This window comes from Budorcas taxicolor, chromosome 1 (genome assembly GCF_023091745.1).
Source record: "Budorcas taxicolor isolate Tak-1 chromosome 1, Takin1.1, whole genome shotgun sequence".
NCBI classification, from domain to species: domain Eukaryota; kingdom Metazoa; phylum Chordata; class Mammalia; order Artiodactyla; family Bovidae; genus Budorcas; species Budorcas taxicolor.
This window is the reverse complement of record NC_068910.1, coordinates 181,540,319-181,684,497: the sequence shown is the minus strand read 5'-3', so window position 1 is coordinate 181,684,497 and position 144,179 is coordinate 181,540,319. Positions and strand designations below refer to the sequence as shown.

Sequence of the window (144,179 nt, the reverse complement as noted above, 5' to 3'; positions counted from 1 at the left end):
AATCTCCTCCAGTTCCCACGGGAGTCACTTCCAGCCCCAAGGGACCCACTGTGCTTCTCTCCTTTCTCACCCTCCATGACCCCAGCTTTATCCCTTCTCTGGGCTTTTACAAAAGGTGGAGAATGTTTGACTTCTGGTTGCCTCTGTGTTTAATCCTGCAAGAATCCTTGAAGGCTCAAAGGCCTAAGGACCTAAAATACAGGGAGAGCAAACACACATTTTAAATTCCATAAGTTATCTTGCCATTGGTATTTTCCAATATCACCTTAGTAATCTGATGGGTATTATTTGTTCCTCTTTAAGGTTATGGTGGCTCAGAGATTAAAGTGTCTGCCCGTAATGCGGGAGACCTAGGTTCGATCCCAGGGTCGAGCAGATCTCCTGGAGATGGAAATGGCAACCCACTCCAGTATTCTTGCCTGGAGAATCCCATGGACAGAGGAGCCTGGTGGGCTACAGTCCACAGGGTCGCAAAGAGTCGGACACGACTGAGCGACTTCACTCCCTCAACTCAACGTTATGTATGAGGGTAAAATGAAACATTTGCAATTAAGTGGTAATAACAATAAGCAAATGCTTATTTCTTCTCTTGCATTACTATGCTTTTTAAAATTGCCCAATAGGGACACAATGACAAAAACAAAATTTTTTTAAAAACACATATGACCCTTTAATGGTTAAAATAAAAAATCCACCAAGTTAATATTACCCATATTCCTTTCCCATTTTAGCATCGTTGTATCAGTGCACCTGTTATTTTATATGCTGCACTTCTTGCTCAGGGCTTCCCAGGTGTTACTAGTGTTAAAAAAAAAAAAAAAAAAAAATCTGCCTGCCAGTGCAGGAGACACAAGAGACAAGAATTTTGATCACTGGGAAGATCCCTTGGAGTAGGACATGGCAACCTGTTCCACTATTCTTACTGAAAAATTCCATGGACAGAAGAGGCTGGTGGACTATGGTCCATGGGGATGCAAAGAGCTGGACACAACCAAGCAACTGAGTGCACTTCTTGCTTATTATTAAGGATTTCCATGTTACTACACAAGCTTTATTAAATTAATATTTAGGAACCACATAAAGCTGATTAAAATATGCCTAAATTCTTCAACCTAATAATTCCACTCCTCAAAATTTTACTTAACACAAATGACCAGAGCAAACCTATGACAGGTTTTTTCCTTGTCAGTTTTTTTCATTCCTCACCACATTTAAAACCATAGAATGCTTACACATTTTACTCCATCCCTTTAATCTCTCCTACATGAAACAGCAACTGGCTCAGTCAAGTGCCTGAAGGACACTGTTGTTGCCTCACAAAGACATAAAATCAGTGACAACAGAGCCAGCTGTTCCCCCATTGCTGGAGGAAGAGATTACCTTACCTGCATTTATCCCAACATAAGCAGGCTTTTGTCTCTATAACTCCCTTAGGGTTCCCAGGGAGGGCATGCAGGGCTGTCCCCAAAGTGCCTTCAGTCCTCTGATAATACCTGGGCAAAATCTGCTAATCTTCCTTCCCAAAAAAAAAGTAATAAGGTACAACCCTGAAATGTAAAGGAAAATCTTGAATGATCTTCACCTTTCAAACTCCTGTAGTGGCTTTAAAATTATGCTTCAAAAGAAGTGGTTTGGAGTGGTAGATGGATGGAGAATGGATTTTCTGTCCCAGGAATTGAAAGCATTTATGCCCTGTGCATCTTTCAGAAATCAGTGCCCTCTCCCCCACTAACCAATCACCTACTCTTCCATCAGATCAAACAAAGAATCTGATAGACTAAGATCCTGTGTAGGACTTGGACCAAATATGCATTTATGGTCCCTTATATTTTCTCAAAATTTAAGGAGGAAATGGGAGAAATGATACTAAAGATTCCTTTTCTTTCTTTATCCCCTGCTCACACCCTCAAATTAGGCTTCATCAACTGAACAAAAGATAGAAGAGAAAACAATAGGTTTTTTCCATTATGAAGATAAAGAAATTAGTAGGTCAAATTGCCAACATCCACTGGATCATCAAAAAAGCAAGAGAGTTCCAGAAAAAACATTTACTTCTGCTTTATTGACTACGCCAAAGCCTTTGACTGTGTGAATCACAACAACCTGTGGAAAATTCTTCAAGAGAAAGGAATACCAGACCACCTGACCTGCCTCTTGAGAAATCTCTATGCAGGTCAAGAAGCAACAGTTAAAACTGGACATGGAAAAACAGACTGGCTCCAAATCAGGAAAGGAAGACATCAAGGAATACATCAAGGCTGTATATTGTCACCCTGCTTATTTAACTTATATGCAGAATACATCATGTGAAATGCCAGGCTGGATGAAGCACAAGCTGAAATCAATATTGCCAGGAGAAACATCAATAACCTCAGATATGCAAATGGCACCACCCTTATGGCAGAAAGTGAAGCACTAAAGAGCCTCTTGATGAAAATGAAAGAGGAGAGTGAAAAAGTTGGCTTAAAACTCAACATTCAGAGAACTAAGGTCATGGCATCCAGTCCCATCACTCTATGGCAAGTAGATGGGGAAATGATGGAAACAGTGACAGACTTTATTTTTTGGGCTCCAAAATCACTGCAGATGGTGACTGCAACCATGAAATTAAAAGACGCTTGCTTCTTGGAAGAAAAGTTATGACCAAACCTAGACAGCATATTAAAAAGAAGACACATTACTTTGCCAACAAAGGTCCATCTTGTCAAAGCTACGGTTTTTCCAGTAGTCATGTGTGGATGTGAGAGTTGGACTATAAAGAAAGCTAAGCACTGAAGAATTGATGCTTTTGAACTGTGGTGTTGGAGAAGACTCTTGAGAGTCCCTTGGACTACAAGGAGATCCAACCAGTCCATCCTAAAGGAGATCAGTCTTGGGTGTTCATTGGAAGGACTGATGCTGAAGCTGAAACTCTAGTACTTTGGCCACCTCATGTGAAGAGTTGACTCATTGGAAAAGACCCTGATGCTGGGAAAGATTGAAGGTGGAAGGAGAAGGGGAGGACGGAGGATGAGATAGATGGTGGATGGCATCACTGACTTGATGGCCATGAGTTTGAGTAAGCTCCAGGAGTTGGTGATACACAGGAAAGGCTGGCATGCTGCAGTCCATGGGGTCGCAAAGCGTCGGACATGACTGAGTGACTGAACTGAACTGACTGATGAGAGTAGTCTTCAAAAAAATACTAAGAAATCCAAGGTTGTGTTTTAAAAAAATTTTATTCATGACACTAGTGAAAGAATGGTAAGGCAGACTTCAAACCTATGTCTACATGTGTACAGAACTCTGCAATGGGGTTTTGCAGCAGGAGAGAGAGGGTTCAACTTCAAATGCAATAAGGAAAAGTGGGAATTTGAAGCCAAGGAACAGGGTGGGGATCAGTGAATAGAAAATAACTAAGAGGGAACATCAGCAGTAAGGAGACTCTGGCTAAACTGCACTGGCAGGATTCTTGCGGAAGGCAAGTCAAGGTGATCAGGTATCATCTGGATGGTGGAGGAAAAGGAACCTGATCAGCTATTGAGGATGAAGGAGTATGGCTAAAGCAACTTGGCAGGATTCCTGCTGAAATCCAACAATGAAAAGGCAAACACTGAAGCCCAAAATCAGGGCAGTTGATAAGTTTGAGCTGCTACAACAATATAGACTAGGTACTTAAGCAAGACCTTTCTTTCCCAAGGTTCTAAAACCTAACAAATCCAAGATCAAGGTGCTGACAGATTTGACATCTGGTGAGGGCCACTTGTGAGAAGCTCCAGCAAGATGGTAGGTGCTGGAGCAGTGGCTGCACAGCGCTGGACCAGCAGCTGTGTGGCGATGGAGTGACTTTGAGAAGATACCCATGTCCAGGGGCAAAGAAGAAGCCCCAGCAAGATGGTAGGAGGGATGAAATCACATTTAGAATCAAACCCCATAGCTGCCAGAGACGTTCAGAGGGCTCAAACAAACCTTGTGTGCACGAGGATACAGAGACCCCACAGAGACTGAGACAGAACTGTGCTCGAGTGTCTCCTGTGGAGGCACAGGTCAACAAGGGACTGCTGCAGGGACAGGGGCTCTGGGTGCAGTAGACCTGGTTGTGGCATAAGTCCTCTTGCAGGAGGTCACCATTAACCTCACCATAGAGCTACCAGAACTTACACAAGACTGGGGAAACAGACTTTTGGAAGGCACAAACAAAACCATGTGTGCACCAGGACCCAGGAGAAAGGAGCAGGGACCCCACAAAAGACTGACCATGACTCACCCGTGAATGTCCAGCAGAGGCATGGGTTGGCAGTAGCCTGCTGCAGGGTGGGGGGCAGAGTGCAGAGTGCATGCATGGGACCTTTTGAAGGAGGTCGCCATTATCTTCATTGCCTTCACCATAGTTTGGCCTCAGGTCAAATAACTGGGAGGGAACACAATCTCACCCATTAACAGAAAATTGGATTAAAGATTTACTCAGCATAGCCCCAGCAAGCAGAACAAGACCCAGTTTCCCCCTCAGTCAGTCTCTCCCACCAGGAAGTTTCCATAAGCCTCTTATCCTTCTCCATCAGAGGGCAGACAGATTGAAAACCACAATCACAGAAAACTAACCAATCTGATCACATGGACCACAGCCTTGTCAAACTCAATGAAACTATGAGCCATGCCTTGTAGGGCCACCCAAGACAGACGGGTCATGGTGGAGAGTTATGACAAAATGTGGTCCACTGGAAAAGGGAATGGCAAACCACTTCAGTATTCTTGCCTTGAGAACCCCATGAATAGTATGAAAAGGCAAAAAGATAGGACACTGAAAGATGAACTCCCTAGGTCTGTAGGTGCCCAATATGCTATTGGAGATCAGTGGAGAAATAAATCCAGAAAGAATGAAGACACAGAGCCAAAGCAAAAACAACACCCAGTTGTGGATGTGACTGGTGATTTGATGCTTTAAAGAGCAGTAGTGCATAGGAACCTGGAATGTTAGGTCCATGAATCAAGGCAAATTGGAAATGGTCAAAAAGGAGATGGCAAGAGTGAACATCGACATTTTAGAAATCAGTGAACTAAAATGGACTGGAATGGGTGAATTTAACTCAGATGACCATTTTATCTACTACTGCAGGTAGGAATCCCTTAGAAGAAATGGAGTAGACATCAGAGTTAACAAAAGAGTCCGAAATGCAGTACTTGGATACAGTCTCAAAAATGACAGAATGATCTCTGTTTGTTTTCAAGGCAAACCATTCAATATCATGGTAATCCAAGTCTATGCCCCAACCAGTAATGCTGAAGAAGCTGAAGTTGAACAGTTCTATGAAGACCTACAAGATCTTCTAGAACTAACACCCAAAGAAGAAGTCTTTTTCATTTTAGGGGACTGGAATGCAAAAGTAGGAAGTCAAGAAACACCTGGAGTAACAGGCAAATTTGGCCTTGGAGTATAGAATGAATCAGGGCAAAGGCTAATAGAGTTTTGCCAAGAGAATGCACTGGTCATAGCAAACATCCTTTTCTAATAACACAAGAGAAGACTCTATACATGGACATCACCAGATGGTCAATACCAAAATCAGATTGATTATATTCTTGGCAGCCAGATTTGGAAAAGTTCTGTACAGTCAGCAAAAACAAGACTGGGAGCTGACTGTGGCTCAGATCATGAACTCCTTATTACCAAATTCAGACTTAAAGAAAGTAAGGAAAACCACTAGGCCATTTAGCTATGACCTAAATCAAATCCCTTACGATTATACAGTGGAAGTGACAAATAGATTCAAGGGATTAGATCTGATAGACAGAGTGCCTGAAGAACTATGGACAGAGGTTTGTGACATTGTACAGGAGGCAGTGATCAAGACCATCCCCAAGAAAAAGAAATGCAAAAAGGCAAAATGGTTGTCTGAGGAGGAGTTACAAATAGCTGTGAAAAGAAGAGAAGTGAAAGGTAAAGGAGAAAAGGAAAGATATATCCACTTGAATGCAGAGTTCCAAAGAACAGCAAGGAGATATAAGAAAGCCTTTCTCAGTAATCAGTGCAAAGAAATAGAGGAAAACAATAGAAAGGAAAAGACTAGAGATCTCTTCAAGAAAATTAGAGATACCAAGGGAACATTTCATACAAAGATGGGCACAACAAAGGAAAGAAATAACGTGGACCTAACAGAAGCAGAAGATATTAAGAAGAGGTGGCAAGGATACACAAAACTATACAAAAAAGATCTTCATGGCCCAGATAACCATGATGGTGTTATTGGTCACCTAAAGCCAGACATCCTGGAATGTGAAGTCAAACGGGCTTTAGGAAGCATCACTACAAATAAAGCTAGCGGAGGTGATGGAATTCCAGTTGAGCTATTTCAAATCCTAGAAGATGATGCTGTGAAAGTGCTACACTCAATATGCCAGCAAATTTGGAAAACTCAGCAGTGGTTACAGGACTGCAAAAGGTCAGTTTTCACTCCAATCCCAAAGAAAGACAATGCCAAAAAATGCTCAAACTACCACACAGTTGCACTCATCTCACACACTAACAAAGTAATGCTCAAAATTCTCCAAGCCAGGCTTCAACAGTACACGAACCGTGAACTTCCAGATGTTTAAGCTGGATTTAGAAAAGGCAGAGGAACCAGAGATCAACATCTGCTGGATCATCAAAAAAGCGAGTGAGTTCCAGGAAAACATCTACTTCTGCTTTATTGACTATGCCAAAGCTTTTGACTATGTGGATCACAACAAACTGCGGAAAATTCTTCAAGATATGGGAAGACCAGACCACCTTACCTGCCTCCTGAGAAGTCTACATGCAGGTCAGGAAGCAACAGTTAGAGGTGGACATGGAACAACAGGCTGGCTCCAAACTGGAAAAGGAGTACGTCAAGGGTGTATATTATCACCCTGCTTATTTAACTTATATGCAAAATACATCATGAGACACACTGGACTGGTTGAAGAACAAGCTGGAATCAAGATTGCCAGGAGAAATAACCTCAGATATGCATATAACACCACACTTAAGGCTGAAAGCAAAGAAGAGCTAAAGAGCCTCTTGATGAAAGTGCATGAGGAGAGTGAAAAATTTGGCTTAAAAGTCAACATTCAGAAAATGAAGATCATGGCATCTGGTCGCATCACTTCATGGCAAATAGATGGGGAAACAATGGAAACAGTGATAGACTTTATTTTTTAGCACTCCAAAATCACTGCAAATGGTGACTGCAACCATGAAATTAAAAGACACTTGCTCCTTGGAAGAAAAGTTATGACCAACCTATATAGCATATTAAAAAGCAGAGACATTACTTTGCCAACAAAAGTCCATCTAGTCAAAGCTATGGTTTTTCCAGTAGTCATGTATGGATGTGAGAGTTGGACTATAAAGAAAGCTAAGCATTGAAGAATTGATGCTTTAGAACTGTGGTGTTGGAGAAGACTCTTGAGAGTCCCTTGGACTGCAAGGAGATCCAACCAGTCCATCCTAAAGGAGATCAGTCCTGAATATTCATTGGAAGGACTGATGCTGAAGCTGAAGCTCCAGTACTTTGGCCACCTGATGCGAAGAGCTGACTCATTGGAAAAGACCCTGATGCTGGGAAAGATTAAAGGTGGAAGGAGAAGGGGAGGACAGAGGATGAGATGGTGGATGGCATCACCAACTTGATGGCCATGAGTTTGAGTAAACTCTGAGAATTGGTGATGGACAGGGAAGGCTGGCATGCTGCAGTCCATGGGCTCACAAAGCATCAGACATGACTGAGCAACCGAACTGAACCAAACTGAGGGCCCTCTTCTTCATTCATAGAAGACTATCTTCTCACTGTGTCCTCATGGTGGTAAAAGGTGAGGGAGCTCTCTGGGGCCTCTTTTAACAGACACTAATCCCATTTCCAAGAGTTCCACTCTCATGTCCTAATGACCTTCCAAAGACCCACACCTCCTAATACCGTCATGTTGGGGATAAGAATCTCAACACAGGAATTGGAGGAGACACAAACATCTAGTCCACAAAAGAGTTCAGAGACGCCTCACTAAAGTTTGGTTAAAGAGAGACTCTTAGTCAATTGAAGTGTATTTGGAAATAGCAAGAAAGATTATTGGGGGAGTTCCATTATGGTCCAGTGGTTAAGAATCCACCTGCCAGTGCAGAGGACATGAGTTCAGTCTGTGGTCTAGGAAGATTCCACATGCTATGGGGCAGCTAAACTCACTGCAGCTAATGAGCCCACGCTTCCTAGAGCCTGCAAGAGAAGCTCCTGCAATGAAAAGCTGGCACACCACAGCTAGAGAGTAGCCCCCACTTGCTGCAACTAGAGAAAGCCTGTGTACACCAATGAAGACCCAGTGCAGCCAAAAATAAAATGAAGACAATTACTAGGAGTCTCCAGTGAAAAACTGGCATATTTAGAGCCTACCTTTTCAGGTTACCTGATTCTAGCCATTCATTGCTTTTTTACCCAGTTTACAAGTCTGAAGATTACGGGTAAATGATAGAAATGCAAGGAAAGTCTTGTCTAGAGACATAAATATATTATGTCTGATGGATGTTTAACTGACTTTTCTCCTCCCCATGGAAAAAGTCAGTTGCCCTATTCATTTGTAAATTTCAACATTCCTTTATTCCATTTAAGTTTGTGTTTCTTGACTTCCTATTTGAAATGGTTAGCATCTTACCTGCCTCTTCATTAATAACAGATTAAATAAATCTTAAACACATATTTATATTCTATCTAAATAAGAGTTATGATTTTAGGCTTTTTTGAAAATCGTACTTTAACAATGTCAAACTTCCCAATTCCAATAAGAGTACTAGAAAAATCTAGCCTTCCATCAAAGACTTGCTAAATAAAATATAACAATACTCTCCCTAAGCAAGTGGCTAAACTCGCAGATTATAATGAAGAATTCCTAAGTGCCCATATAAAGAAGGAATGGAAAACCAAGGTAGTAAACACAGGAGATCATTCTGTGGCTATTCTAGAAGTGACAAAGGGACTAGAGACAAACCTTTGTTTCTCGAGGATTGAGGGGGGAATGTAGTAAATAAATGGAGCCTTTTTAAGGTCTATGCCCTCAGTGACAGAGTGGACCAGAATGAAATGTGTCCACCAAGTCAGCAAGATGTCAGGGAGGCTTGTCTGTCCCTACTCTAGACTCTGGTTAAAATCACATGTGGGAAATTCCCTGGTGGTCCAGTGGTTAAGACTCAGAGCTTCCACTGCAAGGGGCGTGGGTTTGATAGGTTAAAGCATCTGCCTGCATATGCGGAAGACCTGGGTTCAATCCCTGGGTTGGGAAGATCCCCTGGAGAAGGAAATGGCAACCCACTCCAGTATTCTTGCCTGGAGAATCCCATGAACTGAGGAGCCAGGTGGACTACAGTCCACAGGGTCGCAAAGAGTCGGACACGACTGAGTGACTTCACTTCACTTTCACTTTCATGGAAATAAGATCCTGCATACTATGCAGCACAATCATAAAAAGAGAAAAGATTTTTTTTTTAAGTTTGGATTTTTACTTATTTTTGTTTGTTTGTCTGTATAGAATTGTAAAGCCCTGGGCTTCATACCTCATTCAGTTTTGATGTAAGAATTTCATGATTCAAGAACTCCATGCCTATTGCTACCGCAGCTGAAAAATTAATATAAAATACTGTGAAATTAATGATATCTCCCAGCTCTGTAAAACATCCAATGCTCTTCTCTGGAATAATGTTTTTATACCACAGGCCACTATTTTCACAGAAAACACAACCCCCACTAAAGATGTGAAAGTGAAAATCACTCAGTCATATCTGACTCTTTGTGACCCCATGGACTCCATGGAATTCTCTAGGCCAGAACACTGGAGTGGGTAGCTGTTTCCTTCTCCAGGGGATCTTCCCAAACCGGGATCAAACCCAGGTCTCCCAAATTGCAGGCGGATTCTTTACCAGCTGAGCCACAAGGGAAGCCCAAGAATACTGCAGTGGGTAGCCTATAGCCTATCAATTCTCCAGGGGATCTTCCTGACCCAGGAATTGAACTGAAGTCTCCTGCATTGCAGGTAGATTCTTCACCAGCTAAGCTGTCTGACTCAGTTGGTAAAGAATCCGCCTGCAATTTAGGAGACCTGGGTTCGATCCCTGGGTTGGGAAGATCCCCTGGAGAAGGAAATAGTTACCCACTCCAGTATTCTGGCCTAGAGAATTCTATGGAGTCCATGCAGTCACAAAGAGTCAGACACGACTGAGTGACTTTCCCTTTCAAGCTATCAGGGAAGCCCCCACTAAAGACTAATTAAATCTAAAAACTTTGTTAAAGCATAAGGAAATATTCCAGCATAAGTGAGTCCATGAATACAAGTACCAGAACTGGCTGTAATTAAAAAGATAACCTAGGGACTTCCCTGGTGGTCCAGTGGTTAAGAATCTGTCTTCTAATGCAGGGGACATGGATCTGATCCCTAGTCAGGGAACTAAGATCCCATAGGCCGCGGGGCAACTGAGCCTGTGTGCCACAATGACTAAGCCTGTCCGAAAGTCCGAAACTACTGAGCCTTCGAGCTGCCACTACCAAAGCAGCCCTCGCACCCGAGAGCCCTGTGCCCCCAACAAGAGAAGCCGCTGCAAGGAGAAGCCCTCACACTGCAACTAGAGAAAGCCCACGCACAGCAACAAAGACCCAGCACAGCCATAAATAAATAAATATTTAAAAATAAAATTATTTTAAAATATATTTTAGTGCCTGTGATTATCACAGATTATATGTAAATCTCTAGTTTTGATTAGTCTGGGCACTGATCACTAGCTTTTGTATGCACCAGCTACTTTGATTCCCTCTCAAGATTTTGATAAAATTCCAGAGAGGCAGAAACCTGCATTTTATCTCACAAAGCATGGCAATCTTTTTCATATTTAATAGATTTGTTTTACTAATTTTGATCAGGTACATTATTTTTATAGTCTTATGGCACCAGCATAAAGACATCAACAAAAAGCCATTTCCAAATACAGTTATGAACTGTTGGGTTTAAATTTGTAAGATTAGCAGTTGCAGAAATTGAACACTGGATGGCACCCAATCATCATCAAAAATATAACTATAGTCACCTTTTTTTTAATGCGTGGAAATTTTCATACACAAAGAAATTTTCTGTTCAACATTTTGCTGAACATAAAGTTTCATCATTTTTTCCTTTGGAAATAATTTCAAAGTTAAAAAATTTTGCAAATATAAAAATAGTACCAAAACAGTCATATAGTCCTTACACTAATTTCCCTAGTGTGAACATTTTACATCATTCACTTGTATCATTCTCTCTCGTTCTAATAAATTTTTCTTGCTGTTGTTCCTATTGTTTAGTCACTAAGTCTTGTGATACCATGGCTGTAGCCCACCAGGCTCCTCTGTCCATGGAATTCTCCAGCCACGAATACTGGAGTGAGTTGTCATTTCCTTCTCCAGGGGATCTTCCCAACCCAGGGATCGAACCCATGTATGTGCACTGCAGGAGGATTCTTTACCACTAAGCCTTCTGGGAAGCCCTAATAATTTTTTCTACCTAACTGTAATTATATTCCTAAACTATTTGCAGAAAAGTTACATACATAGGAGTCTTTACCCTTGAATATTTTAGTGTGTATTTCCTGATAATAGGGATATTCAAAAGAGTCTCTCTTTTGATGGTATTTAGAAAAAATTTTATAGTACAAAAGATTAAGATAAAAAATTTTCCCAAACGCTTCACACATTGTAGGTTTTGTGTGCTTTATGTGTACTTAAATTACGGTTTAGAAATTTAAAAAATTTTATACTAACTTCTACAAAAAGCCCTTCTCAAGTATATCCCTAAGCTGGGAGGAAACGAAGAAACTAAACTCAATGGGAAAATGGTCTCCAATTCCTGAAGAAAAAAATGATATAGGTAAAAATTTTAGCAAAAAAAAAGTCGTGCTGCTGAGATTAATTTTATTCATAAAAAAGCCCAGAAATTCCAATTCCAAACAACCCATTAGAAGGCAGGAATAGAAGTTAAATATAAGCAAAATAAAGTGATCTTAAAGTGATTAAAGTTAAAATACATGGTAAAGAGAAAACAATAAATATGACAGTAGAAATAAATCTTAAAATGTCACTAATAATAATAAGTGTAAATAAAACAGGTCTTTTAAAGAACTACATAAAAACATATTCAAATTTCAGGTATATGCTATTTAAAATAGATACTTTAAACAGAATAACATAAAAAGATTGAAAAAGAGAAATAGACAACACATAAACAGCACCCAAAAGGAAAGTGAATATATATATGAATATATGTATTAAATATATATGTGTGTACATGCATAACAAGTCACTACACTCATGTCTGACTCTGTGCGACACTTTGGGCTGCAGCCTGCCAGGCTCCTCTGTTGATGAGATTTCCCAGGCAAGAATACTGGAGTGGGTTGCTGTGCCGTTCCTTCAGGGCATCTTCCCCACCCACCAATCCAATCCAGTGCCTACCTGGATTAGCAGATGTGTTCTTTAGCATGAGTGCCACCTGGGAAGTACCATTAAATCCATATATATATGTTCAGTTCAGTCACTCAGTCGTGTCCGACTCTTTGCGACACCATGAATCACAGCATGCCAGGCCTCCCTGTCCATCACCAACCCCCGGAGTTTACCCGAACTCATGTCCATCGAGTTGGTGATGCCATCTTGCCATCTCATCCTCTGTCATCCCCTTCTCCTCCTGCCCCCAATCCCTCCCAGCATCAGAGTCTTTTCCAATGAGTCAATTCTTCGCATGAGGTGGCCAAAGTATGGAGTTTCAGCTTTAGCATCAGTCCTTCCAATGAACACCCAGGACTGATCTCCTTTAGAATGGACTGGTCGGATCTCCTTGCAGACCAAGGGACCTGCAAGAGTCTTCTCCAACACCTCAGTTCAAAAGCATCAATTCTTTGGCGCCCAGCTTTCTTCACAGTCCATCTCTCACATTCATACATGACCACAGGAAAAACCATAGCCTTGACTAGATGGACCTTTGTTGGCAAAGTAATGTCTCTGCTTTTGAATATGCTGTCTAGGTTGGTCATAACTTTCCTTCCAAGAGGTAAGCATCTTTTAATTTCATGCAATCACCATCTTCAGTGATTTTGGAGCCCAAAAAAATAAAGTCTGACACTGTTTCCACTGTTTCCCTATCTATTTCCCATGAAGTGAGGGGACCAGATGCCATGATCTCAGTTATCTGAAAGTTGAGCTTTAAGCCAACTTTTTCACTCTCCTCTTTCACTTTCATCAAGAGGCTTTTTAGTTCCTCTTCACTTTCTGCCATAAGGGTGGTGTCATCTGCATATCTGAGGTTATTGATATTTTTCCTGGCAGTCTTGATTCCAGCTTGTGCCTCTTCCAGCCCAGTGTTTCTCATGATGTACTCTGCATAAAAGTTAAATAAGCAGGGTGACAATATACAGCCTTGACGTACTCCTTTTCCTATTTGGAACCAGTCTGTTGTTCCATGTCCAGTTCTAACTGTTGCTTCCTGACCTGCATACAGGTTTCTCAAGAGGCAGGTCAAGTGGTCTGGTATTCCCATCTCTTTCAGAATTTTCCAGAGTTTATTGTGATCCACACAATCAAAGGCTTTGGCATGGTCAATAAAGCAGAAATAGATGTTTTTCTGGAACTCTCTTGCTTTTTCCCTGATCCAGCAGATGTTGGCAATTTGATCTCTGGTTCCTCTGCCTTTTCTAAAATCAGCTTGAACATCTGGAAGTTCACGGTTCACGTATTGCTGAAGCCTGGCTTGGAGAATTTTGAGCATTACTTTACTAGCGTGTAAGATATGCATATATATAAATATACACATATCTATATATTCCACATGAAGTATAGTAAATTAAGTCAGCAACTATGATTAGAGATTAGAAAAGATATTACATAGTGAAAAAATTGTTATCAAAAAGGTGTAATTTGGGCACGTCTCTCCTGGTCCAGCTGTTAAGACTGGGTCTCCACAGCAGGAGCAGCGGGTTTGATCCCTGGTTGGGGAAGTAAGATCCTATGTGCCACACAGTGTGGCCAAAACGTTTTTGTGTTTTTTTTTTAAGTATAATTTGAATACACTTAACATAGTCTCGCGTGCTATGATTCATGGGGTTGCAAAGAGGCGGACACGACTGAGCGACTGAACTGAACTGAAAATAGTCTCAAAATATTTAAAGCAAAAACATGGAGAAATATTAGAAGAAACTTACCAACCTATAAATTTCTATCAAGAAGTTTACAAATTAATAAGAATCTAGATTTAAACAACATAATTAACAATTTGGTCAAGGTTACAAATGCGAACTGGCACCACAAACTAGATAATACACATTATGTAAAAATAACCACATAGGGATACTGGCTTGGAATATAAAGTAGAGAAACCTCAAGGGAAAGGAATTTGAGAAGACTGCCTTTATCCTTTGACCCAGAAATCTCAGTTCTGGGAGTTTAATCTCAAAAATACATGTGTGAAAGTATGAAAAGATAAGGAATTCCCTGGCAGGGGGAAGTAAGATCCTGCAAGCCCCATGGTGCAGTGAAAAAAGTTTTTCTAAATGTGAAAAGATACATACACAAGGCAATTTATTGCAGTTCAATTTGTAACAGTGAGAGACTGAAAAACAACCCACACACCTATGAATAGGTTACTGGTAGAATAAACATGTGACTCAGATCATGAACTCCTTATTGCAAAATTCAGACTTAAATTGAAGAAAGTAGGGAAAACCACTAGACAACTCAGGTATGATATAAATCAAATCCCTTGACCCAGGGGTAGCTCAGAGGTTACAGTGTCTGCCTGGAATGCAGGAGACCAGGGTTTGATCCCTGGCTCGGGAAGATCCCCTGGAGAAGGAAGTGGCAACCCACTCCGGTACTCTTGCCTGGAGAATCCCATGGAGGGAGGAGCCTGGTAGGCTACAGTCCATGGGGTCGCAAACAGTCGGACACGACTGAGCGACTTCACTCACTTCACTTTATGATCATACAGTGGAAGTGACAAATCAAGGGATTAGATCTGATAGACAGAGTGCCTGAAGAACTATGGTCAGAGGTTTGGAACTTTTGCACAGAAGGCAGTGATCAAAACCATCCCCAAGAAGAAATGCAAAAAGGAAAAGTGGTTTTCTGAGGAGGCCTTACAAGTAGAAGAAAAGAAGAGAAGCTAAAGGCAAAAAAAGGAAAGATATATCCATCTGAATGCAGAGTTCCAAAGAGCAGCATGGAGAGATAAGAAGGCCTTCCTCAGTGATCACTGTAAAGAAATAGAGGAAAACAATAGAATGGGAAAGACTAGAGATCTCTTCAAGAAAATTAGAGATACCAAGGGAAAATTTCATGCAAAGATGGGCACAATTAAGAACAGAAACTGTATGGACCTAACAGAAGCAGAACATATTAAGAAGAGGTGGCAAGGATACACAGAATAACTATAGAAAAAAGATCTTCCTGACCCAGATAACCACGATGGTGTGATCACTCACCTAAAGCCAGACATTTAGGAGTGCAAAGTCAAGGGGGTCTTAGGAAGCATCACTACAAATAAAGCTAGTGGAGGTGATGGAATTCCAGTTGAGTTATTTCAAATCCTAAAAAGTGATGCTATGAAAGTGCTGCACTCAACATGCTAGCAAATTTGGAAAACTCAGCAGTGGCCACAGGACTGCAAATGGTCAGTTTTCATTCCAATCCCAAAGAAAGGCAACGGCAAAGAATGCTCAAACTACCGCACAATTGCACTTATCTCACACACTAGCAAAGTAATGCTCAAAATTCTCCAAGCCAGACTTCAACAGTACAGGAGCTGAGAACTTCCAGTTGTTCAAGCTGGATTTAGAAAAGGCAGAGGAACCAGAGATCAAACTGCCAGCATCCACTGGATCATAGAAGAAGCAAGAGAATTCCAGAAAAACATCTACTTCTGCTTCATTGACTTCGCTAAAGCTTTTGACTGTGTGGATCACAACAAACTGTGGAAAATTCTTCAGGAGAAGGGAATACCAGACTACCTTACCTCCCTCCTGAGAAATGTGTATGCAGCTCAAGAAGGAATGGTTAGAACCCGACATGGAACAATGGACTGGTTCCAAATTTGTAAAGGAGTACATCAAGGCTGTATATTGTAAGCTTGCTTATTTAACTTCTATGTAGAGTACATCATGCAAAATGCCAGACTGGATGAAGTACAAGCTGGAATCAAGATTTCCAGGAGAAATATTAATAACTTCAGATATGCAGATGACACCACCCTTATGGCAGAAAGTGAAGAGGAACTAAAGAGCCTCTTGATGAAAGTAAAAGAAGAGGGTGAAAAAGCTAGCTTAAAACTCAACATTCAAAAAATGAAGATCATGGCATCTGGTCCCATGACTTTACGGCAAATAGATGGGGAAACAATGGAAACCATGACAGTCTTTATTTTCTTGGGCTCCAAAATCAGTGCATATGGTGACTGCACCCATGAAATTAAAAGACGCTTGCTCCTTGGAAGAAAAACTATGACCATCCTAGTCAGCCTATTAAAAAGCAGAGACATTATTTTGCTGACAAAAGTCTGTCTAGTCAAAGCTATGGTTTTTCCAGTGGTCATGTATGGATATGAAAGTTGGAATATAAAGAAAACTGAGCACAGAAGAATTGATGCTTTGAACTGTGGGTTTGGAGAAAACTCTTGAGAGTCCCTTGGTCTGCAAGGAGATTCAACCAGTCAACCCTAAAGGAATTCGCTCCTGAATATTCACTGGAAGGGCTGATGATAAGTTGAAGCTCCATTACTTTGCCCACCTGATGCGAAGAACTGACTCATTGGAAAAGACCCTGATGCTGGGAAAGATTGAAGGCAGGAGGAGAAAGGGACGAAAGAGGACGGGATGGTTGGATGGCATCACAAATTGGATGGACATGAGTTTGAGCAAGCTCTGGGAGTTGGTGATGGACAGGATAGCCTGGCATGCTGCAGTCCGTGGGGTTGCAAAGAGTCTAATACAACTGAGTAACTGAACTGAACTGAATAAACATGGCACATCCTGATTATGCAACTATAAAAAGAAGTGAGGAATATCTGCATACTGATATGGACTGATGCCCAGCATACAAAATTTTTATTTTGTTTTGGAGGGTACATTTTAAGGGAAAAAAGCAAAGAGAAGAAAAAAATATATGTGCAGTGTTACCATTTGGCTAAGAAAATGATGATATCTGCATAATATTAATATTCATATCTCTACTCTGTCTTGGAAGAACAAAAACTTTTTAAAAAAGGTTATCTATTATGTAACCCAGCAATCCCTCTTAGAAATATCCCAAAGAAAAGGAAACGCATATGTTCATACAGAAACTTCAACATGAATATTCACAGCAGCACTGTTCATAACAGTCAAAAAATGGAAACAACCCCGAGGTCCATCAACTGATGAATGAGTAAGCAAATTGTTATATCCAAACAACAGAATATTATTCAGTCATAAAAAAGAATAACATATTGATTCATATAACAAAATAAATGAATCTTGACTACATTGTGCTAAGTGAAAGAAGACTGTCACAAAAGGCCATAGATTAAATTATGCCATCAATAACAACAGTCCTGAGTAGGCAAAGCCAGAGAGAAAGAAAGTAAGTTAGTATTTGCCAGGGTTAGGGGGAAAGTGAATGGGGAACAGGGAGTGACTTTTTTTTTGCGAAGATAAAATATTCTTCTCAAAATTAGATAGTGATGATAGTTGTCAACTTTGTAAATATACCAAAAACGATGAATTATACATTTTAAAGGGTGAGCGTTATGGTATATTAATTATATCTAAATATTTTAAATGCTTTAACTGTATCAATAGGAAGAAGAAACAGAATAGAAAAGATAGGAAAAGAAACTGGATTTCTCTGAATATATTTACATTGTTTAATAGATTTGACTTTCAGTTCAGTTCAGTTCATTTCAGTCGCTCAGTCGTGTCCGACTCTTTGCGACACCATGAATCGCAGCACGCCAGGCTTCCCTGTCCATCACCAGCTCTCAGAGTTCACTTAGACTCACGTCCATCAAGTCAGCGATGCCATCCAGCCATCTCATCCTCTGTCGTCCCCTTTTCCTCCTGCCGACAATCCCTCCCAGCATCAGTCTTTTCCAATGAGTCAACTCTTTGCATGAGGTGGCCAAAGTACTGGAGTTTTGACTTTAGAAACATGTAAATAAGCCACGTATAAATAAAATCAAACTGAAAAGCAGGACTTCCCAGTCCAGTGGCTAAGATTCCACCTTCCAATGCAGGGGGCACAGTTTCTATCCCTGGTCAGGGAACCAAGACCACACAAGCCTGTGGTACAGCCAAATAAATAAATAAATTCTTGAAATTCCTCTCTGTGATTATGCCTTTAATATGTTACACTGTTAGATTCATTTGTTCCATTTGATTTTTATTTTCAGACTTTTCTTTCTTTTTTCCAACAGCTTTCCTAATATATAATTCACATACCATACAAATCACCAATTTTATTAAAGTGAAAAATTAAGTGGATTTCAGGATATTCAGAGTCCTACAACCATCATCACAGTCACATTTCTAGCACTTCAAAAAGAAACCTAGTACCCTTTAGCAATTGTCACTCAATTATTCACTTCATAGCCTAAAGCAATCACTAATTTAGTTTCTCTTTCTATATATTTGCCTATTATGGACATTTCATATAAATGGAATCATTTGATATGTGGTATTTTGTGACTGGCTGCATCCATGCTGTAACCTGTACAAACACTTTATTCCTTTTTATGGCTGAATAACATTTTATTAAATCAGTTCAGTTCAGTTGCTCAGTCGTGTCCAACTCTTTGCGACACCATGAATCGCAGCACACCAGGCCTCCCTGTCCATTACCAGCTCCCGGAGTTCACTCAGACTCACGTCCATCAAGTCAGTGATGCCATCCAGCCATCTCATCCTCTGTCGTCCCCTTCTCCTCCTGCCCCCAATCCCTCCCAGCATCAGTCTTTTCTAATGAGTCAACTCTTCGCATGAGGTGGCCAAAGTACTGGAGATTCAGCTTTAGCATCATTCCTTCCAAAGAAATCCCAGAGCTGATCTCCTTCAGAATGGACTGGTTGGATCTCCTTGCAGTCCTAGGGACTCTCAAGAGTCTTCTCCAACACCACAGTTCAAAAGCATCAATTCTTCGGCACTCAGCTTTCTTCACAGTCCAACCCTCACATCCATACATGACCACAGGGAAAACCATAGCCTTGACTAGACGGACCTTTGTTGGCAAAGTAATGTCTCTGCTTTTGAATATGCTATCTAGGTTGGTCATAACTTTTCTTCCAAGGAGTAAGCGTCTTTTAATTTCATGGCTGCAGTCACCATCTGCAGTGATTTTGGAGCCCCAAAAAATAAAGTCTGACACTGTTTCTGTTTCCTCATCCATTTCCCATGAAGTGATGGGACCAGATGCCATGATCTTCATTTTCTGAATGTTGAACTTTAAGCCAACTTTTTCACTCTCCTCTTTCACTTTCATCAAGAGGCTTTTTAGTTCTTCTTCACTTTCTGCCATAAGGGTGGTGTTATCTGCATATCTGAGGTTATTGATATTTCTCCCAGCAATCTTGATTCCAGCTTGTGCTTCTTTCAGCCCAGCATTTCTCATGATGTACTCTGCATAGAAGTTTAAATAAGCAGGGTGACAATATACAGCCTTGACGTACTCCTTTTCCTATTTGGAACCAGTCTGTTGTTCCATGTCCAGTTCTACCTGTTTCTTCCTGACCCGCATATAGGATAGATACACCATATTTTGTGAATCCACTCATGAACTGATGGAGATTTGGGTTTTTTACCTTTGACTATTGTGAATGATGCAGCTATAAACATTTGTGTACAAGTTTTTGTGTGAACATAAGTTTCCATTTCTGTAGCAGCAGAACTGCTTAAGTCCTTAACTTTTTTGAGGAGTGCCAGATTGTTCTTTGAAGCAGCTGCACCACTTCACATCCCCACCAGTATATGAGGGTTCCTGTTTCTCTACATTCTTGTCAATGTTTATTATTGTCTTTTTGATTCCAGCCATCCTAGTGGGAGTGAAGTGGTATCTCATTGTGGTTTTAATTTGCACTTCCCTGATGGCAAATGATTTTCATGTGCTTATTGCCTGGGTGTGTATCTTCTTTGTTGAGATACTTATGCAGACCCTGTGCTTATTTATATTTGATTTTAGTAAGAACATTTTAAAATTGAGGTATAATTGACATAAAACATTATATTAGTTTCAGGTGTGCAACATAATGATTCAATATTTGTATACATCAATATGTTCCAAGATGACCACCACAATAATTGAGACTTCCCTAACTGTCCCAGTGGTTAAGACTTCACCTTCTAATGTAGGGGGGTGCAGGTTTGATCCCTGCTCTGGGAGTTAAGATCCCACATTTTGACATGGACAATTGTGGCCAAAAAACCAAAACATGAAACAGAAGCAATGTTGTAACAAACTCAATAAAGACTTCAAAAATGGTCCACATCAAAAAAATCATTAAAAAAAAAAAGCAAAACGATGTACTCTTATCAACTTTCAAATACTCAGTACAGTATTACTAACTATAGTCATCATGCTGTGCATTACATACCATGACTAATTTATTTTATAAGTGGAAGTATATACCTTTTGACTCCTTTTCACTTACCCACCTCCACCCCCTGACTCTGGTAACTGTCAGTCAAAGAAAGAATGCTTATATGAGATCTCTTTTGCCCAATAAAAAAGTTATTTATTTCTTCTTATTGATTTGTAAGAGATCTTGATTGGAGAAGGCAATGGCGACCCACTCCAGTACTCTTGCCTGGAAAATCCCATGGAGGGAGGAGGTGCCTGGTAGGCTGCAGTCCATGGGGTCACGAAGAGTCGGCCATGACTGAACGACTTCACTTTCACTTTTCACTTTCATGCATTGGAGCAGGAAATGGCAACCCATTCCAGTGTTCTTGCCTGGAAAATCCCAGGGACGGGGGAGCCTGGTGGGCTGCCGTCTATGGGGTCGCACAGAGTCGGACACGACTGAAACAACTTAGCAGCAGCAGCAGCAGCAGCAGCAGCAGCAGCAGCAGCAGCAGCAGCAAGACATCTTGATATAATTCTAAACAGAAGTTCTTTATTGGATATATGATTTACAAGATTTTTCCTTCCAGTTTTGGGTTGTCTTTTCAACTTTCTTAAAAGTGTCCTTTGAAGCACAAAAGTTTTAAGTTTTGATGGAAGTCCAATGAATTTACTCTTTTTGTTGTTTGTGCTTTTAGTGTCATACTAAGAATTTATTGCCAAATCCAAGGTAGTAAAGATTCATGCTCATGTTTTCTTCTTGACTTTTCTTTGGCTCTTACATTTAGGTCTTCACCAATTTTGAGTTTATTTTTGTATATGATATAAAGCAAGGGTCCAGTTCTATTCCTTTGTGGCTATGGTTGTCCCAGCATCATTTGTTGAAAAGACTCTTGTTTTCCTACTTAATTGTCTTGGCATCCTTGTTGAAAACTCCACTGACTAAATATATAAGTATATAAAACATATTGACTCTATCTCCCTCATGAAATATTGCCAAGGACAAAAAGAACAGCAAAGCAATTTTTCTTTTAAACGTTTTTTTTCTTCTTAATTTTTTTTTGCAAAGAGCAATGTTAAAATACTCTTTTCAGTAGTCATAAATGTTAATAAAATTGTTACTGTATTTTGAAGCTACTGTATATTTAGTAGGATAAAGTAACTATATAATTACATTAACGTTCTTGGGAGCCAAGGTTTTCAATTTAAGAAGAAAGGATTTAAACACACAATTCAAGAAATATGTGAAAGCCTATAATCTTACATCTGAACTGGAATTATCAATATCAGTTCAGTTCAGTTCAGTCGCTCAGTCATGTCCGACTCTTTGCGACACCATGAATCACAGCACGCCAGGCCTCCCTGTCCATCACCAACTCCTAGAGTTCACTCAGACTCATGTCCATCGAGTCAGTGATGCCATCCAGCCATCTCATCCTCGGTCGTCCCCTTCTCCTCCTGCCCCCAATCCCTCCCAGCATCAGAGTCTTTTCCAATAAGTCAACTCTTCACATGAGGCGGCCAAAGTACTGGAGTTTCAGCTTTAGCATTATTTCTTCCGAAGAAATTCCAGGGCTGATCTCCTCTAGAATGGACTGGTTGGATCTCCTCGCAGTCCAAGGGACTCTCAAGAGTCTTCTCCAACACCACAGTTCAAAAGCATCAATTCTTCGGTGATCAATATAAAATCATGTAAATGCATTTATCTTTAAAGTACATATTTTCTATCTTTGTTCACCAAAAGTCTTCGTAGCAACAAGAACATAGTGGGTAATGAACACCCACAGACTTCAGGTTGTGATTTCTAAATACCATATATTCATACAAAGAACCAGGGGCTTTTTGAGAAAATTGCTGAATCCATATTTGGGCAGCAAATATCTCAGGTGACTCTGGAGTAACCTGTTATGCCAGTCTCTTTTCTGTGTGGCTGCACCCAACACAAGGCCTGTGCTTGCCCAGCTTCAAGACTGAGAAAAAAGTCCACAGTCAGCAACAGAGACATCACTGGTTTAATGGATGGGGGGAGCTAATGCGTCTGAAACAAGGTACTGGAGTGACACCCCACCATGTGCAGTGGGCAGGTCTGCGGGCAGGACGTGATGGCAGTCTCCCCTCCTGGGGCAGAGCAGTGGGGCAATAACAGTTATAGGGGAACTGACCTCAGGTGGGCTTACCAGGGAAACCAGTAGAGGGACATGCCTCTCTTTGATAAGCTATCACGTATCACATCCTTGATAAGCTATCACTCAAAATTCCCTGGTGGTTCAGTGGTTAAAACTCTGATAAGCTATTGCTAGCTGGGGCCTGGGGCAAGCACTTGGGAAGATCAGTCTTGTGAGCAGGGTGTACATGAAGCAGGCACTAGTTGGGCAGGGGATGTAGAGCGGGCAAGAGACAGCCGGAATGTAGGACATGCATCAGTTCATTTAATTTTATAATTGACAAAACTGAGACTTAAATAGATTGCCCAAGGTTACACAGAAACAAAGTGACCAAAAAAAGATACAAACCCAGGCTTCAGGCCAGCATCTGAAAACTTGGTCAACCTTGTTAAGAATCAGAGAAATGCATATTATTGATAAAATAACATTGAGATGCTTTCTTACTAGAACTGCAAAAGTTAATGTTGAATAAAATGACATTTTAGTGAGCACTTGAGGATATAAGAACTCTTACACATTGTTTAATTTTTAGAGCCTTTTTTGGATAATGATTTCACCACTCTTAATACATTTGAAGAGGCACATACCTCACAGTCAGAAATTCCACTTCTAGACTAGGGAAATTCTACAATATTTTATCTGTACAAGAAAGCAATGTATAAATATCTACATTTTTTTTTACAGCCTCACAAGCTTTGAGAAAAAGAAAGCTGGTGACTTCCTGCCAAGTTAAATATGGAGCCTGCTTTCCTTTTTTGTTTTCAATGAGGAAGGCCCCTCACCCTATCAGAGATCTTTTCGTTTTTGTGGTTCATGAAGTAGGGGAATGTTATTTGCATAGAGTATTTTTAACTTTTTGAAGTGCTTTTACCATCGTTAGGTTTCATAACAGTTGCCTGTAACAGGAGAGTTTCCTTTTCCTTAGGCTAAGAAGCTTAAGGGATTTTAGGTCAAAGATCTAGAATTCAGTTCAGTACAGTTGCTCAGTCGTGTCCTACTCTTTGCGACCCCATGGACTGCAGCACACCAGGCTTCTCTGCCCATCACCAACTCACGGAGCTTGCTCAAACCCATGTCCATTGAGTCGGTGATACCATCCAACCATCTCACCCTGTCATCCCCTTCTCCTCCTGCCCTCAATCTTTCCCAGCATCAGGGTCTTCTCCAGTGAGTCAGTTCTTTGCATCAGGTAGCCAAAGTATTGGAGTTTTAGCTTCAGAATCACTGCTTCCAATGAATATTCAGAACTGCTTTCCTTTAGAACATCTACTTCTAGAACTCAAGAGGCCCCTTCAGAAAGTCTCAAAATTTAATTTGCGTACAAATCACCTGGGGATCCAATGAGAATGCAAATTGTGATTCAGTTGGCCTTGGGTGAGGCCTGAGATGCTGCATTGCTAACAGGTTTCCCGGTTACTGTTGATCCCCAGGCCACACTCTTGGGTAGTGGGAGGTTAACCCTTTGACTCGGGCTAGGTATTAAACTGCACTGGTCTGCTTTCCCTGTGTGTACTTGGTGGTGCAAATGATAACAGGGGAAGAAAGGGCTATCACCTTCAGAAAATCCTGACGTTGTTAAGTAAGCAGATACGACTTCAGCAAGGTGATATGATTTTGTGTTTGCATTCTCTGTGGCCACCTTCCTTCTTTGTATATGTAATTAACAGATGGGCCGTGCATGGATAACAAAGACTGGAGTCGGGAGGAAATATGCTTGGGTACTTCCAGTGTTTATGATTTGCGCTTTGTCAAAAATTAGAGTCTGTAGCAATCCTGGTTGCATTTGCACCTTACATCCTACAGTTGTTTATCAGCAGTGCATCAAATCAAACAAACTTACAGCGCCTTTGTGGTTCACCTGGCTCCCCAGCACCCCTGGGTGACAGGAGCTAGATGCTCTCCAGGAGCCCTGCAGCACAACTGGCATTTACGCAGAGGGGTTCTGGCAGCCTCCTCTGCCTCAGGTATGAGATCTGGTTTGGTAACCACACCACATCCTATTAATAAATGCTAAACAATGTGGTGTGGCCTTGCTGTAGGGAATTCCTCTGTGAGGAGAAGCAGCTATTCTCCCAGGGACTGGACCTGGTTTGGGGGGTGGGGGCGGGCAGAAGCAGAGCCATTCTGGGTTCCCAGTCTGGGGTGCAGAACGCCCCAGTGTGGCATCCTTGCCCCTTCCTGTGCCCTAGGTTGGGGCTGAGAGGGCAGCTGTGCCCTAGGTTGGGGCTGAGAGGGCTGAGGACAGCCCATAGGCACCTGTTCTAAACAGCAAGTGTGCTGGTTTGACTCTTCCCTTATAACTGGACAGACTGGTATAGTGAGGTGTCAGCTTTCTTTGTGAAGCAGGTTTTGGTCTTCTCAATTACAATTATTATGAACAGTTCTCAAATGTGACTGAAGGGCAAATACAGCTGTTGATATATTTTCAAATATCAAGCCTATCTTGGGAGAAGCTATGTCTAACTAAGGTAGTCTGAATTCTACTGCTGAGTCCAGCCATTAAACAGAGGTGGCCAGGACTGGAAGTAGTTGGGACATGTTATTCCGGGGGTAGATGATCTTACAAGACATAGTCTTACTTTAAACGTGATTCTGATATAATAGAGCTCTCATTGCTCTTTCACTTTATCATGCAACTGAAATGTCAAGCTCCCCCTGTGACTGCAAAGTTTCACACCAGCCTTTGTGGTGGTGAGAGTAAATGAAAAAAGATTGAAAATGAAAGACATGAGAAATAAATGATAAAAAAGAAAGATATGGCATTTGTTCTTAAATATTTTCATACACTAGCTGAGAAATTAAGAAACAAAACTATGAATCAAGGTAACATAATAAATGCTGACTGGTCCAGGGTCATCAGTTTCAAAGAGAGTATTTCTGATTCCAATAGGAAGGGGAAACTTCTCAGAGGAGGTGAAATTTAAGCTTGATTTTGAAGGCTACGTAGTATGATAATATAAGAAAATGAAGAAAAATAGTACAGGTTATCGAGAGAACAAAGAGGTGGTTGCCAGAGGGGAGGAGTGGCAGGGGGAAAGGAGAGAAATAGGTGAGGGAAATTAGGAGGTACAAAATTTCAGTTGCAAAATAAATGAGTCACAGAGACAAGATGTACAGTAAGGAATACAGTCTGTAGTTAGGTAATGTCTTTGTACGGTGACAGATCATAACTAGACTTACCAGGATGATCATTTTGAAATGCATAGACATATTGAATCACCATTTTGGGTACCAGGAACTAAGACACTGGTGGAGGTCAAACATGTTTCAAAAACAAATCAGTTAACTCATAGGAAAAAAGAGATCAGATTTGAGGCAGTGGTGGGGTTAGGGGAAGGGGGAATTGGATGAAGGCAATCAAAAGGTACAACCTCCAGTTCTAAGATAAATACGAGGGATGCCATGTGCAACATGATAAATATAATCAACACTGCTGCATATTATATATGAAAGTTGTTAGAGTAAACCCTGAGTCCTCATCCCAAGGAAAAAAATTTTAATTTTACACTGTATGAGATGATGGATGTTCAGTAAACTTATTGTGGTAGTCATTTCATGATGTAGGCCAAATGAAATGACCACATGATGAAATGACCTGCGTGGTGATGATTTGATGTAGGTCAGATCATCATGCTCTACATCTCTTCTGGCCTTGCTATGCAGCTTATAGGATCTTACTTCTCCAACCAAGGATCGAATCTGGGCCCTCAGCAGTGAAAGCACAGAGCCCAATCACTGGACTGCCAGGGAACTACCTAGGCTCTAGATCTGAAACTCATTCAGCTCTCAGTCGGGTCTGCGTCTTTGCATTCTCATGGACTGCAGCCGACCGGACTTCTTGTCCTTCACGGTCTTACAGAGCTTGCTCAAACCCATTTCCATTGAGTCTGTGATGCTATCCAACCATCTTGTCCCCTGTCGCCCCCTTCTCCTCTGTGCTCAGTCTCTCCCAGCATCAGGGTCTTTTCCAATGAGTCAGCTCTTTGCATCAGTTGGCCGAAGTATTGGAGCTTCAGCATCCTCCCTTCCAATGAATATTCAGGATTGATTTCCTTAAGGATTGGCTGGTTTGATCTCCTTCCTGTTCGAGAGTCTTCTTCAAGCACCGAAGTTCAAATGCATCGATTCTTTGGTGCTCAGCCTTCTTTATTGTCCAATTCTCACATCCATATTGACTACTGAAAAACCATAGCTTTGACTATATGGACCTTTGCTTGCAAAGTAATGTCTCTGCTTTTTAATATACTATCTAGGTTTGTCATACCTTTCCTTCCAAGGAGCAAGCATCTTTTAATTTCATGGCTGCAATCACCATCAGTAGTGATTTTGGAGCCCCCCCCCCCCAAAATAAAATCTGTCACTGTTTCCACTTCCCTTCTATTTGCCATGAAGTGATGGGACTAGACACCATGTTCTTACTTTTTTGAATGTTGTTTTAAGTTAGCTTTTTCTCTTTCCTCTTTCACCCTCATCAAGAAAGCTCTAGTTCCTCTTCCCTTTCTGCCATTACAGTGGTTATCATTTGCATATCTAAGGTTGTTGATATTTTTCCTAGCAGTCTTGATTCTAGCTTATGATTCATTCAGCCCAGCATTTCACATGACATACTCTGCATGTTAAATAAGCAAGGTGACAATATACAACCTTGACATACTCCTTTCCCAATCTGGAACCAGTTCATTGTTCCATGTCCAGTTCTAACTGTTGCTTCTTGACCTGCATATAGGTATCTCAGGATACAGGTAAGGTGGTCTGGTATTCCCATCTCTTTAAGAATTTTCCAAGGTTTTTGTGATACACACAGTCTTAGGATTTAGCACAGTCAATGAAGCAGAAATAGATGTTTTGCTGGAATTCTCTTGGTTTCTCTATGATCCAATGAATGTTGGCCATTTGATCTCTGGTTCCTCTGCCTTTTCTAAATCCAGCTTGTACTTCTGGAAGTTCTGGGTTCATGTACTGCTGAAGCCTAGCCTGAAGAATTTTGAGCATTACCTTGCTAGCATGTGAAATGAGTGCAATTTTATGGTAGTTTGACCATTCTTTGGTATTGCCTTTCTTAGGGACTGGAATGAAAACTGGCATTTCCCAGTCCTGTGGTCACTGCTGAGGTTTCCAAATTTGCTGACATACTGAATGCAGCACTTTAATAGCATCATCTTTAGGATTTTAAATAGCTCACCTGGAATCCCACTACCTCCACTTTGTTTGTAGTAAGGCTTCCTAAGGCCCACTTGACATCACACTCCAAGGTCTGGCTCTAGGTAAGTGATCACACCATCATGGTTATCTGGGTCAAGAGCTTTTTTGTGTGTAGTTCTTACATGTATTCTTGCCACCTCTTTTTAATCTTTTCTGTTGCTGTTAGGTCCTTACAATTTCTATCCTTTATTGTGCCCATCCTTGCATGAAATGTTCTCTTGATACCCCCAATTTCCTTGATAGCCCTATTTCCCATTCTATTGTTTTCCTCTACTTTTTTGTATTGTTCACTTAAGAAGGCTTTCTTATCTCTCCTTGCTATTCTCTGGAACTCTGCATTCGTTGGGTATATTTCCCTTTCTCCCTTGCTTTTTCTTCTCTTCTCAGCTAATTGTAAAGCATCCTCAGGCAACCACTGCTTTCTTGCACTTCTTTTTTGGGGGATAGTTTTGGTTACTCCCTTCTGTACAAAGTTCCAAACCTCCGTCCATAGTGCCTCAGGCACTCTGTCTACCAGATCTAATCCCTCAAATCTATTCATCACCTCCACTGTATAATCATAAGGAATTTGATTTAGGTCATACCTAAATGGTCTAGTGGTTTTCCCACTAGGAAATTAAAATTTCAATTTAAGCCTGAATTTTGCACTAAGAAGCTCAAGACCTGAACCATAGTGAGCTCCCGTTCTTGTTTTTGCTGACAGTATAGAGCTTTTCCATTTCAGCTGCAAAGAATAAAATCAATCCGATCTCTGTATTGACCATCTATCTGGTGATGTCCATATACAGTTGGAGCTTGTGTTGTTGCAAAAGGGTGTTTACTTTGTCAAGGGAATACCAGTGTATTCCCTTGACAAAATTGTTAGCCTTTCCCCGGCTTCATTTTGTACTTCAAAGCCAAAATTGCCTATTACTTCAGGTATCTCCTGACTTCCTACTTTTACATTTCAATCCCCTATGATGAAAAGGACATATTTGGTGTTGGCTCTAGAATGTCTTATAAGGTCACAGAACCAGTCATCTTCAGCTTCTTCAGCATTAGTGGTTGAGGCATAGACTTGGATTACTGTGATGTTGAATAGTTTGTCTTGGAAATGAATCATGATCATTTCATTGTTTACGCAAGCCTCTTCACCATAACAAGGCTGTGATCCATGAAGGGGATCTTAAATCAAACTTACACAATGCTTTATGCCAATTTATTTTGGTATGACTGGAAGAAAAATTATTTAGTAAAGTGAGCAAATGCTGTTGGAAAATGGTGCTTACAGTCAACACGGGTTGCTTCAACCTTTATTTAAAAATGCAGTATCTGGAGGAAGGGCAATAGAGTATAAAAAATGTCTAGGCAGATAGTGCTTTTAAAACTAATTGAGGGTTTGTGACAACCCTGCACTGTCAGATGATAGCATTTTTCAGCAATATTTTTTAAATTAAGGTATATTCATTGTTTTCCAGACTACTAATACTACTACTACTTTACACAATAGACTATAGTGTAGTATAAACATAACTTTTGTATGTACTGGGAAATCAAAACGTTCCTGTGACTTGCTTTATTGCGATATTCACTTTATTGTGGTGGTCAGTAAGTGTACCACAGTATCTCTGAGGTATGCCTGTATATAGGGATTAGTTTTCTCTCAGAGTTCATCCTTCTTTCTGGAAGAAAAAAATGATTTTAATCCAATTCCCCCAGTCAAAATAAAAGTCATACAATAGAACTCATGTACATTGAAACTGGATAATATAATGAGCCTTACATGTACACACTATCTTAATAAGACTCCAGGGAGAAGACAGTACTCAAAATGATAAAAATTTTGAGCCAAAAACCAGGAGTTATACTTTTTGTTTTTGCTTTTGTAACCTCCCTCAGGTCAAAGTGTGAAGGCAAATGGCCACTTTATATCTGTATTTAAGTTCAATTCTGTTTGTTTTCCACATAAAGGAAAATAATTCATTGCCATGTCTGCAATGCTGAATCTGAAAAATTGTGGTACAAGAATCTAAATGAATTATACAAATAAAGGAAGGAAGCATTAAAAAAAAATAGCACAAGGTATCTGAAAAATGAAAGTACTCATGGGGCAAGAACAGGTCTCTGAAAGGAAGATATGCCTCACAAGGCTGAAAAGGAAGGTTGGGCCATGTTATGAACTGGCCTAAAAATCATAGTTAGTTAGTTCATTCCAACGGCAGTAGGAAGCCATTGAAGTTTAGTTAATCCTCAGATCTTACCTTTATCACTCACTCAAGGGGGTTCATGAAATTAATAAATAATCTTCTAAGGTAAAAGGAGAGATTCCTGAAGGATTATAATTCAGCATAATAAAGAGCCAGTTTGGTCGCCCCAAGTCCAGTTTTCTAATCCTTGCTCTGCTACTAGTTTGTTGATGATGAGAAAGATAACTTCTCTAGGCCATAATTTCCTCAAGTGTAAATAAAGGGGGATAATAAACATCATTTGAAGAGTTCCTTTTAGCTCCAAAATAATTTATTCTCATTCTCCTGTTTGACTTTCTCCCTGAGTAAGAAAAAAAAGAAAAACTGGTTACTAACCCATTTGAGCATACTGAAATCATAGCTTTAATTATTAAAATGTGCAGATTAAGTTTTATCTTCATCCCAAAGTGGAAATTTGTACACAGGAAAGTAAGCCACACACGCATTATTCACTGAACCTTGTATCTGTGGAGAGCACGTATCTTTTCTGACTATTGGGCTAATAAAAAATATTTTTCAACATCACAGATTAACAAATTTAAACGAAGTGTTAGCAGAACAACTTAAAAAAAAATGTACCCTTAAATATGTTATAGTGAATAACATTACTGATTTAATCTTTGTTAATTTCATGCTGTACAGGAAACAACAATAGTAAATTTGTCACAAATTCATTTTCAAAAGAAGTTGCATCCATAAAAGGACAAAAAAATTTTAGGGGGTTCCCAGATGACTCAGTGGTAAAGAATCTGCCTGCCCAGTGCAGGAGACACAGGTTCAATCCCGAAGATCCCACACGCCATGGAGCAAATAAGGCCATGCACCACTACTGAGCCTGTGCTCTGAAGCCAGGAGCTGCAACTAATGAAGTCTGGGCGCCCTATAGCCTGTGCTCCACAGGAGAAGCCACGGCAACAAGCCCAAGCACAGCAACTGGAGAGTACCCCTGCTTCCCACAACTAGAAAAAAGCATGCATAGCAATGACAACTCAGCACAGCCAGAAAAAAAAAAAAAAATTTGAGCTTTTCTAAAAGCAGAAGCAAAAGTTCATGAAAACAGAAGTGTCCTGTGTGGATATATTGTAATCAGTCCTACAGTTTCTAGATGGTTTAGTGAGCCAGAAAACCGTGGCTCTAGTTTCTTTTCTACCTCAACTGGCCCCATGAGGGCAAAGACTCCATTCATCTGGTTTTTTTTTTGAAATACCTATTACAATTACGGTTGTTTTCATTTTTTCCTTACTACTGGCTTCCCTGGTGGCTGAGACAGTAAATAATCTACCTGCAAAGTGAGCAATCCAGGTTCAATCCCTGAGTCAAGAAGATCCCCTGGAGAAAGAAATGGCAATCCACTCCAGTATTCTTGCCTGGAGAATCCCATGGGCAGCTACAGTTTATGGGGTCACAAGGAGTCGGACACAACTGAGTGACTAACACTTGACTGGAAGACATCTGAGTGCTGGGACTCTATATTCACAGCTCAATTTCCAGAGCTGGCACCTAAGTTACCTTTGAATAAACGAATTTTCTTATCTGTAAATTGAGACAGTTGTGCTAAATTTCCTATGTCATTTCTATCTTTGAGATTCTGTGATATATATGAATTTACTTTGAATTATTTAAGTTCAGACAGTTGAATTTTTCCCTTCAAGTTAATTTCTACCCTTTTATTGCTCATTAGAACTTTTTCCAAATTCAGACATTTTTGTTCTAACTCAACTTGAAGATACAGTAATACAAGCACAGTGGGACTGTTAGGACAGGAAAGGATTCTGAGGGAGTGTCGTAATATTTGCTACTGAACTGAACTCCTACCTCTTGAAGTTGTGGTTTGCATCTAAAATGACAAGAAACTAAAAAGGTAGGTAAAGTTAAATCAAACTTCAAGACAATTTCTAAGTGGAAAATTTGATGATGTCCTAAATTTTAGAGATGTTAAAGCATAATAAAATTTTGTTGTGGAATCTCCCATGTGCCAAAACTCCAGGAACCTCAGTGAGAAGAGCCATGGCCTTGCAGTTGAATATATACACTTCTTTAATGTAAATAAAAGTCTATTACAATGCATCCTGTTACAATGAAAATCTTCACTTATTTTGGAAACCCGCTTAATTACGTTGAGCAACATTATATACAACCCAAGAGATAAAATGAAGTCACTGACAACTCCTTGAAATGTTATAGCTAAATTACAAAAGAGTAATTGGATAATGTAGACCACCCCAATAACTATTTATTCTCTACATTGTACTCAACATTAGGTGACATATAAAATTCAACTGGGAAAGGGAGATCAAAAAAACTGTGCTTTTTCCTTGTACCAGACTCAAATAATGAGATGAGGGTAAATTCCACGTGGGAAAGTATTTAAACCATTGTGCTTTTATATATATTTTTAGTACCTATTCCCAGTTATAAACCTTAAAATTTGTGCCTCTGTGTACTATTTCTTCTAACTCAAGTATAACACCAGGCATTCCTTAAAATCATCTATTAATTATAAAAAGTATACTCAGATTAAGAACTCTACAAAATCATTTTCTTTTAGAAAACATCAACTATTCAGGGATCTTTATTTTTAAAGGGTAAATCAAGTAAGACATAGCTTTCATTGACCCAAACATGCATAATCCATCCTTAATATAAAATGTACCCAATTGGTAATTACATATGAAATACAAAAGGAATGCAACTTTACTTATGTAAAATGATTGCTCACTATGGCAATTTAACAATCAAATTAACAGACATTGTTAAAAAAAAAGAAAAAAAACTCAATGTTTTAAAGCCAACTATCTATAGTAAACCAAAGGGAAATTCTGATATGGAGATATGGAATAGTTTGACTCAAAAGCAAAGACTAAGGCACCTGCTATGAATTTAGAACAATAAATTTCATTTTTAAAGGTACAATAGAATTAGTTAACCAAGAGGGAAACAAACACAGGGGTTGATTTCCTGGGTGAGAAAGGCAGGTTAACAATGCAGATAAAAACGTGCTGGACCAAGGTCAGCGGATTCCTTTCCTATTCCAGAGTAGTCAAGGACCATCCCAACCACTCCTCTCGCTCACTCTCCCCCATAGTTAGGGCTATCAGAAGCTTTGAGGTTCATACTGTATAGACTAGGTAGTAGATTTCCCTTCTGCTCCTCTTAAAACAGCTTATTTTAAAGAGATATCCTGAGGCAATCAACAAAGCAAACAAGCAGCTTTCTCTCCAATTCATTAACACACAGACACCTCTCAGGCTTTTTTCATCAACCTTACGGCTAAGTATTTAAATAGCCAATACTTGAAATTTTCAATAGTACCAGTAAACCTCAAACCTGCCTTCTCACTCACCCTTACCATTAGTAAAAACAAAGTCTGATCAATCATAACCTGTAAAATCATACAACAAAGGGAAGACTAAGGACTGATTCTTATCAGTAAATCCATTTAATTCCCAATGACACTTTAGTCTGATATATCTAGTATCCTAACATAATTTTAACCATAAATCAAGAAAAGCATTTCCAAACTAAGTGTAACTTTTCAGTTGATGTGCCTTTTTGGTATTAAAAGTGCTATCAACATGATAAGATGTCTTATGGCACACTGGACTCAATATTATGTCCTGGTGAGGCATCCATTTTTAGTAGTATTTTCCCCTAAAATGTTGTTCACCGTAATAGACCCCTTTGATATATTACAGTAATTCTGGTGAAATCAATGGTGATATTAAAAAACCTTCCCTGACTTTACTCCACCATGGCTACTGTTAGTGAAACTGAAGTGACTAAGTTATAAAATGCTCAACCAAGTTGTTTTCTTATGGCATCCTTGGTTAGTATATTCACTCATGCACAATCCAAGGTAGTGCAATAGAAACAATAATGTTAAAATAGACATTGTGGATGTAAGCATCTCCCTTTATATCGGGCATTTAGAAGCTTTTAAAAAAAAATTTAGATGCTAAAAGATTGTGGGAAAACTAGGCTAGCCGTGTAGTTGTTCCATTTATAAGTACCTTATTACAGGACAGTTACACGACCCTCTGTGGGAGTGTGCTTTCAATTCAAGAAATAGTAATAAAGTGCCTAGCTATATAAAAACTGTAGAATTCCAAATTTTAAATTAAGCTAACTGCATTTACACATTTGGGCTAACAAAATCTAGACCCTGTCTACATAGATTTAATCTAATTTTCTATTCTATATCTTGTTCTAATAACCACATTTAAAAAAAACCAAAAACTTACTCTTTACTGACTGAATAAGTAGGGTCCACTACTGTAGCTTAACAATCAAATTTTATTGCTTTATTCATGTGGTGCTTTTGCAAGGCACTGTGGTATGCACTAGAAAACTTGGAATGACTTGTGAGGAAACCTTGGAATGACACATGAAGGATGATATGAACAGTCATTCTGAGGCAGGATGCTTTACTGAATTGTTTTTAACCAGGATACCAAACATCAGGAATGAGTTCAAGTTAAAATTCACAGGAGAATGGAAACATCTTAAGGTCAGTCACTTCACATGCCCATCCTGATACTTTGAATAATCTGGAAAATTGCTGTAAAAAGAAAGAGCAAAAATTAAAACATGCTTTGAATAAAACAGGCCTGGCAACCGACAAATATTAAAGTAGTTCAAGAATCCAAGAACACCCTGACAATTACTTGCAAATACTATGTAACTTCAAGTAATATGAAAACAGGCCTACTGTGATAATACAATTACTTTTCTATGCCTTAGCTTTCCTGAATTTTATGTCTAAATGTTTAAGCGTTATCAAATAAGGAGTGATTTTTAAGAAAGAAAGTACCGAAGTGAACAGCTTTTTCTAGCATATAAGTATTTTGGTTTAACCCTAAATATCAGGTGTACCTGGCCTGTAATATATGCGTATTTCCTCATTCTTAGGAAGCTGAAATTCAATTATCTTTAGGTTACATAAACTGCTTGGCTCTTGGCCATTTATCTGGAAAGCTTCTCCAACGTTCAGGAGACAGACAAAGGGAAATGGTTGAGAGAAACCTCCAGTGACTTTAAAATGTCAAGACAAGGAAAGCAGAAACATGTTTTTTCCATATTAAGAGCCTGCATATTAAGATAATAAATGAAGAGAGGAAAGACATTCTGTAATCCATTCGCAGAGACAAGAGTCTACCACTCTTGTCTGCCACAGAACAGCAGTCTGCCCTGACAACTAATTCTTCCTACCATATGCCAAACATTTCTTTCATTAAACTAAAAACATCTGTCTCACACATTAAATTGTTAATCAGGTACAAATTCCTCTACAGTGGATTAATTCCTTGTACTAGCTTTACTTTATAAAACATAACCAATTTTGACTTAAAGACATTAGATTTTGGAACACGTTAAAGTTCGAATAATTCCATGAACGTGAAATTCACAAGCTTCTCTTTCTCAAAGGTTGCTAAACATTCTAAATTCTCATTCTGGAAGGTGTTTTTTTGTTTTGATCTAATGTTTTTCAACTCGATAATTACTGAGGACCTGACCTCCTTTTCTGTTCTGTGAGCGCAAATCAAACGGGGAGAAGTTTCTAGAGCACCACCCTCTGTACATATGTGGGACAAGTAATTTGGTTCGGACGAAAGAAAATTATACGGATCTCCCGGCAGGTGGGTTGAGAACTACGCGGGTAGGACTCACCACTCATGGGTCACCACGTCATCCCCAAACCCGTCATCCAACACCCAACCCGACGGTCGGCCCCAAAACACTTACCAGAACCACAAACAACAAAAATGAAGAGAGCCAATAACCAGGGTCCTACAGATGCCTTCTCTTCAGGAGCATTTCTCTGCAAAATGGAAAATCCGCCGTTTGCAATGTAAAAAACCCGCCCCGAGCCCGGGCTCTCACCGCCCGCACCCCGGGCCAGGTGGCCGGGTCCCCGCACATCACAGGTCTCTCCCGCGTTCCCGAGTCGACCAGATCCCGCACCCGTCTTTTAAGCTCCCAACTTAGATCCAGCTCGCGACCTCGGGCCGGAGTCTGGGGAAGAGAGCTCGACGCGGCCCTGGATCCCGGGCCTCAGAACCGGCTGCGGAACGGAGAGAGGCGCCCGCTCTTCCCTTACCGAGGTCTTGGCGACGTTGCCGCGCTGGGTGATATTCTTGCTGTGCTTCTCGTTGGCCATACGGATCCGCTGCTTGGCGACCATCTTCGCGGCGCCACCGCCTGCCCCGGCCACCCCTCGGTCTCGCTCGCTCGCTTCTTCTCGGGCCGCTGCGACCGACGCTCCGCTCCCGGTGGCCGCGCCGCCAGAGCGAGGAGGCTCTCAGGCGGGGCGCTAGCTCCGACCGCTGGGCCTGGGCGAGGCGGGCTCCGGGTCTGAACCCTAGCGGGGCGCGGGCCGACTGACGACGCCGGACTGTCCGGCCGAGCGAGGCGGGCGCGCGGGAGGTGGAGAGCAGGCCGCCAGGATAGTCTCGCGCTGCCGCTCTGGCCGCCGCCGGGAGCGTGGAGTGTAAGAGGAAGGAAACGAACACAACGCAACAACGAGACAGTGCAGCAACCCGTCGCCTCAAACTGCTTCGGGATCCGCTGCCAACGTCAGCACTGGACTGGCCCCGCCCCGCGGAAGTGCAGGCTCCGCCTGCTGAGGAAGACGGAGAGGGAGGGTGAAGTCCGGCGCACCGACCCTAGCCCCGCCCCCCCACGCTCCGTAAAGCGCGGGCCCAAAGCTGCGCGTGCGCGCGTTCCAGGTCTTTTCAGCGTCTCGCTCCGACCGGAAGTGAATTGGCCCCGAGGCTCATGACCCAGGAAACACAAGCTCGCTGTCTCCACGCCGGAGGAGACGTGTTGGGGCCGGGTTCGGCCCTCGTGAACTCTGACCCAAGTATCTGAGTTTCTCTTTCCGGGACAAGATGGCGCCGTCCACGCCACTCCTGACAGGTGAGTTCTGAACGAGCGAGGGACTATTTCTTTAGAGCAGAGTTTTTTCTGTCTTTGACCTTGGGCACTACGCGAGAAGCCTTGGAGTCAGATCTGCCTTTTTTTGTGGATTGCAGTAGAGCCGGAGCGCCTTTTGGATTTCTTGATGTAGCGTGGCAATAGGAAGTTAGGCCCTAGCATCGGGACTCCAGCATCCCGCCCCCCGCTTTTGCCCATCCATCATTCTTTCCTAACACTTCAAGTTCTACGGGAATAGTGAAAGGGGCGTAAGAACAGAGTGCCAGTGGAATTTGTTAACCTGGGTCTGCAATATCGGTAGTACTCTAACGCTTACCAGGTCACAGGCCCTGTTGACAGTGTGAAGTCATTGAGTTCTGTAAAAGGAAAGTCTTATTAATACTAGAGTAACCATGCACGTTAAATACACCGAAATTTAACTAATGACAAATCCTATTCTCTTTGCTGTAATGCAGTTTGTGGGACTGTGCTAGTGTAAGTTTTAAGTAGAGGAGAGTGTGGTCTAGAGGAGTAGCAATGAGCATTATAAAGTAGCAACGTTAGAACATTATGTGATTCCTGAGGTTTTGAAGCCGAGGCATAGTTTGTAATGTTATAGAAGACAATAAACTTATTCTTAGGTAATATCGGCGATGACTCTGGAGTAGAGTAGTGGCTGGAGTCTCATATATGAGCTTCAAGTAAGGAGAGGGGAGTTGGGAGAGAAAAGAAGGCTTAAATTAAGTTACCAATAACTTAATAACATGTAGAAGGAAAAAGAAGCCATTGAGGAAAGGGGTTACTTCCCCCTGAGACTTGAACCTTAAAAAACTTTTGCACCTTTTGCCATTCTGCATTTGGAGATCTTTGTTGTTAATGTTAAGCACCAGGCTCATTCACATTCAGTGTGGCTACCACAGTTCTTTCATCAAACGTTTGTCAAATACTGACTGATTTGTTAGATACCTTGCCAGGCAGGTACTGCCTAAAAGCATAATTACCTAACTAAATGAATTTATTTCTCTAATTTCACAAAGGTAGCTTGTATGTTACTTACAATTTAGGAATACTGAATGCTTTTTTGAACTTTAAAAATTAATACATTTTTTAATGTAATCATTTTATCTCTTGCCTTTTAAAATCCTTATAGTAACTGCTTACAGGGTAAATTCTTTGCTGTTTAGCACAGCATGTGGAACCCTTTATAATCTTTTGAATAGCTCTTGTCATTCATTTTATGTCTTGCAACCTCATCCTATTTTGTTCTTCATCAATATTGAACTTTAAAACCCTTGAGCCACGTATTTCCTTAGTCTAACACTATCCTCTTTCTGTTGATTTGGCTGACTTCTTTTTATCTTTTTAATTTTATTTTAGACGTCATTGCTTTATGAAGGCTTTCCTTAATTTTCCCGGATAGTCAGTCTTTCCTCAGGCTGTTTTTGTACCTCATATATACTTTTTTTTTCCCTTCTCATTCATCACATAAGATAATTATCTACTTGTTCAGATGCTTTTCTCCCCTGGTAGACTGTGAACACCTTAATTGCAGGGACAGACTCTTATTCATCCCTGTCTTCTCAATACCAGGTACAATGCCTGGTATACAAGAGACACTAAATATTTAATGGAAGAGTAAATTAATGAAAGATAACCCCTTTATTTGTAGTCAGACTAACCAAGAGTGACAGTTTTCTTACAATGCTTAAAATCAAGGACTTAAGAGCTTAAGAGTTATCCAGTCAGTCTTCTCATTATATTCTCACATTTATAGCAGCTCAGAGAAATTAAGTGGTGAGATTCACATCACAAATTGGCGAAGTCAGAATTATATTCAATCATTCAACCCCATGTTTCATTTTTCTTTCACTGGCACTCTTTCATTGGAACATACTGATTAATCTTTGAAACATTCTGAGTATAGGTATTTCAGTCAACAATGGATCCTTTTACTTCCAAAATCTTTTTTAAATTTAAGGGATTTTGGAGTTGTTAATGATTTTAAGATTACCTAGTAAATTATATTAGTTATTATTTTTCACTGGAAATGACAGAAAGGTAAAACAAGTGAAAGGATTAAAAAAAAAAAAAAATCTCATGTACCTTAAAGCTTTCACTGTTACATTCAGGTATTCTCATGATTCCAAAAATCTGTTTTTCTTCATCCCTAAGCTCTTACTTTCTTTCAGGTTAAATTTATCCTCAGGCTAATGTTTTAACTGGGGTCCCCAGGTTTACATTCAGCCAGCTTAGCAGCTCCTAAGGAAAGTGCACATCTGTGCCAATGTTAAGGTTGGCTGTCTTTGAGTTGGCTTGGCTCTTGTTTGCCATTTAATTAGTCAGGTTTATTTATTTTTTTTTTAAGAGCCTTTTTTTCCCCCATGTATGTATTTATTTTTGGATGCGCTGCGTCGTGGCTTTTCACAGGCTTTCTCTGGTTTCGGTGGCTTCTCTAGTTGCAGGGCACAGGCTCTAGGTGCCCGGGCTTCAGTAGTTGTGGCACATAGGCTTAGTTGCTCCAGGACATGTGGAATCTTCCTGAACCAGGGGTTGAACCCATGTCCCGTGCATTGGTAGGTGGGTTCTTTTTGTTGTTCTCCCAGTTTTATTGAGATATAATTTACATATAGCACTGGATAAGGTTATGGTATATAGCATAATGATTTGACTTATATCACAAAATGATTATCACAGTAAGTTTCTCATATGCAATTTAAGGAAATGAAAAAATTTTTTTCTTGTAATGAGAACTCTCAGGATTTACTTTTTTTTTTTTCTGTTTGGTTTTTTAATTAATTAATTTTTAATTGAATGATGACTGCTTTATAATGTTGTGTTGGTTTCTGCCATACATCAGCATGAATCAGCCATAGGTATACATACGTCCTCTCCCTCCTGAACCTCCCTCCCACCTCCCACCCCATCCCACCCCTCTAGTTTGCCATAGAGCCCTGGTTTGAGTTCCCCGAGTCATATGGCACAGCCCCACTGGCTGTCTGTTTTACAGATGGTGGCGTCTATGTTTCCATGCTGCTCTCGCCATTGGTCCCACCCCTCCTGCACCCTTGACCACACATCTCTTCTCTGTCTCCATTGCTGCTGGCAGGTGGATTCTTATTCGCTGTGCCACCAGGGAAGTCCTAAATTAGTCAGTTTTTAATTGGATCACCAGAACCAAATTATTCTCACCTCTGGATATTTCTCAAAGGAAAACTAAGGTCTCCTGTAAAGGGGGTCCAGGATGCTTGGCCATAAAAGAACAGTAACCCTTACATGAAGCTCATGTTGTTCAGTCAGCTTGCCTACTTGATGCCATTGAGATAATCAAGATTGAGTCATTTTCCTAAATTGATATATACTTCAGTGGGTACAAGGATTGGAAATAGTATGATATAATCACTGTATCCCAGACCTAGGGCCAATTTTCATTGAAGCCTCATAGTTTTCTCATATTAACTCAGACCTAGAGCAATGAATGGTATGTATCTAGAAAGGCTAGGAAGTTTTAAAAATATACTATATAGGCACAGTATTTAACGTAATTATTGTTTTTAAACAGTAATTCTTTGTGGAACTTTGTCGTTTATTTGTTGCTTTAATGAGAGGAACCATTTGTATTCTTTTTTTTCTTTTTTTATAGAACATGTTGATCCTTTTATGATTAAAGGGGAAAATCATCAAAAATAAGGAATCATGTCATGTCAATACACTGCATTAAGCTATCCCCACACTTTACTCATTGTTTCACATTTAGTCACTTCCAATTAAAATGAATGCCTCATTAGAAAGTCATGTAGAAAAAGATTGTTTCAGTTATTGAAAAGAGTCTGTTTTGAGTCCATATTTATTTTTGCTTTTATTAATTTATAATGAAGTTTATGTTCTGTTATGAACCTGATTTTGCATTTCATCTGATAAACTTTGTGTATCTGTGTATTCAAATTTGTGGAAGAAGTTGCTCACACTGATAATACAGTATATTATCAGTAGCATATCTTAGTGGTTCCAAAATTTCTTACAGCACTTTCTTATAGTTGTATTTCTGTGTAGGGAACTATAAAATAAAATACTTGTTTTAAATAGTGGTTTACATGTATGAACAAAGCTGTAATGACTCATTATGATTTTTATGATGAATATAATTGATATTTAGTTCCCCTATAATAGACATATCTACTGTAAAGCATCATGTATAAAGAAGTTGTCTAATTTAATGGGAACCAACTGTATCATTAGTGCATAAAGTAGCTTTCAGTTCAGTTCAGTCACTCAGTCATGTCCGACTCTTTGTGACACCATGAATCGCAGCACGCCAGGCCTCCCTGTCCATCACCAGCCCCGGGAGTTCACCCAAACGCATGTGCATCGAGTCGGTGATGCCATCCAGCCATCTCATCCTCTGTCGTCTCCTTCTCCACCTGCCCCCAATCCCTCCCAGCATCAGGGTCTTTTCCAATGAGTCAACTCCTCGCATGAGGTGGCCAAAGTATTGGAGTTTCAGCTTTAGCATCAGTCCTTCCAATGAACACCCAAGACTGGTCTCCTTTAGGATGGACTGGTTGGATCTCCTTGCAGTCCAAGGGACTCTCAAGAGTCTTCTCCAACACCACAGTTCAAAAGCATCAATTCTTCGACGCTCAGCTTTCTTCACAGTCCAACTCTCACATCCATACATGATCACTGGAAAAACCATAGCCTTGACTAAGTGGACCTTTGTTGGCAAAGTAATGTCTCTGCTTTTGAATATGCTGTCTAGGTTGGTCATAACTTTCCTTCCAAGGAGTAAGCGTCTTTTAATTTCATGGCTGCAGTCACCATCTGCAGTGATTTTAGTACGTACTTTCATCTTGCAGAATATGTTTTTATATTAGTACAGAAATTCTTGGTCAGTGCAATTTTTAATTTAACACTTTTGTTCAGTATTCCCAAGCAAATCCATTCTTGCAGAATGTTGGCAGACTTTTGATTGGTTTCATTTCTTGGAATATTGTAAACAAAGTATTACCAAAAAATGATGGGCTTTTAAAAAGCCTTTTTATTTTGAAGTAAATTAAGACTCACAGGAAGTTGCAAAAAGAGTCAAAAGAGAGTTCCCGTGTATCCCTCACCTAACTTTCCTCAATGATAATATCTTGTATAACTATAGTGTATTGTCAGAACCAGGAAATTGACACTGGTATGGTAGTATTTACTAAACTGCTGTCTTATTTGGATTTTACTCGTTCGTGCGTGCATGTGTTTTACCACACGTGCAGATTCATGTCACCACCACACTCAGAATATAGAACTGCGCCATCACCACAAAGGACTACTCTGTCACCCTTTTCTAGTTGCAGCCTCCATCCGCCTGTAACCCCTGACAACCACTGATCTGTCCTCTATCATGATACTTTGTCATTTCAAGAGTGTTGTATAAACGGGATCATAGACCACTTTGGATTTTTGTTTTTAAAGTGTTCTTTATTTAGAATGAGAACATGTGCATGTTGAAAAGGAGTCCCCATAGCCACTCCAAATACCATTAAGGATTGTTTCAATGTATGAATTTGGGGTTGGGGTACACAGACATTCAGTCTATAGCAACTCTTGGGATCTTCTACTTATCTTAGTTTGGAGTATAAGTATGACATAGGAATTTTGTAAGAGGAAAATCTTGTACCTGTACTGATTGCCCTGAATACCCTGAAAGTTACCACTGCTGTAGCAGAAGGCCACCTTCTTGGGTTCTGAGGTACAGCTGCCACTTTAGTATAACATACGAAACCTTTGAATTTTCATCAGGTCAACATTGGGTTGGTAATGACAACAGAATCAACAGATACAGAGGACTGAGGTCACTAGGTACAAATACCATGAGAGCATAAGAAGTTGAGATGAGCTGGGGATGGCTTTTTTCTTTTTTGCCAGTTATTTTGGGTAGAACATGGTTTGATTGCATCCAGCATATGGCACATTTTAAAAAGTATTTGTGGCTTCGTTGGGTCTGTGCTGACAATGTACCATTTTGTTTTCCTAGATGAGTGTGAGAATTCTGAAAGAGAATGCTTAGTGAGTTAAACTGTCAATGCAGTTTGTGAGAGGGACTTCGTTAGGCTAATGGAATATTATGTAACCTAGTTGTAACATGTAATCTGATAACTGTATATGCCCTAGTTTGGGAAATTCATTTTTCATTAACCCTTCAAGTGTTTATTAAAACTGTAATTGTAGTATTAAGAATGGTGTCTTTTCTTCTAAATCAGTGTATCATACATTGTATTGCAGCAGGTGATTGACTTCGTGACAGGAAAGAGCACAGCTTTGCCTGTGTAGTAAGAGAATTTTGATGGAATACTTGATTTTAGTCAAAGGCCAAGAATGGGACTTCTCTGACTGTCCAGGGGTTAAGACTTCGCCTTCCAGTACAACAGGGTGCAGATTTTATCCATCCTTTTTCAGGGAGCTAAGATCCCACATGCCTCATGGCCAAAAAACCAAGACATAAACAGAAGCAATATTGTAACAAGTTCAATAAAGATTTTAAAAATGGTCCACGTCCAAAAATCTTAGGAAAAAAAACAAGAAACAGTTGAGAATTTCTGACGTTAAGAATTAAACTTCATAGATTTCAAGTCATCTAAAATAACATTGTTTGGCAGAAAATGTTTACTAAATATTAGAGATTTTTAGAATAGATATTCATCAGTGTTTCATTCAAGGTGTAGCAATGGACTGAGCTCATTTGAAACCATTATCTTGAGTGTGGTGATGGACTCATTTTTTAAGATCCTTAGTGCAATGCATGGGTTTGGATTTATGGCAGGCCCGTCCCCCTGGGCCTCTCATAGTGTCCCATGCCAGAAAAAATTGGCCCCGAACCATTGCCCAGCCTCTGCCCGTAGGCTGCAGGCACTGAAGTGGGTTGCACAGTGGAAAAAAAAAAACAAACCCCTAATGCATAGCACATGAAGCTGTGCAGGGGCCAGACAGAGAGACTTGTAGGCAGTCCTATGAAGAGTTTAGGTTTTGATATATGTAGAAATGCAGATGGTGATTGCAGCCTTGAAATTAAAAGATGCTTACTCCTTGGAAGGAAAGTAATGACCAACCTAGATAGCATATTAAAAAGCAGAGACATTACTTTGCCAGCAAAGGTCCACTTAGTCAAGGCTATGGTTTTTCCAGTGGTCATGTATGGATGTGAGAGTTGGAGTATAAAGAGAGCTGAGGGCAGAAGAATTGATGCTTTTGAACTGTGGTGTTGGAGAAGACTCTTGAGAGTCCCTTGGACTGCAAGGAGATCCAACCAGTCCATTCTAAAGGAGATCAGTCCTGGGTGTTCATTGGAAGGACTGATGAAGAAGCTGAAGCTCCAATATTTTGGCCACCTGATGCGAAGAGCTGACTCCTTTGAAAAGACCCTTATGCTGGGAAGGATTGAGGGCAGGAGAAGGGGATGACAGAGGGTGAGATAGTTGGATGGCATCACTGACTCAATGGACATGAGTTTGGGTGAACTCTGGGAGTTGGTGATGGACAGGGAGGCCTGGTGTGCTACAGTTGATGGGATCATAAAGAGTCGGACACGACTGAGTGACTGAACTGAACTGATATGTAGAACACTTTGCTAGACTCCATTCTGTTCAAGGGCAAATTACCCACAACAGGTTGGCAATTCAGTTTAGTATATGAGGAAGCATGGTATCCAGTTTTATACTTGTGAATGTAGAGAAGAAACTTATTCAGTTATGTGTTTACTCAACTTACTTCTCATCTTTCCACTAGAATGAAAGCTCCGTTGAGTACATAGATTTTTATCTTGTTTGTCACTAGTTCTTTTACTTTCATTCTAACTTTAAAGCATTTACTTTGAAAAGTAAATAGCAATTTTCAATATCTGAAAATTGAGCTAGTTAATAATCTATAGGCAGAAAATCAATGTTGTGAGAACTGTCCCTTGGGAAGGGAGAGGAAACAGGGATCAGAGTTGGAGCCTCGAGTGGCCCTTGGGTACCAGCTTTGCTGCTGAAGAGTGGGAGATTTGGAAATAGCTGGTAGAAAAGGAAGCAGGTGCACTTCAGTGAAACCTTTTCTTCAGGTCTGTACTGTTGCTGCTAGCAGGAATTCCAGCTGATAAAATAGTGACTCATCACCAAGTTCTGTCAGTTTTCTCTCTTGAATATTGAATGCTCATTCCCCACTTTGCATTTCCACTGCCTGTCCCTAGTCCAAGGTTTTTGTCTTGTTTTTGCCATGCTGCACAGCTTGCAGGATCATAGTTCCCTGACCAAGGATCAAACCCGGACCCCTAGCAGTAGAAACACAAGAGTCCGTAGTTACTGGACCAGCAGGGAATTGCCGCGGTTTCTGTATCTCTCCTGTGGGGCTCCTGCAGACCATCTTGAGCAGTCTCTTCACACCCTCTCACTGCCTTCTGGGTCTCTCTCTACACTGTGTCAGGTTGGCCTTTTCAAACTGCAAATCTGGTTTTAAAATCTGCCTAAAACTTTGAATTTTCCCGTGGTTCTTCGGCTCCAGTCCAATGCTGCCTAACTCAGGCCCCAGGATCTTGTTTGGTCTGAGCCCTGTTTTCTTCTCTAGATCCATCTCCTTCCAGCGACACAGGCCTTCTTTGCATTTCTGCGATGCTGTCATCTCTCCTGCCATGGAGCTTCTGTATTTGTTACTGTTACACCTTGCTTGTTAACTGCTATTTTATCTTTCATATCAGCACACAAATTACTAGTCAAGGATGCTTTTCCCATCCTTCGATTTTTAGATTGAAACTCTGAATTATTCACTCCAGTAGCCTCTTCTGTCTTTCCTTTGTAGCACCAAATGCAGTTATAGATTTCCATCTATTTGACTAATTATTTGATCAGCGAGGTCAGGGACAAGAGTGATTTTCCTCCCTATTGTATCTGTAGTACTCAACATGAGAGGTAGTTTTTTTTTTCCCCCTGCAAACATTTGTTGAATGAATGGATCATTTTGTTTGGTTCAGCTTTATAAGCTTCTAATTCAGCCATTTAAAACAAAGTAGAATCTAGTCCTGTAGATGTTTTTGCTTATTTAATCTTGAACTTTGTTCCCACCTAATTTTTTAGGACCTTAGTATCATTGGGGGTGTCGGTGTCTCATCCTACTTATTCTCTTAGTTCAAGAAATTGTGACAACAGTGCCTTGTTGTTGTTGTTGTTTTTTAAAGAACTTTCCATGAATTTATACTATATTTTCATGTTATTATTTTACATAAAGCACACAGTGTTCTAAAGTTTTCATTTCGTTGATTAGGGCACAGACTTCGAGGAAGTAATGTAGCTAGGGTTCCACAGCCAGGTAGGAACTGAGGTCTGCCTTTGAGTTCATGTCCTCTCTGTTACAATACAACTACTTTTCACTGGTGACAGTTACAATTTTGAGCTTTTATTTATAAAACTTACTTGAAACAGTAAGCTGATACAAAGATTTAACTTAGACTCAGCTTCTAATTCTGTTTCCAACAGCCATACATTTTGAAAATGAGATTACACAATAATGTGAAAACATAATACTAAGATCACTTTTTTCCCATTTGAATGAAAGGATATAAGTATGAATGTTATATTTCAAGGCACATGCATAGATTTCTTGTAAGATAGATAAAAGTGGGTTTATTGAAGTAATCTCCGTAGAGACTAAATGAGTATGCTCTGCAGGAGAAAAAAAAAAGAGTATTGACTGTCTTAGTCAGTTTACATGTGTGCCCACTAAATTGATTCATTCGTGTCCACCTCTGTGCAACACTATGGACTGCAGCCTGCCAGACTCCTCTGTCCATGGGATTCTCCAGGCAAGAATACTAGAATGGGTTGCCATGCCCTCCTCCAGGGGATCTTTCTGATCCAGAGATCGAACCTGCATGTCTTATGTCTCCTGCATTGTCAGGCAGGTTCTTTACCACTAGCGCCAACTGGGAAGCCCCTTAGTCAGTTTAGGCTGTTATAACAAAGTGCCGCATACTAGGTAACTTGTAAACAACAGAAGATAGAGTTCTAGAGGCTGGAAGTCTGAGACCAGGGTGCCTGCACGGTCAGGTGCTGGTAAGAACCCTCTTCTTGTTTGCAGTCTGCGAGTGTATTGTAGCCTCCTATATCCTCTGTGTTTTTCTTATAAGGGTACTAATCCTGTTCATGAGAAATCCACTTTTGTGATCTAGTAACCCTCTGAAAGGCTCCACCATCAAGTACCATCACATTGGAGTTAGGGTTTCAACATGAGCCTTTTGTGGAGACACATTCAACTCATTGCATTACCTATTTATTTCCCAGCAGTTACATGATCTTACGCAGAAGAGCAAGAAAAATGTACCCATTTAATGCTGATGTTCAATAGTTCTATGAAATATTTAGTGATTTTATTAGTATTTTGATTGGAAACTTTTCACTTTTTTAAACATTTGTGATGACTGAGTATTTATTAATGAAGTAATGGTGATTCTTTCCCTTTTTTTCCCTTTAGTCCGAGGATCAGAAGGGCTGTACATGGTAAATGGACCACCACATTTTACAGAAAGCACAGTGTTCCCAAGGTATGGTTTTATTTTGTTGAGTGATTTACAGAGAACAAAAAAAGAAAGAACAGATAAGCTAGTTTCTTGGGACATACCATATAATGTTAACAGAAGATGGGAAGAATGCATATTGTGTATAACAAAAAAATGACCTTTAGATTTGAAAACACTAGCTTGAGTACTTTTAAAAGGTCTAGGCAACAGTGTAATTTAGTTCATGCTTGAGGCTTAGAGGAATGAGGAAAAACTTGTGACTGTGATAGCCAAACCACTGCCTATCATCTCCATTAAATTACAGCCTAAGGGGTTTTGCTAAACTGTGATAGGAGTCAACCTGAAAGAGTTCATGCCAACCTTAAAGAAAACAATTTGAGAATTAAGGAGAATAATGACCAAAAGTTAAGGCATGTCAAGTATATAAATATTCCCTCCAAAATCTTTCTCCTTCCAAATATTATTGGTCAGTGTTAGACATTGATGGGATCCTGTTCATTACTTCGAAAACTGATAAAGAAAAAAAATCAAGCATTTATGTTACCTTTCCTGTACAAATTTTTTCAGAGAAACCAAACTGTTGATGAAGAAAACTCTATAGAGCAGTAATAAACCCAGAAGGAAAGTTGGGCTTAGATCATTACCATTTCTTTATCCTAAAGAAGTCATGTATCAGTGGTTCTCAAGCTTTTGCATGCCTCAGAATCATCTGAAGAGCTTGTTTAAAAAACCACACACACACACAGGATACTGTTGCCTCTTAGGTTTTCTGATTCAGTAGATCTGGGGCAGGACCCCATGAATAAGAATTTTTAAGTTCCCAGTTAATGCTGATGCTTCAAGTCTAGAGACCACACTTTGCGAACAACTGATCTAGGCAAATTATCATCAAAAGATGCTGAAACTGTTAGATGAACTGTTGATAGGGAACTTTATAATCAGACTGCCATCGTCTGACTCTTTTGATGATTTTTTTTATGAGATCCAGTTCTCTAGAACTTTGTTACAGAAAATATGGGCCCAAGGTCAACGGTATTAGCAACACCTTGAGTCAGTGCAGAAATATAACATCTCAGGCCCTACTCAGTTTACTGAATCAAAATCTGTAGTTTAACCAGGTCCTCAGTGATTTGTATGCACATTAATGTTTGAGAAGTACCACTTTAGAAAATGAGTCTGTATTAAAGCTTTTGTGCTGCGCTTCATTGGGGTGTGCAGTCCCAAGTCAGCAGGATTGAGGGAGAAAGGGAAATGAGAAAAGGAAGTGAAAGGAAACGTAGAATAGGATACACTGAGCTGACCACCAGTTCACAAAATCCAGCCGGGTTGCTTGGTCATGCAAATCTTTCCAGTGAGGTTGTATAAAACCACTGTGCCTTAGAGCAACCTGTTGTTAAGAGGATGGGTACAGAATTGATTGCAGCCAGAGTCTCTTTTGATCTCTTTGGGCTGAATCTGAGTGCCAGTGCTCCTCTTCTTGCTCCTGCAGTAGGTGTGATGGAAGCCATGCTGAAATGTGGCCCTCATTCCTGAAGAGTCTGAGACCACCGGTGGTGTCAAGGAGATGAGGTGGCCACATCTCTTTCTTGAATGGCTGGCGCCTGGGAGCAGGAAGGATTTGCTGGATCTGAGGCGGCGCATAATGAGTCCAGTACAATCTCAGCATCACTAAGAGTAGAACAAGGAGACATTGCATGTCTCTTGGTGAGTTGCAGTAGGAACAGTGTAGTATTTACCTTCTATGAAGATTTTTTAAAACCTGCTTCTAGTCAGGCTTTTAGATCTGGGCATTATTGTGTGATTGCAGAAACACAAATGTCATCATCAGATGAATTAATGCAAGGATAGTGCCCTGTTTAAAAGGGGTGTACTGGTGAGTTCTCAGTGTGTCGTCGTTTGACAATTCAGATATTTATTAGCTACAAAATTCTGATCTGGTGTTGTGACTACATGTATGGACATTACTGAACACACACACACACACATTTTATGGGTCTTCATTATCTCTGGGAGATGTGCTCACAGTGGCCATCTCCATTTGAGAGATACAGTGCTTAAAGTTTTGATCATTTGATAGAAGATTGCCAACAAGCCCAAGTTCCACAGGTTAGTTTTGTACAGAATCCTGCATCCATATTTATTTAATGTGAATATCCTCTTCTGGTTGTTAATACTTTCTGTCTCTGCACAGGAGAAATTGATAGAAGATCTTTGTCTTTCAAATCCAGGGGCACTTGTTGGCTACTTGAGGATATTGTATCCACCATTGTTTTGTTACGCTGGTAGTTTGGGAAATTCTTTACAAAGCTGTGTTGAAATCCTTCAATCCAGCTGTCTCAGGATAAGGACTGACAGCTGGTAACTTCCACATTGTTGTTTGTTTTTAGTTGCTAAATCCTGTCCGACTCTTTTGTGACTCCATGGAATAGCCCCACCAGGCTCCTCTGTCCCTGGGATTTCCCAGGCAAGGATACTGGAGTGGGTTGCCATTTCCTTCTCCAGGGGATCTTCCTGACCCAGGGGTCAGACCCAGGTCTCCTGCATTGCAGACGGATTCTTTACCACTGAACCACCTGGGAACTCCTAGTTTCCACATACACTTACTTTTTTGGGTTTTCAGACAAACTAGTTATTTACCCCAAAGGGCTCTATTTCTTACTTAAGATTGATCTGTTGGTATAAAAATCGATTTCCAGCTTACTTTACAGTGGTAGTCAATGCTACATTTTAAGAGAGAAAGTATTTTGGACAAACTAAAGCATGGTAGAATTATTTTCTAAAATCTATGTAAGTTCTTAGTCACTAAATTAGTAAGATTGTGGATTTTTGATTAGATTCTTTAAAAGTATTAACGTTTATTAATGTAAGCTTTTTTTTTTTCTTGTTATTTTTCAGAGAATCTGGGAAAAATTGCAAAGCCTATACCTTTAGTAAGGATGGGACCTTGTTTGCCTGGGGCAATGGAGAAAAGTTAGTGTTTATTTATATAACTTTTTTTTGTATATGTCATGAATATAAAACATAATTGTTTTATTTGAATAACATGTATTTGGATGTCATTTATAAACTCCATCTTTATAATCTTGGTACAGTTAGGTATTATCTCCAGTATAACATCCACAGAACATCTCCAAAGTTGTTAGTTTCTATTTATGTGTCAAACTTGTTTGAGTTCTCTAGTTTCTTAGAATTAAAAAGGAACATATGAAAAGGGGCTATTAATTTAATGCCAACAGTTTGTTTTAAGTGGTGCTCTAAGTTACTGGTTGGGATTTTTTGAGTTCTGCATTAATATTTAGAGGGTAGTTCTCTTTTTTGCTCCTTTATCTTAGATACTTTATATTTTTGCTGTTAAATTACTTAACAGCTGTATTTATTGCTCTTAATTTTGTTGTAGATAACAGCATGTCATTAAGTATAAGTTATTCAGAAGTATGTTTGGTATAGTCTATATTACATAAAATAATCTGATTATAAAATTGGTCTTACGGCAAAATAAGTATTTAGACTTCAGTGTCATAATTTCACTCAGAAATGAATCCTTTTCCATTTTTCATAGTCACTGTATTTTAATTAACAGAACCAGGAAAAATGCCCAAATATTTGTTGCTTGATTTAAAGTTATCTTAGTGTTGTTGTGTTTAGCCAGATACAATAGCTTAGATTTTTAAAGGAGAAAAAAATGATTACATGAGTTTGAAAAATGCATTTTAAATGTTTCTTATACCATAGTAATAGATTCTCGGGTCTTTCGACTATCAGGTCAAGTTGGATTAAACACATGATTTTTAAAAGTGCTACAAAGATTGTGTTGAGTTAGTTGATTCCCTTTTACAACTATAAGTAGCTGGCAGGATTCACTTTCATAATTAAAAATGTTCATTAGTATTTTTTTGTAAGTTACTAAATACAATCAAAAAACTACTATCAAATTAAGAATGTGATTATATCAGGTCTTATTCACAATGTTAACAGTCTTAGTCTCAAAAGAAAGGATGCTGGAGAAGGCAATGGCAACCCGCTCCAGTACTCTTGCCTGGAGAATCCCACGGACAGAGAAGCCTGGCGGGCTGCAGTGCATGGGGTCCCAAAGAACCGGACACAACTGAGTCACTAACAATTTCACACTCAAGGCCTTGAAGCCTCCACCCCCCCACCCCTGCCTCCAGCTAACCTCAGAATTCTTAGCCCCGGATCATTGGCATTTCCATGTTAGTCTTAACCTTCATTGAAAAATGAATGGCTGGTTGAAAGATTGACAAACTGACCAAACGTTTAATACGTACCAGGATGAGATAACCAGAGCCTCATGACAAAAGGGAACGAGGCTGGAGATGTGTCTTTTTAAACGTTATCTGCTGAAGCTTCTGATTTTTGATGCTTCAATAGAGAAATATGAACTGTAAAGTTGAATCATGGTTTATCAAAAGGAACAAAATGAACCAAGGTTGGCAGTCTTTGCTGATCTCTTAGGAATACCTTTTCTGGAGAAAAGTTGACATGAAGTGCAATAAGCTTATAAAGGTAAATAGTTATTAATATTTTGGGTAACATAATGAATTATAAGTATGAATGACTGGCAGCTTTTATTTCAGTATTAGCACAGTGTCTAGCCAGTGTTGGAGTCCATGTATTATTTCATTTCAACTGGATGAAATGTTAAATAAACTCAGAATAAAAATAAAAAAAAAAAAAAAAGAAAGGATGCACTTTCAACTTATTTCTTTAGGTATAACCTGTTGGGTTGTATTGTTTTTAAATCCATATTTTAGTTTGTACTATTTGGGTAATAAGTTGATAGAAATTTACTATCTGATAGGATATACTATATATCTTTTTGTTGCCTATTATCTTTTTCATGTATCCTTTATTCCGATAACTTGGAGTTTATTGAATAAGTTTATTTTCACTTTGGCAATTATCATTATTTTATATGTCATATCTCTACTTTGCTTTCTGTTGAATTGAACTCAATCCTTTTACTGTGTCCCCACATGTTGTGTCCATTCATGTTTTTAATATGTTTTTTCATACCTTGCTCTAGTATTTATTTCCTTAAGGTGCTGCAGCCACAACAATACATATTGTTCCTGGGGCAAGAGAAACAGATGTAGTGTATTGATTGTAGTCTTTGCTGAGTCCGTGGTTAATTAAGTCAGAAGCTATAGCTGAGTTTTCCTTAAATATATGTGTATAAAATATACACCTTTCATTAAACTAAGAATAACTTCAAAGTTTATTAACAACAACAACAACAACAAAAAACTTCATGTAATTCTAAAATATGTAATTTACAGTAAATTGTAAAGAATCTACAGTTGTAAGCGTGTGTGTCAGTGTGTTTAAGCAGTTTTTGCTTATCCTAACCCAGTATTCTCAAACTTGAGTTGAACAAAATAACTTTAAGGAATTTCTGCAGTGAGAAGGACTATCTTTTTTTTTTTTTTAAATCCTAAGGACTACACAAGAGCAAGTCAGGCCAAACAGGTTTCAAAGCTTTGCTCTGGCATTTATTAGTAGTATGATCTTGGGCAAATTATCAAATCATATCACTTCTTTTTTTCTAACCTTCAGTTTCACCATTTGTAAAATGGAGATGTTAATATCTATTTTTATGAGATTGTTGTGAGTATTAAATGATAAAATGTGCATAAAGTGGTTAAAACAGAACATAGTATGTAAAAAATATTCCCCAAAAGTGGAAACTTCTTTTTTAATATACAGTTATTGTCATTTTTGTCTTTATCGTATCATGATAATTCTTATAGAATTCTTGGAGAATGCTTCTGAGATTTTAATAGACATCAAAACTCTCCTTGATTATTTCCCCAGCTGCTGCAGTTTCCATTTACTCAAATTAAAAAATATACCTTTTGTTTTCTCTTGAATTTGATATTCCTTTGCTTGTCTGGGTTTGCACTGTGTTCACTCAAAGGCCTGTTATTTCCTTTTTGGCTAAAGGTGGTATCATCTATTGTGTCTTCCTGAAAATTCTATTTTAATTCCCAGCACCAGCCTTAAATAGGGGCCTTTTGGTAAAACGTACACTTTTTAATGTTATTTATTGGATATTTTCTAGAACTAACTGAAAATTGATCTTTATGAAAAATGAGCACTTTAGAGTGATCTGTATTTAAAAAGAAGTATGAATGTTTTGGATAGTGCTGACTATTGTGAAACAGTATTTCATTGCTGAAGTATTTCTTTTGAAACTAGAATAAATGTTATCAGTGTCACTAACAAGGGACTGCTGCACTCCTTTGACCTTCCAAAGGCAGTTTGCCTTGAGTTCTCGCCAAAAAACACTGTCCTGGCAACGTGGCAGCCTTACACTAGTAAGTATATTCCAATTGTAAAAATATTCTGATAGGACCAATGCCATTCAGTGGGGGAAAAAAGAGGAGGTTATAACCTTATAGGAAAGTAATTAATCTTTATAATACTAAGCAGTGTTTAAGAATGTTTTTAATAAACAATGAATCTTGCATTCCCCAAATATAGTATACTTTAAATGATTTCAAATTAGATTTGTCATGAGATAGAGGAAAAGAAAAAGCTCAAGGGAAAACTTATAAAGTAAATAATCACTGGATAAAGAAGATCTCAAAATTAAGAATAATAATGAACTTTAAAATAAAATGTTTTATATAAGCATAAATGAAAGAGGAAGTACAGTAGACACATCATCTAAGAAATGTGGATGGTATGACAGAGCAGGAAATGGTGTGCCATTTTCTGGCACAATTAAAGATCTAATATACTTTATATAAGCATTTTATGTAACTGCTTTGTAGATGAGTAATAAAATATTGGGCACTGGTATAGAGCTTACTTTAAAAAGCATTTTGTAATAATATGGATATTGTTGAATAAATATATGTTCAGTTCAGTTCAGTTGCTCAGTCGTGTCCGACTCTTTGCAACCCCATGAACCGCAGCACTCCAGGCCTCCCTGTCCATCACCAACTCCCGGAGTTCACTCAAACTCACGTCCATCGAGTCGGTGATGCCATCCAGCCATCTCATACTCTGTCGTCCACTTCTCCTGCCCCCAATCCCTCCCAGCATCAATTAGTTGATTATTTGGTTATAAACCTTCTGAGTTTGTTCTTGCAAGAGGCATGGACTGTAATGAATCTTAGTTTTCCAAGTAAGTAAAAGAGAATTGGAGAATCAGTTGAGAACTATGAGTGGTTTTATATAACTTTTTTTCATGAGTATGACTTATAGACACAGCTTTCATGATAAGACAGTTTAATCTGTTTAGCAGCAAACCACATCAGACTTAACAAACAAGAAATCTCCTAAGTATTTTTGAAAACTGTAGTAATTGACTCATTTCAGAAATACTGAACTTCTCAAACAGCTGTCATATCGTCATGGCTTTAGGAATGGGTGATTAAATCTATAATTTACGTTAGAGGGGAAAGTTGATTTAAAGCATCTCTTACCTGATCTTTATAATCTTTTTGAAATTTTTTCTAAGAATGAAATCTTTTTACTGGTGTTAGGACACAGTTACTGCAAAAAAATTTATTTTTATGGCAGCTTCTAAAGATGATACAGCTGGAATACCCAATCTGCAACTTTATGATGTGAAAACTGGAACATGTTTGAAGTCCTTCATTCAGAAAAAAATGCAAAATTGGTAAATAAGTGCTTTAAAATATTAGTTATTTTTAAATATTTTAAATATCTTTTTTGTATATTGTTTGTTTTTCTGGTATAATATAGAATATAACTTGTCAGATCAAAATCTAGATCTTTAAGGATTTTGTACGTGGAAATGTAATAGAGTAAGATCTTGATCTTTCTTTGTTTATAAGTATTCTTCCTTAAATGGTAAATAATATCATAAACTTTAACATGCTATAGTTATATTCTTGCTCTTCATTGTAGGTGTCCTTCCTGGTCAGAAGATGAAACGCTTTGTGCCCGAAATGTTAACAATGAAGTTCACTTTTTTGAAAACAACAACTTTAGTATGGAAAGATTTATGAAATAATTTTATTATTTACTATAAATATGTACAGTTTTTATTGCCTTATATGGCATCATATGGTTCTCCTAAATACTGTTTTTATATTAACAGTTGCTGTTACAGGAATTCATTTGAGTAACTGAAGTCTAAATGCTAGTAAAATGTTACAACACAAAGATACTATTTTATAATAAATTTTTATCATCTAATTACTACTAAATTAATATATTTGAATAGCTCTTACTGAGTTTAGTTGCTGTTGAAATTCTGTGATATGAATTTTTAAACTATTGTGTAGAATCTCAAACACAAAAGTAGACACCTAGTCCCAGTAATCATCAGCCTGTTGCCAGTCATTCTTCATCCAGGCATCTATTCACCTATCATCTCTTTTACTCTGCTTAAGCAAATCATAAACATCATATAATTTTACCTGTAAATATTTCAGTAAGGTAGTCATAATACTGTTATCACAGATTATAAAATAATCTGGTCAGTTTCACATTTCTAATAATTGCAAATATAAGTTTTTTAAAACTCAAGATCTAGATAATGTCTTTCATATTACAGTTGAGATATATATATATGTTTCTTTAAATACAGATTTCCTCTCTATTCTTTTTTTCCCCTTGCAGTTTATTATTTTAGAAACAAGGTTACTTGTATTATATATCTTCCCATAATTTAAGTTTTGCTCTTGTATCCTATTCTGTAATTTACCATATTCATCTATTTCCTATAAATAACTATTTGAATCTAGAGTTGGTCAGTTTCAGGTTCTTTTTGGGAGATATGAGGACAAGACTACATCATCATAAGGCAGTATTTTTTTTTATCAAGAAGCACCTAATGTCTCATTGTCTTTAATTTTGTATAGTTAATTGGCACTAATATTCAGTGCCTTGATCGATTATTTCATGAGTGGTTAGAAATTGCTGATATTAAAGTTTCCCTCCTTCTCATTTCATTTGTTAGTTTATACTACCACTATAAAGAGAATTCCCCTTTCTACTATTTGGTTATCTAGTGTTACTTTTTATATCGGAAAGGCAAGATAAATATTCTTTTCCTTTATCACTTTTAACAAGATGAATTCTTTCACTAGCAACTAGATTCCTTAGGCAAGTTAGCCTCCCCCCAACCTAATAAACATATACGATAAATCCATTTTAAAAATTATTCTTATTAATGCTTAAATTGTCCTGTCATTGGTCTTTAATGACTTCTTTGCTGTATGGTGGGACAAGTCATTCTAGGGTTATCTTGTTTATTTCTTGCTATATACCTATAATCAGCCAATTCTCTAGTACACTCTGCTCTCTTTTAGTGGAAAATGGTATTTAGAGACGACAGTCTGGGTGTAGAGGATTCTCTTTGCTACTGTGTTGATTGATCATTGTTTCTACTCCTGTTTTTCTTCTTTCTTATCTTTCATCTGTATTGTTTTTTATTAACACTGAGAATCTGGTTCCCTGGGCTACCAGGGGTGATAGTTTGAGAATAGTACATCCATAGAACCAGATATTTTCAACTTAAAATGGGTTTATCAGGACATAACCGTGTTGTAAGTTGAGAAAGTAAAATGGGAATAAGAAGCTGTTCACATGTACCAGAGATGGTGTGCAGGCTGATTTTGATAACATCCACACAGTCATTTAGCTTTTGACTAAATTTCCTGCTTTTGAGACGTAATCTGCTCCCACTGATTTGGGGTTAGCTTGCTTTTTTATCTTACCTGCCACTTCATGAGCATGCTGAAGGGAGGGGGCTGCCAGTTTAACAGCTGGATAGGCTACTTTTGGACAGCTGTTGGTCTCTGTATTTGAACAAAGGAAGAGTAATAGCTCTTGATCCCACTGACCATGAGAGCAGTAGTGTCGATAACGTGGTTTCTTACTGCCTGGCACAGAGCAATCATTCAGCAAATACCCAGCCATTGTTACTGTTGTTGTGATTATCATTGTTACGGATCTGTGTATCATGTTAGTTATGAAATTTTCATATCTGCATTCTACAGTAGCAAGCTAGAGTCATCTTTCCCATCAGATGGGCTCTAAGACAACATTAGTTCAGAGGTTCAAGGGAAGAGAACTGATACCTATTTAATACCTACTTTGTGCCTGGCACTGTGTGCTAGGAATTAAGTATGTGATTCTCTTACTTGGCGAAGGTCACACAGTTAATAGTGACTGAGTAGGAATTCAAGCATAGGTCTATCTCGCTCTCACCCCATGCGTTTTTCTACTGTGTAGCTCTGCCTTGCCTACATGAGACTACATTTTGTGTATAGTTACATTAACCTTTTATGATGTATTCAGAATTTGACAGATATCTATTAGCTTTTGCTCATTAACCTAACACCATTTACTTTTTTTTTAGACACAATTGCAAATAAATTGCATTTGAAAAAAATTAATGATTTTGTGTTATCACCTGGACCCCAACCGTACAAGGTAATTGCTAATGTTTTTGTTTGTTCATGTGAAATGGTATGAGATTAAGCCTTTTCCTAGTTTTTGGTGACTTTAAAGACATGTCCATCTTAGTTTATATGCTTCAAAATATTAAGTATTTATTTATGTCTGTGTATCTTAGGTGGCTGTCTATGTTCCAGGAAGTAAGGGTGCACCTTCATTTGTTAGATTATATCAGTACCCCAACTTTGATGAACCTCATGCAGCTTTAGCCAATAAAAGTTTCTTTAAGGCTGATAAGGTCACAATGCTATGGAATAAAAAAGGTATGATAAATATCTTTTTATCTCCCATTTTGTTTGTCAAGCATTAATTTAGACTTATATTCCTGTGTGTATAGAAAAAGGAAAAGTTACCAGTGCTTATTTATTGAAAATTTACATATGGTCTGTTATACTTTTTAATGCTTTTCTTATCAACATTAGGTTAATTTATGTTTCAAACCTAATTAAAGTTTTTATCCTTTTAGCTACTGCTGTGTTGGTAATAGCTAGTACAGATGTTGACAAGACAGGAGCTTCCTACTATGGGGAACAGACGCTGCACTACATTGCAACAAATGGAGAAAGTGCTGTGGTGCAATTACGTGAGTGTTCCAGTAGTCTTCCTTTGGTAGAATCGATGATAGTCAAAAATACTGTGCCATAAAAATGTTATCATCTAAGTTTTTTTTTTTTCTTTTTAGTTGTGTCAGGTCTTAGCTGCAGCACACAGACTCTCTAATTGTGGCTCGCAGGCTCAGTAGTTGAGCACATGGGCTTAGTTGTTCCACAGCATGTGTGATCTTAGTTCCTTGACCAGGGATTGAACCCGCTTTCCCTGCATTGCAAGGCAAATTCTTAACCACCAGACCACCAGGGAAGTCCACATCTAAGTTGTTGATCAAGTGATAGAACTCACATATTTTAACAACCTTTAAGATAAAATTTATCTTCATTAAGGAATTTAACTCATCCCCAAACATACTCTATTTTGACAGAATCCAATTAGTTAATTTAGTTTTGCTGTAAGTTGAGTAGGGAACTTGCTGAGTGAGGTAATTCTACTGTATTAGCTCTTTGGGAGCTTATTTAACTCACTATGACAGCAAGTTGATCTAGTGGGTTTAGCATTGTCTTCAGAACTGAAGAGTGTTAACCACTTCATACTTTGTTTCAAGGAGTTAAAGTAACTTAATAGTTTTAAAATTCCTACAACTCAGTAATCTTTTTTATTTTGAATTAAACATGTAAGGGTAAGGTAAACTTTCTTTTAAAAACGTATGTATTCCCATTGAAGTCAGGAACCAAACAAGGATGACTCCCACCCATGCACTTTCTACTATTATTGAACATTCTGAAAGACCTAGTCAGTGTTCCTGATCAAAAGAATAAGTATACAGTTTTGAAAGGTGAAAAGCAAATCACTTCAGCTCATACAATTGTCACAGTATAAACAGCATCCTCTTATAAAACATAATGGAAGGAAAGATTCCATATATGGCAATAAAAAAAACAAGAAATATATAGGGCTGATGGGAAGAAAACTAAAACTAATGAAGGGCAAACTAACCTTTTGTAAGAATTTTACAAAGATGTCATTTCTCTCCAAACTGATCGAAAAATTAAACTAGAATGCCAGTGGATTTTCTTTTTTTACAACTAGATAAGCTCGTTTCAAAGTTGGTATCAAAATGTAAACATGCAACAATGGTTTGAAAACTTTGTAAAAAAAGAATAAGGAAAGAGGGATTTTGATACTATTAAGATGTAAAACAATTGTATTGAAGACAGTTTGGTTCCTGTTATGGATAGGCAGATAAATCAGTGGAAAACAACAGGATTCAGAAATAGATCCATACTTCTGTAGCCATTGACTTAAGTCAGCATTTGAATCATGGGTAAAAATACTGCTCTTTTAATATATGGTTTGGGGACAGTTGGCTATTTGTAACAAAAAGGTTTTGCTACTACTTGTTTACCAAAATGAGTTCTGTCTGGGCCAAAAAAGTATGTCTAAAACTACAGAACTAGAAGAAAATGCGGGAGAATTTTCTGCTAATCTTAAAGTAGAATAAGACTTTCTAAACACGATAGAAGTCATATGGGGAAAGTGAGAAGTCTGAGTATATGAAATTATAGATTTCTACATTAGGGGAAGAAAAGAGTCCATAAATTAAGCAAAACAAACAATAAATTAGGGAAAAATATTTTTAGAAAAGAGATGAGTATGAGAAAAGATGAATTTTGATAGTATATTAAGTATAACAAAGACCGATAATAGGAAAGAAAAATAGATAAAGGACAGTAAAAAATAGTCTACAGGACTATTACAGGATACTAAAAAAAGAAATAAGATTATGTGTAAGTGTATTAAAAGGTGCTCAGCTTATTATAAAGGAAAACAAGACACAGTTTTCCACTTAGTAGGTTGGCAAAGGTAAAAATATGAAACAGTGAGTGAGAGTGAGAGAAAAGTCTTTGCTATCAAAAATTATTGGTAGTATAAATTGGTGCAACTTCTTTAAAGGGCATTTCAGTGTACATTATCAAGTAAATTTATATGTCCTTTGACCAGGCAGTTTCTCTCTTACAGGTGTTATTTGTGTACATTTACACAAATGCAAAGTAAATACAGGGTTTGTAATGGAACACAGTGCAACTGAATGAGGCAAAGCTCAATGTGCTTTTATGGAGAAATTTCCAATATAGAAGTATTAAATGAAACAAGAAAGGTTTAAAACTTTTGTGTGTGTGTGTGCATTTATGTATTTAAGGGAGAGATGCTTAATTTCAACAAAAATATTCTGAAATAATATGCAGGAAATATGATAGAGGATTGGTTGTCTTTGTGTCAGTGTTTAGTCTTTAAGTTGTGTCTGACTCTCTTGCGACCCCACGGGCTGTAGCATGCTAGGCTCCTGTGTCAATGGGATTTTCTAGGCAAGTATACTGGAGTGGGTTGCCATTTCCTTCTCCAGGGCCTCTTTCTGACCCACGGATGGAACCCACATCTCCTGAATTGGCAGGCGAGTTCTTTACCACTGAACCACCAGAGAGGCTTATTTTTGAGGCATGTCTTTTTATATAGTTTGTGTTTTTATTGCTATATACATGTATCTCCTCTCTCAAGGAAAACTATCAATAGTTTAATAATAATAATAGCTGATGCTTCTATGAGTCCAAATTGCCAAAATGTTTAAAAGAAATTGAGATTTATTAGGGGTTCTTAAATAAATTTATAGTTCCACATTAATTTCCACAGTATGTCATGTAAAAAATCTTAATTTTATCACACTGTGAAAGTTTTGGATTTTTCTTATTTGACTTGTTTATGAGTATTGTATGATTATAACTTGTGCTAATAAATATTATATTCCTGTTTATAATTCTTTATCACTAACAGATTTTATCTTCTTTTTCCAGCAAAAAACGGCCCCATCTACGATGTGGTTTGGAATTCTAGTTCTACTGAGTTTTGTGCCGTGTATGGTTTCATGCCTGCCAAAGCGACAGTTTTCAACCTGAAGTGCGATCCTGTGTTTGACTTTGGAACTGGCCCTCGTAATGCGGCCTACTACAGCCCTCATGGACATATATTAGTACTAGCTGGATTTGGGAATCTGAGGGGACAAATGGAAGTGTGGGATGTCAAAAAGTACAAACTTATCTCTAAACCAGTGGCCTCTGATTCTACATATTTTGCTTGGTGCCCAGATGGTGAGCATATTTTAACAGCCACGTGTGCTCCACGGTTACGTGTTAATAATGGGTACAAGATTTGGCATTATACGGGCTCTGTCTTGCACAAGTATGATGTACCATCAAATGCAGAATTATGGCAGGTTTCTTGGCAGCCATTCTTAGATGGAATATTTCCAGAAAAAGCAATAACTTACCAAGTAGTTCCAAGTGATGTACCTAGTGAAGAACCTAAAGTTGCAACAGCTTATAGACCCCCAGCTTTAAGAAATAAACCAGTCACCAATTCCAAACTGGTAAGTCGAGTTTTACTACTTTGGTAGGAAAAGGTTTTTCAATGCAGAGTTCCCTAGATCTTTTCTTTTTTTAAATTTATTTATTAATTTTTATTGGAGTATAATTGCTTTACAATGTTGTGTGTGTGTTTGCTGTTCAGCAAAGTGAATCAGCTATATGTATATATATATTCCCTCTTTTTTAGGCTTCCTTCCCATTTAGGTCACCACAGAGCACTGAGTAGAGTTCCCTGTGCTATACAGTAGGTTCTCATTTGTTATCTATTTAATATATAGTATCAGTAGTGTATATGTCAAACCCAATCTCCCAATTCATCCCTCCCCTTCTTCCCCCCCGGTATCCATATATCCATTCTTTATGCCCTAGATCTTTTTCTCATGCATGTTTTTGTGTTACTTGGTGTCTGATTAGAAGATATAAACTCTAGGGTAGAAATTGTGGAGGACCTGCTGCTGAAGATGGTGAAAGGTTGTTAACTTGGCAAAGTAATTAATGTAAAATCTTGGGAGAGATGAGTGGGTGTGACTTAACTGGCTGTAGAGTGTGGGCTCAAATTCAAATGCCTTTCAAGCTAGGCTGGTAGTGTGAGACAGTGGTGAGTGGTAGGGAGGGGTGAAAGAGAGAGAACATTCCCTCTTTAAAGGCCATAGCAACTGCACAACAGCAGCCTTTTGTTTCCACAGGAGATTTTTAGGCCCAGTTTGCCAAAATGTTTGATTTTTCAAGACAAAACAAGTCTGGATGCTTGTATGAAATGCCTCAATTTTTTTAAGACACCACTGATCAAACAAAACACACTTGTCCTTGGACCATTGGATCCTTACCTCTGATGCAAAATTGTGGTTCGAGTATTGGTCAGATTCTAATCTACTATAAAATGTTTGAGAGCTCAGGAGAGAGCATTTATTAATGACATGAGTTTCTGTGATGAGGTTGAGGAATCAAGTTACTCTAAGAATGAACAACAAAATTACTGATATTAATAGAAAGGTACTTTACAGGTGGCTCAGTGGTAGAGAATCTGCCTGCCAATGCAGGAGACACAGGTTTGATCTCGGAGTCAGGAAGATCCCTTGGAGGAAGAAATGGCAACCTGCAGCAGTATTCTTGCCTGGGAAATCCCGTGGACAGAGGAGCCTGGCAGGTTGCAGTCTATAGGGTCAAAAAGAGTTGGACATGGCTTAGTGACTGACCACAAGCCCAAGACGATACATTAGGTGTACTGTCCTAACATGCACCTAACGTACGGGCTTGTTCTCAGCCGCGAAGTCTGTCCAATTATATAGTCACGAAATGATTAGGCACTCAGGGAAGTAGATACTTTTTCAAAGGATAAACATTTCTGTGCTTCCCTTATGCCACTTATGTGCTGTGCTGTGCTTAGTATTTAAACATTTTTGTTGCATTGTTATTTAGTAAAAATATATAACAAATTAAGCCCTATTTACTGTTTTTTGTCTTTAGATTTTTTAAAAAGGATATATTAGTCTTAAAATTTGTTCTCTCTCAATTGAAATTTTTCTTACACAAGATTAAAAAAAAGAAGTGACCTCAACCCATCCTGCTTTCTGAATCTGTGCAAGTTAGCACAAGAGAAAGAAATTCTGGATTATTAATAGTATATATTTTTGTTCTCTGACTCATAAAATTAATTTGTTTTGGTCAGTGGAGGGAGAAAAATCAAAATAGAAAGAATATACTTTGAAAATAATGGGAAAAAAACTATGTAAGAGCTTCTTAAAACCAAACTTTTTTGACAGTTAAGATTTCCACTAAATTTTTGCTTTTGTATATAACCTGGGGATTATGTGACCCTGTCACATCATTTTAGTTGAAGGAGCTACATGCCTATGAATGAGAAATTTTTGTATGTATTAATTCCAGAAAAGAGCTAAATGGCAAATTAAATATTGTCAAGAAATTACTAGAAACAAAGATAGCCTGGTTGATAATTTCACAAAGAAAGAGGGTTACATAGAAGAAGGAGGAAAGAATGTGTTTGGATTCTTCCCCCTGAAGAAAAAAGGTTACTTTTTTTATAAGTAAAAAGTTTATATATTAATTAAAGAAGTATTTCTTGGCTTTCAGAAAAGCTTCACTTTTTTAAAGTTTTTATTTTTACTTTATTTTGCTTTACAATACTGTATTGGTTTTGCCGTACATTGACATGAATCAGCCATGGGTGTACATGAGTTCCCAATCCTGAACCCCCCTCCCACCTCCCACCCTATATCATGTCTGGATCATCCCCGTGCACCAGCCCCAAGCATCCTGTATCCTGTATCGAACATAGACTGGCAATTCGTTTCTTATCTGATAGTATGCATGTTTCAATGCCTTTCTCCCAAATCATTTCACCCTCTCTCTCTCCCACAGAGTCTAAAAGTCCGTTCTATACATCTGTGTCCCTTGCTGTCTTGCATAGAGGGTTATCATTACCATCTTTCTAAATTCCATATATATGTGTTAGTATACTGTATTGGTGTTTTTCTTTCTGGCTTACTTCACTCTGTATAGTAGGCTCCGGTTTCATCCACCTCATTAGAACTGATTCAAATGTATTCTTTTTAATGGCTGAGTAATACTCCATTGTGTATATGTACCACAGCTTTCTTATCCATTCATCTAAAGCTTCACTTTTATACAATGTGTTCATCAGAACGATGTTAGAGTTAATGTTACTGAAGAAACAAGTTTTATTAGTAAGAATGAAATTGCTGAGTATGAATAGTTTAAAGGCAGCATTCAGATTATAGCAAAGTTGAGTAGACACATACTAAAGCCAGAAAAGCTTGTGATCCATAATAACTGTGTGGATTTTTTTAATCTAAAATGAAAGTCTGTCAATGGCTACATGATGCTTATAGAGTGGAAGAGACTTCATCCTTTCTTATTGCATCTTTCTTAATTGCTTTGTCTGTTTTTGAAGTTCTCATGAGTGGAAACTTTTCAACTAAAGCAAGATACTATATAGAAGAGCTCACAATTGAAAAAATTTTGATGTATAACACAAATGTTCAGTAAATATTAGTATATCTTTAACTATCATTATGAGCAGTGGATATAAAAAAAGTAAAAGGCTTGCTGTGCAAATTTGTTTCTTGTACAAATATGAATTCTTATATATTCAGTTGCTTTAAGTAGGGTATGTTCACACATAGAACCTTGATGCTTTCTATAGTTAGTGCAGCTGCTAAGATAAAAATCACCTTATGATTTTTTGCTATTACTCTGTATCTTAAATGTTTGATCCCTGCCTATTTGATTATGGCACTTGTTAAGTACAATGCAGATGACACCACCCTTATGGCAGAAAGTGAAGAGGAACTAAAAAGCCTCTTGATGAAAGTGAAAGAGGAGAGTGAAAAAGTTGGCTTAAAGCTCAACATTCAGAAAACAAAGATCATGGCATCTGGTCCCATCACTTCATGGCAAATAGATGGGGAAACAGTGGAAACAGTGTCAGACTTTATCTTTTGGGGCTCCAAAATCACTGCAGATGGTGACTGCAGCCATGAAATTAAGAGGCTTACTCCTTGGAAGGAAAGTTATGACCAACCTAGATAGCATATTCAAAAGCAGAGACATTACTTTGCCAACAAAGGTACGTTTAGTCAAGGCTGCGGATTTTCCAGTGGTCATGTATGGATGTGAGAGTTGGACTGTGAAGAAGGCTGAGTGCCGAAGAATTGATGCTTTTGAGCCGTGGTGTTGGAGAAGACTCTTGAGAGTCCCTAGGACTGCAAGGAGATCCAACCAGTCCATTCTGAAGGAGATCAGCCCTGGGTGTTCTTTGGAAGGACTGATGCTAAAGCTGAAACTCCAGTACTTTGGCCACCTGATGCGAAGAGTTGACTCATTGGAAAAGACTGATGCTGGGAAGGATTGGGGGCAGGAGAAGAAGGGGACGACAGAGGATGAGATGGCTGGATGGCATCACTGACTTGATGGACGTGTGTCTGAGTGAACTCTGGGAGTTGGTGATGGACAGGGAGGCCTGGCGTGCAGCGATTCATGGTGTCACAAAGAGTCGGACACAACTGAGCGACTGAACTGAACTGGACTGAAGTACAATACAGCTCTGAGACCTAGTACTCAAAATACTTCATGGAGATCTGGTCCTTTTGATGTGCTGAATATGGATAGTTTAAGAGACAGTTAGCATTCAGATTATAGCAAAGTTGAGAGAAATCAATAAGTAGATGAATCTGATAAGAAGTTGAGTACTATTATTTATACTACATGTTGCCTGAAATGACTCTGGTGTTACTGTGTCCCAGCTTCATTGGAACATAATTTACCTATAAAATTGTAAGATATTTAGAGGGTACATCATAGTGATTTGCTATACATTGAAAAGGTTTCCTCTCACCTGGGGATTAACACATCCATCACCTTATTTATTTATTTATTTTTGAGAACATTTGAATTCTGCTCGCAAGGAATTTGAGCTGTACAGTCATGCAATACAGTGTTATCAAGTATAGTCATCATGTTTTACATTAAATCCTTCTTGATCCTATGTGTAATTCACCCTCTTATTGAATGTAGTTAATAATTATAGAAATACCTGATGATGAAAATGATTGCTTGTTTTCATTGTATAGTCTGACAAGTTGCTTAGTTTTTTAAAGGCTTCTTCATTATGTTAGCTGGATTTATAATTATGTAATTTATTTACCCCTTCCTATTCGATTTGTTTTCTTACTGTCGGTTTTTTTTCCATTTATCTTCTAATCTCTGATTTTGCAAGTAAAGATCTATGAATTGACTATTTGTGCAAAGAAAATAATTGAGGCAACTGGATTTCTTTTGGCAGTAGTCAGATCCAAAAGGACCACAGAAGAAGCTATTGTTAGTATCTAATTTTATAAAAATCATGTGTCAGTGGTAGTACTAAGAAAAATGACATTGTTTAAACAAAAATAAAGTGAGTTTTGCTGGCTCTTATATAATAGAAAGATATCGTATATAAACTAATAGGAAGATCCTTATTAAATCCATCCTGACCATCGAAGTAAACCTGCCACAAGAGTTTTGAAATATTCTTTGCCAGTGAACTTAAGATAAATTTGATAAAATAAATTTGTCGTGTAGTAGCTAAATTGTATAATTTGTTATATATGTTTTTAAAAACATGGACTCCATTTCAAAATCATTTATTTGTATTTTCCATAGCATGAAGAAGAACCACCTCAGAATATGAAACCACAACCAGGAAATGATAAGCCATTATCAAAAACAGCCCTTAAAAATCAAAGGAAGCATGAAGCTAAGAAAGCTGCAAAGCAGGTACTTGGGGCACTTATCTTTTCAAACCCAAACAGACCAAACCAGTTAAATTAGCTTCTATGCCTTAAAGTTTAAAGAATTGTAGTCCTAAAAACTTGATTGGTAGATTATAAAATGTAATTGGAGTTAGACATAAGTAGCCAAAATGTCTCTTTTGTGTTTACCTATGAATTTCTCAGTAGTCCTGTATGTGTAACGTGGGACTGAGGGAACTGGGACTGACCTTAAGACCTGAAACCCTAGTGGGATTATGTAGTGTGTTACTTTCAACAGACTGTTTGGAGGAGCCTGGGTGAAGTGGTATAGTTTGCTTTCTTAAACCATGTATTTAGGACAGACCAGAAATTACATGATTATAAAGCCATTTTGTCACTCAGTAGATTGCTACAGGAAACTGTTCAACTAGAAATCTAAATACCAGAAGTATCCAAACAGTAGAATTGTTCTAAAATAATTTTTTAATATACTTCGTAGTTGAAAAACAACAATTGACAAGTAAATAGTGACGGCTTGTGGCTTATGGTGGTAGTGAGACCAGCTGGGCTAGAAATATGTGGTTAGTAAAGTTGTGGTAATCACATTTTTGAGGTTCAGACAGTTTGGTCTTGCCTATTAATGCTTAGATTTTGACAGTTCTAGGTTACTTGGGTGTTTTGGTAGGCAGTTACTATTTTAAGGTACAGAATTTCTTTCATCTTCAGTCACTCAGTCGTAACCAACTCTTTGTGACCTCAGGGACTGTAGCCTCCTAGGCTCTTCTGTCCTTGGGATTCTCCAGGCAAAAATACTGGAGTGGTTGCCATTTCCTTCTCCAGTAGAATTTCATTGTGTAACCATATTCTGCTAAAATCTGGGCTTAAAGTATTGGTGTGTTCTTTTGTAGTTGATATAGTTTTATCTCCAGAAAGACATGTAAATAACCCAGGCTTTGGTGATTCCAAGTAAAATAATCTAGCCCACGTATTAGACTTGTGTGAAAGCAGGACTTAGCCTCTCATCAGAGTGGGTAGGGATCTCTGCTGGTCCCGAATGTTACAGACTAGTAGCTAAGATTCCTTTTTTGTTGTTGTTGGTTTTCCAGCTAATGATTATAGGTGTAATTGACAAATAAAAATCTTAAAATGTCCAACATGATGATATGATATAGGTATACATTGTAATAGGATTCCTGCAATCAAGTTAATTAACACATATATCACCTTACGTATTTACTTCTGAGGGATGGAACATTTAAATTCTGCTTTCTTACCAAATTTCAATCACTGTGTTCAGTATAATACAACATTATCAACTACAGTCACCATATTATACATGATATCCTCAAACCTTATTCATCCTATAACTGAAAGTTTGTACCCTTTTACCAGCCCCTTCCCATTTCTCCCATCCCCCATTCCCTCTAGCTTCTGACAGCCACCATTTCTACTCTCCATTTATGTGATTGTGACTTCTCTCTTTTTTTAGATTCCACTTATAAGTGATGTCATGCAGTATTTATCTGTTTGTCTTTCTCTTTCTGGCTTTTTGCACTTAGCATAATGACCTACAGGTTCATAGATGTTGTTGCAAATGGTAGGATTTCCTTTTTATTTATTTATTTTTTTATGGTTGGATACTATTCTACTCTATATATGTTTAATGTTTATATATTACATTTTCTATATTCATTCTTTTGTTGACAGACACCTTAGCTTGTTTCCATACCCTGGCTATTATAAATAATATTGCGACAAACCTGGGAGTACAGATACCTCTTTGGGATAATGATTTTGTTTCCTTTGGATGTATACCCAGAAGAGAGATTGCTGGATCATATGGTAGCTCTGTTTGATTTCTTGAGGAACTGCCATCCTGTTTTTTACAATGATTGTATAAGATTCCTTCTAATTGAGATTTAAGGGTCTTCAGAAATCTTTTCAACACAGAATCCTATTCTTATAAGTGATATTTCTTCCTCTTTATCAAAAGATATTTTTAATATGACCATTGCTGGTACTGAGCTAAGTAAATTCCCTTTGTAATAAAATATTAGTTGTTTATTTTGTGTGTTTTTCTGATACTTGAATACATAAAATTTTGGGAAGAGGGTTGTAGACTCAGTTTTCTAATTCAGAAAAACTAGTATTAAAATAGTGACTTTCTTAATGATATCCCTGTGGCTCTTTTGAAAAAACAATGAGTGCTTTTACTGTAAAACGTAATAATTACAGAAACACTCTCCCACACCCACTTCATACAGCCATATAATCACCGACACATGTTATTTACTAAAGATGATACTACTAACCCATCATTATGGAGTTGCTCTTTGCATGTTTTCTCAGAGCAAAATGTTTTCTACTTTCAAGATAATTCTATCAGTATGCAAAGAATTATTATTTTTTTTGAGACAACTGGTTGAAGTTAGTAAAAGTTACGATTGTGCGGTAGAATGAAGGTAAACAGTCTATGATAGGACCTCACCTTAACCAGACCTTCTTTCTTATGCCTGACTGTGAATTAAGGAACCAAAGAGAAGGAGTCAGATGTATATAATCTAACCAAGTACTTTTATAAATTTATGGTGATTCTATGAACTTATCATCTTTATCAAAAATAATTGAAACAAAGAGTTTAATTTTATCATATGCATAGCCTTTCCAGAGAATGACCAGAATTTAAATATAGTAACATAGACACCTTGACTTACTCTTTGTTTTTTAAAATATGGAGAAATTGTATCATATTTCACTCAGCTTTAATAGTTTTTTATATGATATTAATCTTCCTAGAAAATTAGTATTCTCAGCTGATTACAAACAACTACATTTTATTTTTTTGGACATGCCACCCAGCTTACAGGCTCTTAGCTCTCCCACCAAAGATGGAACCCAGGCCCTCAGCTGTGAAAGTGGACTGCCAGGATATTCCCACAAACAACTAAACTGAAAAAAATGGGGGACTTCCCTGGTGATCCAGTGGCTAAGACTCTGCATTTCCAGTGCAGAGGACCTGAGTTCAATTGCTGGTCAGGGGACTAGATCCCACATGCCACAGCTAAAGGATTCTGCGTGCTGCAGTGAAGATCAGACCCAGTATGATTTGACCCAGTACTATTTGACCCAGTACGGCCCAAAAATAAATAAAAATAAATAATTTTTTTAAGTTTTTTTTTTTAATCAGATTTCAAAAGTGAATTTTGGTAGGCAAAGTGTGTCTGTTTTCCTTTTATCTACTCTTCTCCTTTGATTTTTTATTGTGAAAAATACCAAACTACACCATATTATCAGAATTTACAAGCTCCTTAAGAGTCAAAACTAAATAATTTCTTTCTGAATACTCTTAAATGCTCAGTAATGTTTTCATATAAAAGGTTAGGAATTAACATTTGTGGATTGTAGTGTACGAATTAGAACCAACATGACTCTAAAAAAGAAAAAAAAATGCTCCAATTCTGCACTGTCTAAAAATTCTCTGGCAGACATTTTTAGGTTTGGAGATCTAGAAGTGATACCCTGTCCCATGTTCCCCTGGGATGCTTTGGGAGTTTGGAGTATTCTACCCAGAACTCTAAGAGGTTCTCGAGTCTTGCAGAGTCTGTATATTCCATTGGGAACTCTGTAAGGAAGTAGAAGCCCTACTTAAAAAGTTTTCCATGGCACAGTGTTGCCGAGCTGAATTGATCTGATTGTAAATAAATCTCTATGGGACTTACCCTGTAGCATCATCTGTTATATGTACTTGAGTTTACATACTCATAGTTTTGGAGGATATCCCAAGAGTGATACTTCACATACCTTAGTTAGATAAGCCCTCTCACATTTCCAAATCATCCATATAATGGCACATCCCAAAATAACCAAAAATCTAGAATGTTTATTGGCTGAAACAATAATCTCCTTGTTTATTTCATTTCTAGGTCATTTCATCTCTTTCCCTTTGTTATTATATTACTAATTATATTTTACATTACTAACATAATATTTTTATTACATTTTGCTAATATTACTAAAATCCTTGTTTTTTTTCGCTGCATCACGTGTCTTGAGGGATCTTTAGTTACTGGACCAGGGGTTGAACCTGTGTGCCCTGCAGTAGAAGCACAGGGTCCTAAAACCACTAGGCCACCAGGGAATTCCCCAATATGCTATTGTTTTTTATTTTATTATTATGTTACTTTAAATTACAGATCTTGCCTTTTGGATATCTCATTGTACTGAAATATTTTTTTAAGCTTCATTATAACTATTATGGGATGATATAACATACTTGAGGCCAGCAATTCAGTTGCTTTCTTTATATAGAGTGTATAAAAGATAAAATCATATTTTTTTTATAAAAGGCTATGTTTGTTGAAATACTTCAGTGATTTCATTTTTGAAAACTTAATTCTTGAAAATATTTCCTGCAGGAAGCAAGAATTGACAAGAGTCCAGATATGGCACCTGTTCCTACCCCACAAAGCACACCACTAAATACTATTTCTCAGTCAACTTCTGGGGACCCTGAGACAGACAAAAAAATCAAGAACCTAAAGAAGGTGGGAGGCTTCAGTGAAAAGCACATGTGTTTATTGAAAGAACACATGAGAATTATATAGAGGAAATAGTGTTTAGATGCCTAAAGACAGGCATCTGAGAGGTTTGTAGCAATCCTTGTTGTTGCTTTCTCACCATGAAATACTGTAACTTAGGAATGGTACTGATTTTAGTTTTATTCACAGATGTCTAAGGGATATTAGTCCTTTATTGTTGATTTTTAGAGTAATAAGAAATAATGTACATTTGAACATGTTTATACTCACTACATCATTATACCCTTGTGAGACAGGTAGGACAGATATTCATCTCATTTTTAAAGATGAAGAAAGAGGAACAAAAGGAAGTTTATTGACTTGTCAAATGCAATCACTGTGTGATGGTGGCCTAGGAGGTAAAATCAGGTTTCTAGAGCACTTCCCAGGCTACGTTACGAAGTTTCTCTTAAAGCTAAAGACATGGTCCAGGTATCATGAGGTACTGAAATAAATGGTGAAATTAGACATATATTTACATAATGTATATATATATACATAGATGTACATGTATAGTAATATTAAAATTTTGAAAAATACCAAATTTCATGTTCTTAATGTATACAATTTTATGCTTAATTTTGAAAGTAGATTGTCCATTCTGAAATTGCTTTTTCTTTCTTCCTTTTGCCTCCTGTTTGGTGTTTACAGAAACTGAAAGCAATTGAACAGCTGAAAGAACAAGCAGCAGCTGGAAAACAGCTAGAGAAAAATCAGGTCTTTTCTGCATTTTTCATTCGGGCTTATAGTTACTACCACCCTTCCCCTTTTTATTACAAGCAACTATTTAATCCCATTAAAGAGTATATAGATTTTAAAACTTATTTGGAAATACACAAGGATGGGAGAAATGTGGATCATGATGAATGAGGGAGTCCCTGTTTCCTGTGACACATACTGATGCTGTAGCTGCTGGCTTCTTATGTTAGACAAATAGAAGATTCTCTTCTTTTCTGTATCTCAGGTTGCACTGTCCTGTTTCCCCTTTTCCTTCCTCCTGTCCTCCACACTTTGAAGCACAAATGTAGAATGGAAGATTTATTAGACTTAGAGAATGCAGTAAGACAGCTCTGTTTTTTGTCTCCTTGATTCATCAATTCGGTCGCTCAGTCGTGTCCAGCTCTTTATGACCCCATGGACTGCAGCACACCAGGCTTCCCTGTCCATCACCAACTCCTAGAGCTTGCTCAAACTCATGTCCATTGAGTCACTGATGCTATCCAACCATCTCATCTTCTCTTGTCCCCTTCTCCTGCCTTCAGTCTTTCCCAGCATCAGGGTCTTTCAAATGAGTCAGTTCTTCACATCAGATGGCCAAAGTATTGGAGCTTCAAGTTCAGCATGTCCTTCCAGTCAATATTCAGGACTGATTTCATTTAGGATTGGCTGGTTTGATCTCCTTGCAGTCCAAGGAACTCTCAAGAGTCTTCTTCAACACCACAGTTAGCATCAATTCTGTGGCACTCAGCTTTCTTGACAGTTCAACTCTCACATCCATACGTGACTACTGGAAAAACCATAGCTTTGACAAGGACCTTTGTTGGCAATGTCTCTGCTTTTTAATATGCTAAGTTGGTCATAGCTTTTCTTCCATGGAGCAAGCATCTTTTAATTTCATGGCTGCACTTACCATCTGCAGTGATTTTAGAGCCCCCAAAAATAAAGTCTGTCACTGTTTCTATTATTTCCCTATCTATTTGCCATGAAGTGATGGGACTGGATGCCATGATCTTCATCTTTTGAATGTTGAGTTTTAAGCCAGCGTTTTCACTTTCCTCTTTCACTTTCATCAAGAGGCTCTTTAGCTTCTCTTCACTTTCTGCCATAAGGGTGGTGTCATCTGCATATCTGAGGTTACTGATATTTCTCCTGGCACTCCTGATTCCAGCTTGTGCTTCATCCAGTCTGGCATTTTGCATGATGTACTCTGCATAGAAGTTAAATAAGCAGGGTTACAATATACAGCCTTAATGTATTCCTTTCCAAATTTGGAAACAGTCTGTTGTTCCATGTTGGGTTCTAACTGTTGCTTCTTGACCTACATACAGCTTTCTCAGGAGGCAGGTCAGGTGGTCTGGTATTCCCATCTCCTTCAGAATTTTCCACAGTTTGTTGTGATCCATACAGTCAAAAGCTTTAGCATAGTCAATGAAGCAGCAGTAGATTTTTTTCTGGAATTCTCCTGCTTTTTCTGTGATCCAGTGGATGCTGGAAGTTTGATCTCTGGTTCCTCGGCCTTTTCTAAATCCAGCCTGAACATCTGGAAGTTTCACGGTTCACGTACTATTGAAGCCTAGCTTGGAGAATTTTGAGTATTATTTTACTAGCATGTGAGATGAGTGCAATTGTGTGATAGTTTGAGCATTCTTTGGTGTTGCCCTTCTTTGTGATTGGAGTGAAAACTGACCTTTTCCAGTCCTGTGGCCACTGGTGAGTTTTCCAAATTTGCTGGCATATCAAGTGTAGTACATTCACATCATCATCTTTTAGAATTTGAAATAGCTCAACTGGAATTCTGTCACCTCCACAAGCTTTTTTCATGTGATGCCTCCTAAGGCCCACTTGACTTCACATTCCAGGATGTCTGCCTCTAGGTGAGTGATCACACCATCATGATTATCTGGGTCATGAAGATCTTTTTTGTATAGTTCTGCTGTGTATTCTTGCCACCTCTTCTTAATATCTTCTGCTTTTAGGTCCATACTGTTTCTGTCCTTTATTGTGCCCATCTTTGCATGAAAAGTTTCCCAGGTATCTCTAATTTTCTTGAAGAGATCTCTAGTCTTTCCCATTCTGTTGTTTTCCTCTATTTCTTTTCATTGAGCACTGAGGAGAACTTTCTTATGTCTCCTTGCTATTCTTTGGAATTCTGCATTAAGATGGAGGTATCTTTCCTTTTCTCCTTTGCCTTTAGCTTCTCTTCTTTTTCAGCTATTTGTAAGGCCTCCTTAGACAACCATTTTGCCTGTTTACATTTCTTTTCCTTGGGGATGGCCTTGATCACCACCTCCTATACAGTGTCACAAATCTCTGTCCATAGTTCTTCAGGCACGCTATTAGATCTAATCCCTTGAATCTGTCACTTCCACTGTATAATCGTAAAGGATTTGATTTAGGTCATATCCAAATGGTCTAGTGGTTTTCCCTACTTTTCTTCAATTTAAGTCTGAATTTGGTAATAAGGAGTTCATGATCTGAGCCGCTGTCAGCTCCCACTCTTGTTTTTGCTGACTGTAGATAGCTTTTCCATCTTCAGCTGCAAAGAACAGAATCAGTCTGATTTTGGTATTGACCATCTGGTGATATCCATGTGTAGAGTCTTCTCTTGTGTTGTTGGAAGAGGGTGTTTGCTATGACCAGAGCATTCTCTTGGCAAAACTCTATTAGCCTTTGCCCTGCTTCAGTCTGTACTCCAAGGCCGAAGTTGCCTGTTACTCCAGGTGTTTCTTGACTTCCTACTTTTGCATTCCAGTCCCCCATGACGAAAGCGACGTATTTTTTGGTGTTAGTTCTAGAACGTCTTATAGGTCATCATAGAAACTGTTCCAGCTTCTTTGGCATTAATGGTTGAGCATAGACTTGGATTACTGAGATATTGAATGGTTTGCCTTGGAAATGAACAGAGATCATTCTGTCATTTTTGAGATTGCCCCCAAGTACTTGATTCATATCAAACAACAAATTAGACCTTGTTTCTAATCTGTGTTTTTTAAATCTGTGGTTACCAAAAAATCTGGTAAAGTCTCAGGTATATTCTTTCTCTAAATTTTTTCTCTTTTGCTATGTGGCTATTGATCTAATAATTATTTTCATTTCCTGTTTAATAACTATTGTTTTAAACTTTTCTAGTTGGAGAAAATTCAGAAAGAGAAAGCCCTTCTTCAAGAGCTGGAAGATTTGGAACTGGGAATTTAAAGATTCACAGAAAGCAAGCTGGTTACCAGAAATCACTGCAAACGTATTTTCTGTTAAACCCATCAGTGTACATAGAAATATCCATGTGCCCACATTTAACGTTCACTTATAATTTTGACCATTTATCTAAGATTCTACATATCTATACAATTACTTAATATGTCTGTTAAATTGATTTTTACATCCTGCATCCTGTATCATGTCAACATACGATACAGAAAGAAGACATATGATTTTCTGTTTAGCTAAGCTTGACAGATTGAAAGACTAATGTCATTGTTTTTTAGTAGGAGACAGTATTTACCATATCAATGAATAAAAAGATTTTAATTTTAATCATTGTCGACTCTTTTAAGTTCTTCAGTTAACAAGTTCTTTATTAATTTACAAAGACAAGTTTTGGAAATTTTTCCTTTGAATATATAACATAACTATCTTGATCCTAAAAGATTATATGGTCGAACATTAAAGAAAAGCCTTAAAATCAGGTTGTACTAAATATATTAAATTGTTTATATTATTGGTAGTATTTGAAGTAAAGTTTTTCTGACTGGTTTTAAAGTATGAACTTTAAAAAAGAAAATAATAAGACATTTTGATATTTCAGGTAATAAACCTGGCCATTTAATGACAAGGTAATATTTTCTAAATGTGAACTATGATTATTTTGCTGTAGTTGTCTTGATTGTTGTGGTTGTTCACTTATATGATGAATAAAAGATGTACTGGTAACCCAAGACATTCAGCTATCAAAACTGATTTATATTTGGTTTTGGAGTCTGTTACAGCTACTTTTTAAAAATCTGATTTACATTTGAAGTTATTACATTTACATTGATACAGATTTTAATTATCCAGAGCTAATATTTAAGCTAAGTAAAAGAAAAGAATTTAGGAATACTTTGAGAGAGATACACAGGTAACTGAACTTCCTGATGTCCCAAAGCTACAAATAAGATTTGGTACAGATCTAATGAATTAAAGTTGGAGTGTTTTGTTTTTATTTTTTCCCTTCAGTGGAAGCACAGAGTCTTAACCACTGGACCGCTGTCAAAGTCCCTTGAGTGGTATTTTAAATGTTTTGTGTGCCGAGTGAATGTGGACACATACACACTCGTGTACATATAATTTCTTTCAACATTAATTCATTTTTGATAATAGAAATATAAACTTTTTAAAAGTAATATAATGTATTTTTCTAATAAAATGTTAAGCAATTCACCTTAAGCCAGTGTAATATTTTTTGACCAAGCAGCCTAAGCTTTCTTAATTTAAAAGTTTTAAATTACCAATTTACACAGTTTACAGCAAATATATTAATCATTTTTAAATGTTCTTCTTAAGGGAATTCCCTGGCGTTCAGTGATTAGGACTTGGTGTTCTCACTGCCCAGGGCCTGAGTTCAATCCCTAGTTGGCAGACTAAGATCCCACACACTGTGTGCCATGACAGTGAGTAAATCAGTAATCAGTAAATCTTATCAATCAATGTATGGGAATTTCCTGGTGATTCAGTGGTTAGGACTCTGTACTTCAACTGTAAGGGGCACGCATTCGATCCTGCATGCCATGTGGCACCCCCCAAAATTTTTTTAATGAAATGTTTATCTTAGAAGTGTTATCATTGAACCTTTTGTTTTAGTCAGATGCTTTTTAATTGCTCCAAGGTGACTGTTCCTATTAAAATTAGATTACATGGACTCAGTTTTTAAATTGTCTTTATTTCTGTAATCAATCTATTTAATTTTTTCCAAAGAAATGTTTTATTTCTGTGTGCTAAGTTGCTTCAGTCGTGACCGACTCTTTGCGACCCTATGGACAGTAGCTTGTTAAGCTCCTCTATCCATGTGATTCTCAGGCAGTATATTGGAGTAGTTGCCTTGCCCTCTTCCAGGGAATCTTCCCAACCCAGGGATCAAACCCGTGTCTCCTGCATTGGCAGGCAGGTTCTTTTACCACTGCTGCTGCTGCTGCTAAGTCGCTTCAGTCGTGTCCGACTGTGTGACCCCATAGACGGCAGCCCACCAGGCTCCCCGGTCCCGGGGATTCCCCAGGCAAGAACATTGGAGTGGGTTGCCATTTCCTTCTCCAAGGCATGAAAGTGAAAAGTGAAAGTGATGTCGCACAGTCTAGCATCATGTTTATTTCTGAACACATATCAATGTAAAAATCACTGAGATGTTCTTGGACTACATATTTTATTTTTATTTTAAATATATATATATATTTCTTTAGGGCACAAAAAATGTGACTAGTAGATTTATTGATCTTCATTATTATGCAAAACTTCTAACTATCTTTAGTAATGATAGTACTTGCATTCATGGAGTCACAGAGTCAGACATGACTGAGCGACTAAACAACAAATACTTGGCATTCGACCCTTGTTCATTATAAATGGACATGCAGAAAGCAAATGAGTTCAGACACATACAACTAAAAATGTGTAACTGCATATTACTCTTGTAGTCACTGATGACAAAAGATTTTCTCATATTCATACTGGTGGCCTATTCCATGCTCATGTGCCAGTCTCCATCTGAGCAGAAAAAATAACTATCCAGTTAATGAAATGATCTAAAATTTTCCAGCTTTTAAATTGTTGAAAATATGGGAATTAGGACAAAGCATATTACATTATATTTTATAAAACAATGAATGAATCTACTCTCTCAAAAGAAATGAGTTAGTATTTTTTACAGTTACCTTATGGCTGCTTTAGAAGTTATCTTCTGGCAGTATGAGTAAGGTTATAGAAAAGTGTATAAAGTGATGAAAGTATGCTTGAAAATTTAAATATGTTGTTGTGTATTCATTATAAAGGAAAAAATGTAATTCCTGGATTCTCATAACTCTCTTTTCAGTAATCCTCTCAGAAATATATTTGGAGGACTTTCCTGGCAATCCAGTAGTTAAAACTGCACTTCCAATGCAGGGAACATGGGTTCATTCCCTTGTAGGGTAACTAACATCCCACATGCTGCACAGTATGGCTGGGGAAAAAAAAAAAAAAAGAAACGTATATGGCGTTTGCCATAAGCATCTGTGAAGAACATTATAAGCTTGAGGGGAGGTCCTTCAGTAGCACAAAGGCTCTGATTAGTTACACAAGTTTCCCAGAGAGGGAGGACAAAAAGCAAAAACTCAACTTTCATAGCCAAAAAAAAATTCTCTTAGAAAAGAAATAGAGCTACAATGTCAAGACATGTATGTTGCCAAATAATAACAATTTTTCAAAACAATGCATTTTTTGATGGTTACATTTTTAAGTATGTAAACTTAGAGAAAAAGGTTTGCTTCGGGTATGCACTAAATTGATGACATTGACTACTAGAGTGGAGGGTGGTGAAAAGGAACTTTAGCTTTATCTGAAATGTGTAATTTTTTATACATAAAGGAAAATATAATTTTGTACAATTTTAAAATCATAACCAACTGAGACTAGGCTTCAAACTAGGAAATTCTCTTCCAGTTCAATTTTATGCCTTCTATACACCAGTAATATCTAAGGTAAGGACTCAATGTTATAGGTATTAACATACAATTCATTTGCTCTTTGGAATATGTCACCTAATAACTGAGGCAGCATGAGAGTAAGGTAAATGTTTGCAAAAATGCTTCTCATTTTTTTTTCCCCTAGCAAATTTTAGCAAGTAAATATGGAAAATCTACTGTATTCTTTTATAAATGCCTATTAAGTTGGGATCCATCTTTATCCTGGTCTGTTATCTAATATTTTAAAAATGAGTTTGACTCCTACTTCACATACTGATTCACATATAATTGTTTTTATTATTAATGGGTACCTACATGATCTTTCTGTAATGTATATGACCCTAAGGCTGTAGAATTAAGAAATTTGCCAATATCACCAAGCTAGGATGTGGGATTTAAACCCAGGCAGTCTGATGACAGTCCTTGTGCTCTAGGTCACTATGATAATATTGCTTCTGTATCCTGAGGTAATATATCCTTATGCACTTGATCTAGTGTAATTGTAGATTGTATAAGCATGACTGCTAGACTGTGCACATTTCAATATTCATGGATACTGCCAAATTGCCTTCTGTAAAAGTTTAACTTCTACCAATGAAAGTTTCCCATATTCTTATCCGATCTATAAGGCTTTTGAATTTTTACTAAATCAAGAGAGGGGAAATGATACTTTTTTTGGTTTTGTTACTTCTTTTTATTAGTAATGGGTTATGTATTTTTCCACATTTGAGGGTGGTCTATATTTTTTTAGTGAATTGCTTTTCCTTTTCATTGGCCCATTTCCCTATTTGAGTATTTAGCTTTCATCTTACTGATTTATAAGCATGTCCTATATAGTAACACATTCAGTTCAGTTCAGTCACTCAGTTGTGTCCGACTCTTTGGGACCCCATGAATTGCAGCATGCCAGGCTTCCCTGTCCATCACCAACTCCCGGAGTTCATTCAGACTCACATCCATTGAGTCAGTGATGCCATCCAGCCATCTCATCTTCTGTTGTCTCCTTCTCCTCTTGCCCCCAATTCCTCCCAGCATCAGAGTCTTTTCCAATGAGTTAGCTCTTCGCATGAGGTGGCCAAAGTACTGGAGCCTCAGCTTTAGCATCATTCCTTCCAAAGAAATCCCAGGGTTGATCTCCTTTAGAATGGACTGGTTGGATCTCCTTGCAGTCCTAGGGACTCTCAAGAGTCTTCTCCAACACCACAGTTCAAAAGCATCAATTCTTCGGCACTCAGCTTTCTTCACAGTCCAACCCTCACATCCATACGTGACCACAGGAAAAACCATAGCCTTGACTAGACGGACCTTTGTTGGCAAAGTAATGTCTCTGCTTTTGAATATGCTATCTAGGTTGGTCATAACTTTTCTTCCAAGGAGTAAGCATCTTTTAATTTCATGGCTGCAGTCACCATCTGCAGTGATTTTGGAGCCCCAAAAAACAAAGTCTGACACTGTTTCCACTGTTTCCCCATCTATTTCCCATGAAGTGATGGGACCAGATGCCATGATCTTCATTTTCTGAATGTTGAGCTTTAAGCCAACTTTTTCACTCTCCACTTTCACTTTCATCAAGAGGCCTTTTAGTTCCACTTCACTTTCTGCTGGCACATGGGCTTGGTTGCCCTTTGGCATGTGGGATCTTCCCAGACCAGGAATCAAGCCAGCGTACCCTTCATTGCAAGGCAAGTTCTTAACCACTGGACCACCAGGGAAGCCCCAAGTTGAGTGTCAAAAAATTAAATTAGGTCTTTGGATACTCAGTTTAACTGTGATCAGTTTTGCAGTATATTTCTTTGAGTTAGTGAAATACAAGAAAAGATAACTAGAAATATTGAAATTTTTTATTGAAGTGAGATTTCAAAGCAGTTCTTGGGTTCATCCACTTCTGAAAATATTAATACATTACTGTCCAGAGCAGGGGAAAAGTATGAATTTATAAGTAGTAAAATGGCAAACTACTGTGACTGCCTTGCTGTTCCAATTTTGCCAAAGTTAAGTGTTTTTTTGTTTTAAATTTCTGAAAGGCAGGAGGAAGAATAAGCAAACACTAAGTGCCTGACTCTCTGGGTCATCTTTGGCTCCAAAGGTAATAGAATCAAATCAGATTTTGAAGGAATAACTTTCATGCTTTTTTTTTTTTTTAAGCTACATAATCAGTTGTTTATAGTGTAAAGTGCAGGTTACAAAGGAAATACAGTGTATTTAGAAGTTCATTGAATTGAAGTAAAAGATACTTGAAGATTCCTGCCAAAAGATGTGGCCAGGTGTCTTAATCCATCAGGGATACTGTAACAAAATATCATAGGCTGGGTTGCTTATCAATAACAAAAATTCCTTTCTGACAAATCTGGAAGTGGGTGAGAGGCTGCTTCCTCGTTCTGTCTTCTTACTGTGTCCTCACACGGTGGCAGGTGGGAGGGAGCTCTAGGGGCTGCTTTTATAAGGTGCTAGACCCCTTTATGAGGGCTCTGCTGAGCCCTCACTTCCAAACACCATGGTGCTGGGAACTAGGTTCAATGTATGGATTTTGAAGGGACACAAACATTCAGTCTCTATCAGTTCAGTTCAGTTCAGTTCAGTTGCTCAGTCATGTCTTACTCTTTGCGACCCCAAGGACTGCAGCACGCCAGGCTTCCCTGTTCATCACCAACTCCCAGAGTTTACTGCAACTCATGTCCATTGAGTCGGTGATGCCATCCAACCATCTCATCCTCTGTCATCTGCTTCTCCCGCCTTCAATCTTTCCCAGCATCAGGGTCTTTTCAAATGAGTCAATTTTTCGCATCAAGTGACCAAAGTATTGAAGTTTTCAGCTTCAGCATTAGTCCTTCCAATGAGTATTCAGGACTGATTTCTTTTAGGATGGACTGGTTGGATCTCCTTGCTGTCCAAGGGACTCTCAATCTCCAACACCACAGTTCAAAAGCATCAATTCAGCGCTCAGCTTTCTTGATAGTCCAACTCTCACATCCATACATGACTACTGGAAAAACCATAGCTTTGACTAGATGGACGTTTGTTGGCAATGCCTCTGCTTTTTAATATGCTGTCTAGGTTGGTCATAACTTTTCTTCCAGGAGCAAGCATCTATTAATTTCATGGCTGCCGTCACCATCTGCAGTGATTTTGGAGCCTCCAAAATTAGGCTCTCACTGTTTCCAGTGTGATGGGACCCACATCCAAGGAGTGATGGCTGCGCCGGCGCAGGAGAGCTGAGAGGAGCTACTCCATGTTCAAGGTCAGGAGGGGCGGCGGTGAGGAGATACCACTCGTCCAAGGTAAGGAGCAGCGGCTGTGCTTGGCTGGAGCAGCCGTAAAGAGATACCCCACGTCCAAGGTAAGCGAAACCCAACTAAGATGGTAGGTGTTGCAAGAGGGCATCAGAGGGCAGACACTGAAACCATAATTACAGAAAACTAGTCAATCTAATCACACGGACCACAGCCCTAACTCAGTGAAACTAAGCCATGCCCTGTGGGGCCACCCAAGACGGGTGGGTCATGGTGGAGAGTTCTGACAGAATGTGGTCCACTGCAGAAGGGAATGGCAAACCACTTCAGTATTCTTGCCTTGAGAACCCCATGAACAGTATAAAAAGGCAAAATGATAGGATACTGAAAGAGGAACTACCCAGGTCAGTAGGTGCCCAATATGCTACTGGAGATCAGTGGAGAAATAACCCCAGAAAGAATGAAGGGATGGAGCCAAAGCTAAAACAATACCCAGTTGTGAATGTGACTGGTGATAGAAGCAAGGTCTGATGCTGTAAAGAGCAATATTGCATAGGAACCTGGAATGTCAGGTCCATGAACCAAGGCAAATTGGAAGTGGTCAAACAGGAGATGGCAAGAATGAATGTGAACATTCTAGGAATCAGTGAACTAAAATGGACTGGAATGGGTGAATTTAACTCCAATGACCATTATATCTATTACTGTGGGCAGGAATCCCTTAGAAGAAATGGAGTAGCCATCATGGTAATCAAAAGAGTCCGAAATGCAATACTTGGATGCAATCTCAAAAATGAAAGAATGATCTCTGTTCAATTCCAAGGCAAACCATTCAATATCACAGTAATCCAAGTCTATGCCCCAATCAGTAATGCTGAAGAAGCTGAAGTTGAATGGTTCTATGAAGACCTACAAGACCTTTTAGAACTAACACCCAAAAAAGATGTCCTTTTCATCACGGGGGACTGGAATGCAAAAGTAGGAAGTCAAGAAACACCTGGAGTAACAGGCAACTTTGGCCTTGGAATACGGAATGAAGCAGGGGAAAGGCTAATGGAGTTTTGCCAAGAGAACACACTGGTCATAGCAAACACCGTCTTCCAACAACACATGGACACTCTACACATGGACATCACCAGATGGTCAACACCGAAATCAGATTGATTATATTCTTTGCAGCCAAAGATGGAGAAACTCTATACAGTCAGCAAAACAAGACCAGGAGCTGACTGTGGCTCAGATCATGAACTCCTTATTGCCAAATTCAGCCATAAATTGAAGAAAGTAGGGAAAACCACTAGACCATTCAGGTATGACCTAAATCAAATCCCTTATGATTATACAGTGGAAGTGAGAAATATATTTAATGGACTAGATCTGATAGAGTGTCTGGTGAACTATGGACAGAGGGTCGTGACTATGTACAACAGGCAGGGATCAAGACCATCCCCTAGAAAAAAAAATGCAAAAAAGCAAAATGGCTGTCTGAGGAGGCCCTTACAAATAGCTGTGAAAAGAAGAGAAGCAAACAGCAAAGGAGAAAAGGAAAGATATATACCCATTTGAATGCAGAGTTTGAATGCTATTCTCCAGAATAGCAAGGAGAGATAAGAAAGCCTTCCTCAGTGATCAGTGCAAAGACATAGAGGAAAACAACAGAATGGGAAAGACTAGAGATCTCTTCAAGAAAATTAGAGATACCAAGGAAACATTTCATGCAAAGATGGGCTCAATAAAGGACAGAAATGGTATGGACCTAACAGAAGCAGAAGTATTAAGAAGAGGTGGCAAGAATACACAGTGCAAAAATGATCTTCACGACCAAGATAGTCACAATGGTGTGATCACTCACCTAGAGCCAGACATCCTGGAATGTGAGATCAAATGGGCCTTATAAAGCATCACTACAAACAAAGCTAGTGGAGGTGATGGAATTCCAGTGGAGCTATTTCAAATCCTGAAAGATGATGCTGTGAAAGTGCTGCACTCAATAGGCCAGCAAATTTGGAAAACTCAGCAGTGGCCACAGGACTGGAAAAGGTCAGTTTTCATTCCAATCCCTAAGAAAGGCAATGCCAAAGAATGCTCAAACTACTGCAGAATTGCCCTCATCTCACATGCTAGTAAAGTAATGCTCAAAATTCTCCAAGCCAGGCTTCAGCAATACATGAACCGTGAACTTCCAGATGTTCAAGCTGGTTTTAGAAAAGGCAGAGGAACCAGAGATCAAATTACCAACATTTGCTGGATCATGGAAAAGCAAGAGAGTTCCAGAAAAATATTTATTTGTGCTTTATTGACTATGCCAAAGCTTTTGACTGTGTGGATCACAAGAAACTGGAAAATTCTGAAAGAGATGGGAATACCAGACCACCTGACCTGCCTCTTGAGAAACATATATGCAGGTCAGGAAGCAACAGTTAGAACTGAACATGGAACAACAGACTGGTTTCAAATAGGAAAAGGAGTACGTCAAGGCTGTATATTGTCACCCTGCTTATTTAACTTCTATGCAGAGTACATCATGAGAAATGCTGGGCTGGAAGAAGCGCAAGCTGGAATCAAGATTGCTGGGAGAAATATTAATAACCTCAGATATGCAGATGACACCACCCTTATGGCAGAAAGTGAAGAAGAACTAAAAAGCCTCTTGATGAAGGTGAAAGAGGAGAGTGAAAAAGTTGGCTTTAAGCTCAATGTTCAGAAAACGAAGATCATGGCATCTGGTCCCATCACTTCATGGCAAATACATGGGGAAACAGTGGAAACAGTGTCAGACTTTATCTTTTGGGGCTCCAAAATCACTGCAGATGGTGATTGCAGCCATTAACTTAAAAGATGCTTACTCCTTGGAAGGAAAGTTATGACCAACTTGGATAGCATATTAAAAAGCAGAGACATTACTTTGCCAACAAAGGTCTGTCTAGTCAAGGCTATGGTTTTTTCAGTAGTCATGTATGGATGTAAGAGTTGGACTGTGAAGAAAGCTGAGTGCCGAAGAATTGATGCTTTTGAACTGTGGTGTTGGAGAAGACTCTTGAGAGTCCCTTGGACTGCAGGAGATCCAACCAGTCCATTCTAAAGGAGATCAGTCCTGGGTATTCTTTGGAGGGAATGATGCTGAAGCTGAAACTCCAGTACTTTGGCCACCTCATGCGAAGAGTTGACTCCCTGGAAAAGACTGTGATGCTGGGAGGGATTGGGGACAGGAGGAGAAGGGGATGACAGAGGATGAGATGGCTGGATGGCATCACTGACTCGATGGACGTGAGTTTGAGTGAACTCCGGGAGTTGGTGATGGACAGGGAGGCCTGGTGTGTTGCAATTCATGGGGTCGCAAAGAGTCAGACACGACTTAGCGAACTGAACTGAACTGATGGGACCGGATGCCATGGTCTTCGTTTTTTGAATATTGAGTTTTAAGCCAAGTTTTTCACTCACTTTCATGTTCATTAAGAGGGTTTTTAGTTCTTCGCTTTCTGCCATAAGGGCAGTATCATCTGTGTATCTGAGGTTATTGATATTTCTCCTGGCAATCTTGATTCCAGCCTGTGCTTCATCCAGCCTACTGTTTTTCACGATGTATTCTGCATATTAGTTAAATAAGCAGGGTGACAATATACAGCCTTGATGTACTCCTTTCCCTATTTGGAACCAGTCTATTGTTCCATGCCCACTTCTAACTGTTGCTTCCTGACCCGCATACAGATTTCTCATGAGGTGGGTAAGGTGATCTGGTATTCCCATCCTTTGAAGAATTTTCCACAGTTTACTGTAATCCATACAGTGAAAGGATTTGACATAGTCAATAAAGCAGATGTAGATGTTTTTCCGGAACTCACTAGCTTTTTTGATATCCAGTGGATGTTTACAATTTGATCTCTGGTTCCTCTGCCTTTCCTAAATCCAGCCTGAACATCTGGAAGTTCACGGTTCATGTATTTGAAGCCTGGCTTGGAGAATTTTGAACATTACTAGCGTGTGAGGTGAATGCAATTGTGTGGTAGTTTGAGCATTCTTTGGCATTGCCTTTCTTTGGGATTGGACATTTTCCAGTCCTGTGGCCACTGCTGAGTTTTCCAAATTTGCTGGCATATCAAGTGTAGTACGTTCACAGCATCATCTTTTTGGATTTGAAATAGCTCAACTGGAATTCCGTCACCTCCACAAGCTCTGTTCATAGTGATGCTTCCTAAGGCCCACTTGACTTCGCAGTCCAGAATGTCTGGCTTTAGGTGAGTGATCACAGCGTCATGATTATCTGGGTCATGAAGATCTTTTTTATATAGTTCTGTGTATTCTTGCCACCTCTTCTTAATGTCTTCTGCTTTTAGGTCCATATCATTTCTATCCTTTATTGTGCCCATCTTTGCGTGAAATGTTTCCTTGGTATCTCTAATTTTCTTGAAGAGATCTCTCAGTTCTGTTAAGTCGCTCAGTCATGTCTGATTCTTTGCAACCCCATGGACTACAGCACTCCAGGCCTCCCTGTCCATCACTAACTCCTGGAATCTACTCATACTCATCCCCATTGAGTTGGTGATGCCATCCAACCATCTCATCCTCTTGTCGTCCCCTTCTCCTCCTGCCCTCAATCTTCCCCAGCATCAGGGTGTTTTCCAATGAGTCAGCTCTTCGCATCAGGTGGCCAAAGTATTGGAGTTTCACCTTCACCATCAGTCCTTCCAATGAACACCCAGGACTGATCTTTAGGATGGACTGTTTGGATCTCCTTGAAGCCAAGGGACTCTCAAGGGTCTTCTCCAACACCACAGTTCAAAAGCATCAATCCTTTGGTGCTCAGCTTTCTTTATACTCCAACACTCACATCCATAAATGACTTCGGGAAAAACCATAACCTTGATGAGACGGACCTTTATTGGTAAAGTAATGTCTCTGCTTTTTAATATGCTGTCTAGTTTGGTCATAACTTCCCTGCCAAGGAGTAAGCGTCTTTTAATTTCATGGCTGCAGTCACCATCTGCAGTGATTTTGGAGCTCCCCAAAATAAAGTCAGCCACTGTATCCTCTGTTTCCCCATCTATTTCCAATGAAGTGATGCGACCAGTTGCCATGATCTTCATTTTCTGAATGTTGAGCTTTAAGCCAACTTTTTCACTCTCCACTTTCACTTTCATCAAGAGGCTCTTTAGTTCTTCACTTTCTGCCATAAGGGTGGTGCCATCTACATATCCGAGGTTATTGATATTTCTCCTGGCAATCTTGATTCCAGCTTGTGCCTCTTCCAGCCCAGCGTTTCTCATGATGGACTCTTCATATAAGTTAAATAAGCAGGGTAACAAATTACAGCCTTGACGTACCCCTTTTCCTATTTGGAACCAGTCTGTTGTTCCGTGTCCCGTCCTAACTGTTGCTTCCTGACCTGCATACAGATTTCTCAAGAGGCAGATCAGATGGTCTGGTATCCCCATCTCTTTCAGAATTTTCCACAGTTTATTGTGATCCACACAGTCAAAGGCTTTGGCATAGTCAATAAAGCAGAAATAGATATTTTTCTGGAACTCATTTGCTTTTTTGATAATCCGGCAGATATTGGCAATTTGATCTCTGGTTCCTCTGCCTTTTCTAAATCCAGCCTGAACATCTGGAAGTTCATGGTTCACGTACTGTTGAAATTTGGCTTGGAGAATTTTGAGCATTACTTTACTACCATGTGAGATGAATTCAATTGTGCAGTAGTTTGAGCATTCTTTGGCATTGCCTTTCTTTGAGATCGGAATGAAAACACCTTTTCAGCAGTGGTCCTGTGGCCACTGCTGAGTTTTCCAAATTTGCTGGCCTATTGAGTGCAGCACTTTCACAGCATCATCTTTCAGGATTTGAAATAGCTCCACTGGAATTCCATCACCTCCACTAGCTTTGTTTGTAGTGATGCTTTATAAGGCCCATTTGATCTCACATTCCAGGATGTCTGGCTCTAGGTGAGTGATCACACCATTGTGACTATCTTGGTCGTGAAGATCATTTTTGCACTGTGTATTCTTGCCACCTCTTCTTAATATCTTCTGCTTCTGTTAGGTCCACACTGTTTCTGTTCTTTATCGAGCCCATCTTTGCATGAATGTTCCCTTGGTATCTCTAATTTTCTTGAAGAGATCTCTAGTCTCTCCCATTCTGTTGTTTTCCTCTATTTCTTTGCACTGATCACTGAGGAAGGCTTTCTTATCGCTCCTTGCTATTCTTTGGAACTCTGCACTCAAATGGGTATTTCTTTCCTTTATTTCCTTTGCTTTTCATTTCTCTTCTTTTCACAGCTATTTGCAAGGCCTCCTCAGACAACCATTTTGTTTTTTTGCATATCTTTTTCTTGGGGATGATCTTGACCTCCGCCTCCTGTACAATGTCACAAACCTTCGTCCACAGTTCTTCAGGCATTCTGTCTGTCAGATCTAATCCCTTGAATCTATTTCTCACTTTAGCATATACGGAAAAAAAGTCATAATACAAGGAACATATGTTGATGCAGGTTCCCCCAAAAACGCAATTCCTGTTATGGCCACTAGAGGGTTTCAAAGATCAGAATATTGGGAAATTAAGGCCTGGAGTCTCTAAGAGCAGGATAGGACTGAGCGACTTCACTTTCACTTTTCACTTTCATGCATTGGAGAAGGAAATGGCAACCCACTCCAGTATTCTTGCCTGGAGAATCCCAGGGACGGGGGAGCCTGGTGGGCTACCGTCTATGGGGTCGCACAGAGTCGGACACGACTGAAGTGACTTAGCAGCAGCAGCAAGGAATTAGAAATTGTAGAACATACCTGGAAAATATGTTCACTCACTTAAAGTTGCAAATGTAGGGACTTCCCTGGTGGTCCAATGGTTAAGAATCCACCTTCCAATGCAGGGAACACGGGTTTGATTCCTTGTCGTGGGACTGAGATACCACATGCTACAGGTAAAATAAGCCTACACCCTGCAACTAGTTGCAAATATCATCGCCTGTATTGCTGCTCTTTGCTTTTATTTCTCCAAAATCCTTGAATAAACCCTTGTTAGCTCCTTGCCATCAGACTTATTCCTACCTTATCCCTGAGTTCTGTCATGAACTATTGGTTACAAATAAATCATGTCTCAAGAGCTTGTTTGTAGGTCAAATGTTTACAAATGAAATTTTCCATGTTTTCCCACAGAGGTAATAAGTGGTTATTGGTGCTGAGATTATCCCACGAAAACCTTACATGGAAGAACTGGGTACATATTAATTAAAACAAAAATGCCATTTATAAGTTCATTTTTAAAAATTAATGCCAATAGAAGAAAACAATGAGAATTCTGTTTGAATATTTGAATGCTAACTTTTTTTAAAAAACAGATTTAAATGATGGAAAAAGAAGAAAATAATTTTAAGGGGATTCCTAAATACTTTTGATAATTTTTCTGCACTTTAGATACTGGTTCTGTGTTCCATACGCATAAACTTATCTTCCCTTCCTCAATTAAATTATCACTGTTCTCAAATTCTACCACAGTTAAGGTCACTGAGTGTTTATCAGTGAAATAAAGAGAAGGAAAGAAAGGAGATTTTTCCTAAGATCACTAAGCAAAAACTGGATGCAGGAGGGAACGAGAAAAAGACCATTTCAGAGAAAAAGATACATATGAGATGGACAGAGAAAGAGAGAAAAGGGGAAGTGAAGCAAAGAGACCCTGGAATTAATTGGATCGGAGCCATCACAGTCAGGGTGCCATCTCGGGTTGTTGGGTTTTTGTTGTTTTTTTTTTGAGCTAGGGAAGGAAGTCACCCTTGAAAAAGGAAATCAGTGTGTAACCCAGAAATAGTTGCAAATGAGGCAATATGTGACTTGGGAATGCCTCCACAATTCTCTTAGGAATTAAGTTCCCTTTAGAAGAAAATTCAGCTACATTTTTAAAGTCTTGAAAGACCTGGCAAAGCAGAGCTGTTTGCATTCACATTCTCAGGCAAAATTACTTCTGGGCAGTTTTGTTTATTTGTTTATGTTCAGTTGAAACTAAACAGGTCAAATCCTAAAATTGTGATGTCACCAGAGAGACACTTTCATTGTGCCACGTCTTCTTTGCTTTTGTGTCCCTTCCCTTCTTCTTCCCAGCAGGGGTGAATGGTACCCTATTAAGGAGTTTAGAATCCCGGGCTTGTCTCTCCTCTTCCAAGCCCACAGTCATATAATGGAGACAATTCAGGCATACTTATTGGTTGAAAAAATACCTTTGGACAACAAAACTCAAGCATGCATTTGCATTTAAACACTGACAATGAAAGACTTGAGAATTTCGTGTTTGATAATATTGACTGGAGCAGAGAAGTGATTAGCCTTAGACATAGAAGTGGGTGTGTGTGGGGGGAGTGGGGAGTGCAAAATGAAAATAGGGAGTTCTTGTTCAAAAAATAAGAATTTCCAAGTGGTGATAGCAAAGCGTTAAACCAAGTGTGCAGGGTCTTTACATGCTGGACCCTGTACACCTGACAGGTTGTGCAGCCATGATGCCAACCCTGCATAGAAGCTGTAAGGAACCAAATTCCCTCTGACCTAAAAGAAGTGTCTTTACTTTGTTTCTGGACATCCCCCTGTTACCTGGAGGAGAAACAGGTGGTGGCTGACTCTAACAAGACTGCTGCAGAGGAAGGGAAGATTTTTTTTAGATGAGTTTTGGGTTCACAGCAAAATTGAGGTGATCCCCCACCACAGTAGTACATTTATTACAATTGGTGAATGCCTTGACATATAATCACTCAAAGTCCATAATTTACATTAAGTTTCACTCTTGGTGTTGAACATTCTATGGGTTTGGTCACAGGTGCAATAACATGTATCCACCATTATAGAATCATACAGAACAGTTTCTCTGATTGGAAAATCCTCTGTTCTCTACCTATTCATCCCACTCTCTCCCTGGCAGCCACTGATCTTACTGTCTCCATAGTTTTGCCCTTTCCAGAATGTCATATAGTTGGAATCATACTGTATGCCGCCTTTTCAGATTGGTTTCTTGCACTTAGTACTAATGCATTTAAGGTTTCTCCTTTTCCTTATGCCTGCCATCCCCACCCCACTTCCAGGTATGTCTAGGAGGCTTCAGGGGATGTCTGATGTACGGTCAGCAAATGAATTCACTCTTACCAAGTGTTGCCACTGCCTCCACTTGCCCCATAAGTCTTCTGATGAGTGCTACCTTTGCTGAAGACCCCAACCCCTGCTGGCACCTGTTGCTGCTCCACCAGGCCCTGAGGTTGCTTTCAACATTTGTGCATATTTAGCATATCACAATCCTGAGATGCTAGAGCTTCATCATACCATATGTAGTAACCCTGGGTGAGATGGAGAATCTCTTTCCTTTTTGCATTGTATTCTTTTGGGAGAGAGTTGTTAAAAACTGTCTGAGCCACCAGTGCTTCTGGGGTTCCAGTGTCATGCTTCATTCTTAGACTTTTAGACCTATTAACTTATTTTTGAATCGAGTTAGGCTGGCTTGGGGAAGCAATCTGAATGACAGTAGTCTTATGCTGGAGTTGGAACCATCTTTCTTCCAGAGACCTGTGCTCTGTTGCTGCCTGGGCTCTATGTTGTTTGGCTCGTTCTCTCTCTCTCTCTTTCTTTTAAAAATTAATTTATTTTGGGCTGTGCTGGGTCTTCCTTCCTGCACTAGTTTTTCTCTAGTTGCAGAGAGCGGGAGCTACTCTCTAGTTGTGGTGCTAGGCTTCTCATTGCAGTACCGTCTCTTGCTGTGGAGCACGGGCTCTAGAGCACAGGCTCCGTGGTTGTGGCACATGGGCTTAGTTGCTGCACAGCATGTGGGATCTTTCTGGATCAGTCCTGTGTCTTCTGCACTGGCAGGCAGATTCTTCCACTGAGCCACCAGGGAAGTCCTGGTTCATTCTCTTGAAATGCTTTATTTCCCAGGATTCACTCCATGTCCCCCACACCTCCACCCACAATCCACATGTGTTTACTTGCCAACCACACCCCACATGTCCTAGCTCCAGCAGTGAAAAATGAGATTTTTCCATTCGCCTACTTCTGCACATCTTATTGTTTCCACTTTTTTTCTTATCCTATAGCGACCCTCTTTTAAGAAGTCTTTCCTCAAGAACCCACAAGTCTAGTTATTCTTTGTGCCCTGTTCTTTTTAAAAATGTTTATTTTATGTATTTGGCTGCACTGGGTCTTAGTTACTGCATGTGAGATCTTTCGTTGCAGCACTTGGACTTAGTTGCCTTGTGGCATGTGGGATCTTAGTTCTCTGACCAGGAATCAGGTTTGTGTCCCCTACATTGCAAGGATGAAGATGAGATGGTTGGATAGCATCAACGATTCAATGGACATGAACTTGGGCAAACTCTGGGAGATAGTGAGGGACAGGAAGGCCTGGCATGCTGCAGTCCATGGGGTCACAAAGAGTTGGACATGACTTAACAACTGAACAACAACATTGCAAGGGGAATTCTCAACCATTGAACCACCAGGGAAGTCCCCCTTGTGCCCTGTTTCTGTGCTATGTCAAAGTGGTTTATGATTGTCTGCATCTTCATGTTGTATGTGACTTCCTACCTTTAGACACTTCTTTCTTCAGGGATGCACATGGTTACTACATCAGTCTTCTTTAGTGCTTTGATAATGCTGCCAATCTTCAATAGCTCCCTTTTTTTTTATAGGAAAAAAATTTAAACTGCTTAGCCTGGCATTCAAGAACTTCCGCAATTTGCCCCACCTACATTTCCATTCTGGTTTCCCATTCATCCCCTAATGGAGCCCTCTCCAGCACGGTAGTCATGCAACCACCCTGCTCCTGGCTTTTATTTATATTCTCTTTTCTTCTTCACTATTTAAAATTTTTACCATCCAGGACATACACACATTCAAACATTATTTGCTGTGTCAGAATGAATTAATAAATAAAAAATAATAAAGGTAAAGCCCCAGGCACTCAATAGATAGTAGTTGATATTATTTGTTCTCCTTTTATTCTCACTGTTGTTATTTCAAGAAGTCCCATAGTTACCTGGACTACAAGGACTAATGACAGTTCTTGCCCTTGCCAGTCTCGGCTAAAAGCAGAGGAGTCTGACATAGTAATAACGGATTACGATGACGCATAATGACTAGGTAGGCGGTCAGAGCTGAGTGCCTTAAGGGTATAGTGCAGGAAGGGTTAAGGGTAAACGTCACTGAACAGTGAATTGGCCTGGAAGAGCAAATAGAAAGTTTTTTTACTTTTCTTTGTAAAAGTTTTGCACATTTCATTTTAGCTTTATTCTGGGGAGTAATTTTTGTTTCTGTTTAGTCTCCAAGTTGTGACCCTTTTGTGACCCCATGGACTGTAGCCCACCAGTATTCCCTGTCTATGTGATTTTCCAGGGAAGAGTACTGGAATGTGTTGCTCTTTCCTTCTCTACCAGGTGTTCTTGACCCAGGGTTGAACTCACATCTCCTGCATTGGCTGGTGGATCCTTACCACTGAGCCACCAGGGAATTTTTTTTTTTTATTACATTTTAAAATTGTCGATGAAAGATTGTGCCCTGCCCTCTTCCTGTCTCACTAAGATATATGACTTGCTTTAGTCAGAGTGAACTGAAATAACTATACAGAAACGTTTTCAGACTTTCACTACATTCTTAAATTAGAAAACAATTTTTGATCATGTGTTTCATTTAAACTGTTGGATATGAGAAACTGTTGCTGTTGTTCAGTCACTAGGTCGTGTCTGACTGTTTGCAACCCCTAAACTGCGGCACACCAGGCTTCCATGTCCTTCACTACCTCCCAGAGTTTGTTCAAACTCATGTCCATTGAGTCAGTGATGCCATCCAACCATGTCATCCTCTGTCATCTTCTCCTCTTGCCCTCAATCTTTCCCAGCATCAGGGTCTTTTCCTATGAGATGGCTCTTTGCATCAGGTGGCCAAAATATTGAAGCTTCAACTTCAGCATCAGTCTTTCCAATGAATATTCAGGACAGATTTCCTTTAGCGTTGACTGGTTTGATCTCCTTGCAGTCCAAGAGACTCTCAAGAGTCTTTTCCAACACCACAGTTCAAAAGCTTCAATTCTTCGGCACTCAGCCTCCTTCATGGTCCAGCTCTCACATCCATACATGTTCAGTTTAGTTCAGTTCAGTCGCTCAGTCATGTCCGACTTTTTGCGATCCCATGAACCACAGCACACCAGGCCTCCCTGTCCATCACCGACTGCCGGCGTCCACCCAAACCCATGTTCATTGAGTCGGTGATGCCATCCAACCATCTCATCCTCTGTCGTCCCCATCTCCTCCTGCCCTTAATCTTTCCCAGCATCAGGGTCTTTTTAAATGAGTCAGCTATTCACATCAGGTGGCCAAAGTATTGGAGTTTCAGCTTCAGCATCAGTCCCTCCAATAAACACCCAGGACTGATTTCCTTTAGAAAGGACTGGTTGGATCTCCTTGCAGCCAAGGGACTCTCAAGAGTCTTCTCCAACACCACAGTTCAAAAGCATCAGTACTTCAGCACTCAGCTTTCTTTATAGGCCAACTCTCACATCCATTCACGACTACTGGACAAACCATAGCCTTGAGTAGATGGATCTTTGTTGGCAAAATAATGTCTCTGCTTTTTAATATGCTGTCTAGGTTGGTTATAACTTTCCTGCCAAGGAGTAAGCATCTTTTAATTTCATGGCTGCAATCACCATCTGCAGTGATTTTGGAGCCCAGAAACATCCATACATGACTACTGGGAAAAACCACAGCATGGACTATATGGACCTTTTTTAGGCAAAGTAATGTCTCTGTTTTTTAATATGTCATCTAGGTTTGTCATAGCTTTTCTTCCAAGGAGAGGAGTCTTTTAATTTCATGACTGCAGTCACCCATGGTGATTTTGGAGCCCAAGAAAAGAAAATCATTGTTTCTACTTTTTCCCCATCTATTTGCCATAAAGTGATGGAACCGGATGCCTTGATCTTAGTTTTCTGAATGTTGAGTTTTAAGCCAGCTTTTTCACTCTCACCCTTATCAAGAGGTTCTTTAGGTTCCTCTTTGCTTTCTGCCATTCAAGTGGTATAATTTGCATATCTGAGATTGTTGATTGGGAATCTTGATTCCAGCTTGTGAGTCATCCAGCCTGGCATTTTGCATTATGCACTCTGCATAGGAGTCAAATAAGCAGGGTGACAATGTAGCCTTGACATACTCCTTTTGATTTTGAATCAGTCCATTGTTCCATGTCTGGTTCTAACTGTTGCTTCTTTTCCTGCATACTGGCTTCTCAGGAGACAGGTAAGGTGGTCTGGTATTCCCATCTCTTTAAGAATTTTTTGTAGTCTATTGTGATCCACACAGTCAAAGGCTTTAGCATAGGTAATGAAGCAGATTTTTTTGGAATTCCCTTGCTTTTTCTACAGTCCAACAGATGTTGCCAACTTGATTTCTGGTTCCTCTGTGTTTTCTAAATCTAGCTTGGACATCTGACTCATGGGCATACACATTTATTGAGAACTAGAACTCATACCTGATGCATTTCATTAATTATGGTATCTGGGCTAAATGATTCAAAATGACTAAAATTTACTAATTCTGAGGCTTTATTTTTCAAAAATATGGCCAAATTTTCTATTGGCATTCCCAATACTCTTCTCCAAATCATCTGAAGCCCATATACTATAATAATTTTCCTAAAACCCTCTTACTGAGACTCTCCTTGATTTCCTGTGGTGTATGCTGCATTGAATAATAAACGAAACTTTACAAATTCCTGGTGTAATCTTGACCTTAAGGTTTTCTCTGATGGGACCTAAAACAGATATCAACCAATGGCAATGGATTACTTTTTACTTTGCTTTTGATTTTAGTCCTTTTTGTGTTCCCAATTTCTTGGTTGCAGAAAGTAGGCTTTATTTAGCCTCTTTGACATTCCCTGAGTTCCAAAGAGCAGATTCAAAAGGTTGCTGTCAGGGAAGTTAGAGAATGCAGAAACCAGAGAAGTGCAGTCAAGAAAGGGTGCAGGGTGGTGGTCCAGTGGTTAAGAATCCACCTGGCAATGCAGAGAACTATGATCCCACATGCCTTAGGCCAGCTATACTAGAATGCCACAACTGCTGAGCTGCTGTGTGACAACTGGAGAGTCCTTGAGCTGCATTGAAGGTCCTTCACGACGCAGTGAAGATTCCAAGTGCCAACACTAAGACTGGATGCAGCCAAGAATAAAAAAGAAGAGAATTTGTGCAGCCACAACAGTGTGGTCTTGGGAAATAGGCAGGGACTACAAGGCCCCTACTCAGGTGGAGGATGGTAATTTAAGGCTGAGCCCAAGATTCCTGGTACACCACCATTACTTCACCACGAACCAATCAAAAGAAAGCCACCCACCCTGAGGCCTCACCCCAAATTTTGCTTATAAAACTATCCCCCCCAACCATCGAAGATTTCAGGATTTTAGGCACAAAGCACTCATCCCCTTTGTATTGGCGCATTTATAGTAAATGCTGCGTTTTCCTTCACTACAGTCCAATGTCAGTAGCTTGTAGTGAGCAGACCCATTTGGTTCAGTAACAATTTGAAAAATTAACAATAAAAATAAATACTAAGACAGGAGAAATTTGAACAGTGGATATTTTGGTATGAAGCAATAATTCATTTTTTACGGTGGAATAATGGTATTGTCAAAGACTTTGACTGTGTGGATCACAATAAACTGTGGAAAATTCTGAAAGAGATGGGAACACCAGACCACCTGACCTGCCTCTTGAGAAACATATATGCAGGTCAGGAAGCAACAGTTAGGACTGAACATGGAACAACAGACTGGTTCCAAATAGGAAAAGGTGTACGTCAAGGCTATATATTGTCACCCTGCTTATTTAACTTCTATGCAGAATACATCATGAGAAATGCTGGGCTGGAAGAAGCACAAGCTAGAATCAAGATTGCCAGGAAAAATATCAATAACCTCAGATATGCAGATGACACCACCCTTATGGCAGAAACTGAAGTGGAACTAAAAAGTCTCTTGATGAAAGTGAAAGTGGAGAGTGAAAAAGTTGGCTTAAAGCTCAACATTCAGAAAATGAAGATCATGGCATCTGGTCCCATTCATGGGAAATGGGGAAACAGTGGAAACAGTGTCAGACTTTATCTTTTGGGGCTCCAAAATCACTGCAGATGGTGATTGCAGCCATGAAATTAAAAGACACTTACTCCTTGGAAGGAAAGTTATGACCAACCTAGACAGCATATTGAAAAGCAGAGACATTACTTTGCCAACAAAGGTCCGTTTAGTCAAGGCTATGGTTTTTTCTGTGGTCATGTATGGATGTGAGAGTGGGACTGTGAAGAAAGCTGAGTGCCAAAGAATTGATGCTTTTGAACTGTGGTGTTGGAGAAGACTCTTGAGAGTCCCTAGGACTGCAAGGAGATCCAACCAGTCCATTCTAAAGGAGATCAGCCCTGGGTGTTCTTTGGAAGGAATGATGCTGAAGCTGAAACTCCAGTACTATGGCCACCTCATGCGAACAGTTGACTCATTGGAAAAGACTCTGATGCTGGGGAGGAATTGGGGGCAGGAGGAGAAGGGGACGACAGAGGATGAGATGGCTGGATGGCATCACCAACTCGATGGACGTGAGTCTGAGGAACTCCGGGAGATGGTGATGGACAGGGAGGCCTGGCGTGCTGCCATTCATGGGGTCGCAAAGAGTCGGACACAACTGAGCGACTGAGCGCGTGAACTGAACTGAATGGTATTGTGATCAGTTCCCGCTCCCCTCCCCCCCAGACGGTTATTTTTTAGATATGCACCCTTAAAAATCTATAGATGAAGTTATTTGTCTCCTACTATCTTCCCTTTGGGAAAAGCAGTTAGAGCTATACTACAGACAATTAAGATTGTCAAAATGCCAGTAATTGTTAACGGTGAGTAAGGTAATTATTCTGTTCTTTTATATGATTTTGGGAATTCCCTGGTAGCTCACTCGGTAAAGAACCTGCCTGTACTGCAGGAGACCAGGCTTCAATCCCTGGATTGGGAAGATCCCCTGGAGAAGGAAATAGCAACCCACTCCAGTATTCTTGCCTAGGAAATTCCATGGACAGAGAAGCCTGTCGGGCAACAGTCCATGGGATCACAAGAGTGGGACACGACTTAGCGACTAAAACCACTATATAATTTAAGTTTTCCAAAGGTCTTTTTTTTTTTTTTTTAAAGATTGCTTTAGGAAAGAGCAATATTGCAAGGAAATTCAAACAAAAGGCCATAGCACGCGGCCAGAAAGACTGAAGCATTCCTGTTCGGAAGGCAGCTGCTGCTGCTAGGTTGCTTCAGTCGTGTCCGACTCTGTGCGACCCCATAGATGGCAGCCCACCAGGCTCCTCCGTCCACAGGATTCTCCAGGCAAGAATACTGGAGAGGGACTGGAGAGGGTTGCCATTTCCTTCTCCGTTCGGAAGGCAGGGGCTTCCTCTTTTAGCTCCCACACCTGAATCAAGACTGTTAAACACGTGTTCTTAAACGTCTCGGGGATATAAATGTCTGACTTAAACTGTATACAGAATCCAGTTGTGTCGCGAGCTTTCATTAACTGGCTCCTCTGACGTCCCACCGGCAGTAGTTCCCTCCCTACTCCTGTCATTCCACCCCAGAGCCTCCGGCGCACACCCAACATGGTGGGTCAGGACAGTAAAATGGGTCGGCTCTCCCTCTCACAGCCTGCGCCGGCGCCGGGATGCGCATGCGCATTCCTGCTTCACTCGTCGACCTTGGCGGATCGCGTTTGCGCGGTGGGGATCAGTTCTCAGTACCGGCTCGGCTTTGGGCTGGCTGCGGTCTCAGTGTGAGGGCGGCCGAAGTGGCTGGCTCGTTTAAGATGAGGCTTCTGCTACTTCTGCTGGTGGCGGCGTCGGCGGTGGTCCGGAGCGATGCCTCAGCCAACTTGGGCGGCGGCGTGCCTGGCAAGAGATTAAAGATGCAGTACGCCACGGGGCCTCTGCTCAAGTTCCAGATTTGGTAAGTAGGTACGCCGGTTCCCGGCCGCGCCTCTGCTCGGCCCCTCTGACTACGCGGGGCCCCGGATCCGCGGCCTAGAGGGCTGAACCTTCCCCGGCCCGGAAGAACGGCGCCAGCAGCCTTCCCGCCGCCTGCCTCCTCCGGTCTCTTCCCGGGGATGGCCTGGCCGCCCTCCTTGCCTCCAAGCACAGCCGCTCACTTTGTTTTTATTTTTATTTCTTTGGTTCCTCGAATGAATGGAATGGGAACGGAGGGAAGGGGAATGGCAAATACTGAAAGGCGAAGGCTTGGGGACACTTGTCAGTACGGAGAACCGGTCGGCGGCGTCACGCCACGGCCATCCGGCTGCCTTGCGGAGGTGGGTTATGTATGAGTCGGCGCAGTGTCAGCGCGGGAGCTGCAGCGTTTGTCACTGGCTTCACTTTCCCCCCTCGCCTTTCTCGGGTAACGCCTGGCGGCCTCGCTGCCCTGCTAGACGAAGGTTAACTTGGGCCATTGGAGGGATCCCGCGAGGGACAGACGTCTTTTTCTCCAGGATCCGCCAAAGTGACTGTTGGATGAGGGAGTCGGGATTCTGATGGCTGATGGGCTTGGATGGGGAAGCTGATTCTCCGTTTGCAATTTCCAAAGTGTTTTTGAAAAGGAGCACGTTGCCCTTCTGACAAGCGTTCACTCCCAGACAACTGCATCTTCTCCAATCCCCTTACTCCCGGGAGTTCCTTGCCCTGGCATCTCTCTCCACCTTTCAGATCTCTTGGGCCTTAAGAGAAATAGCAAAAAACAATCCCTCATCCCCCCAAACCCGGCAGTTTTTGACAATTTTCTGTAAGTTTGTTGTTACCTAGATAAGTACTAGAAGCAGAATAGCAATGCATGCGATAAGGTAAGTGGTGCTGGGGAACGTTGGAAAGGCTCCGATGAAAAACAAAAAACAAAATTGTAAAATTGTAGAAATTAGAATCCTGTATCTCAAAAGATGGTTTGTTTTTTTGTTTTCTTTCCTCAGAAGAGGGTGGTCAGATTAGTAAATCTGGAGAATCCTGTTATTTTTGAATACTGGTGTTGGCCTTAATACATTTAAAATCAGTTTTTTCAAGCTTCATGTATTAATATGTGTGCTAAAATTTAGATTTTCTGCTTATCCAATTAGCTTTTTGGTCAATCTTAAAGACTAAGCAAATCTTTAAAATTAAATCAGTTTAAGTGACATTTAAAGAAAGTCAGAAAATAAGATTTTTGAAGTGAAAACTGAATCCTTGCTTCTTTCTGATTGCAAAAAGCTTCCTGTAGTGTTTACTGTGTGCCTGGCATATATCATTGTATATCATCTTTCATTTGTGATACTGTAAATGAGAATTTTGGCAAGCCCCCCCCCGTCCTTTTTTTTTTTTTGAAAGTGGCAGTCTTTTTACTAACTTATAAATATTATTAAGGATTAAGTGTGATACTTTTGGATTTAAGTAGTTAAAAAAAGACTGCATTTTCCAAGTTAAGTAATTTTTCTGTTTCTTATCTCTGGGTTTCATTTGTGCTTTTCAAAAATATTCTTTTACAGTTGGTTATATCGGTTTGCTTGTCACAGTAATTTAACAAATGTACCTTCCTCTTAGGTACACAGCAAAGTTTTGAAAATGTATGAATAAATGTCGGGAAAGGCATTCAGTTCTTAAAATTAAGCTTCAAAAACGTCATAAGTACTTCAGTTGAACTTCTTTTTTAAAGATTATTTATTTAATTATATTTGGCTGTGCTGGTTCTTAATTGCTGCACAGGCTTTCCTTTAGTTGTGATGAGTAGTGGCCACTGTCTAGTTGCGGCATAGGGGTGTCTCATTGCGGTGGCTTTTCCTGTTGCAGAGCACAAGAGAAGAGCGCCGGGGCTTCAGTCGTTGCAGTGTGTGCGCTCAGTAGTTGGAGCTCCCAGGCTCTAGACCGCAGGCTCGGTAGTTGTGGCGGGCTTCGTTGCTCCTTGGCTTGTGGGATCTTCCTGGATCAGGGATGGAACCAGTGTCTCCTGAATTGGGAAGCAGCTTCTTTACCACTAAGCCACCAGGAAAGCCCTCAGTTGAACTTTTGTTACTTAGTTTTTGTTTCCTTTTATTCTTTAAGTAGAAAAGTACAGACTTGTCCTAAATTCTTTTGCAGTCATCCTAAGCATGTTACATACAAAAATGCTTCACTCTTAAAAAAAAATATCTGTATATGGCAAAAAAACCCTGTTAATATGCCCTGTGCCCTTTTGTGGCCCAGCAATCCCACTGCTGGGCATATACACTGAGGAAACCAGAATTGAAAGAGACATATATATACCTCAATGTTCATTTCAGCACTGTTTACAATAGCTAAAGACATGGAAGCAACCTAGATGTCCATCGGCAGACAAATGAATAAGGATGTTGTGGTACATATACGCAATGGAATTACTCAGCTATAGAAAAAAAAAGAACACATTTGAGTCAGTTCTAATGAGGTGGATGAAACTGGAGCCTATTATACAGAGTGAAGTAAGTCAGAAAGAGAAGCACCAATAGTATATTAATGCATATACATGGAATTTAGAAAGACAGTAATGACGATCCTATATGCAGGACAGCAAAAGACACACAGATGTAAAGAGCAGACTTTTGGACTATGCGGGAGAAGGTGAGGGTGGGATGATTTGAGAGAATAGCATTGAAACATGTATATTACCATATGTAAAATAGAGGACCAGTGCCAGTTCCATCCATGAAACAGGCAGGGCACACTCAAGCCAGTGTACTGGGACAACCCAGAGGGATGGGGTGGGGAGAGAGGGGGAGGGGGCGGTTCAGGATGGGGGGACACATGCAGCTGTGGCTGATTCATGGCAATGTATGGCAAAAACCATGACGATATTGTAAAGTAATTATTCTCCAATTAAATTAATTAAAAAAATATGCCCTATGCCCTACCAAATACAGGTAAATTTAGCTTGTTACTTTTTCCCCCTGAGACTAATCTGTATAAAGTGAATATTTGGTTTCTGATTTTGATAGAATCTCTTGGGCATTTATTTGCAAGTTTGGGAAAAGAAGGAAGTTAAGACGAGGATAAATCTGTGAAAATTATTTTAATTCCATTTAAAATCAAAGTGCTGTAAAGTGCAACTTTTCATTAATTACCAGTGTTAACAGAGAACTCATTTTTCCCAAACTTTAAACTTTTGTTTTTTCAAACTTTAAACTTTTATTTTGTATTGATGTGTAGCCAATTAATAATGTTGTGGTAGTTTCAGGTGAACAGCAAAGGGACTTAGTCATGCATATACCTGTATCCATTCTCCCCCAAACCCCCCAGGCTGGCACATAACATTGAGCAGAGTTCTATGGCTATACAATAGGTCCTTGTTGGTTATCCATTTTAAATGTAGCAGTGTGTACATGAGCTATTTTTCCCTTCCTTTCCATTTCTTTTGCCTTTTATTATTTTATATTCATTATGAGTACTCTTTCTTTAACTCAGTATACCATCTGTTAATTGTGGCACTTCTGTAATTGCTAATAGAACAAAATAATGCATAATGGAATTGAAGAGAGAGAGATCAAGCATGCAGAGTAGCTTGAACAAACTTCTATTCTGTTTTCATGTATTTTTTCAGTAAATCCTCATTTAAGATCCGCTTGTGCCAAAGGCTAAAGATAACTTGGTGAGCAGGGCAGATGTGGCTCCTCTCAAAGCCTACTGAGAAGCACAATATAACTGAATGTTTGGTTTATTACATCAGTTGATCAAGCAGTTGAAGAGGATGCATGTAAGGATGTTGCATATTTGGAGGAAAATTTATACTGTTTACTTGGACGTTTAAGCATTAAGCATAAAAAAGGAAGTTTTCTGATCAAAACTTAAAATTCCCTTATCACATTTTTTTTCCCTGTGATTTTTGTGTAAATGTATTCTGACAGGTACTGTTTGGCATGTTTGTATGCATGCTTTTTTCCTCCCATATATGTGAATTAACATGTAATCATACTTACAGCATAGTATCAGTTGTTGCAGTTTAAGGAGATTACTATCTGCAGCTCTTCATGGTTAATACTTAGTCAACATTTGACAATTGATTTTCTAAGAATAGTAGATTAAAGTTAAGATTTCAAAACATAGACAGAATGCATCAGAATTTTCCAATTTTTGTTAAAGAACCCATTGCTATAATTTTAGGACAACCAATTTCTAAATGGAGTTTTAAGAAGTAAATGGAACAATTACTAGAAGACATTTTAATTTAAATTTATGCCAATTTTTAGCCTTTGCTTTCATAGTATGGAGGCAAGAAAATAAAGACCAAAGACTGATTTGGATGTTAATATTGATCAAGATTAGTAAAATGCTGAATGGAAGAAATCTGAGAAATCTTGAGTTATAGTTTTTTAGACAAATATTTGTATGTTTAACAAATTTTTGTGCCCCAAGTCTATGCAGCTGCTTTGTTTGGTGCTGGGAGTTCAGTTCAGTGCTCTCATAGATGTTAAAGGCAAGAATAGAAGGCAGTCATTAATCCATGACAACACATAAAATTACGGTTGTGTTAATTGCAATAGGAAAGTAATATAGTATGAGAGAGACCTAGTCACAGGATCAGGGAAGGTTTCCATGAGAAAATGAACTTTGAACAGAGATTTGAAGGTTAAAATATATTTAGAGAGCACTTTTGAGCAACGGAAATAACACGTTCAGTGGCCTTATAGTAGGAGAGAACATAATTTCTTGAGGCCAAGGCTCCTGACCTCAAAGACCAGATAGAAGGTGGCACAGACCCTGGAAGGTCTGGAGGGCCACGTTAAGGAAAAATCAGTAGGTATCACTGTGGGAAAGACATTGTGTGTGTTAGTCACTCAGTCGTATCTGACTCTTTGCGACCCCATGAACTGTAGCCCACCAGGCTACTCTGTCCAGGGATTCTCCAGGCAAGAATACTGGAGTGGGTTGCCATTTCCTTCTCTAGGGGATCTTCCTGACCCAGGAATCGAACCTGGGTCTCCTGCATTGCAGGCGGACGCTTTACCGTCTGAGCTGCTAGGGAAGCCCCTTACAGGGGACAAAAAATAGATACGGGGAGACCATTTAGGGGGACTCTTGGAATTGCTCAGGCAAGAGACAGTGGAGCTTGGAATCAAAAGATAGGGGTAGAAGTAAAGGGACAGGTCTAAGAAATCTTTCTGAGATTAAGTTAGTTCCTAGTGATTACATATTTGAGGGGCCGGAGAGGTGGCATGGAATGAGAGGTGTCAAAGGTGGCTTCTCAGTTCTGGAGCGATGTCTAATGATAAATGGTTAAAAGAGAGAATAGTTTTTTGCAGATTTGTGTGTGTGTAGTGGGGGAATGAAAGGGGAAGAATCCTGAATTTTTTTTTTTAACCGAAGTGTAGGTTACAATGTTGTGTTTGACATCTACAGTAAAGTGATATATATATTTTCTTTTTCAGATTCTTCCCCATTGTAGGTTGTTATAAGATATTGAGTGTAATTTCTTGTGCTGTACAGTAGGTCCCTGTTTACCTGTTTTATATCTAGCAGTACATATTGTTAATCCTAAACTCTTAATTTACCACCTCCCCATCCCCTTTGGTAACCACAAGTTTGTTTTGTTTGTTCAGTTTTAAAACTAAAAACAGAGTAGCCAGGGCAAAATCCTACAAAGAAAGTTTCATCTCTCCCAAATAGTCACAGTAGCTGAAACTAAAAACTTAAATAGCAGGGATTATATTTCTCCAAACCTAAGATATGATAGATTGTATGATATGCCATTATTTTATGTAGCACTCAGAAGGGAAAAAATATGGCCATTTAAACTGTGACACCCTAATGATGATGAGATAAATTTTGGTTTTTAGAAAGATGCTAAAAGGGAAGAATGTACTACTTGGAAACAGTGAAATAAAGGAGTAATAGGAAGTTGATCCAGATAGAGTAGTGGTCGAGTGCTATAGAGATAAATAAAATGGTAGCTGTTGCACCTGCCACTATGGTATATGTTTAAAGTTACATAGAATTTAGTCATCATTTTGTTTTGACCATTTTGAAGATAAATAGCAGGAGCTAACTGAGTGCTGTGCGTATAATAGTTGTTTCTTCTTAATAATGAATGAAGTACTTTAGTTCAAAGCATTTAGATGTAAGTAAAATATGAATGGTTTTAAGATTTTATCTCCTCTTACAGAAAATTAGAATATTGTTTCCTTATAGTTTGCCATTAAGGTAAGTGGTAGCCAAAATCAAATTTAATATATCATTTAGAAACCTCATAAATTTTGAATGGTGTAGTTACTGGGAAGCTGAGCATTTACTGGACCAGCAGTTTGGAGGTCTAAAACGGTCTGCCTTTTTATCTTCTGAATGACTTAGGAGAAATTATATATCTCTTTAGCTCTCCACTTTTTCTTCTGTACAATAAGGATATTGGTTGTATTCTAGTTACTTATTTATTTATTTGTTTTTATTTTAAAAAATTAATTTATTTTAATTGGAGGCTAATTACTTTACAATACTGTAGTGGTTTTTGCCATACATTGACATGAATCAGCCATGGGTGTACATGTGTCCCCCATCCTGAAACCCCTTCCCCCTCCCATCCCTCAAGGTCATCCCAGTGCACCAGCCCTGAGCACCCTGTCTCATGTATTGAACCTGGACTGGGGATCTATTTCACATGTGATAATATACATGTTTCAATGCTATTCTCTCAAATCATCCCACCCTCGCCTTCTCCCACAGAGTCCAAAAGTCTGTTGTTTAATTGGTGCCTCTTTTGCTGTCTCGCATATAGGGTCATCGTTACCATCTTTCTAAATTCCCTGTATTTGCATTAATATACTGTATTGGTGTTTTTCTTTCTGACTGACTTCACTTTGTATAATAGGCTCCAGTTTCATCCACCTCATTAGAACTGATTCAAATGCATTCTTTTTAATAACTGTGTAGCATTCCATTGTGTATATGTACCACAACTTCCTTATCCATTCGTCTGCTAGTGGGCATCTAGGTTGCTTCTATGTCCTGGCTATTGTAACCAGTGCTGTGATGAACATTGGGGTACACGTGTCTCTTTCAATTCTGGTTTCCTTGGTGTGTATGCCCAGCAGTGGGATTGCTGGGTCGTATGGCAGTTCTATTTCCAGTTTTTTAAGGAATCTCTATACTGTTACTTCTAGTGTTCTATTAAGTACCGTTAAGAAACTTAAAGGAAAAAAGTGAAAGCGTGTATGTATGTCTCATTTACATCTTTGTCCTTAAGAGTGTAGTTGGAGTCCTCTAGTTCATCTGATTGATATTGCCTGCTTTCCAAAAAGGAAAATCATGTTTTCAAATACTTTATCTTGATTGAGATGCAGGCTGAAATTGATCAGAAATCGTGGCCATGTAGATTTTAGCAAGAACTGATAATCAAGCCCTTAGTTTGTTTGTTTTTGTTTGTTTGTTTCTTGATTGAAGGACAATTGTTGTTTTCTGTCAAACCTCAACAAAGCCCTTGGTTTTTAATGCCTCCTTTTTCATACCACTTGTTTTCCCTTTCTGTTCAAATTTTAGGAAGACTTTTTTTTTTTAACTGTAACATTTAAAAACCAGTTGTCTGGTGGGAGAGACAGACATATAAACAATATTACAGTAAAACATTCTGTTCTGAGTGTTCTAAAAGAAGTCTTAAAAACCCAGAGGGAAGAAAGATTACCTATTCAGGAGGTTGGAAGGCTTTGCAGAGAAGGAAATGAAATCTTGAAGGGTATGGGGAACTCTATCAGGAGATACAGAGGATGAGCTTTACTAGCTAAAGGAAGAACACATGCAAATGAAGCCTGACTCAGCACAGAGGCAGAGCAGACAGGAAATAAGGAGAGCTGGAGTCAGATAATCTGTTAAAAACACCCAGCACAATATACTGCTACTGCCATTTATCAACTGCTCGTTATGTAACTTATTGTTTGTATTCTCGTAATGTTATAATGGTGACTTCAGTAAAAAAACCTTTGAAAGCTTTACTTACTGGCTTTCACCTTAAAAAAATTCAGATAGATCACTGACTGTTGATGCTGAAAGCTTAGCTTCTCTGTACACTGGTGCTGAATTGAATCTCAAAGACAGAGTTTTGGGTGAAGTAGAAAAGGATCTGCCTACCAAATAGGAGATGTGGGTTTGATCCCTGGGTCAGGAAGACCCCCTGGAGAAGAAAATGGCAACCCTCTCCAGTTTTCTTGCCTGGGAAATCCCACGGAAGAGGAGCCTGATGGGCTAGAGTCCATGGGGTCGAAAAGGAGTCAGACACAGCTTAGCAACTGAACACATCAGCAGCAGATAAGAATAGATTTATTGGGCTTCCCTGGTGGCTCAGACGGTAAAGCGTCTGCCTACAATGCGGGAGACCCGGGTTCGATTCCTGGGTCGGGAAGATCCCCTGGAGAAGGAAATGACAGTCCACTCCAGCACTCTTGCCTGGAAAATCCCATGGATGGAGGAGCCTGATAGGCTACAGTCCATGGGGTCGCAAAGAGTCGGACACGACTGAGTGACTTCACTTTCACTTCACTTTCATTGGTTTGCCAAGCAAAGGAAGACAGAGCAGACTCCTGCTTTGTGTCCCAACCCAGGGGGATTTGATGAGTTTTTACAGTAGTTCAGGATGGGGTTGCTGACTGGATTAGTGTGTGTGCAGGGCCCCAGGTGGTCTTGTTGAGCTTCTGTGGTCTCTTAAATCTCACCTCTGGTGGTTTCTTGACTACTCCTTTCCTTATAAGCAATTGTTTCGTCTGCCCTTTGGAACTCAGGGAGTGTCCTGGAGGTTAGAGTCTTAGCTACAAGAAACAAGGGACAAAAAGGCTTCTGTACCAAGGAGCCCCACAGGTTCCTTCTTGGTTTCACTATGAAAATAACTTGTTTGTTGTAAAAATAATAAAAAAAGAAAGTATATAGAAGAAAATGAAAAATGTTTGTAGCTCTTTGATAACATTTTGAAGAATCTTCCTTCAAGCTGACTCTTCACAGACACATGCTATATTTTATATTAATGAGTTCGTAGTTCATAGTTGTATGGTTTTATGAAATTTGCCTTCCCCATCACCACTTATCTGTTCATATCAGTAAACACTGTTCTATATCAACAGGCATAGTGTTCCATAAGATAGGTATTCTTTTTGTGTTACTCACTTAGTCGTGTCCGACCCTTTGTGACCCTATGGACTGTAGCCGGCCAGGCCCCTCTGTCCATGGGATTCTCCTGGCAAGAATACTGGATGGGTTGCCATTTCCTTCTCCAGGGGATCTTCCTGGCCCAGGGATGAAACCTGGATCTCCTGCATTGCACCAGATTCTTTACCATCTGAGCTATAGGGAAGTCCACAGGTGTTCTTTAATTTATTTAAGCTACTCAATCTTTTGTTTAACATTTATGTTTGACCTAAGTGTTCTTTTTTTAGAATGCATTTATTTTTGGCTGTCCTGGGTCTTCATTGCTGCCGCAGGCTTTCTCTAGTTTCGGTGCACAGGCTGCTGGTTGCACTGGCTTCTCTTGTTGCGGAACATGGGCTCTAGAGCCCATGGGCTTCAGCAGTTGTGGTGCCTGAGCTTATGGAATCTTCTTAGACCAGGAATCGAACCTGTGTCCTCTGCATTGGCAAGTGGATTCTTAACCACCAGTCCACCAGAGAAATCCTATGTTGGTCCTAATTTTTCATAAAATTACTTTGTTAAGGTGACTGTCAGTTATCTAGTGTACTTGTCCAATTATTCCATAAACTAAATCCATAGAAGTAAAATATTATGATTACATTAATGGGTATCACATTTAAAATTTTGACATAGTTAAACTAGGTAATACTCTCACTAGGAGATCTTAAAGTAGGTTGGGTTTTTTAGAATTCTCTAGTTTATTGCTCTGTAATTAGAGAACGTGACATTTGCTGTTATATTTTATTCCACGGACATACTGAGGACTTAGCCCTCAGAGACAGCCTCTCATCAACAAGGGACTATTACGAAGAGGTAGGGGAGGAGCCAGGAGTTTTTGCAGGGGGAAAAAAAATGGTTATCAGAGCGTCAGATTACTGAAAGAATGAATGAAAGAAAACCCTCTCAAGTCAATGAATTTAGCGCTTTTCCATATATGGGAAGTTGCAAGAACTGAAATTTCTTTGATATGTATTTTAACTGTCTAGGTCCAGTATCCTATTTTTCTCCCTCCCAAATCCCCTCAGGGTGCGCAGCTGGGGGTGTCTGCAGTGGCTGATGGCTTCATGGTTGCAGTATCCTTTGCTTATTGAGATCGCTGACGACATTCTTCATCCACATACTTATGGGCTTTCTTTGTGACCAACTGTGACCAACTGTTGTAAATATTCCATGGTCTCTCAGGGTGTTTTCTATAGGAAAAAAACCCTGGTTTATCAACAAACTCCCTCTACTGATGATACTACTCAGATCTGTAATTTTTGTGTATTATTCACCTGATTCAGTTTTTCACCTATCAATTTTCTTCTTTTAGGGCCTCAATATATATATATATATATTTTATTCTGCTTTTTGGTTTCACAGTTTCTTACAGTCCTCCCTTACCTCTTTTATCATTCCTTTTTTCTTCTTGCAGAATATTTTTGGATGTAGGCTTTGATTTTGAATCTTTTTTTTTTTTTTTGCTGTTTCTACTCTTTGAATTTGTGACAGTTTTTGCATAGTCCCTCAGGTATTTCATTTTTTTCATTCCTGTTTCTCAAGCAAGACAAGGAAAACAGCTTCAGATATTATCAGTTGATGAATTGTATCCTCTCCATTAGACTGTTACCAGCTTACTCTCTTTTCTCCATTAGAATGTTGCCAGCATCACAGCAGCATAGATCTTTGTCTATTTTGCTTGCTGCTGAATATCTAGAACCTAAAACAGTACCTGCCATCAGGCAGTATTTATCAAAAAAATGAATACAATCCCATGGCAGTCCACTCTGGTCATGACATACTCTGTCTTCTTCCCCGCACCCCCCATTTAAACATTTCTAACTGGAGTGTTGAACAGTGCTTTCTAATATTGTTCCTTTCAGGTGGATTTTTACCTGGTTGACCTCTACTTCAGTTTGGTAGCTTTTAGGCGTAGAATGTGATACATGTAAAACATCGGTTTTGAATGTACTCCATACTCAGTGACCTTTTTTACCTGGCTGCCGCCTTTACTGGTGGGGCTAACCTTCCAAGATTCCTTGTGTTATTGTCCATCATCTTCCTGCTGCTCTCATTTCTGAGATTCCCCCTACTACTTATCCTGTTTGTGGTTTTCTTTCTAAGGTTCCTGGCCTTTTTGTTGAGTTTATTCTAATTTCTGAAATCAGTCTACAACATGCTGGTAAAAGCATAAGAGAAACAGCAAAGCTGTAAAGCAGCCTGGAGACATCTCTAGTTTGGCCAATGAATTAGCATAGAACACAGTGGTGGTGTTTTTTTCCTAATCATTGTCACAACTTACAAAAATGCACTGAGGATGAACTTCATGGCATGTGAATTATACCTCAATTTAAAACAATGTATTGAAAAGAATAAAAGCATGAAATTATGTGAAATATTTTAAGTTGAGACAAAAATTCTTGCAAAATGCAGGTGAATTGCCATTTATTGAGTGCTTTCATCAAATCACTTTTACTGAATGGCTACGTACCTTATAAATCTGTTGATGAGAAATGCTTTCCAGATTAAAGAGATAAAATCCCTTCCCCACAAAAAGCTGAGGAATTTACACAATTTATTAGTTCTTTATGGAATAGTCTGCAGCAGCAGATTTCCTGAAATGTTATGCCAAAGGTATAGGGAAACTAGAAACTAGTGACCTCAAGAATAATACACAAAGAATAAAGAGAATAAAAACAGATCATTTATTGAATTTTAAGTTTGTCAAATCTTTGGAGTAAACTCAAGAAACCTGGAATCTTAGAAGCTTTGTTAGGTGTATTTTGTAATCCTAAGTGTTTTTACTATGGTGGCCACTGCAGTGTTCGGAGAGTTAGGCAAGTGGAAGGGATATTACTTGATTTCATATAATATCGTTCTTTTTTGGGGCTCCAAAATCACTGCAGATGGTGATTGTAGCCATGAAATTAAAAGACGCTTATTCCTTGGAAGGAAAGTTATGACCAACCTAGATAGCATATTCAAAAGCTGAGACATTACTTTGCCAACAAAGGTCCATCTAGTCAAGGCTGTGGTTTTTCTGTTGGTCATGTATGGATGTGAGAGTTGGACTGTGAAGAAAGCTGAGCACCGAAGAATTGATGCTTTTGAACTGTGATGTTGGGGAAGACTCTTGAGAGTCCCTTGGACTGCAAGGAGATCCAACCAGTCCATTCTAAAGGAGATCAGTCCTGGGTGTTCTTTGGAAGGAATGATGCTGAAGCTGAAACTCCAGTACTATGGCCACCTCATGCAAAAATTTGACTCATTGGAAAAGACTCTGATGCTGGGAGGGATTGGGGGCAGGAGGAGAAGGGGACGAGAGAGAATGAGATGGCTGGATGGCATCACTGACTTGATGGACGTGAGTCTGAGTGAACTCCGGGAGTTGGTGATGGACAGGGAGGCTTGGCGAGCTGCAGTTCGTGGGTTCGCAAAGAGTCGGAGACGACTGAGTGACTCAACTGAACTGAACTGAACTGAATACCGTTCTTAAACCTGGTAAGCTCATACCTGTTTAAAAGTTTTGCAACTTTTAAAGATGCTGAGCAAATTCTGGTCTCCATTTTGATCTTCAGTCAGAGTGTGTATGCACTCTTTTTTTAAAATTGAAATATAGTGTAGTTGATTTACAGTATTTTGGGTGTACAGCATAGTGGTTCAATTTTTTTTTATTAGAGGTATTACAAGATAATGAATATAATTCCCTGTACTATACAGTAAGTCCTTGTTGTTTTATCTGTTTTATACATAGTAGTATTTATCTGTTAATCTCAAATTCCTAATTTATTTGTCTCCTACCTTTTGCCTTTGGTAACCATAGGTTTATTTTCTATGTCTGTGAGTCTTACTTTTGTTTTTTGCATAAATTAATTGGCATCTTTTTTTAGATTCCACCTGTAAGTGGTATCATGTATTTGTCTTTGTCTGAGTTAACTTCACTTAGTATGATAATTACTGGGTACATTCATGTTGCTGCAAATGGCATTGTTTTATTCTTTTTCCTGGTTGAGTAATATTCCATCGTATATAGGTACTACGTTTTCTTTATCCGTTCATCTGTCAGTGGACATGTAGATTGCTTTCATGTCTTCGCTATTATAAATAGTGCTGCTATGAGCACTGTGTAAGCATTCTTGTTTGTAGTTTTTCTTAAAAAGCATTCATCAGGTTTGTCTACTCACCCCGAACATCTTGTTTCTTATATGGTTTATAGAACCCTTTGTTCAGATTTCATTGCTTAAAGCACTTAGAGCACAGCAGGGGAAGCACTAGACAAACGTCTGTTACTGGTTTGTCTGCTAAACAGAACAAGGGGAAATAAAGATTACATCTAAAAATGCAGTTTTCGATGATCAGTGAACTGTTGGACGGGTCAGTGCTGTTGATAGTTATAAGACGTGGTATTTACCAGATATGTTCCTGATTTTCTGGGTTCAGCACAGGGGAAATATTAGTTGGAATTCTTAGAATGCAAGAAGAGAAACCCAATCTAAACTGGTTTAAAAAACATATTTGGAAATCCATTTAAAATGACTAAAAGAATAGTACAGAATCCAAAGGCAGGAATGCAACTGTGCCTCAGGATGGGCCTAAATATAAGACTGAAGCATCTGAGAGGACTTTGCTCACTCTTCCCCTGGCTCACACTTGTACTTTTCTCAGTAAAAAGTTTTATTTTTTTCTCTTTGAAGATTGATTTATCCCTTCTCCCTAGGCCTTTTAAAAGATTACCCCTCTCTACCCACAACAGCTTTGATTAAATGTTCACCTGTCTGGAGAGTTACCTTTTAAAAAAATATTTTTTATTTATTTGGCTGTGCTGGGTCTTCAGTCTTCATTGCTGCATGTGAACTCTTAGTTACTGGCATTTAGTTCCCTGAGCAGGGGTCAAACCTGGGCCCCCCCTGCGTTGAGAGCACAGATTCTCAGCCACTGAACCCCTAGGGAAGTCCTGATAGTTACTTTTTAAAATCCTGGTTCTTCATTTTTAGAGAGGGCACTCAAGTCTTCCTGTGACAGGTTTGCACTTCTGCAAATGCAACATCAGATACTGCAGGAAGTTGAGTTTTATTGTATAAACAGGAGCCAATCCTATGTGTGGGTAGTTGGATGATTGGAGGGGAGATTATTCTGAATAAAAGGGGGGAGGGCGGTAAGTTCAAGAGATGCAAGAAATAGAAAGAACTCACAAGGTTTTATTTCATAACAACAAATAGGTGAGATTTTGCCCTGTTTTCCTTTAGTAAGGAAATAGGAGGGGTAGGGTTTCATGTAAGCAGGCATTTGACTGCAGTTATGGGCAGATGTGGTATAGAAAAGGAAAAGTGGGATGTTTGGTACCATGAATTAGGCTGAAACACGAAGGACTGAAAAAAGCACAGAATGTATTTGAAACAACACAGTCATTCCTAAATTTCCTTTCTGTTCATTACGGAAGGATCATCTAGTTTGTATGCAGGTTCTTTCTTTTAGAAAATTAATCTTTTAGAAGTATTATGTGAAATGTTTTAAATTTAGCAGTTGCAAAAGTTACTTCTTATTGTAAGGTATTTTTGTATTACAAGGAAGAGATTTGCAAAGTGGTTATGTGTTTAGTTGCTAAGTTGTGTCCGACTCTTTTGCAACCGCATGGATTGTAGGCGGCCAGGCTCCTCTGTCCATGGGATTTCCCAGGCAAGAATACTGGAGTGGGTTGTCCTTTCCTTCTCCAGGGGATCTTCCCAATCCAGAAATCAAACCCACGTCTCCTGTGCTTCCTGCACTGCAGGTGGATTAATATTCCCTTCCTGCACTGCAGGTGGATTAATTTACTTCTTAAGGACTTTGGTTCAGGGGCAGCTACAGTTTAGTATGTTCACCTACTTATTTTGTTGAAGGTATTCTATGAGTTATATAGTTTTACTCACTGACCCAGAAAGAGTGGAAAAGTGGAAAGAACTGGGTGTAGTGGTAGATGTGAAATGATTACTGATTCCTTACCATGTGTGCCTTTAATTTAACATCTTTCATACCTCAGTAAACACTAGATATGTTTTATTTTGGAAAACATCTGTCAGCAGTAATGATTGCAATTTCAAAACAATTTTAACATTTTGGGGAAATCATTATATAGGAAAAAAGTTACTTGTTTTTTTCTTCACACATCTGAAGGCAAATATAGGGAGGAATGTTTACTTATGTATGAGTAAACTTGTCTAAGAATATGTTGTCAGTCCTGTAAATTGCTTCATTTTTCAGAAATAAATATACAGTTGTTGTTTCGAGATATAAGTTTCAAGTGTACAGTGTAGTGACTTGATATTTGTATATATTACAAAATAATCACACAATAAGTCCAGTTAACATCTGCCATTATACACCGTAGTTACATTGTTGGGGTTTTTTTCCATGATGAAAACTTGATTTCAAGAGCTGCTCTCCCAGCTACATTCATATATGAAATACAGTATTATTAGTTTATAGTCACCATATTGTACATTATACATCCCCATGACTTATTCATTTTATAACTGGAAATTTGAAGAAAGTTACAGATTTAAAGTCCTTTTTAGATGTCAAGATTATGGGTTGATTCAAGATTATGGTGTGGAGTTCGATACAAAGATCTGAGACTGAACTGAGGAGTTGGGACCAGGAAAACGAAGGATAGACTTAGGTTTTGGAGCACAGTAGCCAGAAAACTGGGTGACTGGGAGGAATCTAACCTGTGTGTTGCCTGTACTTAGACATTCCTCTCTAGCTGGGCCTCTTGGGGCTTCCCTTGAAGAAGGGTTGGAACTCCTAGAGCAAACACAAGGATTGTTGGGGCCCACAGGCTTAGTTCGCCTGGTGGGAGAATCTGTATCTTCATCAGAAGAACCTCAAGAGATCTCTGCTACTTTATGGGTACTTGATTGTAGCCTTAAAGTAGCAGAGATTTGTGGACACAGAGATTTGTGGACACAGGCATCAGTAACTGCCTTGTTGAGGTTTAATGGAAAGGGCCTAGGATCTGAAATCACAAAGTCTGTGTTCCAGTTTCAGCCCTGACTAAGGGGGACCATATCTGAAGTCACTTGATCTCTCTGGGATTCAGTTTTTTCCTCTTTGTCTATAAAAAAGGAAATTTCAACTCAAGTCTGCAGCTCTCAAATACTGCATTAAAAGTTACATATTATCATTTTAGATCATCAACTCCATTGTAAATACTGATGCAAACTTAGGCATTGAAATTATGTGGCATTTCTTGGTTTCAGGGTAGTTAGGTGTGTAAGTTGTTACTGTTCAGTCGCTTGGTCATGTCTGATTCTTCGTGATCAGGTTTCTCTGTCCTTCACTAATCTCCTGGAGTTTGCTCGAATTCATGTCCGTTGAGTCGGTGATGCTATCTAACCATCTCATCTGCTGCCCTCTTTGCCTTTTGCCTTCAATCTTTCCCAGCATCAGGGTCTTTTCCAATGATTTGGCTCTTCGCATCAGGTGGCCAAAGTATTGGAGCTTCAGCTTTTGCATCAGTCCTTCCAATGAATACTCAGGGTTGATTTTCTTTAGGATTGTCTGGTTCGATTCCCACATTGACTGGTTTGAACCTCATGCACAGTATAAAAAGGTACATAAGTGCTTTACATTATTTTTGTAATGTAAAGCAAAACAAAACAAAAGCAACATTAAAATTCTCTTATATAGAAATCAGTTGTGGCAAAAAGACATACTTGATGAATCTAACAATAGTTATAATAAAATGCTGGATAAAGTAAATGTTTATTAGTAAAGATAAAGTGTCTGGAGATTCTTAAGTTCTTTTGTTTAGTTAATAGAGACTTGTCTTCTTTTGCAAAAATTTCGTACTTTTGTGAGATCTTCATTCTCAGTGTAGAAGTATTATTTGTCAAGAAAGAGTGGTGAATTTCTCTCTCTCTTTTTTTTAGTGAGTTTTCTTACATTGAGATCTACTAACATTTGGACTTGTTCCCCCTGTCAGATGTAAATTTGATGCTGTTAGTTTGGGCTGGTGATGGTGGTGATTGATATTTTTTTTCCTGGATGATTGTATGATTGACAAAGCTGGCACCTCAGGTTTCGTCCTGCTATCAATTACTGACCCTGTTTCCTCCTACCAAGTGGTACCTTCATTGCTTTATAATGTGTTTTTGATGATAGACATTCTAACAGGTATGAGGTGATAACTCATTGTGGTTTTGATTTGCATTTCCCTGTTGATTAACGATGTTGAGCATTTTTTCAAGTGTTTGTGGGCCATATTTATGTCTTTTTTGGAAAAATGTCTTTTCAGGTTCCTTTCCCATGTTTTCTTCTTTTTTTGGCCACACTGCAGCTTGCAGGATCTTAGTTCCTGGACCAGGGCTTGAACCGTCTCCCACAGTGAAATTACTGAGTTCTAACCACTGGACCACTAGAGAATTCCCCAGTTGCCTGTTTTTGAAGTAGAGTTTTGATTTTTTTGGCTATTGAATTATGTGAATTTCTTATATATTTTGGATATTAACCCCTTATTGGAAGTTATATATGCAAGTATTTTGTCCCATTCTATAGATTGCCCTTTCATTTTGTTTGTTGATGGTTTTCTTTGCTGTGCAGAAGCTTTTAAAAAATTCATTGTGAGGATCAATGTCAAGGAGCTCAGCCCTGTGTTTTCTTCTAGGAGTTTAATGGTTTCAGATCTTCTGTTCAACTTCCATTTTGAGTTGATTTTTGTGTATGATGTAAGACCATCGTTCTTTATATGTCCACTTTTCCCAACACCATTTATTTAAGAGACTGTCCTTTTCCCATTGTATATTCTTGGCTCCTGTGTTATAAATTACTTGAGCGTATATGTGTGGGTTTATTTCTGGATTCTGTCTCATTGAGCTATGTGCCTTTATACACCTGCCATACATACTGTAGCTTTGTAACATAGTTTGAAGTAAGGAAGCATGTTGCCTCCAGCTTTATTCTTCTTCCTAAAGATTTCTTTGGCTACTTGGGGTCTTTTCTGGTTTTATACAAATACTAGAATTGTTTGTTCTATTTCTGTGAAAAATGTCATTGCAGTTTTGGTAGGCATTGCATAAAATCTATAAATTGCTTTGGAAAATGTGGACATTTTAACAATATAAATTTTTCTGATCCATAGACACGAAATGTTTTCATTTATTTGTGTCTTCAGTTTCTTTAGTCAGTGTCTTACTAGTAAGTTTTCAATGTACTTTTTTCCCCCTATATATGCATTCTGGTGGCATATCTTCCTTTTCCTCCTAGAGCAACATATAGATCCACAGTTTAGTTATTCAGAGATTTTAATGGAGATGATTGGATGCTGTTGACTTAATTTCTGGAGTAATGACGTGGATTACTGTCATTGCTGAGAAGTATCTTCTCAGTCTGTTTTTATTTGTAAAGTAGAGAGTCAGAAAGGATCTAAGAAATTTTAAAGTTTCTTTTATCGTGATTGAGCAGGCAGTTAAGGGTAGAGCTGGAATAAGAAACAATATGTCGTGTTTAACGCCTTAGCATTTTTTTAAGATTCCTGTGCCCAGACTTTTTTAAAAATTATATTTATTTATTATTGGCTTCACTGGGTCTTCATTTCTGTGCACATGCGTTCTCTAGTCATGGCAGGGGAGGACTACTTTTCATTGCTGTTCATGGGCGTCTCGTGGTAGCTTCTCTTGTTGCAGGGGATGGGCTTAGAGCGAGGGCTCCATAGTTGCAGTGCATGGACTTACTTGCCCTGGGGTGCGTGGAATCTTCCTGGACTGAGGATCAGACCCATGTCCCCTGTGTTGGCAGGTGGATTCTTAACCACTGGACCACCAGGAAAGTCCCCTATGTCCAGATTTTGAATGTCTCTAATTCAGATATAAATGAGCTGTTTTCATTTCATTGTTTATACAGTTGTTGATAAAAAAAAAAACAGAAAAACGGTATTTGGAAGTTGAGAATATGGTGACTTCTGTAAATAGGCATTTGCTTCTATAACCCACATCTATAAAGTTTAATGTTCTAATAGAAGAATTTACTTGAAGGTAAGATAACTCATCTGTGAGAAAAGTCCACTTATACACCATCAGTCATTACTAATATATAACTGTTTTGAGAAAGATTTTTAATCTTGGTAATAATTTTTAGGTTTTGTATAACTACAAAATGTTGTTGTTTAACTACAAAATGTTGTTGTTTAGTCAGTAAGTCATATCTGACTCTTGCGATCCTTTGGACTGTAGCCTGCCAGGCTCCTCTGTCCATGGGATTTTCTAGGCAAGAATACTGGAGTGGATTGCGTTTCCTTCTCCAGGGGATCTTCCTGACCCAGGGATCGAATCTGTGTCTCCTGCATTGGCAGGCAGATTTTTTTTTTTTACCACTAAGTCATCAAGGAAGTCCCATAAATACAAAATAAATCTAGTCACATTCTAAACCACTTAATGAAAACACTTCTGTTTTTCTGCAGTGTTTCCTGAGGTTACAGGCGGGTGTTTGAGGAGTACATGCGGGTTATTAGCCAGCGGTACCCTGACATCCGCATAGAAGGAGAGAATTACCTCCCTCAACCAATATATAGGTAAGTAAATGTTGGCTTATTAAGGAGTTTTTAAATGAATTTTTTTCTCATTTGTCAATAAACTTTTATGAATTGGTTGAATTAACTGTCCTTGGTTATTATAATTTCTTAGTTGGTTATACTTTACAGAGAACAGTTTTGTAAATACCAAAGAATTTTTCTGTAAGAAGGGAAACAGGAAGACATTTCAGAGATGGCAACCCTTCTAAAGATGTGTTTTCTTAATTTTTATTGTGGCAATAAATCAAGTCAATGGTACAAAGTTGTGTACTGTTAAAATAATAGTATCTTTAGAGATAAGTGCTATATATAATTTTATAAATTAGTTTTTGGTTGATTCCAAGATCTTAAACATTTTTGTTTTATGCTGCACAATAAAATTTAGTTATGGGAGTTTGGGATGGACAGGTACACACTACTATATTTAAAATGGATAAACAACAAGGACTTACTGAAGAGAAAAAAATTAATTACTAGCTTTTTCCTGGTATATTGAGCAATTTTTAGATTTAGTGTTTAAAAAATGTCTATACACATAGCCTTGAGTTATGAAATTTTGAAATAGAAATTGCAGCTTCTGATTAATTTATTTCTTTTCTTTTGATAGACACATAGCATCTTTCCTGTCAGTCTTCAAGCTAGTATTAATAGGCTTAATAATTGTTGGCAAGGATCCTTTTGCTTTCTTTGGCATGCAAGCTCCTAGCATCTGGCAGTGGGGCCAAGAAAATAAGGTATGTAATATAATAGGTTTGATACCTACAGGTTTTTAGGTTGTCAATGAAATCGTCTAGTGGGTTTTTCTTTTTTTAAGTACTTTTTGCCATTTACATGTGCTATATCAACTTAAATCAGTTTTTTTTTTCCTCTTGGCAAAGCACTTTACTTCCTTTGGCCATAGTCTCCATATTTGTATATTAAGAATGATTAGGTCTTATGTTTTATTGTTTGAAAGCTAAAGAAGTGTTACTTTAGTAGAACCTGGGCACAAAATAATTTCATGCCTGTTTTTGATTGTATAACTTGGGCCAAGTCATACAGCAAAACAATGTATACACAATGTAGGCCTTTTATACAAACTAATGAGTATTAATAGGTTTATTCACATTAAAAATGAGATTTCCACCAATTTACTCTTATCCAACTCTCTGTTTTTATTCTTTGTTCTTTGACATTTCTGTCCATGAGGAATCTAAAGCAAATTAACTGGAAAAAATCAGTATAAATAGATGTAAAGGTCTTGTGCCATTTTCTTCTTTGTTGCAGCAGACTGTTTTCTAGAGCTCTCATCTGTTTTACTTAAAATCATTTTTTCTGCAGGGTCTACCTTTCTTCTCTGAGAAATAGGACTAATTTTTGTTTCTCTCTTGAATGATATTCCTTAGATTTCCTTCTAAGAATTACTGTCTTTTGGAGTTCTCTGTCTTATCCATTAGTTCTGTGCTGAGACAACCTTTAGCCAGCTCATAACAAAGCTGTTCTTTTTCTTACAGAATCACTTAATTTCCAGTAGCAGGCAAGACTTCTTAAAATAAACATTCTCAGGTGCTACTTCTAATTGAGATATGTATCTACTCTTATTAACAAAATGTTGATTTACATAGGATTAAGAGTACTTACGACAATGTTTTGTGCCATATTTGTTAATTCTGTTGATTCCACATTATCTTTAGTGCAGTTTACTTGTATAGACTTAAAACATTGTTGATCTACTGTGGAAGAGGATACCTGAAAGCTATTGCTTTCATGACACTTCCTTGTGTATTGTTCTCAAGAAAGCAAACTTTGTCCCTAAATACCGAGATAACTTCTATGAAATCAGAGCCCACCTAGCTCTAGTGGGACTAGGGGAAAGCTCCTTCTCATCTGCTGTAGGCATTTTAATTTGTTTTTCTGAAGCAGCTTGCTGTGAATTGACATCCTTACTACATCCTACTTTTGATTGGGTGATTTTGTTAAATTAAAACCTTTCTGTCTAGCAGGAGCTTTTAATTTCTTGGGAGAGTATGGATTTGCCTTCAGGAAATGAATGAATATAACTTAATATGCTAGTGCTTTCTAACCTACTTTTTTCCAGTTTGACTTCACATGACTTGTTTGGAACATGGACAGGTTGTATTGAATACATGGAATTGCTGATGATTGCATCACTAGTCTCCTGGGAATTCATACATTAGATCATAAAAATGCTAAAATGAATCCATCTTAAGCTGGTATTCGTTTGTTTAAATTATTAAGGCTATTATGATTTTTAAAATTTTTATCTTTTTTTTTTTTTTTTTTTTTTCAATTTTTTGGCCACATGTGGAATCTTAGTTCCCCAACTAGGGATCAAACCCATGCCCCCTGAAGTGGGAGTGTGGAGTCTTAACCACTGGACCACCAGGGAAGTCCCCAGAAATTTTATCTGTACATTAGGAATAACATGTATAAATTCTTCAGAGTATATAGAGCTGCGAATTAGTGTTGCAGTTTTCTGTGTACATTATCTGAATATATGGAAAGGGAGTAATTGTATATAATCTTCAGGTAGATTTAAAAAGAACAGTTAGCAAATAAAAATGAGACTGTATTTACTTGTCATGTTGTTTTGATTTGAGACTGACTTAACCTGTTGTATTTGATTGTATTTTCTCTTAGGTCTATGCATGTATGATGGTATTCTTCTTGAGCAACATGATTGAAAACCAGTGTATGTCAACAGGTGCATTTGAGATAACTTTGAATGGTAGGTTCTGAGTAGTTTGCATTTTATAATAAATTTTAGATGATTTATATTAAGCATCAGGCTTTTCTATTTTTCACAATATGCTAAATTATATCCTTGTATGGTCCTCAGCTACTCCATGGCTTTAGAGTAACATCTGTGTGATGACCCTTGAATGTATAGTCTGGAGAGTTCTAGACCTCTCTTCTATGTTCTGTATGTAGCCAGGAATCCTAAGCATTGCCTACTCCCAAACGGTTGATTACCTCAGCTTCCTGCAGTTATTTTATATTCCATTTGCTCCTTTCCTGGCATTTTTCACTTATTTAATGGCATTGTTACCATTCTACCCAGTTGCTCATGTCAGAAGCCTAGGATAATATCACTTGCTCTCCATATCTAATGGATTACCAGTTTTTCTCAATTCTACATTTTACAATTTTCAAAGGTCAGCTTCTGTTTATCTTCATTGCTAACCACCCTAATCCAAGCCACAGTTATCTTGTTACCCTTTAACATATTGTCTGAACAAGAGGTGGCAAGTATAGTATGGCCTATGAGCTAACAATGGCTTTTACAGTTTTAAAATTTACTTATTTATTTCTATTAAAAGTATTTTTTTTAATTGAAGTATAGTTGATTTACAATGGCTTGTAGTTTTCAAATATACAGCACAGTGATTCCTATATATATATATATATATATATTCTTTTTTGGATTCTTTTCCCTTCTGGGTTATTAATGTTGAGTACATTTTCCTGTGCTATACAGTAGGTCCTTATTTATTTGTTTTATGGGAAGCAACATATATATATGTTAATCCCAGCCTCTTAAGTTATCCTTCTCCCTCCCTAATCCTTATCCTCTTTGGTAGCCATAAGTTTGTTTTCTGTGTCTGTGAGTCTTTCTGTTTTGTGAATAAGCTCATTTGTGTCTTTTTTTTTTTTTAAGATTCCACATATAAGTGATATCATATGATATTTGGCTTGCTTCACTTAGTTTGATAATCTCTAGGTCTATCCATTGTTGCTAGGTGGTGCTTAACATTTTGTTGGTTTTTTTGGCTGCGCTATGTGGTTTGCAGGGTCTTAGTTCCCCGACCAGGGATTGAATCCAGGCCCTTGCAGTGAAAATGCTAAGTCCTAACCACTGTACCACTGGAGAATTCCTTTTTACATTTTTTAATGGATAAACAATCAAAAGACTATTTTGTGACATAGAAATTATATGAAATTCAAATTTCAGTACTCATACCTAGAGTCTTGTGTTTCACCAATGAAAAATTAATATAAGTACCTATATAATATCCTTGATTTTGCCTCTTGGTTTGTAAAGTCTAAAATATTTACTGTCTGGCTTTATACAGAAAAATTTGCTGATACCTGCTCCAAACAGTTGAGTTATTTAAAAGAAGATTTTTTTAAATGCACCTTTTATCTTGTTGCTTCACTGCCTCAAATTTATTAAATGGCTTTATTTTGTTCTCAAGATAAAGACCAGAACATTTAACATGGACAAAAGGCCATGCATGACATAGCGTAGGCACGGACAAACCATGGCCCTGTGTAACATATCTTCTGCTTCCTGCTTTGTAAATGAAGTTTTATTGTAACACAGCCATGCCCATTCATTTATCTGTTGCCTGTTACTGCTTTTGGGCTATAATGGATATTAAGTAGCTGAGACAGACTATATATCTTCTTGAACTAAACATGCTTACTCTCTGACCCTATAGTTTTTTGATCCCTGATCTAATCCCTGTTTACCTCTCCAGCCTCGTTTGTACCATTCTTCTATATTTTAGCTTTTATGTTTAATAATAATATCTCTCAATTTTAATAGTATCTCTGTTTTAATAATATTAAGTACAAAGGCTCCTTCCCAGCCTCATATATCCCTCTTGTAGCATCTTCTCGTTTTAATTTTTAGTGTACAAGGGTAATTTTGTAGCTATTTGTATAGTTCTTTTTATATTTCCTCTACTAGAATGTAAACTTCATAAAAGCAAAAAGCTTAATTCTGTCTCCAGCTGTGTGCATAGAGTACAGTACATATTTGTAGAATGAATGTCTATTATAGAATCATCTTTAATTTGGAGAGGGCGGTACCATTTATTTTTGTAGATGTACCTGTGTGGTCTAAGTTGGAATCTGGTCACCTTCCATCCATGCAACAGCTTGTTCAAATTCTTGACAATGAAATGAAGCTCAACGTGCATATGGATTCAATCCCACATCATCGATCATAGCCCCAACTATCAGCACTGAAAACTCTTTTGTAAGTAGTTTAAAAATGCAGTAACTATAGGTATCAGTTAATTCGCATGAATCAGTAAGATATTACATGTATATTATATTAGTATACTAGATATACATATATAATAATAGATATTACATTTATTGTCAGTTGAGTTTCCAATTTAAGATTTAACAAATGAATGTCTTTTTTATTAAAATTTATAAGTGTCCAAGAGAGTTTGGACCATAAAGTAAGATTGTGCTATTAGTTTTATGTTTAAGGCTTAATAATTGGGCCTGTAATAGCATTTTTTGGACTACGAACTCCTAATAACTAGAATTCATGTACTATATCTGTATTGTACATATAAACCCTCCCTTTACCTTCAAATAACTAGTTCTTAAGACTATGCAATTTCTTTTCACATGCTCACGATAGAAAATTTATAAGCAAATGTGCATGAACATGGAGGGGTGAAAGTTAATTTTGTTTAGCAGAGATGTTCTCGGTTCTTTTCTGATCAGCAAGTTAATTTTATGAGTGAATTTTTAAAATAAAATGCTCTTTTTTTTTTCTCTGTATCTTTCAGACATTAAGGGATTTTTGCAAGAGCAGCGTGACTGACATTATGAAGGCCTGTACTGAAGACAGCAAGCTGTTAGTACAGACCAGATGCTTTCTTGGCAGGCTCGTTGTACCTCTTGGAAAACCTCAATGCAAGGCAGTTTTTCAGTGCTGGCACATTTTGGAATTCTGCACATTCGTGGAGTGCAATAATACTGTATAGCTTTTTTTCTTCCCCAGATCCACTAAGTTAATAGTTTTAAAAAATGCAGACAGACTCCTTGTACTTTTTTTTTCTTGGTCAAAAGTAGAAAATTGCGTTATAGTTTTTTTTTTTTTTTTCAAAGATTTCTGTTAAATCTGTTGTGATTTTATATGAATTTTCCTTTTTTATAGTTTAAAATTGATCTTTTGGGGACTAGAGCTGAAGTTCCCAAATACTTTATAAGAGTTTATCAGACATCTCTAATTTGGTCATGTCCAATTTATATAGTTTTCAAAATACTGCAGATTGTGAACAGCATATTATATAAGATTATGGGGGGGAAATCCTATATCCAGAGTACTCTACCAGTTGTGTATGTGTGTGTGTGCGCGTGTGTGATTACCAGAGAACTACTAAAAGACCAACCGCTTTTTAAATCCTGTTATGTAGTTCAAGTGTTCTGCCTTGACCAATTTAATGAGTTGATTAACTGGGCCTTTATACTTAACTCAATAAAAAACTAAACAGACATAAGTTAAATAAAAAGTTCAAGTTTATTGCCCAGCGTACCTATTAACATTATATTTAACAGTTGTCTACCTAAATTTTTGTTCTTTGACTCACTAATAATTTCCTAGGCGACACACTTTAGATTCACACATAAGTAATAGGTCAATCACCATTTTTAGGATAATTGAAACTTGCTTCACTAAAGAAAGTTTAGTTAAGTTTAGGTAAACCTCTTTACAACATTAATGTTAGGTACATGGAGATCACTTGTCTAATAATTAAACTTGACATCATATATCAGAATTTTAGTATATCTGAGGAACAAAATTGAAGTTTTTTATTTGGTGAATTTAATGTCTTTCCAGAGTTCTAAAAAGGTAGGTTTTTTTTTTTAATTTAAATTGATAAAGACTATAATTTAGCTGAAATAGGGCCATAAAGTAGAAAAATAGTCATATAGCAACAGTCGTAACATACTTCAGCTTCCATGTAGGAACAGAAGTGGTAGGTCCAGTTTTGTTAGTGGAAGAAAAGGGGTTATGGAAAAGTTATAAGATGTTTCAATATTGAGTCCACCAAACACTTTGCACAATGTTATACTTCATTTGTCAGTGAATATTTGTTAAAATGCATGTCTGGTTATTATCATGATTGTGACAGCCTCAAGGTAGAACACACTGTAGTCCCTAGCTGAACAGAAGTTAGCCTAATAATTCATGACAGAAAATTGATTAAATGCCTTATCCTTCTAATTAAGGCTGCAGAACTGTTAACCTAAGATCACACTGTGGCAAGAGTCATTATAATTTAAGCTAGAGGTTACTAGGAGGTTATTACTCAGGTGTAATAACATTTCGCTGTCTTTGGCTAGGGTTTAAAGCCCTGTTAACTTGATTTGTACCAGCCCAGACTTTTTCCCTCTTACAAGTTGAAAACACTGTTGAGTTTGTTTAGGAACTTTCTTCAGCATCAGACATTCCACTATGATGGTTAGCCTTTTGACATTTAGAACTTCCAAACTTGAATCTTAGATAGTCCCATGTGTCTGAAGAATTTAAGATTTGATTCTAACTTTTTCCATGTTTGCCTTGGGTGAATGACTCGTCCTTTGAAGAGTAGCTTTAAGTGACGTGGTCACCGATAAAACTCAACTATTTTGTTGACACCCTTCAATATTATTTTATGTTTGGTCATATTTAAATTTAAAATTTAATAGAGTCTAGTGAAGAAATTAGTGGAATGTGTGAATATAAAAAAATACAAAAAAGAGCTATTTAAAATGTGGCTTTATTATATTCCTAACATTTCAAAATTTATTACATAGTTGCTTATAAATTGCTGTGGCTGTATAGTTTATAAATGTTTATGTACTGTGTTAATTAGAAGACCATAGAACGTGACACCAGTTTGGTTCATGTTATTGGGGTGTTTACGTAGTTGCTGTTGTGGAAGAGGTTATATATTAGATTAATAAAAAAAAGTTGGTAAAACCTGGCTTTATACCTCAGCAACAAAATGTACAAAAAACATAGGCTTTCAGAATATATGTGCATTATTAACTCATGGCACTGAGATTAATGATAGCAGTTGATCAAACATGACTATCAAAATTTAACAGGATCCTAATGATGATTCTTATTTTGAATTTTATTAGTTTGGGACTTTGATTGGTTGGCATTTTATCATTGTCACAATTTTAATTAATTTTGATTTTTAAAAATAGCCTACAGAACCTTAAAGCATGTTTTGATATTTAATACTAAGACTTAAAATCTTTTTTGAGAGAAACATGAGGAATTGTAAAGTTCAGGGGCTTACCTCTATAGCATTGTGAAAATAAACTTATTAAGCTGATGTGAAAGGAATCCCTCCTTTCTGAAGCTGAATCTGTGCTAGAACACTTGATAACTGTATTTAGGAAATTTTACATTGTATAAGTTGTTATCAAGTAGTGTTTTCTAATGGCTTCCTAACCCAACCAGTGCTAACATGCCCCCATTCCCCACCCAACCCCCAGCCCCAGTTTGGCACTCTAATCTTAACTACTCTTGGACCTTAAACTGCTTCCTGAACCTTATGGTACAGTTGTGTGTACTTCAGTGTTACTTTTCAACAGCTCTGTGGTATGTTCTGTGCTGAGTTGGAGCAAAGAGGAGCTAGATTATTGTCCTTCACCCCTAACTTCCAGAATCCCTGTGAAAGTCATGCTAACATCCCCAAATCTGGAGAGAAATAAAATGAGGGTTTCTGTCTTGACTGATACAGACCATTTAACAATCTCAGAAGAGAAAGCAAAGTTGTTTTTCCTTAAATCCAGCTGAGCCTTTTCCTTCAAAGTCCCTGGCTCCTTTCCTCTAGGCTTAAAAACAAATAGAAGCAGACACAGATCTGAACTGAAGAAAAGTAGAAATTGGTCTCAGGAACAGTGGGAAGAGTGTTAAATCACCCATTCTCTGTCGAGGCTTGTAGAATGTCTTTTGTTGCCTTTGTTAAGCATGAGCAAAATAAAAGGAAACAACATGATATCTAGGCAAAGGAGTAATAGCAGTGGTTTTACAACTTGAGAGAATAATTAAGGCAAATTCCTGGATCCTGTCCCTAGAGATTCTTATTCATTTGGTCTGAGAGGGGTTCCAGTAATTTGTACTTTAGCCCAGCTTCCAGATAATGCTGATGCTGTCAGTTTGAGGTCCACACCGCAGAGCACAGTACCAGAGGTACCAGAGGTCAGAGTGCAAAGAGCTCAGGACAAATGTAACTTGTGGAACAGAAGAAGATTTTGCACACTAACTTCACATTTGTAGAATGACTTACTAAGAACAAGACAGTCAGTAAAATGAGAACCTCAAAGAAGAAATGGAATGAGATGAGGTTGTTTTAAAGAAAATAAATTGAGGGTTTAATTGTCCCAGTTAATCTGTTTTATCAATAAAGTGTATTTGTTATCCTTTGGGTTAATATATTAAGACTTTTGGGGGTGGGTATTTTAAAAGGAAATGTTAAATCTTTGAGTATAAAATAATGCATTTGAATTGCCAGATTTTCTCAAGGCAGAGTATTTAAATTTTTACCATTCTGAGTAGGCAAAATGTATACTCTTAGTTTTATTGTAGTAACCACAGTAGAGTTCTTAAATCACTAGGGAAACCCACTCTAAACTTAAGCCCCCCAAAAGGAAAAGATTAACTTTCATGTAATAGAAAAATCCAAGGTAAAGTTGGTCTCATTTTCTATGAGCCTCCACCGTAATTGGGGAGATATTGTGGGGGCCTGGGGAGAATGGGAAAGGAATACAAAATGTTGATAAAGTCTCAAATCACCTCGTTGAAACTTGAGTTACATTCTTTGGATTCTGTTTCTCAAATAATATCCACTCTAATAATTCTGACATGTTAAGTCTGCTTTTTTCTAATTATTGACTTTATTCCCTGCACACAACCTCCTTCCTATTCAGGATCATAACTGTGTAAGACAGGTTTATGGCTTTGTGGTCATAAGCTGTTGAGATCAAGTGCTTAGGACCTGGGAATTATCTGGAATGGATGGAGCCAGTGTTGGGTTGCTTGGCTTGGCTAGTAAAGTGTTACAACCTGGCTGGCAGGTTGCTGCCAGTATTCCCTGGGGCCACTGGCTATTCTCATTTACTTTGTGTACTAGCAACTCTTACTAGAGAAAAAACAATTACCACTCTTGTTTATCCCTACTCTTGAGTTGCTAAGAACAGGTCTGTTTGCAGGGAAGTATGCTGATGACATTTCCCCCTAAATACTTCTTAATGTATTAGAAAATGCTACTGCATTTCATCTCTTTAATGGTCCAGATGATGTAGAGATGAGACACTGTTTTTAAGGTATTAAAACATATAGTGTATTTAAATAATATGTGAACTGTGAACTTCCAGATGTTCAAGCTGGTTTTAGAAAAGGCAGAGGAACCAGATAAAATTGCCAACATTTGCTGGATCATTGAAAAAATAAGACTTGAGTTCCAGAAAAACATCTATTTCTGCTTTATTGACTATGCCAAAGCCTTTGACTGTGTGGATCACAACAAACTGGAAAATTCTGAAAGAGATGGGAATACCTGGCCACCTGACCTGCCTCTTGAGAAACCTGCATGCAGGTCAGGAAGCAACAGTTAGAACAGGACATGGAAAATCAGACTGGTTCCAAATAGGAAAAGGGATACGTCAACGCTGTATATTGTCACCCTGCTTATTTAACTTATATGCAGAGTACATCATGAGAAACGCTGGGCTGGAGGAACACAAACTGGAAGCAAGATTAGTGGGAGAAATATCAATAACCTCAGATATGCAGATGACACCACCCTTATGGCAGAAAGTGAAGAAGAACTAAAGAGCCTCTTGATGAAAGTGAAAGAGGAGAGTGAAAAAGTTGGCTTAAAGCTCAACGTTCAGAAAACTAAGATCATGGCATCCGGTCCCATCACTTCATGGCAAGTAGATGGGAAAACAGTGGCTGACTTTATATTTTTGGGCTCCAAAATCACTGTAGATGGTGATTGCAGCCATGAAACTAAAAGACGCTTACTCCTTGGAAGGAAAGTTATGACCAATCTAGACAGCATATTAAAAAGCAGAGACATTTGTCAACAAAGGTCCATCTAGTCAAGGCTATGGTTTTTCCTGTGGTCATGTATGGATGTGAGAGTTCGACTATAAGGAAGGCTGAGCACCAAAGAATTGATGCTTTTGAACTGTGGTGTTCGAGAAGACTCTTGGGAGTCCCTTGGACAGCAAGGAGATCCAACCAGTCCATCCTAAAGGAAATCAGTCCTGGGTGTTCATTGGAAGGACTGATGTTGAAGTTGAAACTCCAATATTTTGGCCACCTGATGTGAAGCGCTGACTATGAAAAGACCTTGATATTGGTAAAGATTGAAGGAAGGAAGGAGAAGGGGACAACAGAGGATGAGATGGCTGGATGGCATCACTGACTCAGTGGACATGAGTTTGGGTAAATTCCGGGAGTTGGTGATGGACAGGGAGGCCTGGAGTGCTGCTGTTCATGGGGTTGCAAAGAGTTGGACATGACTGAGCGACTGAACTGAACTGAAATAATAGGTTGGTTATTAGTGTGATTGTGCCAATAAAACTTATAATAAACATATATATGGAAATTTAGTGATATGAAAGATTTTGAGATTTGCTTCAGCATTCTGGAGAAAAGACTTAAGAGTTAAGTATCTTGCCCTGATTGTTCAGCTTGTGGGAGTGCAAAACCGAAAAGAAAACAAAACCATATACGCTTGGTGAGGCTTGAGGAAGGAGGAGAAAAGTAAAGAGAGCTTCATCAGGAATTACCACTGTGGGAAGAGAAGAGACCACTAACAAAGCCAACTTAAAAATTTAATCTCAGTTTCACTTCACAACTGTTTATTTGCTTTAGCTATGATGTGGAATTTTTCAACTAAACTGAAAATAGAAGGTAGGATACGCCAGAAGAGAAGGCAAATTTACATGATAGTTTTCTTGTCCTGACATAACTGAAGTCAGGCTACAGATGGACTCAGACCTGGAAGGACCCTTCCCCCAGAAGGGATTTAGGAATCACAGTTTTCCTGACCACTTCCCCTCCTTACTTTTCATGATGAGAATTGCGAAAGAAGGAGGGTACCAGTCCTAGGGAAGGCAAAGCTCAGTCTGTAAGATGGATTTGAAAATACTGCATCTGTCTCTGAGCTGGAGTTTGGATCATAGGTTTTCTTGAAGTTCTTGTAATTTTAATTCAAAGAAGGTGCTCCAACCCATTAAAGTAGGGCCTCTCAACCTTTGTGCTGAAGCGCATGTCTGCCTGGGATTGGCTTGATGTGACTTTGCAAAACACAATTTGGCCAAAGACCTATTTCAAAATCCGTGCAAGAAATGCACTCCAAATTGTTCATGTTGCTTGTAACAAAATTTTTCTATTGTTCTAATAACTCCCTAAATCTTAAAATTTGCATTCCAGGAAGCCATTTCTCCTGAGACGTGTGTAACCCCTGCTGCACTGCTTATTTTTCTTGCGTTGCGGTATGTGTGTGCACCTGTTTGCACCCATTATCTTAGGAAACATAGAGTCATTTGCTTTAAAATATACATAATGTACACATTATAGTCACTTGCTTTAAATGTACATAACGTTTACACATAATCTGCACTACAGCATTATACTTAAGGATTGTTACAGTAACTGAAGAGGATGTGTTCCAGGAAATTTGCATCCAGAAGAGGCATGTGGAAGATAATGTGAGAAGCGTAGCTGTGAGTTTTGAAATGTTAAAGAGAGTTACAATGCCAAGAAACCAATTAAATACTGTCCAGAGTTAAGTAATGGCGAACATATTGGAAACCTAAGCCTCTGAAAGTCGAGGAAGGCTAAAATGCTGGTTTTATAAATGTTGCCTGTGAATGAATGGCTGGATGGAGGAATGGGTTTGGTTAAGGCCGTGGTTCTCAGCTGGGGGTTTTGTCCAGGAGACACTGGTGATGAAACATTTTTGATTGTCACTCCTGGGAGGGTGTGGTGTGTAACTCCTGGTGTATAGCTGGTAGAGCCAGAAATGTTATGAAACATCCTACAGTGACCAAGACACTTTCCTACAACAAAGAATGATCTTGGATGAAAATGTTAGTAGGGCAGCTGTTAGGAGTGTTGGAGGAGGGTGCTGGGAAAGGAGAAGAAAAAGATCGAGAGACAGAGAGACCAGTGGATCAGCATATGCTTGCTTAGAGGGTACTGGAATGGATCCTGGGAACCATAGCCTTTAGCTGGGACCTGGGGTTGGTGGTGGGGTGTAGTGGGGAGAGGGCAGTTCTTTTCTAGCCAAGACTGAAAGGATTTCCTATTAAGAAGGCCTGGTATAGTTTCAAGGGTCTCCTTTGCTTCCCTGAGTAGTTTTTCCATATTTAAAATTGCTTCGACAAAGGAAGACTCATTCCAAAAATAAAGAGCTAAATTGAAGGTGACAAACATTTTTGTGGGAAAAGACTGTCAAGCCAACAAAGAGAAATGGCTCTTAATAAATGATTTCTGGTTTTGACTAGGAACAGAGGAGAAGGACTTTGAGGGCTTTAAGTTGGTAGTGGGCCACCTCAGAGCACGGAAGGGGATACAGAAAGAGGCTTCACATTGTTTCCTAGGGAAGTCCCTATTTCCTTGGAACTTGTGTGAGCAAGTGAACCATGATCAGAAGCAGCTTTGAGGAAAAAAGTTTAAAAGCAGCCTAGCATTTATGTAGGAATATTTTTTCCCCTGGAGAGATTTGTATTTATGAGTTGGGTGGAAAAAGATGATTACTATTTCAGACTAATAGAGTCCAGAAACGTCTTCTAACAATTAAAATAACTTGTGTTGAAATCTTCCAGGCTTCCACCTTTTCTTAGGCTGATTGAGAGGGTGGTGGGGAATAGCTTTGGAGTCTGTAGGAAGGACAAGCAAATCCACACTTGAAAGGCAACTGTGTTCTTTTAATATTCCAACTTCAGGACAATGTTTCTGTTTAGCTTCTTAAAGCATGTTTTGAGGTTTCTTTGAGCCAGGAAATGTGGAGGCTAACAATTGTGAAGATGTATAGGGCAGTTCCTGCATTCAGGGAGCTTATAGTTCCAGTTAAACACAGCACAAAATAGTAAGTCCTGGTGAAAGAAGCCTAAGACGGGGCTACAGAAGTAGGGGTGGGGCATTGGCTCTAAACCTTTGAATATAGAATTTTTGGTAAATGGGGGAGGAAGATTGAGGAGGCAAGAGGAACAAGGATTTCGGAGATGGGAAAGTACAGAGGAGCAAAATCTCTGATAGTTCCTGCAGGGAAGGATCATTGAGGAGAGGTGTCTGGGAGAGGGTGGCAGGAAGAGGGGTGAGTGATGTGATGGGAAATGGGCTGGAACTCTAGGTTGGAGGGAAGATGGTAGAGGGCATTGAGAACTGAGGAACTGGTCTGCATGCTGTGGATTAATAGCCAAGGAGGGGCTTTGTACAGGTGAGTAGCAGGATCAGATCTGGGTTTTGAGGTGATTTGGCTCTAGCGAGGGTGTTGGGGGGCTGGAGCAGAGGGGAGGCAGAGGCTCTAACAAAAATATTTTGGTATCCTCATAGCATCTCATATCTTTGACCTCAGAGACACACAGTGATTTATGCGGTTACAACTCAGTGTCAGTTTCTGTGGTCATAGTCCCTTTATATTCTGGAGTTTTCTTTTACTTCAGGGTTTAGATTCATGCTAAAATTTACTTTCCCTTGGAATTATCCTCCTTAAATAGTCTCATGTTTACAACATAATTTTTAACCCTTTGGTATCATTTAAGTTTCTTTTTGTATCTATTTTCTGCTCATTGGCTAAGGAGCCTGCCTTGCCCAGAGTACATGAAATTCATTGTAATTAAAAGTATCTGGAGTTTTAGTGTAATTATTCTTGTGGGGTTTTTCAGCTGCACCATGCAGCCTGCTAGATCTTAGCTCCCCAATCAGGGATCAAACCCATTCCCTTTACAGTGGAATGGTGGAGTTCCAACCACTGTACTGCCAGGCAAGTAAGTCCCTCTTGTTTTTTGTTTTTGAGAATCCATCCTTGCCCTTTGTGACCCAGTTAAGGACATAATCGTGACTTTAGTCTCTGGGGACAATACTCTGTATCCTATGAATATTGATATCAGGAATGATACAGCTAGATATTTGTATAGGGAATTAATTTTTCTTACTCTAAGGAAAATCACATGATGGATATTAAACTGATTACTCTCGGACTGAACGAGAACGCAGTACAAGTATTCTGCTGCTGCTGCTAAGTCACTTCAGTCATGTCCGACTCTGTGTGACCCCATAGACGGCAGCCCACCAGGCTCCCCGTCCCTGGGATTCTCCAGGCAAGAACACTGGAGTGGGTTGCCATTTCCTTCTCCAATGCATGAAAGTGAAGTATGAGTAGGACCTAAAAGCCTTGTCCTCCTGAAATCTGTAATCTTGATTAGCCTATACTGAGCTGCCCGATATATTGATGTATAGATTCCCCTCTCCCATAGCAGTCAAGATGGCATAATACACTTGCTTTTCTCAGGAGAATAATGGGCAGTGACTAAAGCCTTCTCAGTGGTCCCTCACGACGGTGCTGTACCTCTTCATCTCCTACTATCCCAGAAATTTCTGAAGATCATTTGGTTAGAAGACGAAAAACCATGTTACGGGGGAATTCATGCTTCTGGCCACGATGGAGCAACAGACCTAACTGAACTTCCTGAATAAATAATTAAAAGTAGATGAAATTTGTGAAACAACTACTTTGAGAAACTGGACAACAGGCAGTACAGGACTGATCCCCAAGAGAAACAACATAGCAATGAACCACCACTTTCAGACTTTCTCCTGGGGGTGTATCTTAGCTCAGGCTGCCCTGACGAAACCCCTCAGACTGGGTGGCTTGAGCAACAGGAATTTAGGTTCTCACAGTTCTGGAGACTGTGAAGTTATCACGGTGCTATCAGGGTTGGTTTCTGGTGGGCCTCTCTTCCTGGTGTGTAGACGACTGTCTTCTCATGTGTCCTCACATGACTTTTCTTCTGTGCCCATGTGGAGGGAGAGAGAGATCTTTGGTATCTCTTCTTAAAAGGACACCAACCTTATAGGATTAGAGCTGTACCATTATGACCTTGTTTAACTTTATCTCTGTAAAGGCCCTGTCTCTGATATGTAGTCACATTGAGGGTTAGGGCTTCAACATATGAATTTGGGGGAACACAGTTCATAATGGGCACTTTCTGTGCTCAGATGCAGAGAAGGGGGGAATCCCAGTCAAAGCACAGTCCTGTTACTCAGTTGAGGTGGCAGTTCACGGAGGGGGCTAGAATTTGCAGGGTAGAAAGTTGAGGAAAGAGTTACGCAAAGGAACAGCCACACAAGTCTCCACAGGTGTTCTCTTGAGTGTTCTGCTGAAACCTCTTAAGGCTGGGCAAAGAATGGGGAGTTGCAAGCTGAACAGTTACCAGAGCGTGAAAGGGCTGGGAAACATTCATGTTCTGAGCTGCCAGAATGGAGAGAGAAATTTAGGGCATTCAGTAGACACCTCAGAAGGGTTGCATCTTGGCAGTAGAGCTAAACTAGCCCAGAGTAAAGATTACCTTAAACTCCCACCCATAAGCTTAATAACAAGCCTTGAAAGCAGCACGGTCCAGAAGTAACCTGTCACATTGAACAGTCTTACACCCTGAAGGAACTAACAAAATTAAACCCTTCACAATGTAGAGTTTGCAATGTCAATCCATTTAAAAAGTTACTACTCATTGAAGGAATTAGGAAAATATGAATCATAGCAGAAACTCTGATAAATAGAAAACAATCAGAAATGACTGCCAATAGGATTAGCAAAGATTTTTAAATAGTTTTTATCCATCTACTCAAATACTTAAGGAAAAACATGGATATGGTGATGAGAGGATTTGGAGACATAAAAAAAGAACCAAATGGAAATTGTAGCAGTGAAACAATGCAATATCTTAGATGAAGAGTTCACTGGAGGGGCTTAAAAGGTTGGACACTGATTAAAAGATCTATGAACTTAAAGACATTGCAAAAGAAACTAAAGAAAGAAAAATCCAAAGTGGTTACACTATTTTGCATTCTCAACAACATTTCTCCAGTTTGTCAGCATCTTCACCAACACTCATTATTTGACTTTTTGATTATAGCCATCCTAGTGGTTTGTGAAGTGGTATTTCATGGTGGTTTTATCTGAAATTTTGATAGCTAATGTTATTGAGCATATTGTCATGTGCTTATTTGCCATTTGTATATCTTCCTTGAAGGAATGTCTATAAGTTATAAGCGTTCTTCATATATTCTGCATATTAAATTTTATCAGATATATGATTTGCAAATGTCTCATTTTGTGGGTTATCTTTTTATATTCTTAACTTTTTTCTTTTTTTAGGCAACTTAAAATTTTATTGGAGTATAGTTGATTTACAATGTTGTATTAGTTTCAAATGTACAGCAAAGTGAATTATTTATATATTACATTTCAAGGGTATAGCAAAGTGAATCATTTACATATTACATATATCCACTCTTTTTTAGGTTCTTTTCCCATATAGGTCATTACAGAGTATTGAGAAGAGTTCCCTGTGCTACACTGTAGATCCTTATTTTTCTATTTTGTATATAGTAATGTGTGTATGTCAATCTCAGTCTCCTAATTTATCCATCCCTGCTTCTCCATAAATTTATTTTCTATGTCTGTGAGTCTGTTTCTGTCTTGTAAGTAAGGTGTTTTTTTTTTGTACTAGGTTTTAGATTCCATGTATAATTGATATCATGATATTTATCTTTCTCTACCTTACTTCAACCAGTATGACAATCTCTGGGTCCATCCATGTTGCTGCAGATGGCATTACTTCATTCTTTTTATATTTTAATATTCCGTTGTATATATGTACCACATCCTCTTTACCCATTTCTCTGTCAGTGGGCATTTAGGTTGCTTCCATGTCTTGACTGTTATAAATAGGACTACAGTGAACATTGGGATGCATATATCATTTCAAATTATACTTTTTCTGGATATATGCCTAGGAATGGAAATGCTGTATCATATTGTAACTCTATGTTTAGCTTTTTAAGGAACCTCCATACTATTCTTCATAGTGGCTGTACCAATTTACATTTCCACTAGCAAGTGAGGAGGGTTCCCTTTTCTCCACACCCTCTCCAGCATTTATTGCTTGTAGACTTTTTGTTGTTGTTGGCTACACTAGGCAGCTTGTGGGATCTTAATTCCCTGACCAGGGATCAAACCTGAACCCTCAGTATTTAAAGCGTAGAGTCCTAACCACTGACTGCCAGAGAATTCCTTGTTTGTAGGTTTTCTGATGGTGGCCACTCTGACCAGTGTGAGGTGATACCTCATTGTAGTTTTGGTTTGCACTTCTCTGATAATCAGTGATGTTGATAACCTTTTCATGTGCTTTTTGGTCATCTGTATGTCTTTGGAGAAATGTCTATTCATTTTAAATTGTGTGGTTTTTTTTTTTTTCATATTGAGCTAAATGAGCTGTTGGTTTAATTTTGGAGAATCCCTTGTTGGCTGCTTCATTTGCAAAAATTTTCTCCCATTCTTTGGGGTTATCTTTTTGTTGTGTTCATGGTTTCCTTTGCTGTGCATAGTCTTTTAAGTTTATTTTTGTTTTTATTTTCATTACTCTAGGGGGTGGATCAAAAAAGATTGTGCTGCAGTTTACATCTGAGAGTGTTCTACCTATGTTTCCCTCCAGGAGTTTTATAGTATCTGGCCTTACGTTTAGATCTTTAATCCACTTTGAGTTTATTTTTGTGTGTAGTGTTAGGAAGTGTTCTTGTAAGTGTTCATGTAAAAGTGTTCTTTTACATGTAGCTGTCCAGTTTTCCCAGCACCACTTATTGAAGAGATGGTATTTTCTCCATTTTATATTCTTGCCTCCTTTGCAATAGATTAGGTGTCATAGATAGGTGCTTAGATTTATCTCTGGACTTTGCATCCAGTTTCATTGATCTATATTTCTGTTTTGGTGTCAGTACCATACTGTTTTGATTACTGAACCTTTGTAGTATAGACTGTAGTCAGGGACCCTGATTCCTCCAGCTTCATTTTTTTTTTCCCTCAAGGTTGCTTTGGCTCTTAATGATGTCCTTCAAAGCAGATTTTTTTTTTTTTTTTTACTATTGGTGAAATCCAATTTTTCTTTTTTGTTGTTGTTACTTTTCCTATTGGTACCATATCTGAAAAGCCATTGCCTAATTCAAGGTCATCAAGATTTATGCCTATGTTTTCTTATAAGAGTTTCATAGTTCTTACAATTGGGTCTTTGATCCACTTTGCGTTAATTTTTGTAAATGGCTTAAGGAGGCTTCCAAGTTCATTTTTTGCATGTGGAGTTCAGTTGTCTCAACACTGTTAAAAAGACTGTTTTTTCCTCACTAAATTGTGTTGTCCCCTTGTCAAAGGTCTACTGACGATAAGCGTAAAGGGTTTATATCTGTATTCTCATTTTTGTTTTTTTTTTTGCCATGTCACACGGCTTGTAGTATCTTAGTTCCCTAACCACGGATCAAACCCATGGTCCAGCAGTGAAAGCGCAGAGTGCTAACCACCAGACAGCTAGGTACCGGGGTCCAGCCCTGGTTGTATCCAGGGTATCCAAAGCGTGGACAGCGAGGCAAGAGAGATATATAGATTTAGAGAGAGATAAGGAAAGAATTTGCAGTTAAGAGAATAGAGGAGAGAAAGAGAAAAGAGACTTACACTGTCTAGGTAGGCCGCAGGCGCCCTCCCGGTCTCCCGAGGGAGTGAAGACGCAGGGCGCCTTCCCCCCGTTCGGATCTTAGAAGCCCAGGGAAATAAGTGGACATGGTGGACCTCTGTGCTCCAGATGGGAACTAGCCTGAAAGAAGAGTAAGAAAGAAAAGACAACACGGGGAAACCAGACTTTCAAGAAACTGGCCCGTCTCTTTATTTTTCAGGAAAGCTTTTATGCTTTAAGTTGTACATAGAGATAAATGTAAGAAGCAGAGTCACCCAGGGTCAGCTGCTCTGACTCAGTGTTCTTTGCATACCTTTGTTCTTACAAGGGTCTTACATTTGTTTACAATATCTTCTGGTCTGAAGACTGATTAACATTTTATGGCACCATCTTTCTTTCTATTGATAAAGGTTAGTCAATCAGAAAACTTGTTTTCCCTTAAGATCTACTTAGTCTTAAGATAGTAATAAAGTTATATTCTTACATAGCAAGGATACAACGATTTATAACAAAGAAAGAGGAGTACAGTGATTTATAATAAAGAGAAAATTCATTAACTCAAAAGTCTAGTATTGCTAACATCAAAACTATTATACTTCTTTTTCTACATTCCAATTACATTAATTAATACACTCCCAGGTGCCTGAGGATATGGAGGCCTGGCGGCAATCATTAACTCAGCAATGAAACCCTTCACCAACATGATTTTTATCTTTAGAAAAATGCTATGCTAACTAAGACTTTCAAAATACTCCAAACTCTGCGTTGTTTATGGTTGAGAGGTTGTAAACAATCATGTGCATAGTAGCAAGAGTGTGGATAATCCTGTCACACAAGCTAGTCTGCCAGCAGAGAGGTTTGACCTGAGACACTCCTTTTATATGCAGGAGACTGTTAACTGAAGCTCTAAGTTAATTTTCCAGAGAAAGGTGGTCAAGGATAGCCCCTGTTAATGTCAGAAGAGTGTAGTATAACAGACAGATTTTGGTTTCGGGGGTAGATGCTCGAGCAGATCTAGGGGACTTCTTGAGTCTTGATCCGCCTGGCCTGCATGACCTTGTCATGGGTGGGGTCAGGGAGTCTCTCAAGTCCTGACCCGACTTTGCCCATCAGGGCTCTTCCTCATGCCCTTTGCCATGGGTGGGATCTCCTGTGCTGGCTCCCGGCAGCTAGGGAATTCCCTGGATTTTCAATTCAATTCTAGCCTTATGCCAGCTTGCCCTCGTCTTCTATTGCTGATGATCTCTTTGCTTATATTTTTCATTTCTTCATATATCAGTTTAGTATTTTGTGTTTGCCTGGTAATCTGTCCATTTCATTTATCTGTTTTGTTAGCATACAGTTGTTCATAGTATTCCTTTATAATCCTTTTCATTTCTGTAAGTTTTGTAAATGTCTCTTTTGTTTCTCTTTTAGATAATTTGAGTCCCTTTTCTTTTCCTTGGCCTGTCTGGCTAAAGACTTGCCAATTTTGTTGATTTTCTCAAGGAAACAACTTTCGGTTTATTGATTTTTTTTTTTCTGTTGTTTTTCTATCTGCTGAAAACCGGTAATAAAGAGAAGAATCTTATAAAGCAGCCAGAGGAAAACAAGACTTGCTTGCTTTCAGTGGAAGACTTGCTTGCTTATAGAGGAAGAAGAACACCTACTAATACAGAACCTAAGGATACTACACTTAAAATAGCTGCATTGACTTTCTTTTAAAAGTTTTGTTTAAAAAAAAGCATGTTTCCTTTGAGTCTAAATACTATCAGTTTGACCTTTGCATGAGACAGTACACTTTCCCTGTCCCCAAATTCTCAGATGATACCATGTCCCAGAGTTCATGGTAGAGGTGATGGTTTTTCCTTCAAGCACCAAAGGAAAAAACGAAGCAAAGCCTAGTGCGCCATGGTCCTAGTGTAAGCAGGAGTCTGCACTGATTATGACGCTTTTATGGAATTTTTTTCCTCCTTCCTTTTAGCCTTAATCCAGTCATTATCAACCTCAGCTGTGCTTTCAAATCAGCTGGGGAGTTTTTAAAAAACCACTGAAGCCCATTTCTATCCTGCTGCTGTTGCTGTTTAGTTGCCAAGTCATGTCCAACTCGTTGTGACCCTGTGGACCATAGCCCACCAGGCTCCTCCATCCATGGGATTCTCCAGGCAAGAATACTGGAGTGGGTTGCCATTTCCTTCTCCAGGGCATCTTCCCAACCCAGGGATCAAACCCACATCTCCTGCTTGTCAGTGTGTGTGTGTATGTGTGTAAATATATATGTGTGTATGTGTGTACATATAAATGTAAACTATAGGTATATTGTACATGTATGTATATATGCATGTTGTGTTTTTTTCACTATTATGTGAAAAATTTTAAATATATTCTGAAGTGAGAACAGTGATCTTTAAACTGAGTGTATGAAGAACCCTGGGGGTGGAAGACTTCTCCAGGGAATCAGCTTTAGCTGAATATCCAGGGTAGAGTTGACATCCCAAGTATACTTTGTACAGTTTCTCTATCATATGAGGTGCAAAATTGAGGTGGTTCTTGGTCATGAAACAGATACTGTTACACACACACAAATACACACATATATAAACACTGTTGGGAGAAAAAATTTTCCAGTTACCTTATGTCCTAGTGGTTGCAGCCTGGGTGTTAATTGACAACTGCCAGTTTGAAGATCATGTCAAGGGGTTTGCAGTTCTTTGCTTTCAATAAAATTTTGAAAGGGTAAGTCATAAATGTCCACTAAAATTTTACTTTCAATTATCAAAATTTGTCATTTTAATCAACCATGTGCTACTAGTAATTGTAATGTTAACTCAGTCAAAATGTTATTTTGAACACTTAGAGCCTTAAGATCATAGGAAGTTAAGTTTAAACATTTTTAATGTAAATATATACTTTGGTAGTCAAGAAATATGAGATGATCAGTAATAAATCTTTAAGTATAAAAATGTTTCAATAACAGTCCAGTAAACATCTTTGAAAGAAGTAGGGCTGGAAGTGTAAGTTCAAGATGGGAGCTGGGAGGGAGGTTCAAGAGGGAGGGGACATATGTATACCAATGATCAATTCATGTTGATGTATGGCAGAAAACAATACAATATAAAGTAATTACCCTCTAATCAAACAAATTTTTAAAAAACAGTGTAAGTTCAAAAAGAAAAAAAAGAATGTTACGAGTGAGTTCATATATTTTTTAATGGAAAATGACAGGTCATATTGCTGTGGCCTTTAGGTTCCATTGGATTCATTTTAGAAAGTAATGTTTTACTTCAAAATGTCAAGATTCATAGTATATTGGAAACTAGGTCCTTCACAACTGCTTAAACTTATGATGAATCATAGATGTCAACTGAAAAATGTAGGAGGGAGAACATGTACTAAAAAAAATTTTTTAAGGGCTCGAGAAGGGAAAAGTGAAAATCACTGGTCTAGATTTCTTTGTTTCCTTCTGGAGGGCCAAGGACCATTCACTACAAGGTATTTTTATTTTAAACTTTGTCTTCATAGTTAATGAAGCAGAAACTGATTCATACTTTACAACTTCACCTGTTTTAGGACTGATAACTAATAAATGCTGCAAAAAACAAAGTACGTTTAGGGAAATTGTGTGGGTAGGTTTTGTTTATGCACTTTCTATCCATTCCATGTCCTTGGAGGAGAAACAAATATGTCTGTGTAGTACAAAGTTACTTTTGCTGTCAATACTTATCAAGAGTTTATTTCATAGGAATAATGAAATCATTCCATTCTGACGTCAGCCTTCATTTCCTGTCAATTTTTAGTCTAATTTACCTAACTTAACCTTATAATTTATTTCTAATTCTATGAATTCTCAGGAGAAAGGTGGGTGCAGTCTTTGGTCAGAGGGGCTGTGGAAACGTGGGGCTCTGCACAAGCTTTGCAAGGTTCCTGTAGCAGATGAGGGTTCCCATCACTGAGCACAACCTACTCCAGGCTACACACTGTACGTTTACTCTAATGGCCACCAACAGCCATGGCAAGTTGATTCCGTCTTTTTCAGTTTACATCTGAGAGAGCTGAGGCTGACGGAGGTAAGTAGCCCAAAGGCACACAGCTAGTTGGTGGAGAGCTAGGATGTATCCCTGGGATGGTCTATCGGATGACTTCCACTTCAGCATACTGCCCTCTGCGCTCTAAGAGCAAAGAAGAGCACTCAGGTGAGGAATGGAGGGAAGAACACTGGATGGAATCTGAAGTCCTGGGCTTACTTTCCAGACCTGGGCTCACCTTCCTGGCTAGTTGTGACATCATGAGAAGTCACCATCTTGCTGTCTTAGTGTCATTGGAACTTTGCAGGATTATATGAGATTTAAACTGCAAGCAATACAGGAGTATGTAGAAGCATTATTTTGTACTGTCTCCTAGCTCTTACTTTGTTATAGAATTAATGGGAAACCATCATATCACCTTTTGGTCACACAGTGTTCATAAAACATCATTCAGTTTTGTGGGATTGGGGCCTGGGTTATGTTTTTCTGCCTCTGTTAAATCCTACAGTGACTGTATTGTCAAAGCTTGGAAGTGTGTAGAAGTGTGGAGTATTCCTCCCTGATTTTTGCATTGGGAAAAGAACCCAGGTAGTGGATGGATATTAGGAAAATATTTGCACATCTTTTTAGATAAATATTACCTGTGTGCATTCTAGATGTTGATCTAAAATAAATAGACTGCCAGAAATTTCTCCCATTAAAATGGGTTTATTTGGGATGAGCAAAGAATTATAAATTAGAGTCTGCAACCATGTTGGGCCATGTGCAGGTTTCCACCCAATACAAGGTAAAGAGAACTGTTTTACAGATGGGGAAAGGATCCTGGGAGAGTATAGGAAATAAAAGAGTCCATGGCTTTTCAGTGGGTCTTTGCCAGGAAACAATTCTTCTAGTTGGGCTCCGCTACCTTGTAGGATGTGAGAGCTGCCCTTTTTGTACAGATGATCCATGAATTGAATTAACTTGGGTAGAGAACATCTACGTTGTTTGTGTTGAGCTCTGAATCTGGTCTCTAGAATTATGTAAGGGTAGAGTTACAAAACAAGAATACAGTGTGTATTAAAGGAATATCACTTGTTCCTTAAGGAGAAAAGAAATTTCTAAGTTCCAGTCTGGTTTCCCACTCTGCTTTCAAGAATTCAGTTAAAGCTTTTACTGACTTATAGAATTGTTTCTCCCCAATAACTGCTTCAACTGTCTTTTGTATGTTTGTTTGCCTGCTTCTGGATAGTCTTTTTTCTTTTTTAAGAACAATGTCAGATATTACAAACATAAAGAATAATTAATGAGGGTCCATAAACTTACCACCTTACTTAAGCAATAGTCAAAGGCCCTGCAGTCCTCTCCCCATACATACACCTCCAGTGGCGAGCACCAGCCTAAAATTTGACATCTGTAAATCCCATGCCTTTCTTTATACTTTACCTGCATGGATATGTCTAACTAAATAATATAAATGGTTGCTTTTGCATGCTTTAAAACTTTATATA

General features: G+C 38.8%; 2 protein-coding genes and 1 non-coding gene across 4 annotated transcripts; all 3 read left to right on the top strand.

The window, feature by feature from the left end:
* Positions 1–37,062: 37,062 nt before the first annotated feature.
* On the top strand, positions 37,063–76,127 carry EIF2A (eukaryotic translation initiation factor 2A). Of its 2 annotated transcripts, none has more exons than XM_052638847.1 (14): positions 37,063–37,083; positions 47,560–47,629; positions 50,501–50,575; positions 53,837–53,940; positions 55,154–55,253; positions 55,505–55,587; positions 57,966–58,039; positions 58,182–58,326; positions 58,530–58,646; positions 61,465–62,036; positions 67,216–67,329; positions 71,720–71,848; positions 72,533–72,598; positions 75,731–76,127. In XM_052638847.1, the coding sequence occupies exons 2-14, from the start codon at positions 47,583–47,585 to the stop codon at positions 75,794–75,796; spliced, it is 1,692 nt and encodes a 563-aa protein (XP_052494807.1). In that variant the 5' UTR covers positions 37,063–37,083; positions 47,560–47,582; the 3' UTR covers positions 75,797–76,127. The 2 variants fall into 2 exon arrangements, with proteins under 2 accessions (XP_052494807.1, XP_052494799.1); XM_052638839.1 differs by having other exon boundaries at positions 53,822–53,940.
* LOC128058403 (small nucleolar RNA SNORA42/SNORA80 family) lies at positions 43,860–43,991 on the top strand. Its single transcript, XR_008200465.1, has one exon. It is a non-coding gene; the product is annotated as a small nucleolar RNA SNORA42/SNORA80 family (small nucleolar RNA).
* A 23,132-nt stretch (positions 76,128–99,259) lies between the features above and the next one.
* SELENOT (selenoprotein T) lies at positions 99,260–124,978 on the top strand. Its single transcript, XM_052642296.1, has 6 exons — positions 99,260–99,493; positions 119,084–119,194; positions 119,802–119,928; positions 121,835–121,922; positions 124,025–124,178; positions 124,729–124,978. Exons 1-5 carry the CDS (start codon positions 99,354–99,356, stop codon positions 124,147–124,149), a joined length of 591 nt encoding a protein of 196 aa, XP_052498256.1. The 5' UTR covers positions 99,260–99,353; the 3' UTR covers positions 124,150–124,178; positions 124,729–124,978.
* Positions 124,979–144,179: the final 19,201 nt, after the last annotated feature.

Excerpts from the sequence above, each read along its gene's own strand:
- EIF2A (XM_052638839.1), top strand. The coding sequence starts at position 47,583 with ATGGTAAATGGACCACCACATTTTACAGAAAGCACAGTGTTCCCAAG. Across the intron at positions 55,254-55,504 it reads CAGAAAAAAATGCAAAATTG|GTGTCCTTCCTGGTCAGAAG; the intron begins GTAAATAAGTGC and ends TCTTCATTGTAG. Across the intron at positions 62,037-67,215 it reads CAGTCACCAATTCCAAACTG|CATGAAGAAGAACCACCTCA; the intron begins GTAAGTCGAGTT and ends TATTTTCCATAG.